At 35.3% G+C, this 144179-nt stretch overlaps 2 protein-coding genes and 2 long non-coding RNA genes across 10 annotated transcripts in view; 1 reads left to right on the top strand and 3 right to left on the bottom strand.

Moving 5' to 3' along the window:
* Positions 1 to 2382: 2382 nt before the first annotated feature.
* LOC149786543 (uncharacterized) lies at positions 2383 to 118559 on the bottom strand. Its single transcript, XM_089975947.1, has 17 exons — positions 118281 to 118559; positions 107922 to 108119; positions 99908 to 100560; positions 96771 to 97529; positions 91613 to 91753; positions 89069 to 89157; positions 83973 to 84054; positions 80672 to 80938; positions 67769 to 68419; positions 66294 to 66400; positions 52634 to 52888; positions 44998 to 45119; positions 27386 to 27549; positions 25053 to 25174; positions 11005 to 11577; positions 2530 to 2551; positions 2383 to 2408 (listed from the first exon to the last, which is right to left on the bottom strand). Exons 3-17 carry the CDS (start codon positions 100524 to 100526, stop codon positions 2383 to 2385), a joined length of 3999 nt encoding a protein of 1332 aa, XP_089832073.1. The 5' UTR covers positions 100527 to 100560; positions 107922 to 108119; positions 118281 to 118559.
* LOC149786544 (uncharacterized) lies at positions 29031 to 32135 on the top strand. The gene is made up of 3 exons (XM_089977044.1): positions 29031 to 29063; positions 30088 to 30252; positions 31269 to 32135. The coding sequence occupies exons 1-3, from the start codon at positions 29052 to 29054 to the stop codon at positions 31467 to 31469; spliced, it is 378 nt and encodes a 125-aa protein (XP_089833170.1). The 5' UTR covers positions 29031 to 29051; the 3' UTR covers positions 31470 to 32135.
* On the bottom strand, positions 33503 to 38634 carry LOC149786545 (uncharacterized). Its single transcript, XR_016424957.1, has 6 exons — positions 38557 to 38634; positions 37486 to 37633; positions 35909 to 36145; positions 35586 to 35661; positions 34035 to 34247; positions 33503 to 33686 (listed from the first exon to the last, which is right to left on the bottom strand). It is a non-coding gene; the product is annotated as an uncharacterized LOC149786545 (long non-coding RNA).
* An 11335-nt stretch (positions 118560 to 129894) lies between the features above and the next one.
* LOC149786546 (uncharacterized) overlaps positions 129895 to 144179 on the bottom strand; it is a 22612-nt gene continuing 8327 nt past the window's right edge. For 4 of the 7 annotated variants that reach the window (XR_016424964.1, XR_016424963.1, XR_016424961.1 and 1 more), the window contains 5 exons: positions 143547 to 143661; positions 131686 to 133295; positions 131028 to 131185; positions 130726 to 130832; positions 129895 to 130007 (listed from right to left, as the gene is read on the bottom strand). This is a non-coding gene — a long non-coding RNA (uncharacterized LOC149786546). The remainder of the gene's footprint in view (positions 130008 to 130725; positions 130833 to 131027; positions 131186 to 131685; positions 133296 to 143546; positions 143662 to 144179) is intronic. The other 3 variants (XR_016424960.1, XR_016424962.1, XR_016424959.1) reach the window with 3 other exon arrangements.

Below are 144179 nucleotides of genomic sequence, written 5' to 3' on the forward strand. Positions count from 1 at the left end.
AAGACATATGCAGAAGCCATAAAACTGGAGGAATCAGAAACAGTTATCATGGCAAAGACATTGGCAAGCCTGATCTATGATTTTACAAGTACTAATAGAAAGGATATCACATGATATAAGATTAGGAGGTTCCATAAATTCAAATGTAGGAGAGAATGGAAAAAAGAAAAAAAAAACTACGAAAACAAATTCAGAGAGGTAAAAAGACAATGTTAAACCTCTCACATAGAAGATTAACTAGTAGTGACTATATGCTGTAAGGTAAAGGGCTAAAGTTTTGTTTTAAACCAAAATATCATAATAAAATTAGATTAGCTGAAGAAATTTTTAAAATTTTTCTAGACACATGAAATTAAAAGAATTTTAATGATAAAACAGACAACAATGCAGAGGGTGAATCAAATTCTTTTCATTCTAAAACATGGGTTACATCAACATTTATCATCTTAACACAACTAATGGATGTAACTCCCATTTAAATTTTAAATTGATGTGATCACACCAGAGATATTACATGAGAATCATCATAAGCGATATTACTGTAATATTTCTAAGGATGAAATTGAGTCTTTACATCATCCAATGAATGATGATAGTATTGTGATTAAAAAGGCTGACAAATCAAACACTGTTATTATTATGAATCAGGATGATTACGTTAAAGAAGCTGAACGTCATTGAATGATGAAAAATACTACAAACAAATTAATGAAGAACTGTCATTCGAAATTAAATCAAACACTTTCACATGCATTCATGAAATCCCTAAGAATAGCAATTCTGAATATGAAGAATTGGATACTTTCCCCTTGAAAATATGTACACCTCAGTTCTAATTATTACCCAAAACTCATAAAAATCCTGACCATAGTTTCCCTTTAAATTATCCAAGACAACCCAATATTTCTGGTTGTAATTCTTATACTGAAAACCCATGCTAATTTATTGATAGTCTTTTACAACCTTTAATAAAATCACTTTCACAGCTGTCTGCCAACTCAATCCTGGTATCTTTAAATGTAACATCACTATATACCAACATAGCTCATACAGATGGTATTGAAGCATGTAAATATTTTATTGATAACAATCCTAATAATAACACACTATCTAGTGAAGATATTTGTAACATAACACAAACCAATCTTGGAAAATAATTATATCCAATTTAACAATACAAATCACATCCAAATAATGGGCACGAGAATGGTTAGTCCTATATAGCTCCTTCAGAAGCTTCCCTCTTCAGAGGTAAACTAGAAAGGTTGAATCCAACTGTGGTTTAGATTTTTTGATGAAACATGATCTGGAACCATTCAGAAGAAGCACTGAAACAATTCATTGATTGTCTAAATCATTTTCACCTGATAATTAAATTTACTTATACTGCATCTAGTATGCATGTTTCATTTTTACACGTATATATAATAAACAATATTGATAATACTATCTCTACCAATGCTCGCATCAAGGAAACTGATATCCACCAATATGTGGAACATTCTTCTTGTTATCTCATGTCATGTAAAAAAGGTATACCAGGCCAAAAAATACCAATGCATTATTTCAGATGATTGTCAAATACAAAATTTGTTGAATGAATTAAAAATATATTTCCAAAATAGAAATTATCTTTTACACATAACTGGTTCAACATGAGGCTTTACACACATCAAAATGTACGATAGAGAAAAATATAATTCCTTTCACAAGACAATATAATCATTCATTTAATATAGGCCTTGTATTTAATAAATATTGGATTTTCCTAAATTTATCAAATAAAAACAGCATAAAACACTTTACAAAAATAAACCAATTCTTGATTACAGAAGATTTTTATTAGAACTAAACCGACATCTAAACATATTAGATGTCAGTGCTCTCAATAAGTGAAAGTACGTATTTTAGTTGCTCATATACGAAAGAAGTCTTTTCTCTATGTTATAACACTGACTGCAGATCAACTGATGTGATTTCTATGATAATCTGTAAAAAAATATAACAGGCAATATATTAGACAAATACTTCAACAAGTTTAAGAACAGTTATTGGATTCGTAGGTTTTATACTTTGTATCATAACAGCCTTAATACCAAGGCACTGTATAAAACTATAAAATTTTAATAAAAGAATTGATATGTTGTATATACTTTATAAAATATATAATTGTATGTGTGACTGTTTGTCTCTATTTTATTATTTTACTGATTTATTACTAGTAATAACAGCCATACCTGAGGAAGAGGGAGCCAATACAAGGATGTTTTCCTTGATACTGGGTTAAGATTGGTCCAGTGTTTCTCAGAAGACAAAAATATCAAATATTAAAGGATAAAGGGCGATTAAAGTGCATGATATATGGAGGGCCATATTATATGCTCACTGGATGTTTCCAGTCATATGAGCTGAAAAAGAAAGAAATAACAATAACATATGAAGTTTCCATTTATATACAGATAAGGAGGGTTCTGAAAGGGAGTCTAGCAAATTATTGCCTTGCTAAGGCATATCAATTCATATACTTACATGTATCCTCTGAATGATGTTCCTAAAAGTATTAAAAAATATTTTTAAATTTCATCGTTCATTCATCTTAGCAGTTTCAATTATTTACATCCAGTAACATCAATCTATTTAAAACTCACTAAACCCTTTAGACTGAACTTACTAAGCTTGTGATTATGGTGTTAGCAATCTACAATATTGTTCACTTGCAAAGAGTGTTAGTGATATCTATCTATTATGTGAAGGAGTAAAATGGGCTGGTATTGGTTGATTAAGATATTTTAAAAAATGCCTCACTACAAATAAAATCCCTAATTATACTACTGACTAACAAGTATGCAAACCTCAACAAATTCAATCTCAATCTGCTGGAGATACCCACTGGTCCATGTGAACTTTCACTATTAGCATGACATGATTTTTTCAAGCTTAAAACTATGAGGACTATAATTCAATGTCTGAATAAAATCATCTACCTCGTATTGTTTTTCATACATGAACTTTATTAGTAATTAACAACGTATCACTAACTACATTATGCACCTAATTTGCAATACTGATGGAAACAACCAATGGAATTGCTCACATATATTGTTTAAAAGAACTGTCTACAGCAGAGTATGCCTGTTGTGAAAAAAGCACTAATTTAAGCACTAGTTGCTATATAAATATCATTATCATTGAATTTACAATTTACTAAACATTATTCAACTTATAGATGTAGGGATATAAACAAATGTTCCATATCATGAACTTAATGTTTACAATCTCTTCACTATTTCAATGAAGGACCGGTTCTACACATTGACTATTGCCAACTATTATTTCCAAGAAATTTATTCTTAATCAGAAATAATGGCGACATTTGGGACAAAGAACAAGGTATTATCAATTGACAATAACACAGGATGTTTCATTTGTTCAGTGATCACAAAGAACTGTAGGTAGTTTAATAGAGAGAAATAATTCAGTAGGTATATTATATTTACGGTCAATATTTCTAAACATTTATAGCAGTAATTTTAACATACTCTTTGGGATTAAGTTCCATCAGAAACTAGAAGTTTGATTATCACATCTTGCTTTAAAAAGAATCCTTCAAAGTACAACCATACATTATTAGAAATCTCTGGTGAAAAGTCCATGTGAAAATAACTTTCCCTATGAAAAGGAGTTGCTAAAAGATGATGATTAACATGGCCAACATGAATACATTAGAATTCAGGTCAGCACATTTTTCATTTATGACCAACTAGACATCATAAGAAGTCTTCTGGTGTAAACCTCATGCCAATATGACTTTCCAGGTCATTTACTTGTATTCACATTTATGTTACATTATTAGGTTCATGCGGATTGTGTTAATGTGTACCATATTTGGATCTTATTCACACGTATTAATCATGATTCTTTTTTAATTAAAGTCATTCATTAATGAACATTGTATTTTTGTCGCCGTCAATCCGAAATCCAACCTGGTTATATTGTTACACCCATTTACCATATACAAGTTTTCTACCAGTGCTTCTAAAGGCAGCACTGACTTTGTTTTGAAGTTGACAATCCTTTGGATTGAGCTGCAAATACGAGTACTTTTACAGAGCCAAGCAGACATCTGCTTCTTCCAGTAAATAATTGACCTGAATCCCATGTTTTCCCATGTGACAACTCTTTGATTGAGCCTGCAGTGTGGTAGAGTGGCAAGTAAAAGAGGCTAGTTATTTGATCTTGCTGCTCAAGTTCAGTCTCTAAATAAACATCCACATATGACAGAGAGGCCAAGGAAGGGAGTCAGATGATATTTATGATGATTAGGCCATGATGATTACTAGACAATAATGGAGGATTTCAGAACCTTATCTGATAATGAGGTTGAATTCTTGGACCTTGTACTATGTAATGATATTTATAGGATACTGTGAATCAAAAATAAAATGTTGAGTCACTTAGCTTCAGGTTTGTACACATTTAATTTCCCTCTGATTGGGTATCCGGGCAACCAATCATTAAGATAAACGGGTAACCAGTAGAAGTTTTCTAAAATGTTGACATCTTTAGCAGCAATGACATAGAGTGTAAGATTGACACCATTTTCATTTACCACAAATAAGATATCATTCAAGGTTCTTTGGCAGAAGCCTAAGTGAGTATGACCATTCATTCTTAAGGAGAAGAAATAAGAGTTTTAAGATTTCATATTGGATTGAATTTAGAACCAACTAAATATGTAAGAGGTCTTCTGGTGAATAATCTATGTCAATATGTCTTTCTGTACAGCAAGTGTAGCAATAACAAGATTTTCAAGACAGCAGCCAGGCAGCCATTGTCAATCTCAGATAGACACTACTTTAATTTGGATCAGACAAGATACCAGAAGTATCTGGGTGAAAACCCTGTGTCTATACAACCATCAATCTTAAACAAATAGTCAAAAGAAGATTTTCCAGCCTGATGCTGATAAAGAATTAGATCTGACCTCCAAGTTCGGTATTAATCCCACACAGCACTGTCTTTTGACTGAATGGGTTTGAGTCTCTGCATTCTTGGGCTTGGGCAATGCGGGTTTGTGAGAAAGCTTGCCAGTAGCTTCTTGTGGGTTGGTGATTCTTCCCAAGGGTTTTCCAGGTTCGTCCCCCACCAGCTAAACTGGCTGCCATGTATAGCTTCTCGTGTGCTGAACAATGGTGCTAAATGCGAAAAATGTTATTTGAAGCAAGTAACAAGTTTCCAAGTGTAACATTACTTAGAATACTATTAACTAGTTGCGGAAATACCAGATGATGGCGGGGCCCCGAGTGGCCGAGTGGTCTAAAGCGCTCACCGTTCCGGATCACTGCCATCTCACCTCTGTCTGCGTATGTTCGAGTCCAAGGCTCGGCTAGCGTGGGTACGTGGGAAAGCCTGCCAGTAGCTTCTCGTGGGTCGGTGGTTCTTTCCTGGGTTTTATAGGGTTCTTCCTCCACCAGTTATACTGGCCGCCATATATGGCCTATCTTGTGCTGAAGAATGGCGTTAAACCCTACATCATCAACAACAACAACCAGATGATGGCTGCCATAATTTTAAGTGATCACCAAGACATCTTGGTAAAGATGTAAAGGCTCTGGATGAAGAAGCCAGACAGAAGGAAAAGAAGCTGAAATTGAAAGACCTCCTTGCCCAGACAGAGCCATAGCATTTTCTGTGGGACTCGAGTCAAGGATGTATAGGTATGCATCCTGGAAGTCCATAGAGACTGCTCAGCTATTCATTTTTATAACATTCCTGTCTGAGACTGACGCACTCTTCCATATTAATGTGAATGATGAAGATAGATAGATATCAAGGCAAAATATTCCTTTATACTTTGTAACCTGGACGATATGGGAATAGAACCATGGGTTTTAGTAGAATGTCTTTAAAGTTTATGGATTGTTGTTACTGATTTAGGTGAAAGCCTTTTACCCCCACCCATAATTTTGTCCTCAAAATCATGCATACACACATCCGAGCCCATATGTGAACCTACAAAAGCTTAGTAAATATGAATTTGCCCATGCCAGATGATAGTCATGTGGGGTAGAAGTTATCAACCTAGATCAGTAACCAAGTAATGCCTCTATTATGGTACGACTACTGTCAATCACTCCGTTACAAAACCATATGATTGATGATTACCAGTATGGTTTTGAATGCTAGCTGAAACCATATGAGTGAAGTTCACATGATATTGGTGAACAGTTAGTAAATTTTCACTGCCTGTCAATCGTTCAACTAATGCCTCAGTTGTGTATCTGTGCACAAACTCATCCACCTCCACCATGATAATTATGTCATACTCGATAGCATCAGAGTTTGCTAACTGTATTGAAAGCGCATTGTGACATGAGAAAATCTGAATAGACACGTATTCCTGCAGTCTTAGCAAGACTTTTACAGTGCCACCAGTCACACCAGTTAATACTGATATGGCTCCAACAACTCCAATTAGTGTGCCTATAAAAGTTGCTGTGGTTGCGACTCCTGTCACACCCAGATGAATGGTGGTTGCCACGGTGATTCCACAAATAGATCTACAAATGCGTTTGTATTTCATGAGTAGTGCAGTTCTCTTGGTTTGTTTCATCTGAAAGCTGTTATTCTGCTTTCATTATTTATGTTGAAACTTTGAGGGTCTCTCATAATTCATAACACAAATACCAAAGATGGCTAAGCTCAGATAAAGGTGGATTCCATTGAACTGAATTTTAATTCTGATGAATAATGGCGATGAATATCGTACTACGGGCTCAGATATCAGCCTGAGCTACAACTTCAAATGCTATGAACATTTGTTTTGCTGAGCTAAGGCTATGTTGCACATTTATTTGCCATGAAACTGTCACTTCAGCTATTTGGTATGAGTGAAAAAAGAGAGACTGATGCAGAACGAGAACAAAAAGATTTACGACTGTTATGTATATTTAATTTGTATGTGTTAGGGTTTTTCTCCCTTGAGTATATGTTATGTATCATTATACTTTGCACCTGACCTTTCTCTATGATTATATGATATACACATAATTGTATTTTCTACCTGACCTTGTCCAAATTCAAGTTCTTTATCAACCTGGCCATTAACTTTTATTTTGGTCAGCACAGGATTATGAAGTACAATGGAATATGAAATGTGTAAACAAGGATTCCGGTAAAATACCTTTATGTACAGCATGACTTGCTCACCAAATAAAAGAAGCGTAATTTGCATACTTGGAGTGGCTACTGCTCATATGCTCCAGTGACCGTTGAAGGCTGGGTGAAACCACTGTTTGGTTAAGCAATCCCTGGATACTGACCACAGAAGACAGATGACCACATGCAAAGTGATTTTGTCTTCGACAAGTAGTATACAATTTTAATGTTTATACTTCTAAAGAGATAGACATGATGACTACAGATCAGGGGTCTTAAACATGCGGCCTGCGGCAATTGCAGATATTTCCTGTGGCCTGCAGCAACACCAGGAATTTGTCAAATAATTAATAATGCAAACTTTTTCTTCAGTGATAAACCCCTCAGGCCAATGTACTAGTCCTCATGGTGATTTGAATTTGAAATCCCTGCAGTTGATAGTATATATAGGTGCACTTGCACAGTCAATTATAGAACCTTGCTGCATTAAGATCAAATCAAGTGAGTAGCAGGATCTCGACAGCACAAGATTTTGTTCTGGAACTATCTTCTGCTTTTAAATGCTGTCTCATTCTAAGCATATGTATCTTTTGCTTTCTAAACAGTTTAATATGGTATCACCACATTTCAAAGCAATTTCCTTTACAGAGCGTTTATGTAATAATATAATTCTACACTTTGTTTATTGGGAGAATGCATTTATTCTTATTCTCCTTTATTTGGCTGCATAACGATTCCTGTGTTTCTGTGAAAAAATGTCCCACACCGAAGTCTTTGAGACTTGATTTAAAACTGTGTAGCTCTGTACATTTGGAACTCTAGTTCCAGTGACCTTTGTTTACTAAACTTTGTGACCAGATTTGATCACCTTTATGCAAAGTCACATAATGTTAAATTACAAACATTCAAACAAGTTGCAAATGCTCAAAACTTGTTGTCTTCAGCTACACGTAGGAGAATGTTTGAGAGACTCTGTGTGTGTGTGTGTGTGATTTGGATTTTTAATTTAACAATTTTTCAGTCATATTGCTACGATGTCTGCAATGTGGCATTTTATAGTGATGTCTAGCACTAGGGCATCATGCCGCAGACATGTACACTGATGTCCCACCCAGTCACATTATCCTGACACCAGACCAACCAGTCCTAACACTAACCTCTTAATGCTGAATGCCAAGCGAGGCAACTGTTAGTACCATTTTTGTAAGTCTTTGGTATGACTCGGCCGGGGATCAAACCAATGACCTTCCACATGTGAGGCGGATGCTCTAATCACTAGGCCACCAGAGTGGTTTGTTTGAGAGACAAGTGTTTGAATCAAGTAATATCTAAAACACATCTGGGAATTTTATAACTAACGATAAAATAATTCATGTGGCTGCCCATGTTCTCAATTGAACAGTCTCATCATTCATTGGAAACTTTCCAATGAAAATAAATGCATCCGATTTCCATGAATATTCCTTTCCTACTCACACGTTAAAAATATTAGCATCATAAATCTTTATTATTCTTGTGATTTTTTAAAACTTTTGTTATTAATATTTGTGTGTACTTTTTCTGATAGTATTATTCTTATTATTACTTTGTTTCACTGATTGATTCTTTGTTTGATATTTACATATATATTTTCCCCCGCACACCATTTCTCATGGATCGAATTTTGCAATTCCCATCATTGCACAAAACTTGATATCAGAAATTTTATTAACTACCAAGATGTTAGTGCAAGTAATTTCTCTGATCAAGGACAATATCACAAACTATTATTTTGCAACAGATATTACTACCTTTGGACTGAGTCAATTTGGGCATGTTTACAAAAATCACAACATGCTCTATATTCTCAATTTGGATAATATTAAGCATGTCATTCGCAAAGTATTATCAGTAATCAGTTCACCCAATTTTCCATGATGCACCAGAATCTGAATATGAGTACAATGTGTTCTTGTACTAATCAGCAATATGCAACTCTCAATTCTAGAATGGCTTCGGTTCAGGTTCACCATGGATGTACTGTGGTAGCTGGTTCTCTTGTTCATCCATCACCCATTTGTAACCAGTAAGCAGTACACATATTTTGTCCCTTTTCTTTTTGGACTGCTGTATGTCAAATTCAAACACTGCTCAATACATGTGTATTATTCTTTTGTGAGCCAATGTTTTAGATTGCTACATTGTGGATTTCAAAAACAATTAACACCTTAATTACTAGCTACCGTAATTCTTTGCAATATGACTCAGTATTAATCAGTATTTAAATTAGTGAGCAATTATAATACCAGAAAAATTGAGATTTTAAGTAATGTAACTTGAATCAACTTATAGGTTGCCTCTACTCCCCAGGTGTAAATATTAATTATCTTTAAAAAACAAAATTCAAGTGATCATCATCTACGACAATTAAATATAGGCAAAATAATGAGTTCGTAACACATAGTCCTTTGAGTGGACTAATGCTCTACTGTCTGAAAAGAAAACAAATTCAACTGTGCCAGCCTTGTTGCATGTTTGAACAGCCCGTTTTCATTGAGCACCAGCAATATCACAAGAAGGAATTAAGTATAAGTCCATGATGATATGCTCATTCATTCAGGGAAGAATAGGCATAACAAACTGTACAAAATGGCCACAATGGTAGCCATAATGGACATTAAAATGAACCATGATATCATCAGAAGTATTCTAGTCAGAACCCAATATGACTTTTCAATCAGGGAAGCGATAACAACATTTTCAAGATGGCTGCTGTGGTGCCTTATTGAATTTCAGATCAGTACCATTTTCAATTGGGACTAACTAGAAATTATAAGAAGCCATTTAGTGAAAATCCCATGTTGATCAGATTATTTATTCAGAAGCAGCGATAACAATATTTTCAAAATGGTTGTTGTGGTGGCCATAATGAATGTTTGTGCAACACCTGTTTCATTTAGAACCAAAACACCATGGAACGAATCTGTGTGTTAAGATTTATGGCAATCCTCCAAGTAGTTCAGGATGAGTTGTGATAAAGTTGTGCTAATGGATGAATGCATGACAGACCATCTCATCAGCTCTTTTAGCCTATGACTAATTGAGCTAAAAACACCGATACTGTCTGATTCAAATCTACAATGCACAGTAAACCATATGAAGCTAATGCATCACAATATTCAATGTATAGTTATTAGCAGTTAAGTCTGCATAAAAAAAACTGATTTCATACGAGTTCCTTGGACCATACATATGCACATGTTAATTTCTACATTAGTGTAATTGAGTGACACAGGAAGCAAAACATTGATTTTTCACACAGTACTTAATGCATGATTTAATCAGGATTTTTGGTTTTCTATAGGTTCTTCTCCACCTCCTCAAAAACTGACCATTCTTTACAAGAAATCATTTTATATAAAGCATTTTGAGATGTACTTCTATCCAATTACTCAATGACAAGGCTGGTCAGAATAAACAATGTTGATTACAGACAGAAAGAAAATGGGATAGGATATATATATATATATATATATATATATATATATATATATATATATATATGTATGTATGTATGTGCGTGTGTGTGTGTGTGTGTGTGTGTGTGTGTCAATGGTCAGAACTGATGTTCTTTCATTAAATGAAGTAATATGTTAAGGAAATAAAAATAGTTCTATACAGTTAGGGTTAAGATATATATATACAGAGGAATCTGAACTGATGTGAATTCCAATATGGTAGTGTGCCAATATATTGGTATATATGTACATCCCATATATAGATATATACCATATGAACCTTCTGTTTACATTACAAAAGTTCTCTGATTATACTTAGACTGCAAGGAGAAATATTTTTTGAAATTACCTCGTTCTCAAACCAGTATTTCAGAAGGGATTGGGACTCGACACTGTGATCATCATGATAACGGCAAGTCAAGTTGGCAACGTTGCGTAGCTCTTTTTCAGAAAATAGACTGTCCAAACTGTCACCAACAGATTGAGGGCACTGGCACTGTATGAAGAATTCAAACTTCAAGTTCTGTCTCAGGTTTCCCAGAATTTTGGAAAGACTGTCATTTATGAATTTTCTGACAGGAATGCAAACTTCTGGATCCAATGTCTGGTGCTTTGCTGCCACTAGTGTGATCCTTGCAAAAATAACATAGCTCTTGAAATACAGAGTTAATCTGTACTGGCGGTCGATTTCAAATATGCCACAGCCACAGAAGATCTGATTTGTTCCCCTTCTCTTCAGTATTGGCCATTTTGCAATACAGACAGCAAGGAGCCTGTGGAAAATTGGTGATGGTAAAAATTTCCCAATAAAGACAAAACAAAGGACTGATGAGGTCTCCGTCTCAGCTTTAACATCCGGGGAAATTACTTCTGGTGGTGTTGTCTGGCGAAGCATGCAAGGGGCAAGAAAGAAATCTTCTACCTGAAAATACAAATTCATTTTTAAAAAAATATTAATGATATGGAGTGATTGTAGACATTATTTCCATATTATTAGTTGTTTTCTAATTTATGACAGTTCATTTGGTTGGGTATTTTATATACTGGTATATGCTGAACCTGTACAAGGAAACTATCTTATAAAAAAATGTGATAGTTTATGGTTTAATAATTGTATCTAATCAGCCACAAAATGAGCAAAATAGGTCAATACCACAGACAAGCTTATATTAACTGTACTTCCTTTGATGTCTTCAGTATCTTGAACATCAATTTGTAGTCCATGAAGTAATATTAATATATCAGAATTCTAGAAATGTAGTCAAAACAAAATTGAATTATTTTTTACTTTTTATCTGTATCTTAATATCATTCTTTATTTCTCTTGGTTATTTTTTGGATGACAAACAGCTCATTACATTTATTAGACCAATCAATTGGCTGTTGACTCATGAGTTTGCTTATTTCATCATCCTTCAGATTTGCTTAGTTACTTCAAAGCTTCATATTACACACCACTCCGGTGGCCTAGTGGTTTGAGTGTCCGCCTCGGATGCGGGAGGTCGTGGGTTCAATCCCCGACCGAGTCATACCAGAGACTTACAAAAATGGTACTAACAGCTGCCTCGCTTGGAGCTCAGCATTAAGAGGTTATTGTTAGGACTGGTTGGCCTGGTGTCAGGATAATGTGACTGGGTGGGACATCATGCTACATGTCTGCGGCATGATGCCTCAGTGCTAGACATCACTATAAACTGGCACATTGCAGACATCATAGCGATATGACTGAAAAATTGTTAAAGCTACTTTAATAAAAAAATCAAAATCACATCACATTACTTATCACACATGCTTCTATATAATTTTGCAAAATGAATGACGATCTAAACTTCAAAATGTAACCCATATATTTATTTATACATGCATCCAATAACATGCTCAAGATTTTATCTGGCATATCTGAACATCTACTGGTTTTGATTTGGTTCTCTTCAATTTACCAGCAACAAACAATTAGGTGACTGTAAAGATGCTTTAAAAAATAATGACTATTTATTCAACATCATGTAAATTTATATTGGAACATCAGTTCTACACTTTCTGTAGTTTAAAATTCAGTAAAATAAATTAGTAACATATAAAAGATTAATACCAAATACATGTAAATTGGAAACAGAGTTAAAGAATAACTTATCACAAAACTTCTATGGAAAGCAGCCAACAGTATAGAGATAACAGTATTGACTATTTTATAAACTGAAATAAAGATAACATAGGACTCACAAAAGATTACAGAACCCAAACTATATTAACAGTAGGATAGCTATCTTAACAATCACACTGATTATGCTTCATGTAACTTAACCAACAATTAAGCAGAAAAATAGGTGCCATCATCGGTCCAACATCACATTCATGAAGGCTTATATAACTTGTTTAATGATGCCATCTACAAGGAAGAGACAATAACAAAATGGAAATGCTGAAGCTTTCAAAACTTTCCACTTTATCAATAAGTATATTTTGTTTTACACCTTAAAGTCTCCATGTTTGCTTTTCTAAATTATTATCTATCTAATATACAGGCACTCCAAAAATAACAAGTATTGTGACTGTAAACGAATGAAAAATAATCCACTGGTTTACAAAATGTCCATTACAAATTCATTTTTGTATTAATTTTAGTGTTGTCTTTAACTTGTTTGCTTTCCTCTAAGTTTATAACACTGTTGGGATGTTTTGCCTACACTAAATGTTTAAATTAATGTTCAAATGTTATCAATCTGGAATCCAAAGAAGAGGTAGCACCAACCTAACTGATACACTACTCACCAGCAAAGCATATAATTCCATTTAATGTCACATATCTGTAATCTTTGAAATCTGTAATTCATTCAAATCATCAATGAGTTGAAATATACAGTACCCATCATAGATGTTACTGCTAGAATGACTACATCTGACAAGGTCTTGCATATTTTGCTTGGTCTCACCTTACAATGCTCTCAAGCAGTTTTTCAGGTTTGCTTTTAATACATTTTTTCAGCTCCTTGTAAGTTAAGTTGTTCCACTTGTCATCTCTCATATCTAATTTACTATGCATATTTGTAATCATAGCTTGTTTGCCTTATACTTGTACTTTGTTTTGTCTTCTCTGAAACCATAATGTTTGTTAACTTCTTTTATTCATTTAAATAGTGAAAAACATGGCATAAGTTGGTAGAGAATTTAATTACTTTGATAATCCTGCTTATGATGCATAGTACACTGAACATGAATTCAGCAGAAAATTACACTGATGAAGATTCTATCATATATAATTTACTCCTAAACATATGCCAGACTCACTGTGTAAATTAAATCAGTAAACTGTCTCAGAACTAATAGCCATTAGGAACATAGTCTTGAAAATATATATGTACATTAGAATTAGGTAATATAAAATAACATAACTGAGCCGAATTAAAAAAAAGAGAAAAGAATGGTCATAAAAACTGGATACAGATAAACATCACAAGCAAGAAAAAGCCCATATATCTGACTGATCTAAAAGTTCCAGACTGACTGCTATCTTCAAGATGAATATAAAATGCAAGCAGATATGAAGCACAAGGTCAGTGGCCATTAAATAAAGTATCCATAAAATGGACACAAACACTGAACAAATGAAGCACAACTTAAAATTTAACTAAAATCTTAATTTTCTTCTTCCTTTATTTTTATTTTTATAATAATGATGATGACTAACACATAATGATGTGTACTTTTGTGATGGCATCACAAATACAGAAACTCTAAATTGTATGTGGTATTAATTACTGCAGATTTAGCCAATGATAGCTTCATTGATAGTACAGTATACACTCTTTCTGCCTTTGCTTGGAATCAAAAATCTGATGATAGTATACAATATACAGTCAATAAAGATTGTGTAAACAATATACAGTAAATATAGATTGTGTAAACAATATACAGTAAATTTAGATTGTGTAAACAATATACAGTAAATACAGATTGTGCACCCTGAGGCTTTAGCTACAAGTAAACATGGAAGAGGCATGTAATCTGTAGTCTGTAATGCCTCTATTTTATTTACAACATAACAGATAAATAGGGAAATCGAAATGCACCATATTCATCAACGAGATATACAAGTGCTTTCAGCTTCCAAAATCTCTCTCCCAAATGGCATTTCCTATACTTGTCATCAGCCTTCAAAACAAAATCAACTACATCAATATAAAATTGAGCCATGACAAATGATTAGAGAGAAATACCTACATGTATACATGTTCCACTCATGTTCCCAAAGAAGGGTCAGATGATGAAAATACTATTACTTAATCTACACATATTACAGCTGGATGCTCATCCACTTAAGACTGGGTTAACAGAGTTCAGTCCATCTGTGTATAGTAAAGATTATTTAATAACATTTGACAAGGGACTTGGATTTTGGAAACATCATCAATGAAATACATTACATCAAAATTCATCATTTACTTTTCATAATGTGTATGTATTCATGCATGTTGATAATCAGATGATGCTGTACATACATACAGTAAACAGTTCATACTGGCATGATTACTGTAAGAACTCCTGCAATTAGTCCTTTAGTTAAATTTATGGAAAGAAATTGTCAATAGCCCTATGCTTTTTATTAATCTGTGATATTTTCTTTCTCTGTTTTTCAATGACAAGCAGATGCTCCTAAATCATATAGGGTGTGTCCCACTAAACTTGTTGGTATATAGTATAATGTTCATTATGCTAACAAGAACCTCAGTGGCTAAAACTTGGTGCTGAAGCACTGTCACAGGTATGTCAGGTGTTGGTACTGAACCAGTCATAGGTGTTTCAGGTACAACTGTTGATACTGATTCATAGTCATAGGTTTGTCATGAACATTGCTCGTACTGAATCATTGTCATAAGTGTGTCAGATACAACTGTTAGTATTGAATCATTGTCAAAGGTGTGTCAAGTACAATGGCTGGTACTGAATCAGATGTGTTAGATACAACTGTTGTTACTGGATCATTGCCATACATGTGTCAGATACAACTGTTGATACTGACTCATTGTTGTGGGTGTGTCAGATACATCTGTTGGTACTGAATCATTGTCATAGGTGTGTAAGGTACAAATGCTGGTACTGAATCATTGTCATAGGTGTGTAAGGTACAACTGCTGGTAATGAATCATTGTCACAGGTGTGTAAGGTACAACTGATGGTAATGAATAGTTGTCATAGGTGTGTCAGGTACAACTGCTGGTACTGAATAATTGTCATAGGTGTGTCAGGTACAATGGCTGGTACTGAATCATTGTCACTGGTGTGTAAGGTACAATGTCTGGTACTGAATAATTGTCATAGGTGTGTCAGGTACAACTGTTGGTACTGAATAATTGTCATAGGTGTGTCAGGTACAACTGCTGGTAATGAATAATTGTCATAGGTGTGTCAGGTACAACTGCTGGTACTGAATCATTGTCACAGGTGTGTAAGGTACAATGTCTGGTACTGAATCATTGTCATAGGTGTGTAAGGTACAATGTCTGGTACTGAATCATTGTCATAGGTGTGTAAGGTACAATGTCTGGTACTGAATAATTGTCATAGGTGTGTCAGGTAGAATGGCTGGTACTGAATCATTGTCACAGGTGTGTAAGGTGCAACTGTTGGTACTGAATCATTGTCATAGGTTTGTCAGGTACAACTGCTGGTACTGAATAATTGTCATAGGTGTGTAAGGTACAACTGCTGGTACTGAATAACTGTCATGGGTGTGTCAGGTACAACTGCTGGTACTGAATAATTGTCATAGGTGTGTCAGGTACAACTGCTGGTACTGAATAATTGTCATAGGTGTGTCAGGTACAACTGATGGTACTGAATAATTGTCATAAGTGTGTCAGGTACAACTGATGGCACTGAATAATTGTCATAGTTGTGTCAGGTACAATGTCTGGTACTGAATAAATGTCATAGGTGTGTAAGGTACAACTGCTGGTACTGAATCAGCATCATCCTTGTCATTTCCAGCAATGGAAACATCTGTTGCTTCCTGGCAATCACTAATTTCACAAACAATATCCTCAACTATTGGTATCACGAATGTGGCAGTGTCAATATCAGAATTAACATGATCAAAAAACTTAATATCCTTGTTACCAGACCCAAATAGGTATAATGCATCATGCACCATAGCAAGGGGAACATCAGCATCATCACTATCACTGGTAATGACATTGGTTTGCTCATAAAACCCTGCCTTAATAAAACAGTTTGCAACACAATCTATGGAAATGTCACTCCATGCATGATAAACTGACTTACTGACAATACATTTAGTTCAAAGTCAAATTTTCATGAATTTATTCTGTGTCTAAAGAGACATTTTTCGTTTCTTACTGGTGAATTATTTTCAACTATTTTCACAACAATTAGAATTCAAAATGAATGAGAGAAGGATTAATTCAAGTTGTACTTAATTAGCCAGATAAGATACAGGACTATACCATATTTATAGTATATGTTGGAAAACCATATTTGTTGGGACACCATAAATTTAATTAAAAGTTAATTTTTTTTGTGCACTTTATGTTCTGGGACACATCATTTTTTTTTTCAAGTCATAAGTTGTAGGACACCTTTCAAATCATTCGAAAATTACATGTCATAAAATGCACTCAAATGCAAATTTTAAGAAAACTTTAAAAAAGAAAACGCTGTGAGTGTTGTTTGTTTAAACTTTTCTTCCTAGATGAAAATTTGCTAAGAACAAGAGCTCAGGGAAGAATGAATCGTTAGCACACATGAGAACGAGTCCAATCTTTTCTGTTTTAATTTATGCTTCAACAAAGATTTTTTAAATTAAATGTCAAGGTTTATTTGCCATTCGTGCTCATTACACAATTTATTTTGACAAAATGACTATTGATGAGCACAGTATAAACTATTCACTGTAATTACGTAAAAATATATTCAGAGAGAGAGAGAGTCTGTCTACAATCTTAATAGCCCACTCAACCTCCTCAGGCTCAAATTTGTCCTCTTCACTGTCATTGCCATCACATTCAGTATCTCTTATGATACTGTCCTCACATCCATTCAAGTTATTGTTAACACAACAAACTTTAAATGATTTTCAGATCAGATCTGGCTTATCTGGAAGCGATTAGACTGCTTTCACAATCCAGTCCACAACTGTTTGTTTATTTGCCCTCTTAATACGAGACATGTTGTCTTTTTCCTTGGATAGGCCCTCTGCTGCTTTACAAATAAAATATGTCCAGCTTTTCCTCATGTCAGACTTGACCGGTTTATTAACACTGTTCTTTAGTGGCTGTAGCTTGGAGGTGCATCCGCTCTGACTAATTGCAGGTACCGTGTTACCCCTTCTCAAAGCCCATTTTACAACATCTGTAATATGTGCACGGAAAGAATCAATCACGAAAAGAGATCATTCCTTTCCTGTATACTTGATATATCTCTTTAATCCACTGTAGCATCACCTCCTCATCAGCCCAACCCTTATCCTGCACACGTACCATCCAAATTTTTGGTGCCTGAATATCGTTTAGCTCCCTCACACCATGAAAAATTGTCATTGGCGGCAACACATCTCTTGCTGCAGAAACTTCAAGTACAAAGGTTAGATGCTTTTTATCCGCGCCAGTCATGTGAATTCTCACACCTTTAACACCTATCCTTTAGACAGTTCATCCAGGAATGAGATTGAAGTACATATGAGTTTCATCCATGTTAATTATCATCTTTTCAAAATCATCTTCTCCTCTTGCCTTTATGAATTCGTGGAAAATTTGCATTTTCTCCTCCAAATCTCCTGGGAGATGATGGGCCATCATTGTCCATGAATAAAGCATGAGGTTGTGTCGCTATAAAAAAACTTGTTGCCCAGTTCCTACTGGCTTATGACTCAATTTCTGGACGTTACATGACAAATTCCTTGGCATAAGTGCATATAGTGTCCACACTAACAGGGATCTGCAGATCATGTTGGACGAGAACAAACTTTGCAATTTTTCCATCTAACTCATTGCCATATGATCCTGGTCTCCCACTCCTTGCTAAATGTCCCCATTCATTCAGCTGCGGAGACAAATCTATTTTTGACCAATATGCAATGGTTGATTTGGGGATTCTGAAATGTCTTGCTGTTACTCAAATTCCATGCAATTTTGAGAAATTTACATCTTCCTCTTTTTGTTTTAATGTAAAACACTTGTAATGCCCTCACCTGACATCATTTTTGTAGGCATCATCTCTCTCCTGACTGGGTTCTCCAATTTCGTGTCTTTCTGCAGCTGGTTCATTTTCTTTTACATCATACTCCTAATCTCTAGCACGCTTTTTGGTCAACCTACGAGCCTCTTAGGTGAAGCTTTAGGAAACACATTTTCTTTCCATGCATGAGGCAAGGACTCTTCACTACTTGAGTATCACACTACAAACTTATCCATATTAGCCAATATCTATAATGTGTATTTTTTTATTCCCCTTAAGTTTATATATGCTATGTACATGATAACAATGACTGTGATGAATCACTTTTTGTGTAAATGTGTGAGAATTTATCATTTCAAAGTGTTCCATTGTTTCTATTTATTTTCAAAATCCCAGTGAAAACCGGTAGAAAGAAATCAAAGTTGGCTTCCCCATATCGGCCAACTTTGAAAACATATGTATCATTTTTAAAAAATACACTGGACAACAAATTTTTACAAAAGTCATGTTACTGAAATAAAATTAGTCAATTCTTATCAATTTTTATGTGCTGAACACGAATATGACAGTCAAATTGCAAAATTGGCTCTAGTTTTTTTTGTAATCTGCAAGAAATTAATGTTTACATAACGAAATGCATTCCAATAGTAAAAGGTCAACTGTAATAGCCTACCTATAAAAAATCAAGTCATTGACTACATCTTAGATTTCTTCGCCTGTCTCTTGTACAGCTGTTCGGGAGCATCTCTGAGGAGTGTCCAGCAGTAGTCAGCCAGCATTGTAGTGGACCATTTTCCCTGGTATCTTTGTTCCATTGTTGCGATATCTTGATGAAAACGTTCGCCGTGTTCATCACTAACAATACCACAGTTGCTAGGAAAGAAATCCAAATGGGAATGAAGGAAGTGAATCTTTAGAGACATATTGCAGCCAAGTTTCTTATACTTCATCAACATGTCTTCTACTAGTTCCTTATAGTTTTCTGCCCTAACATTTCCGAGGAAGTTTGTAGAAACTAGGCGAAAAGCATTCCATGCTTGTTTCGCGTCACCTTCCAGCAAGTTGTTGAACCGGTCATCTTTGAAAAGCTCTCGAATCTGAGGACCCACAAAAACTCCCTCTTTAATCTTTGCTTCGCTGAGTCGAGGGAATTTTTCATGCAGGTATCGGAATGCTGGCAAAGTCCGGTCAATGGCTTTCACGAAGTTCTTCATCAAACCTAGTTTGATGTGAAGGGGTGGTAGCAAGATTTTCTGAGCCTCAACCAGAGCTGGGTGTTGGATATTCTTCTCTCCAATGGCTACATTCTGCCTGTGAGTCCATTCCTTCCTCATGTAGTGCATTTCCCTTGCTCGGCTATCCCACTCGCATAAGAAACACATGTATTTTGTATATCCTTGCTGCAGTCCCATTAAAAGGGCAACTACCTTCAAATCACCACAGAGGTGCCAGCTGTACTTGTTATACTCAATGGAATTCAGTAGCTGCCTTAAGTTATCGTATGTCTCTTTCATGTGGACAGCATACGCTACTGGAATAGATGGAAGAATGTTTCCATTGTGCAAAAGCACAGCCTTGAGACTCAGTTTCGAAGAGTCCACAAATAGTCTCCATTCTTGTGGGTCATGAGTGATTTTTAAAGCATTCATGAGGCCCTCAATATCGGAACAGAATATCAGATTACTTTCCTTTCTGAAGAAAGGCTCCAATTGCTGGTGGCGCTTTCGATATGCAGTAATTGTGACATCTTCTTCTAGAAGATTCCATTGTTGGAGTCTTGATCCTAGCAATTCTGCCTTGTTCTTTGATAAGTCCAAATCACGAATCAGGTCATTTAGTTCTTCCTGTGTTATTCTGTGTGGGGTTGATGATGCACCACAGTGAAAATCTGGATCACTGCATGCTGATGGACCAGGAGAAGAACAGGTCGACTCACCTTTGTCTTCGTCAGATGAATCAAGAGAATATTCTGCTGGAGGTTCTGGAATAGGAAGTCCCTCACCATGTGGAACTGGTCTCAATGCAGACGGAATGTTTGGGTAGACTATTCTCGACTTCTTTCGCTTCGTTATTCCGCCGGAAAGAGGAGGAACCAAGCAGAAGTAACAGTCATTTAGGTGGTTGCTTGGCTCTCTCCACACCATTGGGACTGCAAACGGCATTGATGACCTTTTGCAATTCAACCACTGTGAAAGCTGTGTTGTACATGTAGCACAGCATATATGCGGAGCCCAAGGCTTGTCTTGGTCACCAACCTTGCATCCGAAGTAAAGATGATATGCCTTCTTCACTTGAGAATTGATACTTTTCTTCTGGTTGGCAAATGTCACTTCCCCACAAATATAGCAAAAATTGTCCGCGGTATTAACACACTTTCGAGGCATTACTGTTCTTTATTGTACGTAAATGGATAAAATAATAAGTTTTATGTAACAGTAGCTTGAACTGTCTCGCACAACGTCTAAAATATTTTAAATGCTGAACCTATCTGATTGGGCTTTATATAGTACACTGCTTACGTCAGCTTCAGCAGCCGCCTGGCATTAGTATAATAGGCCTACACATGTATAGTACACTGCTGACGTCAACTTACTTCAGCAGCCGCATGGCATTAGTATTGCATTGCATCAGAAAATGATGCAATCAACTGTGGATGATGTGAGCATGATGGTATTATGCAATGTTACATCATTATTCCGGATGTTGCTGCAGTCCTACTGGAGAAATTTACACAGTGAAACATAGAAAATGAGGTATATGAATATCTTCAAAACGAGAGCCAATACAAATTTTTCACGGTTATATTCGTGTTCGGCACACCAAAATACTACAGATTAGGGCCTTTTCAAGTCAGTAATGATTTCACTGTTGACCAGTGATATCCATGCTAAAAGGAATCCAAAGCCTGCTTTCGGGGTAGGCTTCCTTTGTAATAAATAAACCTTTGTATTTGATATCCTACCAGTAAATTCAAACAACGAGTTTATGGCTCTTACAAGGTGTGTTTATGCAACACCTGGGCTTTCATTTATATGTCATCTGTAATCATAATTGACACAAACGGGTTTTGAGTTCTTTTGTGTAAATAGTATACACTCCCGTACAAAAATTTCTCATGGATTCCATATGGAATACTTATGGAATCCGTATGGAAGAGATATGGACTGAAAAACTTATGGAATCAGACAATTTATTCCATATCAATTCCACAAGTACTTCACAGCAAATGAAATAAAGTTGTATCTTTAATCCATTAGCACTTTTTTCCATATGGAAAGCAAGCTCATGTATTATAGCATCATGGAAAATACTCTATGAAGAATTAATATCCTAAACTATCTGATTCAAACAGAAATATTGGTGGGAGTTAGAGTACATGTATATTTCAGTGTAGCTGATGTGGAAAGATGAATATAGACTCATATAAATTTGAAGAAACACATGTATGTCAGTTTTCTTTAATTTATTTCCACAGATGTTTAAAAACAAAGACATGATCAAAAAAGTAGAGAAAATGTAAACATGATGAGAAAATTAATATCTGGTAGTACAAGCATAGATGAATCTTTGGACTTAGAAAATCTGGTGCATGGTGGATTTGGGGCTTGATCTGATGTTTATTCTGAAAAGTAATTTTGTTGGCTTCCTATTAAAATATGCTCAACAAAAATCATACCCTAGTGAAAATGTGACTTAAATTTCAGCAAAATCAATGAACATTTCTTGACATTCACTCAAATGTCCTTTTTCACTAAAATTATGGTATTTTAGGAGATTTTACCAAAATTTCTGAAAATATCAGTGAAACTTTGTGATTGAAATTTCACTGACTCTGCCAACATGTCTGAAAATATCAGTGGGAATTTGTGATTGAAATTTCACTGAGAGTTTGTCAAAAATTCTAAAAATAGAGTAATAATTTGTGATTGTAATATCACTGACATTTTAATAAAAAAATATCAATAAGATATAATAAAAATTTATTTTTTGTTTCTTGTACAATCTGAATGATTTTCAGCAGCATTTATATTCCCTGTTTCTGATAGCTGTAATTGTATTGTTTATTTTGGGCACAATAATTTCTTTCCACATCTTTCTGTATTACATTTCTTTATCAAATTTTGTTAATGTTTTTGTTGTATTTTTTTAACTTAAACTGGATTTAACTGCCCTCAAGGAAGTTTTCTTGTTTTCTGTTTTAAATCAGAATTTCGCTTTTCTCCTGACCTGAATCTGATTTTCCTCGATACGGACCCTTTTTTTAATATCATTTCCGAAACGTTTTTTCAAATAATGCTCTATCCGGTTCTATTCCGCAACAAGCTCTCTAATAAGTATTTGTTCCGTTTATTATTTAAAGGATGTTCGTTGTAAAGAGCTTTCTGATTGGTCAAAATTTTGTACTTACCCAATGAATCGTTGCGTAACGGAAACAGATGGGAATGCTAAACATGGATATTCGAGTGGGATACGAGTTTGAATAACCATTTGAAAAATGTGCGTCAAGCAATGAGATTAGCTTGAATGCAAAGTCGATCGGAACGTAAAATTGGCCAGTCTGTATGAAAACTGAATGCCAGGACCAACATTTTGCTTTTTGTGCCATAAACAGCTCTACAGTAGCAGCTAACTTGCTAAATAGGACAAGGAATTGACCCAGGATGATTTCGAAGTTTTATAACTCAAAACTGATTAAATTCCAGGATGAATTTAAGGAGGACAATGTATAGAACAGTGGTGGGAATTGTTATGAAATACCCATGTCTATCAAAGATCGTCATATCTTTGCAGAATTTTCTTGGCCCACACGTAGAATCATCATTTAATATCGTGAGGCATTACTGTGTATATTATCAAAATATTCTAGGTGTGTTGGAATTCAGTGTAAAATAAGAGTACTTATATCATGATAAACATTTGTCACGTCTGCTTATGGAACAAGGACTAATTCAAGAGACCACAACAGCATCATAGTTTGTACATTAATCAAATATCAAGTTGCAGTACAAGTGACAAGGCAGGCTTCTAGCATTTCTTCTTTTCGTGTCTCAAATGGATGCTTTTCTGTAATTTTGCATTACTTTTACAGTTCAATTTTTCAATGCAGATTAATATTTTATATTTTATATATATTTATGTGTTCACAGATGCCTGTACATATATTCCAGGCTTGATACTTAGATTTTTAAAATCACTTAATTATTTAGCGTCAAGCCAGATTCTTCACATCATGTTGTATATATACTGTAAATATTGTACATAACAGATAGAAGGCCTCAAGGTAGATTAGTTCTGTAATTAATTAAGTTACCTTCTCTAAATAAAGTCATTATTATTATTATTAAGTCCCATATCTCTTGCCTTGGATGTCATACAATTACAACATCTGTAAAAAAAAATTCATGCAAACTTAATTTCACCTTGGTTAATAAAGTCCTGTTTAATTCATATTCATTATTAATCTGAAACCTTCTGAAATGTATGAAAAACTTCTGAAACTTCAGTAAATACTATATAATGATCAAAATTTTAGTGAAATCTCGAACAAGTTTTAGTCAAAAATTTGTGAAATCTCACCAGACTTTTCAGTGAAATGAAAAAAGACTTAAGTGATGCCATCATGGATTAGGCTTTGTGTGTGAGAAAGAAAATGAGGACAAGAATAACCTAAATCTGATTTGATAATGTCTGTCAAAATAAAATTTATGATCCATTTAAAAAATTATGGTGAATATTCTTCATTGATTCCCAATAATGTCTAAGAATCATTAGGCATTTTAATAGAAATCTGAAGCAAATTTTCTCAAGAAGATCACACAAATCAAATACTACAATGAACTGAGTGTTGCAACAAAGGAACACTGTAACAAAACCTTCGGAATACTGGAAAGAATTTGGCCAGGGAAATTAGACTCAAATGTTCTAACAAAGTAAATCTTGCATCCAAGAATGTAATAAACGACCTTTATTGTGTGTATGATTGGCATATATATACATAGAGAGACAGACAGACAGACAGACAGAACAGACAGGCAGACATACATAAGTAAATTAATACAAGACATTCTCCTGCTGGTCAATGTCTTTCCCCATAACTTTACACAGAACAAAGCATTAGCAAGAAATGTTTTTTTAGCAATATTTTACTTTGTTAAATATGAAGCTTCAATAAAGAACAAAACTTGCTGAGAAATTAATCTTAACCTTAACTGCATCCTTCATGAATGACATGGGTCTGGCAATGATGTTCAACTGCTCCATTAATAACAGAATGAGCTCCTTGTGGTTATGTAGGTCTGGGTCATGCTCCTTACTCCAAATGATATCTGCATAAAAAAATTGCCATTTTTGTCAAGAAACAGTTTATCCAATATTGTATTCATCTAACATGTTTATGAAAATAACATATAACATCAAGATGCAAATTTTTTTTGGGAAAAAATATTTTCAGTAAAATTTTCCAGAAAGGTTGGAAGTATTTGTCTCATTTTCTTTAAGAACAATATCATTCCTTTATAGATTCAGTTAAAATAGTGGTGTAATTCATATAATATACTTTTTATGATATTGTTGATCAAAAAATATTAAGGGAAAATCAATTAAATATGTTAAAGAAATTTCACAATTATAAATGTTATAAATACAAACAACATAAATGAAGTTTTAGAGAAACCCATGCTTATGAAAATACTTTATATTGTATCTACCATGTGTCTGGCATTACAATTTTGCTTATTAAGTAAAATGCATTTATGATCTGAAAAACATCAGAGGACCTCCAAATGATTCAACGCATCACATGGTTGGTTTTCAGTTCACCGCCATGCTATATAGACGCTACAGACACGAATGATGTTCAAAATAAATAATTTCATCAAACCAAAGATGTCTGCTTTGACTTGACTGTGTCTCATTTTTTGCCAACAAAGGTTTAAATTTGTGACAATTTCCAAACAGATTAAAAGTTACAGAACAATGCTGCAATCATATGAACTATATCACTTGAGAACAGATAAATCATGCAGTATCTAGGATGAATAACAAAAGCACTGGTTCCAATTAAAATCGCCATCCTGAGGAATGTCTATGTAATTAAATTATTCGCTGTTCTGCACTGCAATACTGTCATTACATGTTTCCAATGAGTAGTACATGTAGCCACTGTAAATATAAACCCATTCTGTTACATCACAAGCGGTCTCTAATAGCAGGCAGCATTTACTGTAATATGGTACTTTCATGCAAATTATTTGTGCAATTATAAAATATCTTCCATTCTGGTGTTGAGAATATATATATATGACATAAAACAAATCTCATACATACAACATGTAGTACATAAAATCCAACATCAACTTTACATTGTCATTTCTTTACACTATACGATACAGCTACTACACTCTATCAGTGGCTTACCATAAACTGTTGGCAATTGCATCTATTTAGTATGCAGCTATTTATGTTATAATAACAATAAAATATCAGAACGATCAAATCCATATAAGAATAAATTATATCTCCTCCCCCTTTACATCTTAACGGCAATGCTCTTACCTATGTCAACAGTTATACGTATTTGGGTCATATTTTGAAATCCAATCGGTTGGATAATGAAGATATGATGAGACATTACCGATTTTTGTGTACTCAAACAAACATGCTTCTACGTAAATTCAAGAATTGTTCACTGAATATCAAAATTAGATTATTCAAATCTTATTGCTGCACCATGTATTGTGCTCCTCTGTGGACAAACTTTAGTGAATGTATGAAAAGAAAACTAGTTATTGGTTATAATAATAGTCTTCGTTTTCTATTAGGTCTTCCTAGGTGGAACAGTGCCTCCAACATGTTTGTAAATTATAATGTATTCAGTTTCGATGAAATAATGAGAAAGTATGTATTCTCAATGATGACAAGAATATCTAATAGTAAGAACTGTATATTGAAATCTCTTTGGAACTACGATATTCATTTAAATTCTCATATTATTAGTAGATGAAACAAATTACTATTTAGCTGTGTCATTTAATTTCATTCTTAACAATGCATGTCGCAGTTAATAGTTGTAGATGTATCGGTATAATTGTAGGTATGATATATATGTTCTTTTATGTTTACAATGTTCTCATTTATATCTATATTTTATTTTAGAGGTATGGACTTTGTAGTCTGAAATAAAGAATTCTTATCTTATCTTATATTCAACCATTTGTAAGGATACCTATAGATCGCAAAAACCACTGCTGTACATTTCAAAAACATGGAACTACTACTATTACTAATACTACTACAAACAATAGTTCTTTCAAAATATGCAATAACCAGGAATATCCTTTCACTCTGAGATTTACAACAGCTGATCCTGAAGGAATATATTTATGATCTTAAACATACCTGCTCAGCACTAATTTATATTTTCATTATCTTCATAACTCAAAATATAAAATAATGAGCTTGTAATGAAAACAGAATCTTTAATTAGAACTACAACTATGATGAGAGAAACTGTTGTGTCATTTTAGAAATCAACAAACCCAATAGTTTTTGTGTCAGCTTTCCCTCTTCTTTAAACTGGAGCCACTCTCTTTCAGCTTGGGGATGCTTTCTCAGAATGAACATGTCAGCAGTGATGAGAGACTTCATAGCCTTGATCAACCATTGTGGTTCAAGCACAATCCATTCCCTCAGTTTTTCTGTACTAGAATAAATAATAGAATATACACCACACAAAATACTATTACCAAATTATATTCTGTATTTCTGAAGAAATTATGCTGCTTTCTCCGAAAAGATATAAATTAAAATTCACAGACAATTAAGTAGCAAAAGTTTTAAGTTTGCAGGCAGCAACACAGAATATCTTCAAAAATACCATGTTTTTATAATTCCCTTGTAATTTTAAAGTATATAATATGTGATTGCATTTGTCTGAATTAAAATGTAAAAGTGAAGCTTCCTTACTCAGTCTCATTGTTACGGTGTTATATTTGTCTTTATAGTTTGCACAAAATATTTTGTCTGTTTTCCTATCCAAAGCATCAAGAGCAAATTACTATCATCTTCTCAAACTAAAACTGCAATCATCATGTCTGTATTTATTATATGTTTAGAACTCGCTTTAATCAACATTTTCTATCTGATTTGTATTACTGTATATACAAGATCTAAACATTCCAGGTGGCTGAGTGGTCTAAAGCAGTTATCTTTACCAGTCAGTGCCATCTCAGCTCTGCCCGCAGGGGTTTGAGTTTCAGGCTCGGCCAATGTGGTGTTATGTATACTCAATCTGCATTATGTGATTGACTTTTCTCCATAATTAAGGATAGGAGTTTGGAAATGAATAACTAATCTAGTTTTTTTTCAAATCATATTTACTTGGATTTGAGTACAGGACATTGGTTTTCCTCTTGGAAATTCCTGGTCTACCTGATCTCTGTCACGTTCTTTCCTAAAATTTTAGTAAAAGACCTGACCTCATTTACAACTTAGAATGTTCTGGAAATGAACTTTTGATTCTCAGGGGCCCAGAGTGGTCTAAAGCGCTCTCTGTTATGGATCACTGCCATCTCACCTCTGTCTGCGTGGGTTTGAGTCTCGGATTCACCCAATGTCGGTATATGAGAAAGCTTGCCAGTAACTTCTCGTGGGTCGGTGGTTCTTTCCGGGGTTTTTCCAGCTTCTTCCTCCACCATTAATACTGGCCGCCATGTATAGTCTATCGTGTGCTGAAAAATGGCTCTAAACCCTCCAACAACAAAAAATTTGATTCTCATCTTGGTCCTCTTCTTTTGTATTAGGTACTATATTAAGATGTTTAAATCAGAATTATTGATTCCTATCTTAATATATGTAATGGAATCAGCATTTTGTGTTAAAGGCACAATAGTGCAGCTGAGGGTGAATTTGCTTACAACAAAATTCTGACATTTATTTATATCAACTGATTAAATACTATTTAAAAGGCAATTCTAGGGTAATATCAAGTACGTAGAGGTTCTTTTTATGAAATACGAGCTCTCTTCGTATGTAGCATAACGAATCTATCATCTCCATATTGAAATCGCACTCGGCAGTGATTGGCAGATCCCGAACGAATAACACGCATCATTCCGGTGACCGAAATTTGCATAATTATATGCAAAATTTATGTACACTGATGCTGATGACGTAAAACACAACCACACTACCAGAAGTCACAAAATGTCAACAACAGTGAGTAAGATATTCTTTAGATCTTGTTCTTTTCTTCTTATCATTTCCTTTCTACTTTTAGTTTTGAGAGGAAATGTTGAAATTTATTTAGAACTACTCGTATGGTTATATTTAAATAGATTTTTGTGGTACGAGAATGACTGAAATTGATGTGCTTTGTACAGTATTGAAAAAGTACTCGATTTAGCACTCCCTCGTGTACCGCCCGCCCCAATTTTATAAACGAAAAGCATCTAGGAAATTTAACAATGCTAAAAACTATGTAATTTCATTATTCAATTTATAAATTCTTACCAGATTCTCACCAGTGGACCCTAACACTCATCCTTCTGGCGTTTCAAGCAAAGCGGACACAAATTCGTGGTATGCTTTTCCAAGTTAGTACCTTACATAAATAAGGTTATAAACAAGTTTTATTAAAATTTGCGACTGGAGTATGGACTCTGGGACAGATCATACAAAATTACACACGCACAAACGTACAGTCACTTTTGTCACTTGAAGTTTGACCAACGTTTTTAGTGTTTCCCTTTACCTTCATCAGCGCTTCAGAGACACTTAAATTTTTAATTTGATCCCCCGTTTTGATACCAAAGTTCATTTTTTATACCCAGTTTTGAGACCAAGGAGATTTTTGACTCTCAGACTTGTACCCCTGGGGGATGGACTGGTTTTATCCAGGCTTGCACATGTTTATAGGGTATTATGCACCCTGAGTAAATATACAGAGATTTAGCTTTGGTGCCCATCTAGGAATTTGGACCCCCCCCCCGACCTGATCCAGCACAGAAAACATCCATCACATCACAAACTCTCATGTATTAATTTCTGATTCTCAAATAGCATTATATTCCTATAAGTTTGATAAGTAAGTATGAATATATTAGTTGTATAATTAGGAAATCATTTTACATATCAAACTTTATTATAGAGACAACTGGACTACGGTAGTAATTATAATATGTAATACAGAAGATACCCACCAAATGATAAACTCAAATGTAGAATTTTTTTTATTACCTAGACTGAAATCAGCTCACTTTCAAGCTCAAGTCCGGAGCAACCTTTAAGAGGGAGAGGAAGGATGAGGCGTGGAGCAAGAACCAGAGGGGGAAGAGGAAGAAGACATGCAGTGCAGCCTGAAAACAGAGCTGACCAAGCTCTACACATAGTTCAGACAAGAATGAGGGTAATTGTTTATTTATACCTTGCAAAACAAGTATTGATACACATTGAAAAATGTTTGGTACTTGCCAAAGACTCTAATATATACAAGTGTGAAGTGTTTTGCACAACTTAGAAAATGCATACTTCTGTTGAAGGATTATTTAACAATGTATGTTTAAACTGCTTTACATTTTGTTGCTACTCACCACCCAACCCCAATATCATTGTGAAAATCCATATATCTATTTAAGCCTTGTAAAATAATGACTATGCTTTAATTCTTGTTTTAATTATGATGCATGCCAAAATATATCAAGATAATATTATGTATGCACTATCATTACAAACATAAAAACTTAAGAATGCAAGAATGTTTTATTTGCCCAGATTTTAGAATGACATGAAGGCTTGCAAGAAACAGAATTTTTATTTCATATTTCATATAACCTTTTGGGTACAAATTTTAATTGCCCTTTCTGATTTACATTCAGTTTTGGGTGAATACTGTAAATGATTTATAAAATAACACATTTTCTTGATGTAATGACAGTTTTTAAACTGTTAAAATTCTTTCATTAACTTTTATGTATTTCTTGAGCATGTTATTGTATGTACAAAATATATATCACAAAAGGTGTGAATAACTTGACAGGTTTGTGGGATACATTACAGAAAACCTCTTTCACTATACATGATATGTGTAACAACTGACTACGAATATGTAACTTGCACTTTGTACTGATAAAATCAAATACTGCATCCATGTATACATATAATTAAAACTTTGGTAGTTACTCTTACAATACAACATCTGCAGTCACTTCTGTTTCCAAGGTGGACTTGCAAAGATTATGTAAATACTTTACAATACAACATTTGCAGTCACTTCTGTTTCCATGGTGGACTTGCAAAGATTCTGTAAATATATGATTGCTGTAAATGTTGAAATCTCCATGGTAGCGTGATTTTAGCTTTCAAGCTTGTTGTACCACATACATATGGGGATTCAGTATGCTTAATCTTTGAAACCAATTCCAGGAGATCATAACAAATGTGGAGCCAGACCGGCTGAGGGAACCTTTCATACAGATGTTGCAGTTCCACCCAAGCCTGGTCTTTAATGTTTTGGCCCCAGGATCAATGCAGTGTGGTGATTATCACCCATCCTCCGACACAGGATTGTCAGATTGGTGTGTGTGTGTGGAAAATGTAGGGAGATGCCCACAGACCTGGAAATGATGTGTTGTGAGAGACAGCACTGTATATCACTTTTGCTGGTAATGAATATATAAACTTTTGTTTATAATGCGCATTGTTGCTTAATGCATTATTCTTAATATGCTTAAGAGTTTATTTAATGTAGAGTGTTTCATGAATTTTTAGCAAGACTTCTTACAAAATGAGACATGCTTAGATTATTTCTTTGCAATCACTGAATGAATTTGAAAATTGTAAGCCATCTAAAAAAAAAACCAGATGCATACATAAGCAAAAGATAAGGAGTTTTATTTTTTACAATTGATAATCATCAAGTGGATTCTATTCATTACCTGGTTTCAATGTGGGTACCTCACTATGTTGAACAAATCTAAGCTGATGATGATAGAAAGATAAGATTCTTGTGTAAATATTATCTTCATCTGCAATCAGCCATTCCTATTTGATCCCAATGCAGGTGTCTCTGACTTCTAGAAATGCTGCCCAAACACTTAATATCAGTTCTGGTTGCGATGGAACACTCAGCGCTCATGTCAAAATAAAAATTCTGCAGTTTTTTATCCATATCTATTTTACATTGGAATTTTCTGATAAAAGATGAATAAACCTTGAATAAGTTCCTATTATTTGTTAAAAAAATATATTTTTTTACATTTTCAAAATAGCATATTACAAATTGGAATAATTTTTCAGGATTTTCAAGTTCTAATCCTTGATGAGGCTGTACTTGTCTTGGCCAGGATGTACTGATGGGATGTTCTTGTACTTGACGATGAAGTTGACTTCATGAGCGCAAACAGTCATGCTGCCTATAGGCAGTTCATACTATGGCAGCATGGAAGACTGGGGTCTGGACAGATACGTGACAAATATCCAGATGCTTTCGGACAATACTTTGGTTTCATCCCCTCCAGGCTTGCCTGAACTTTTTCTAAACACTTCTTATGGGCACAAAATTATATATAAATGAATACATTTGACTTTCTTCTTTGTTTTGTTGTAACTGCACATAATATCCAATCAAACAATAATGCTTCCATTCAGATGTTTTTAAACACTAGTCTATTCTGCCTATAAACAATGTGGGTAAGGTCATATATAATCAATATAAAAGTTTACATTATACATTGTTTTCAACTACTGATATTTACATTACTATATATAAAATGTAATTTGCCTTAGCAGACACATCCATATATCCATATCCATATATCAGGCACCTTTCATATATTACATAGCTAAAGTCATGAGATCTTCTCCTTCACCAAATCTTGAGTTGATGGTGGTTCTTGAGGTGCCAGGTTTCTGCTAATTCTTCCTTAAGTTCTCTTCTTCTCCTTATACTCTGCTTGTCCTCAAGTCGACAGATAAGGATTTTCTGAATAAGCTCCCGGATATGGGGATGTTTTCTTTTCTTTGCAAGGGTAGATGGACCATCTGCCACTTTTTTTGTTGTAACAGCGATGATACCTGTTTTAAAGAAAATTGTATTTTCTTAACTTGTGTGACAAGCATCTCCATATGTTAACCTATATTGAGTTTCACCAAATATTTGAGCCTCATGACCAATTCCTAAGGAGCTGTTGAGGGGTTGTTTTTGTTCTTATTTGTTCTATATCCAAAGTACTACTTGAGACAGGTTGCATTTCTTCAGAAGGCAACCTATTTTCATGAGCAGGTATTAGTTAGTAATCATCATGACAGCATTGTCCACAAACCTGAGGAAATTCCATGGATCCCATATTTCCTTAATAAAGTGGGTTGGTCCTCTGGGAAAGTGCTATATATATCACTGGATTTAATTATTAGACTTGTATTGTTCAAATCACAATTAATATCCACTAGAATGATAACACTAATTACAAGATCCGCACACATGAAAATATTAAGATTCCTTACCAGAAATGTAAAACAATGTGTGCCAGTTGTTACAAAATGACTGTACCTAATGCAAAGTTTTCATGCCTTGTAAATGTGAATAATATTCCATTGCCTTGATGTTCAAGCTGGAATTATAATGTACAATCAATATATAAAATTATCTGTAATATCCTGTAGTTAAACAAACTTTCACTATCTCCCCTTCTTTGTTTCTCACTACACCTCTGCCACTATGGATATTGTGATCCAAAGGAGGTAGCTCATTCCGAATCCTGTACACAGGAGGGGTGTTATGAAAATCTCTTGGCACAGTACATCAGGATATGCTGATGAAAAACTTCGAGCTCAGCAGTGCTTCTGCAATTATCAAGAAAATATATCTTGTAATGTGTCACTTGCAATCTGCTAACAATTATTCAATACTAATTTATGTTGGTAAATTTTGCATATATAAAATCTTTACTGCAGTGTTTATAGAGAGTGTCATGGAATTGTTTATACCTGATGTGCATGTATTATACCTGAACTTGCAAACGACTTGAGAAGGACAGTCACTGTACATGTATCATGTACACACATCATATGAATGCTAACTTATTCAGATATTCAAATGGTAAATATATACAGTAAATTATTCTAAAGTTGAGAATAATAACATTTAAAGCAGTCTTAACATATAATTGTTTCAATCCTGAAATGGCATACCTGAAATTCAATTAATAGTCCACTCTGTTTAGGAATGTTTGGTCCAAGAGTACCTGTGCCAAGGTTTTCAGGAGTTTGGGGATCAAGCCAAGGTTTTGTCCTCTCTTCATTCTCTGACAAAGATTCATGTAGGCATTTATTAATGCCTTGGCCATGTGAAAGGATCCACTCATGTTTATTGGTGATATGATGAAGGACACTCCTCCTGATACTCTGAAAGAATGACACAATCAATATTTAAAGCACCTAAAGCTGGTCTCTTGTCATGGTGACCCCAAAATTGATAAATTATAATACAGCTGGATTTATATAATCAAGGGAAAGCTATATTCTAGATTTGGTTAATGTAGCAGGATTGCAGTTTTGCTCAGATCAATGTTCCTTCAATATTCCACATTATTATAAGCTTTTTTTTCTCTCTCCGTTAACTTTGCACTGTCGGAATCATTCAAGATTTTATGATACTGAACTCACGAGCAACTTCATATTGAACTCAGAAAGGAACTACTTTCTACTGTAAACAAACAATGGATGCAGACGCCAGCACTTTTGATTTGTAAACATATCATGTACAGTCGCGTAGTAGGCGGTTTACATTTTGGCATTTGTTTCTCAATGAACTAAAGCTAATGTTTCATGGACTGCCACATAGCAGCTGCTTTGCCACATTCCGAGTTATCTTTTGAAACAATGTTTCTGTTTTAGATGCAAGATTTCATAAAATTGATGGGTTCATATAAATAACACGCAAGTAACAAGGCACAAACTGTCTTTCGAAAGTTAAGTCTAGCATGCGACTAAGTTCAAATTTATCTGGGCGGAGTTATGTGTGCATTAATAATGTTGTTGTGTAATGATGAATCTGCTGTTAGGTATTTAGTTTGGAATATGCTATACATTCAGTTACTTTGTTTCTTGTAGTGTATTTTTGTTTAGAAAATTTTAAAAAGAACTTAACAGTATTGTGAATTAAATCACGAAAGGTCCAATAAGTTCCATCACTAGTCCTAATGAATAAAATTATAATTAAATTCCAGTGGTGTTAAAAACAAATTCACCTCTGAATGTATTGATGTGTTTTTAGTCGCCTGTGATATGGAGATGTGCCAACAGTCTTTTGATGAATTGCACTAATCTAGAATTTTATCTGACTATAACATAATTCAAATAATATAATCCAGGGTGTCCTTATCTGAATTCACAATAATTCCAAGTTAATGTTCAAGTGTAAGAATATTATAGATGAATACTTTGATATATCCAATGAATAATAATTTGAATAGATAAATAAACCCAAATCAAATACTGAGCACAACAGTAAGACTGAAACATGCAAGAATGGGTAAATTCTCAAGCAAACAAAATCAAATGAATAGGGCACAAAAACACAACTAGGGTGACGTGCACAAATTCATTTCTAGAACAATCTGACTTATCAATAAGATAAAATCTGTTACTAAAAAAAAAGAACATCAGCGAAACATCAGGTACATGGGGGAATACCAATGTCCTAGACTGCTGAGTAATATGTGGACTAGACAGGATTCTTACCTTCATTATTTTCTTTCCAAGGTTTTTGCAACATGCCATATATCATGAGAGTGTCTGATGGTGGGATAGAACATTTCTGAAATTAATAAAATGAACACAATAAGAAAATGTAGTGCCTAAGGAGGAAAAAACTAAAATCCAGTAATATAATCATTGCAAACAAATTTTGCAATTGTTTACGAATACACATAAAAGAATATAATTTATAAAAAAATCACAAGTCAATATAATGAGAAGTTTATTTAAGTGTATGGATGTATAACTTGTGATATAATGTGGGCTGAAAAAACTGTGATATTTGCAAACAAAACAAAATAACTTACTCATAACTGATCTGATTCCTACATGAGTGTCTGTCACCACCTCCTTGATTTTTATTCCTCTCTCATTCAGTACTGTCATGGCTTTCTGAAAACCTGCCTTTTCTAGGGCTGGTGATTTTCTCTGAACCATCCTTTTGTCCAGTGTGTGAATAGTCAATATTCTTTTGCTGATATCCTCCATTATTGTGTAGGAACAATACTGGGCTGAATGGCCGGGAGAGTCATTGCCCCCATCACCTTAAGAAAAGAAATGGAAGAGAACAGTGGAAGAAAATAGAGAAAAATTAAAAGTCGTCTTTCCAACGTTATTTAAAAGACCAAATATGAATTAATTTGCACTTGTATGGATTTCAAACAAATCTTCAACAATTGGGGTTCAGTGGCTCACTGAGTTGACTGATCCAATTATGAACCATTATGTGATATATGACTCAAAATGTCTGGTAGCCTGATGATGTTCATCTACCACAATACCAACATCCAGTTACAGTTGGTTATTTTGATTCTGTGATTTGCCCAACTGGTTTTTATTCTCCATAGCTGATGATTCTTACTGATGACTGTAGTTAACATTGGGCTTCTGTCCATAGAGTATAAATATAATTTAGCAATGCAATTTATGAAGTGCTACTTAGTGAGATTTATACATCAAAATTATGTCAGGGCTGTTCCATTAAAATGTATGGTACATGTACCTAGGAAAGGCACTTTTAAAGTGGAGTACTCACCCATAGATGCAATTTAGAAATTTCTTATCATTTTAAAATGAACTCTGTGAAATCAAAGTATACAGTAGAACATATTTGGAAAATACATTTAAAGTTAAATTTCATTGGTGAAACATGAATCTCTCTCTCTCTCTCAAACACACACAAAAACATACAAATGATTTAATGTGACTGTGATAGACTAATTCCTTCCCAAATTTTAGATGGAAAAATAATTGGCCTCTGAAATAAAAATGTATAGTCCATGATGTCCAGCTTGAGTTATATTCAGCTGATGACTTGCTCACTTTCAAGTATATTTTGTTGAGGGCCAGGTATTGTTTTTTCTTTCTTTTGCGCATTCAGCATGAGTGAAGTGGATAGATGTGAAGAGGGTGTTAACAAGAACTGCATGTGGGACATAGCTGTAAATGGGAAACAGCATAAAGAAAGCATATGAGATATGTAATCACAATTTCAAACTATACAATCACTGGTTCTCAAAGTATTCATGAACTGTAGTGAGGGAAGTGGAAGGTGGAGGAAAAACAGCTGGGTTAGCCAGCACAGTATACTGGAACTGTTTTGCCTAACCAAAACAATTACAGTAAACACTGCCTTTTTCCATGCATCAGGTAACGCAGTTGAGGCACCCTATCCCACTTCTGAGAAAGTGAAATTCATGATATATTTTTTTCTTCTAGCTCAAACTAAGAAAAGTATGAAGTGGGGACTCAACCTGCTGCAACTGTTATACAAATTTCAGTTTATCAGCATTGTATTTGTTACATTATTGTTTTCAGTAACATGACAACTGTAGCAACTACTCCCCCCCAAAAAAAGAATCTGCAAGAAATTTGTAATTTTTACCTTCCTGACTCAATTTCAGATACTGAAGGTGTCTTCATTCTCTCTGTATGTCGCAAAAGCACTCGGCCAGGTGTTGATGTGAAGCATGAAGATGTACTGGCCAGTGATTCTGCATGCTTTGGCTCATCCTTTGTTACATTCTTTGTAACTAAAAATATGTAATAAATACTCATTTGTATTATAATTTATATTTTAAATCTGTTTCTTTGTGATTTGTGTTTAACACTTAGAACTGATATACTTAATTTTAGCAATCATACATAATAACGGATCTAACAAATTTTGACATAAATAAAACTTACTTGATTGCAGCTCAAAACTTTAACTGATGAGGTAACAACCTGCCAGCCATATATTATGCCCTGGTAGCATTATAATATCCTTTCCTATCATGACTAGTGATCTTTTCATTTTGTAATGGTAGTCAATACAATGCTTTATAATAAATTTACTAGTAAGTAGTTGAAAGATGTACAATAAAACCATAGCATTCAGCCTATCATACGCATGAGATCACCATTTTACTGGATCAGTTCAACATTCAGATATAGAAAACCCTACAGTACTAACAGTTCAACATTAAACATGTATTATTTGGTCAACATGTTTACATGAAAAGGTTAATAAACTTTTATGCAAGTAATGTGCATGTCACATTAACCTAGGGTGTGTTTGTGTGAGGGAGATAGATATAAATACTTATAATGCCTGTAAATGTATCTAAGTTCCTTCATCGAATTTAAAACACCCGTCTCACGAAGATAATTGACAGATGTACAAAATGACCTTTATGAGCGCGCTGTTATAAAAAATAAAAAATGTATTCCACCCCAACATACAATACACACAATGCAGTCACTGAGTGAAATACTGATCAGCCGATCACATCTATTTGGGGAATATTACAAAGCATGTCCTTGTGCAAACATTGTATTAATAAAACAGTGTGCTTTCAAACATATAGTAGGAACAAGATATTGAAAAATGGAAAACACTTATATACAGACATCACAGGCACTTGATTATTGGGAAACTAATGTGTATCACCATATAACACACTCATTGGCCTACCTGTCCTACAACAACTTCGCCATTTCAGTGTCTGATGCCAGTCCTAACCCTTCCATCAATGCTCTCCATCGAAAAAAAATGGTCCCCAAGACAAATGCTTGATAAGTCCCATTCGGTTTCTCTGACAGTTTTTCGACGTTTCTTCTCGGAAAGCGACAAGCGCGGGAGACCTTTACGGTCTTTTACGCTCTCGTGTATCCGGCATTTTTGTTTACAATAGATATTTAAATTACAACCATGTGACTCTTAACCCGCCAACTGGACGAAGATGACGTATACATTTTTGTGGTCACGTGAGGCTTCCATAACAGTTCGTGACCTACAAGTTTCAATTAAAGCGGGCCCCCACAAAAATTCATTTTATCTCGTTTATTTATCAATTACCTAGTTGAATCTTCACAAACTCTAGGTTTTTGTGAATTATTTCAGCTTATAAGTAGACACATTTCATTAGTTACATGATCTGTAACAATCACAAAATTACAGACACTTTGCACTATTGTGCCTTTAATTTGTAATTTGATATTTATTTATTTCAATTATTCATTGGAATTACAAAATGCTCATAGATACTTTTGAACTAAATCATAATTTCAGATTATTGTGAATTCACTTCAAGACATTCTGGTACACAAAGGCTGTTAGATCAGCACATTCCAGGTTATTTACATATGGGAAAATTCAAGATTGGAATTTATTCGGAATGCCACTGTATTTCATTAAGAATACTATACTTTTGAACTTATGATAGAACATTTATGACTATTTATGATTTAATTCACAATACTTAAAGTTCTTTTTCAATTTTCACAAAGTATTCTAGGGGAAATGAATGATTTTTTTACTTGTATTAAACTTGTTAGTTTTCATTCTTTTCTGTTACTTTGATTAAGACCATAGAGTTGTAACAGTGGGTGCATGAGAAAGCTTGCCAGCAGCTTCCCATGGGGCAGTGGTTCTTACCAGGGTTTACGAGAGTACTTCCTCTCCCATGTATAACTGATTATGTGCGGAAAAATGGCATTAAGCCCCACAACAATAACAATATCTAAACCATCTGTTTAATGATCTAGGTAGTCATGGACTATATGCAGATATTTTTGTTGATATAACCATGATGAAATAAACAATTCAAATTTAGGTTATTTCAAAGAAGTGGCTTCAGAAATCTGTACATAGCAAGGCATCTGTTCACATCTGGAACAAATATTTGTAAGGATCATAAAAATTCTTAATTCTCTGCTCAGCAGTTAACTAATATACTTTAACTCATTCGGTCCCAGAGGTTTTTGTCGTTTTTTCCTGAAATGTGCGTAGGAACGAGATTTGGGGTGGTATTTCTGAATACATCGTAATACAGCGGTTTTCAACGGATTATCCATGAGAATAATGCCTAGTTGTATTAGAAACATCAATTTCCATTGATTATTTTGCTTGCGCATGAGCAGAAGGGTAAAAGTTACAGTTCTTTTTTTTTTTTTTTTGCTTAATAGACCTATCATTTTCGTATGGAGACTGCAATTTATTCCAAATGCCCACCTTATCCTAGTTTTTGCAAAGGTTCACCTGTCTGTGTGCAGTTAAGACCGGTATGCCTTAGATCTGAGGCCAAAAGGTCTAAAATCCGGACACAAAATCGCATTCCGATCTCGAGCGAATTTTGGGTGGAAAAAAAAGGGTCCAAAAAATGAGCTTTTTCTAACTGTATTTTGTAGTGCAACTAGAACTTCCACATTATTTGATATCATTTTAGAGCTATATCTGTCTGCTTTTTTTTTAATACCACCCATGTTGGTCTATCTTAAATGGCCTTGATGCTGCAGGGCTTTGAAGTAGGGTACAGCCTCATCACGCCTACAGACGGGATCGGGGCCGAATCGGTTAAAAGGTTGTAAACAAATACTAGAAAGAAAAATATGTATTCTCCCCCTTTTTCATTTGCAATGTTATTGCTTACAAAGTACACTCCTTGCAATAGTTTAAAAAATACAAATCAAACATTCACCAAGTTTGTACACCAGTAGTTTTCAATCAAACAACAAGAAGCAATTTGTAATCATTATTTTAATAGTGGAGTGAAACCAAACATGTTAAGATTTTGAAACTGTGCATGAAGTACACTTTTCACACTGATCTCCTTTATCATAGAGTGTGTTTCTTTGAAACATTGTCCCCTGAGATGAGGTGTTCTTTCACAGCAATATATGAAATAGTCATTTTGGGACAAACCTTGACACTAAGCAATGATAGCACAATAATTGATTCAAAAGCTGCATGAACAACGATTGTTCATATTTACTCATAATGTTCACTGTTGAACCTAATTACTTCATTCTTTTGCTTAGGGTCAAAAGGTCACCACATTGCCTCATTAACATGTTCATATAAATGAGCCGTACTGTTATTTTGAACAACAATAGCACATAGTTCAAGATGCTCATTGCGCAATACTTCCAACACCTAACAATAACTTATTTCTTGATTTTTTTCCTTTTCTAACAACAGCATATAGAGCTAGATTCTACTTAGATAATTATTCAGATTTTCCTAAATGAGTAAAAACAATCTTATGAGAAGCAATAATAGTACCTGATGAATACTGCATTTTGGATCTGTCAAATAACTGCAAAAGGGCAGGGTTATTTTAGTTTAAATGGGGGAGAAAAATAATCTACGCCAGCATTTATACCAAGACAAGGAAATCCCAGTAAAAGGGCTTACATTATTTGTCTCAACACTTGGCATAGCCTCATGGGGAGAAAAATAATATAACCCCAGGACTAGAACTTCCTTGTCTTGGTCCAAACCCCAACATAGATTCTATCAAACTTGTCCAAAATAGGTGTGTATATATATAAATGCAATAAACTGACTACGACGGGTACAAAACTAGTATCTAACTAGTATGAGCGCATTCCACTCTTAACGAGTCTTTTTTCAAAAGGCAAATACAAAACATAGACAAGACAAACAAATAAAAAAGAAAAACGCTGTGTTTGCAAAACTTTACATGACTATGACTTGTTGCGAATGCTGGAAGATATTTTATATTGACCTCGAAATCAGTGAGCCATAGTGTCATCTGTTATTTTATGTAAATTTATGTACACCACACAAATTATATCCCAGATATTTCATTGTTATAGTAGTACAGTGGGACCCCGCTATAACACGGTAGTTGGGAGCCATAGAATCGGACCGTGTTATGAACCAAACCGTGTTATATGCAACCAACTCAGTTAGCTGAAGAAAATGTACCCCCCCCAAAAAAAAAAAATGGGGCGGGGGGTAATACATGCGGGCGGTAAAATACGTGCTTCGTCGGCACAGTTGTTATCTTGAATTAATGCATATTAAATGAGAAATACACCTCTAGTGACAAGAGAGAAGACATCATACTTTATTTAGAGAACCATGAATTGGTACATATACGTGAATACTGTTTATATATAAATGTCTAATGTATAGCATCATCAGAGTATCAACGCAGTGTACTCACCTGCAAACCTCATCATATACATTGAATCCACAATACAAGTGATTCCATCGAAAATATGCATACACAGCTTTAAAATATTCATTAATTTTGTAACAGGTCATATTAGTCTGAATTCAGTGGAAAAACATAGCACAATCACGTAACGAATGATGAAGCACATTTACTTTGAAGTACGTTCGAAGTCGGTAAAAGTTAGTTTGCGTTTTAAGCCGCCATTGGCATAAACTTTTTCCATACAAAAAGGAAACTTTCACAGCACAGTTAAAGTGTTCCAGTCACGTTGGAAAATGCAAAAATCCATCAGATTCCATCACTTTTATTTAAGTTTGGTACTGACTTCCTTTCAAAAAAACTTCTTTGCTGTTATTGAAAGATTGTAGTTGGCTTTCTTTGATGAAGGCTGCATGCGCTTTTGAAGTCGCCGCTAAAGAACAGCTTTGGAGAACCAAACGAATGCCCATTTCTTATTGTGGTGGCAACATCAAATAATTGTATTATATGATTGAGATGGGGATTTTTTCCATTTGCTGAGTAAGTTTTCATAACAGTCGGTGCTTCAAAGGTAATCTGTTTCCCTTGAAATTTTAGCAAACTGTTTTATCTGGATACATTTTTAAAAGAATTGGCCGTCGTTTAGACTATTCTAGTTACTGTCCCTCCATGCCTACTGAATAAACCAATAAGAAGTTTTAAAATATTTTTTTAAACATTTGTGGTAGCAGCATAATGCTGCCTTCTACGCATGCGTCTGAAAATTAAGAAAGGGTCAACGGAAGATAGAGACGCAGGTGTTCTGACTAAATGGATTGTTAAAGAAAACATGAGTGTTCTGAAGGATTTAATTCTGAGTGAAAAGAAGAGGAATTTTGCTTACCATCCACATACAAATGCGTCTTTGTAAATATATTAATTACTAGCGAGCGGCCGAAAATCCGATGAAAGACAGATTACGCGAGAATGCCTCGTCCAGTTAATCTCCGTTACCAGAAATGCGGATATTTCACAACATACAGAACTCGTGCTAGATGTCAGGATAAGCGGATTATGATATAACTGCACTGTTTAGATGGTTTGTCAGTATAGACAAAGAATTTGTTTATGTAACAATAGATAAATTTCAGTGCATTTTATATCCAGTTGGCGGCTTCCTTTCATGGGGCCTCTGAATTTCTGCACTCCAAACCAATGGTTGTATATAAAAGTTTAAACAGCCAACAATGTCGGCAACAAAATAAAAAAAGCCACATGGTATGTTTTGCAGCCAATAAGGAAAAACAATCCAAGTTTGCGACATTAGCGAAGACATACGCGATCCCAGAATAAACGTTTTCAGAGTTTTTTTCTTCTTACTTTTAAGGAGAAAGAAAAGTACTTTTTTGTGTACGAGAAAAATACATATAAAATTTCAGGAGCCAAGCCACGATCGTCTTGCATTTTTTCTTCGTATGCGATCTCTATCCCAAAATGATAAGCAACTTTTTATATTTTTTTTCGTACTTTTTAAGATTTTTTTTTTGCACAAGAAAAATACATGTATATAAAATTTCGGGAGCCACGCCACGACCGCGTTATATCCTAATTCACGTTATAACGGAGCGCGTTATAGCGGGGTCCCACTGTAATTATAGGTTATTAGGTGACTAATAAGCAAATTTAGAGAATTATTTAAATAAAAATGTGTCGGCTGCAAAAAGATAATTTTGTTTGTGAATGGTTGTCTTTTTCTAGTCTTCTTGGTTTAAACTACTTGGTTTCAATGTTCTAAGGTGGAATATCGAGTAAGACTTCTTTTCTTTCCTGGTTTTGGAACTCCTGTTGAGGTTGTGAGCAATTGCAATAAGTCTTATATCACTGAAAGTGTGGTCACGAGAGAAGTGATCTGTGACCAGGCTTCTGTATAGCTTCTTTGTCATTCAATTAGATTGATGAAGGTTGATCCTTTTGTGTAGTTTTTCAGTTTCTCCAACGTACTGGATACTACAGATCTTACAGGTGATGAGATAAATTACATTCTCTGTTTTGCACATTTTGTTTAGAACATGTATGCTCAGTTTTTCTCTAGTCACTGTGCTAAAAAGAGTCCTGGTCTCTATCATTTGCTGGCAAGTTTTGCACCTTTAATAGCCACAGGGGCCAGACTAGTGTGGTCTTAGTTAGTGATCTGTGTTAGCTTTGCCCTGACCAGGAAATCTTTTATTTTTTTTGGTCTCCAGTAGGCTACTATAGGTTTGCTCAGGAGGATTAACTTTAGTGCGTCACATAATTCCATGATGGGCCAATGTTTCCTAAAGATTTTACCTACGTTGGGGTTGTGTGGATGGTAGGTCAGGATAAATGGTATCCTATCAGCCTTTTCCTTCTCTCTATATTTTAGTAGGTCATTGCAGTTTGTTTATTTCACCCTTTGGGTTGCCTTGGCAATCAGGTCTTTGTCATAGCATCGGTAAATCGAATGTTCAGATAACTTTTATCATTAATATGACAAAGACCTTAGGAATTTTACAATCAATATTAATCTATTCTTACCTAAAGTAGAGGATGTTTCCAATATCATGCTGTAACCAGGCCTCTATCAGTGTTATTGGATTTAAAATTGTAATTTCTGCCTGTTACTATCAACCAAAAATCCATGACCATAGTCAGCTGTCAAAGAATCTGTGCTCATTATTTTCTAAAATTAAATTAAATGATCAAGTTTTGTAACACATAATACAAGAGAAACCAAAACTAATCACTGCGTATTGAAAGTGTTCTGGTTTAAGACAATTAAAAACTTCATTCCATACATTGCGATGATAGTAAAATATTTGATTTTATTCTTCTATTACTGTTATAGTTACATTAAAGTGATGCATGCATTCGTCAACCATTTTTTGCTACCCATCTAGTTTAATGTATCTTTCTCTTAGGAAATTTTACAAATGATATTAATCTATTCTTACCTAAAGTAGAGGATGTTTCCAACATCATGTTGAAATTTCAGGAACAGATTCAATTCCTCCTTTGATTCAATTCTGACATCCCCGTCTTGGTTCATCTTTTCTAGAAAATGGTATGGAATAACCTATAAGAGACAAGAGAAACAAACACACTTTACTAAAAAGAACATAATATGTTCGGGACAACATCAGAAAAAAATAATGTGCATTTTTAAAATCACTCTTACATATGGAAAGTGTGATGCATGCATTATTTTGTATTAATAGGGATTATAATAATAATTTTATTTTAAAAACTTAGACTCTGATTTTGTGGAAGGATACTTGTTTGTATTGGCTTCTACAATACTTGTTTTGCATACAGGATTTATATATGCATTCACTTCCATTTTCATGTTTGTCTGTTATTTTTAATATCTGCTTTTGACAAATTCATATTTACATGTTATTATGACTCTATAGTCTTAAAACAAGTTGCAAATTCAACACAAGTTTGTCCAGTTTCTTCTTTATACTTCTAAAACTTCTGTCAACAAGCCTCAGGTACCAACTCATAACCCTTCATGATGCGATACATTCCTTAACCAGATCATAATGAGCACCAAAATTATCCACACTGCAACCTCCTAATATTCTGGTTAGAACTTGATAAATTTAACTCAGTTCAGTGAAGACTCAATTATGTAATTGTTTTGGGTGTCAGGTGGAAGAAAATTCCCAGGTTTTTCCCCGACTTTCATCAATATTTGCAAAATTCAATGACTTTTCATGGTCGGTGAATTTTTTTTATCATTTCTCCCAACTTTTTCCTGATTTCCCAGTAGCGTGGGAACCCTGCAGACATGTAGCATGATGTCCCATGCAATCACATTATCCTGACACCAGGCTGACCAGTCCTAATATTAACCCCTTAATGCCAAGCGCCTAGAGAGGCAACTGTTAATACCATTTTTTAAAAGTCTTTGGTATGACTCGGCCAGGGTTCAAACCTGCAACCTCCGGCATCTGAGGCAGATGTTCTAACCACTAGGCCACTAAAACAGTCTTTTCCAAAAAGTGCACTTTTTAATAACTGAGAACAATGCTCTCTTGGCCATTTCAAATTTTCAGCAATATTTTCAAAATGAGGAATATATTTATCTACTTCTTTTTTCTTAAATGTGGTTATGGACCTAATATTTTTAGTAGCATCAAAACATGAACTTATTCTTGAATAACAGATACAAGTCCCAATGATTAAATTTCTGAATAAACTTTAGTGGAAATCCAAATTAAATCCACCACTGCAAGTGTTCATGTGTCTGTGGTGGCCTGTATAATAGTGATGCACCAGCAGTCTTTTGTTGGATCACAATATTACAATCCAAGAATATATCCTTATTTGAAAAATTTCAGTATAAATTCAAGTCTCTACTTTTCATGAATATTAATTTTCAAGAGTACTTTGTATTTTCAAAGACAAATCAATAGAATTAAATAATTTGAAGAAAATAAATTGAAGCTCATATGAACTACTGAACACAACAATAATACAACTGATTCTGCCTCAAGATCTTTAAGCACAAATAATTAATTTCTAGAAAAGCAAGATTATATAGTCCTGTACTTGACGTCAGGTAACAATTAGCATTTCTGAAAACAAGCTATTACCAAATCGAAATTTTCCTTCTGGAAGGTTCATGTTTACAAAATAAAATCTTAGTTACAATTAGTTGTCTATTACTAAAATATAACATAAAATGAGTAAACAATAGGTATACCCTGCATTTCATAAGAAATTTCCAAAGTTCTAGACTCAGATAAACATGTTTATGAAACCTAAATCTATGATTCAGGTCAGGTAGAAAATGAACTTGATTTTGGACAAGGTCAAGTCAAACATACAATGTTACATTATCAATAGCATATAATGAAATTTTAAAAAAATATTTTAATAAAACTAACAAAGAGCGCAAATTAAAAATATACAACAATGTGAATAATCATCTCTTAACCAGGAATAAAGCCTTGTTGAGAAACAAAATTTAATACATTTGAATAAAAATAAAATATTCATATTTTTGATCGAGTTTCATTTACAGAATGTATATGCTCATAAAAAATGATGTCAATTTAAATGAAAACTTTAACAGGAAATATATATATTCAGCTGTATAAAACCCTTTAAATGTTACTAATTTAAATGGCTATATTTTAGAATCCTCTACAGAATGTATAAATGGATGAATGAATATATAGGTGTTTGTACTGAATGGCATATAATATGATATTATTTTAATTCTGGGTCTCCAAGTTCCACTGCAATCATGCCTGGGTTTATGATGTTAAATAGTTGTTTAATGCAATTAAATGATGTTTACACAAAGAATGGAGTCCAGCCATGGACGGAGATATGGATCAGTTCATGGTCAGGTCAGGTCAGTGGACAAAAACACTAAGTTGGATTAGTGATCAGCCAATCAGAGACAAGGGTCTGCTGTGCTGAGGTAGCTGACAGCAGTCATTCACTTTACAAGTGATCAGCATTCTGAGTTGTTTACTATTCGAACTTGACTTTCTGCCAGGACTCATTTATATCCTATACTGGATATATGTTGATATTGAGTTTTGAATTTCAATGCGTGCCACTAGCATTTGGATTCATCTTGTTTGCATTACAACAATTTACGTCGTGTAGCACGTTCTGCTTCACAACCCGTGTGTTCTGCTGGGTAACTGCTGATTTCAAAAACTCTGTTTTGCTTCGTTAATATCACCCCATTGTTCTGCGGGCAATTGCTGACTTATTGTATATCATGGATAAATCACACCAGCGTTCGTCTTCTCGTGGGTACCGCGGTCATAGAGCGGCAAAGAACACACAACATTGGGATGCTCAGGCACCAAAAAATGGTCTGTGGGAAAACTTCTTACAAAAATATGTGAAATTAACATTATTGTGCTGGCTTCATTAAAGAAGGCTCAACTTGTGCAGATATATGAGGAAAATTTAAAGTTGATTCAAGATGGCATCCAGATACGAGCCGTTAGGCCCATGGATTCGGACTCCATGGGAAGGGAGGGATTGCAGCAGCTCGGGATGACGTCAGTACCCTCAGACTCACCCACTAACCTGGACGAGACTGGGCTCAGTATTTCTACCAGCCAGCCAGCGGCAATCCACAGATGCAGCTAACCCCTTACTTTCATCCAATCAAACAGCTTCGAGAACCAGTCAACGTAGTGATTAGTCGCGAGCAATAGGAATACCTTGTTCTACGTTCCTGGTAGGTGATGCTCCTAGCACCAGAGGGAATAATTAACCACAACAAGGTGGTGCTCTTAGCACTGGAGGAATTAATCAACCACAACAACAAATACAACAGTGTCATGTGAAGGATACCATTATACTGGAGGCAGTATCATCTCTCCAAGCAGCAGTGATAAAAATGCAAGCCCAGTTAAGTATGTCCAACCATAAGGGATATCCTTGTACTGAGACAGTCTCATACCCTCACAACAGTGGTGTCAGCCACGGAAACCAGGTCTGGTAACACTGGGTCTGTCACCGATTTTTCTGACCATGGCGATCATTGCAGGTAAATATGTAAACTTAGCTTTACTTCTTATGCAAATGAATTTGAAGAGCAAACAACCATTCAGTCAGGTCAGTGGGGCATGAAGTTGGTGGGAAAGCTTCTGGGTCAAAATGCAAATTTTAATCAAGCCTGCGATCATAGGCTGTCCAAGAATTTGTCTATTAGCGAGTTCATACTGGTGTTTAGTCAGTACAAGGCAATTATGCGTGATGCCTTCCCATCCAGAACTCAAGAATTGGATATCTATCAAAAAGACATGATAAAAATGCATGCGCTAACAGAAGGCACCCCCGCTTTTTATGAGTATCACAAAGAATTTGCGTGAAAAGCATCCATTTACTGCAGCTCCATGAATATAAAAGTAGATTGGAGTTGAATCGACACCAAACTCCAAATATATGTCTTACCTGCTTACAAGGTTGTTCCATGTCAGCACTGCTCATGATTCAGACTTCTGTCACCCTGCTCCACAGACAGCAATTAGTCAACCAAGACAAGGCCCTTCAATTAAATGATGTTTACACAAAGAATGGATTCCAGCCAGGGCCCGAGATATAGATCAGTTCATGGTCAGGTCAGTGTGCGTGTCGGATTAGCGATCAGCCAGTCAGAGACAAGGGTCTACTGTGTTGAGGTAGGTGACAGCAGTCATTCACTTTACAAGTGATCAGCATTGAGAATGGTCTGTTTTGTTTTGTATCCGCCACCGCCCCAACCGCCGCCTGAAGTTCTGTTATATCTGGCTCACCGTTCGCCTGCAGCTTTTATGATTAATCTCCCACCAGCATACTAATTGCACTATCTCTGGAGGTGGCAACCAGAACCCTCATACTAACGGGCTGCTCTTGCCGTATCTTCTCCTGTGGTATTCACCACTATTACATCATTGGGCATTATGTCCCCAATCCACTCAACTTAGACATAACAAGTTGTGGCAACTCTGCCTCAACACAGCAGCAATTCTGCCTTAACAGTTATGTCAGTCAGTCATACTGGCGAGTCTGCCTCAAAACATTGGCAATTCTGCCTGGACATCAGTCATACTGGCAATTCTGCCTCATAGATAGAGCACGTTGGCCATCTGGCCCTGACATCAGTCAGACTGGCGATTCTGCCTCATAGTTACTGCATGCTTCTCTACAACCTTACCACAACTAACCTCATGCAGCGGAGGGTGAAACCCAAGGAATGCCACTTACATGTGCACTCACATGAAGAAAAAAAACAATGGTTAAATTTAAGAAAATAATCACAACTACAGTGTGACCCCGCTATAACATGGTAGTTGGGAGCCATCAAACCTGACCGTGTTACATACCGAACCGTGTTATATGCAACCAAGTCAGTTAGCTGAAGAAAATGTACCCGCCCCAAAAAAGAAATTGTGGGTAGGGGTGGGGGTAATAAATGTGGATGGTAAAATACGTGCTTCGTGAGCACAGTTACCAACTTAAATTGATGCATATTAAATGAGAAATACACCTGTGTGAAAACATTTAAGACATAATATAATAGTTTACTTTTTTTTTAGAGAACCATGAATTGGTACATATATGTGAATCCTGTTTATATATAAATGTCTAATGTATAGCATGACTAGAGTATCAACACTGTGTACTCACCTGCAAACCTCGTCATATACATGGAATCCACAATACAAGTGATTCCATCGAAAATATGCACACACACAGCTTTAAAATATTCAATAGTTTTGTAACAGGCCATATTGGTCTGAATTCAGTGGAAAAACATAACACAATCACGTAACGAATGACGAAACACATTTACTTTAAAGTACGTTCCAAGTCGGTAAAAGTTAGTTTGCGTTTTAAGCCCCTGTTAGTAGCGTTCATAAGCATAAACTTTTTACCTAAAAAAAGGAAACTTTCACAGCACAGTTAACAGGTTCCAGTCACATTGGAAAATGCAAATCCATCAGATTCCATCACTTTTATTTAAGTTTGGTACTCACTTCCTTTGAAGAAAAGTTCTTTGCTGTTGTTGAAAGATTGTAGTCGGCTTTCTTTGATGAAGGGTGCATGCGCTATTGAAGTCACCGCTAAAGGACAGCTTTGGAGAACCAAACGAATGCCCATTTCTTATTGTGGCGGCAACATCAAATAAATGTACTCAATGATTGAGACTGGTATTTTTTCCATTTGCTGAGTACTGGGTACATTTTCATAACAGTCAGTGCTTCAAAGGTAATCTGTTTCCTTTGAAAGTTCTGCAAACTATTTTATCTGGGTACATTTTTAAAAAGGAATTGGCCGTCATTTAGTCTATTCTAGTTACTGTCCCTCCATGCCTACTGAATAAACTAATAAATATTTTTCTTTTTTTACAATTGTGGTAGCAGCATCTGAAAATTAACAAAGGGTCAATGGACAATAGAGACACAGGTGTTCTGATGACAGGGATGATTATAGAAAACATGAGTGTTCTGAAGGATTTAATTCAGAGTGGAAAGAAGAGGAATTTTACTTACCATCCACATACAAATGTCAGTCTTTGTAAATATATTAATTACTAGCGAGCGGCCAAAAATCTGATGAAAGATAGATTATGAGACAATGCCTCGTCTGGTTGATCTCCGTTACCAGAAATGTCAACAACAAAAAAGTGGATATTTCAGAACATACAGAACTCATGCTAGATGTCAAGATAAGCAGATTATGATATAACAATGCACAGTTTAGATGGTTTGTCGGCATGGACAAAGAATTTGTTTATGTGACAATAGACACATTTCCTTGCATTTTATATCCAGTTTGCGGCTTCCTTTCATAGGGCCACTGAATTTCTACCCTCCAAACCAATGGTTGTATATAAAAGTTTAAACAGCCAACAATGTCGCCAGTAAATAAAAAAGCCACATGGTACGTTTTGCAGCCAATAAGGAAAAACAATCCAAGTTTGCAACATTGGCGAAGACCTACGCGATCCCACAATACCCCTTTTATGTGTTTTTTTCTTCTTACTTTTAAGAAGAAAAAAATAATTTTTTGTGTACGAGAAAAATGCATATAAAATTTCAGGAGCCAAGCCACAATCGTCTTGTATTATTCATACGCGATCTCTTCCCCAAAATGAAAAGCAAGTTTTTACGTTTCTTTCGTACTTTTTAAGAATTTTATTTTTCTGCACAAGAAAAATTCATGTATACGAAATTTTGGGAGCCACACCACGACAGCGTTATATCCGAATTCACGTTATAACAGAGCGCGCTATATAGCAGGGTCACACTATATATAAATTAGTATTATATTTTGTTTCAAATATTTCACTGTTAAAAATAGTGTATGTTACCCAAAAAGAAGTAAAGAACTGTTTTCTAAGACAAAACTGTATGCTCCTTGTAAAAAAATTGCACTTTATGTAAAGAGTGAAAGATGCATCGAAAATCTGCATTCCAGGAATTTAGTCATGAACTTTTCAAATATAGATACAAAAGTTGTGAACAGCTGCAAAATATATAACTATATCAACCTTTTCAAACTTTACTTGCTGTAAACAATGTCAAGGATCCATCTTAAAGTTTACACCACAAATTAGCAGCCATGGTGTCTTGGTGGTTTGCACGTCTGAACTTACGAAAAGAGTTTGAGTTTGAATCCTCCAAAGACAATGCATGGTGTGTCCTGGACCAATGCATCATCACAATATAACTAAATGCTTCCATATGACATACTCTGTCATGTGCTGATGTTCCTTTAAAACCAAACTAAGCCAAATTCTTTCCTTAAGTATAATAATATAAATCTAAATATACAATGCCAATGGCATGAGTGTTCAGACATGCAGGAACAAAAAACATTTGTCATTAAACAAAACATTAACCTGATGTGTTTAAATTATAAAATAGTAAAAGCTGCAGTGATACATTTTTATTGTGAAAAATTGTTAAGTAGAAAATGGGTTTCTGGATGATGTATGGTGCACTTATAATTATGTAAAAGACTGTTTTAAAATTGCTGAAATTTATCCCTCATTTACACTGATTTTTAAATTAAAAAAGCACCAAATACAAAGTATGCTGGGAGTGGATTTATATAAATTACCTTGACACCTTTGGCCTTTAGACTCATCAGCCGTTCTTCCAAAGGAAGCCATCTTCCTGGAATACTTTCTCCCCAGTGCAGCTGCTGAGATGCAAGCTCCACAATCTTCTTTTGTAAATCCTTAATCTTAGGGTCTTCGATAGTGTTGTCCATGGAGAAATCCATATCAGCTAGGTGAAATCTTGCTGGCCTTCCCCTAAGATAGGTGGATCTAATCTGCTGGAAAATACTTTCACTCTTCTCCTGCTGAATGTCCTTTAAAATGAAAACAAAATCCCCAGACTTAAACAATCATGAGTAAAAGATGGGCTGATTCTGGGGCTTAGAATAAATCAATACACTCAATGAATATTATGTATTATGTATAAAGCTATCATGGTCAAATTTGAATCAAAGTTTTTCTTCATACAACTTGAGCAGGCAGACTGTTCATACAGCAACATTACTTCATGTGATAAAAGTGAATGACCAATTCAATTCTCTCTCTCTCTCATCACAAATCCATGATTTAGTTGTAATAGAAACTGAAGATTATTTTTATTACTGGGTCAGTTTACCTGTTATGGAAAGTGTACTGTTTTAGATCAAATAATTTAAAATATTACACTTCCTTGCATTCATGAACAAAAAGATGAGGGTTGAAGTCAAAATTGTCAATGCTGACTACTAAAGCAACTTTAAAACTGCAAATTATTTACTGAAACTTTTCTCACCTTCTGGTATTATGTAACAAGCTAGGTTTACACTGAAAAATTCAGTACAAGATTTGAAGTGTGTTTAAATGTACATCAGCATTCAAATAATAGTGGTCAAGACTCTTGAGGTAATGACAATACACAATGTCCAAAGTGTGTACAGATGATAGCCTGTGTTCAATGACACAAATATGAATAGGTCAAAAGTCAAGTCTACTTTTGTCCCTAAGATTATAAGAAACAGACAATAAATAAGTTATATAGTTTGCTCCAGAACTTAACTTCCTTCATAAATCATGAAAAAATGAATTAAAAAAATTACAATTCCAATGACTTTTTCAACTGAAAAATGGGGATCATAATCTGTACATGCAGCTTAATAAATCACAGCAAAACATCCATTTCCAAGACACTAACATAAACCACAGCATATTTAGGATGATAATATGTTAATTTAATGTTTATCTTTATTATAACTGTGAAAGAATGCTCAGATGATGGATATTTGAGATTTTGTAACTTTGCACAATGATTTAGTCAGGTAACGAAAAACAAATAATCCATGTCTTTGACACTGGAAAACACAACAATTATATACAGTCAGATATGTAAGAATATCACATTATATAACAGCAACAAACATCACTATGTTGCTACATTAACATGTACAGTAATCTATTAACAAAACTTTCTGGATATAAAACTACAGATATGTAAGTCAAATGGAGGTAAGAATTAAATAAAGTTTTCTTTATTGTATATTTTATTATTTTCTAAGAAAGGTCAGGATTGTGGTTTTGTGAGTTTAATGCCATTTTTTAGCACGCGATAAGCTATACATAGCGGCCAGTATATCTGGTGGAGGAAGAATCATGAGAAGAACCACTGACCCACAGGAAGCTGCTTCCAAGATTTCTCACATACCAACAGTGGCAAAGCTGAGACTCAAACCCACCTGACAACCCAGAGCCCCTTAAGAAAGGTCAAATAGAGGAAAACCTTTCTTCCATTTTTATTATATCTTGAATTCAGTTCCAAGTGAATACTCTGGGATTTAAAATGTATTAAAACAACACTAACAAAACAAAGATTTAAATCCAATCAAAGACCAGAGAGACTTAATTTACTAAAAACAGGGCAGATTTCATCTAGGTTAAGTACACAATCAATCATCAAATAGTACTTCAGTTCAAACACACACCAATAATAAGCATTAACAATAAAACAAATGGACATCAGAGCAGATAACTCACATGTTATCACTCTATGATCTTAAAACAAGTAACTGAAAAGAGAAAAAGCTACAAGTTTTGAAAAATTCAACAGATAATTTATTTACCTAGAATACAAAGTAAAAATTAAAAATGAACTTACAGTGTTGTGAATTATATCCCAAATAGTCACAAAAGTTCTATCACAAGTCCAAAACTATAGAGTACTCCAGTGGTGTTTCAAACGAATTCTAAATTTAAAAGTACTGATGTACCAATAGCCTGGTTGTTGTTGTTGTTGTTGGGTTTAACGCCATATTTCAGCACACGATAGGCTATGCATGGCGGCCAGTATTAATGGTGCAGGAAGAACCCGGGAAAACCCCGGGAAGAACCACCGACCCACGAGAACCAATAGCCTGGAATAGTGCTGATATACAAACAGTCTTGATGTATCATTTATATAAACCAAAATGCCCTTGAATGAATCCACAATAATCCCAAAATTTAGTCCAAAATGTATTAATGAGCACATTGTATTTTCAATGAATAATTTAAATAAATAAATCCTCTCAAATTAAAACTAAAATTTATTTCTCTGAAGAATGGTATTAAAATAGGAATGAAGAATTTCTGTTACTTCCCTATCATATGAAAAAGTTAATTTCTTGAACATTCTAAGTCATAAACAATATCAGGTCTATTATTAAAAATTTTGTAAAGAACAAGGCAAACAGCAGGTACACAAGGAATTCCTGATGCAATTCCAATGTCCTCAAACTCAAGTAAAGATGTTTATCAACAAATAATATTAATAATAATAATAGTAATCTTAATGTATAATCTACATTCACAGATAAAATGATTAGCCATGTAATATGCTGTTTATAAAAATATATTATTTATACAGGCCCAACTCCTAATGTCAATTTAGGACAGAGGTCAATAACACAATACAATTAAATGTACATAGCATATAATCATGGACAAAAGCCAACACATAATACAAATTAAATATACATATCAATATCAAGTCAGTGATACTGTACTCCCTGAAGTGAAAAAAAATATAAATACAAAATCATATTCGTGCCTGGATGATATGAAACAAGTTCTCATTAACATAATGTACAACTTTTTCTCACATCCAATCCCAGTATTATCAAGGTGTAATAGAAACCCAAGATAGCATAGTCCTGGCAGTTACTGCATGAACATGCAAGAGCAAAAATTATTCCTGAAAATAGGCTTTACTAAGATCTTATATCTTTAATTTCAACTGTACCATTTTGTATTAACTGGTACAGTAGGATACGTTTTTTTTAAAAATATCATAAAGTCATTCTACATCAATGATCAATGTAGGTTGACACACACATTTTGAAGATAAATGCTCAAGTGTAACCTAATAATCTAGCACAACAGAAGCCATCAACACAGTTTGTTTTATTTTTATTATGTTGCGAAAGCAATCAATGTACTTGGGGATATTAAATCATACTGTATAACCACTGATTATTCCATTATTTGGTTCTCATAAAGAAAAATTAGTGACAAACATAATAACTGGTGAAATAATCAATACATTGAGTATCAAATGGTTGCATTTATCTAAGAAAAAGTTTGATATGAAAGGGCAGACGGCCTTTTAGACCAAGATCGTGCAGGTCATTTAGTAAACTTTACTTCCATGTTGTGTCATAGGCTTTTTCTAAATCAAAGAAAACCACTACTAAATGTTCCTTCTCGACAAATGCAGTGCAAAAAAATGTTTCCAGTCTAACCAGATGATCATTGGTGTTACGGCCATATCGAAAGCCACTTTGGAAAGAGATACTAAACTGTTAGTTTCCAAGTACCATACAAGCTGAGAACTGATCATTCGTTCCATTATTCTGCACACACCACTCGTTAATGCAATCGGTCGATAGTTGGTAGGATCTGCGCTGTCTTTACCTAGCTTGGGAACCAGTACCACTGTTGCTTCTTTCCACACTTTTGATATAAATAGTACTAGTAATCCATAAATCACTGAAGATTTTCAAAAGAGATGTTAAAGATGATTCTGGAAGGTGTTTCAAAAACTGATAATGTATTTCATCAGGCCCAGTGGATAAATCAGGGGCCTTGTCTAAAGCCTCCATAAGCTCCAATAGTGAGAACAGTTGGTTATAACTTTTCAAGGTGTTGGATGTGAATTTTAAATGTGACTTTTCTTTTTGATTTTTTAATCTTCAGAAGGCTTCTGAATAATTAGATGATGTGGAATGTTTCGAGAAATTGTTAACAAGAATTACTGCTATGTCAGGTTCTGACCTACAATTGTTAATGCTGTGTTTCAGATGTCAGAGAGAATTGTGTTTTCTCTTTCCATTTATTTTTCCGGATATTGTCCCAAACTTTCTTAATAGAGGAACAATAGTTTTAAGAAGAAACATATTTTTTCTATGATTCTCATTTACTTTCTTTGATCATGCAGCGAGGTTTGGCCTGGAGAACACGGTATTTACTTAAATTTTTGGCCGTTGCATGCTTGTTATATTTTTTAAATGCTTCTTGGCGTTGTCTAATGGCCTCCTTACATTCCTTTCTCTCTTTCTCTCAGACAGAGAATTCAAGGTACAAGTGGGGTCCACCCTCTCTGATATCTACGAGCAAGAAATGGATGTGCCCCAGGTCAATATTTTATCTGCGACACTTTTCAACATCAAAATCAATAGCATCACCAAGTGTTTGGCTCCTGATGTGGAATGCTTGTTATACGTTGATGATTTTTGTAACATGTTATCATTCAAAGTACACGCATACAACTGAGAAACAACTACAACCAAATATCAACAAGATTCAAAACTGGGCCAGTACTAACAGTTTCAAATTCTCTAAATCTAAAACAGTATGTATGCATTTCAGTCAGTTTCAAAGACATCATGATGAACCTAATCTGATGCTGGATGGAGCACTTATTCAAGTTGTTGAGCAAACAAAGTTTTTAGGTATTATTTTTGACAGAAAAGTCCTTCTCAATTTATATAGAACGTTTATTTGCTCCAAACTGGACTATGGTTGCGTTGTTTATGGTCCATCTAGGAAGTCATATTTGAAGATGCTTGACCCAATTCATCATCAAGAAATAAGACTCACTCTAGAAGCATTTAAGACATCCCTGTGTAAAAGCCTTCTCGCTGAAGCGAATGAACCACCTTTATCGCATTGTAGAAAAATGCTTTCAGCACAGTATGCCCTCGAATTAAGATCAAACCCTCTGAACCCTGATTTTCCAGCTGCTTTTCAACTCAAATACAATACCTTATATGAAAATAAACCAAATGCCATACCTTCCTTTGATATTACAATATCATCTAGTCTTAAAAGTACAAACAATAATCTTTCTAAAATTCAGAAAACATCCATCTCCAAAACACCTCCCTGGCTACCAAAGCAACCAAAAGTACTTTTCAAACTACATGATGGCAAAAATACGAGACAAACCCTTCCATGTTCCACAACTCTTATCATGAACTCCTACCAAACTTAAAAACTACACAAGAATCTATACTGATGGATCAAAGAAAGAGGAAAAGGCTGCTGCAGCCTTTATTAGTGGAAAACACACAACAAAAGTTCACTTGTAAAATGGTACATCAATTCTTTCAGCCTAAATCAGAGCAATAGACCTTGCTCTGCAGTATATCGAATACAAACATATTTTAAATAGCATCATCTTCTCCAACTCACTATCAGGACTTCTGTCACCACACAATAGAAAATTGGAGAACCATTATTAACCAATATTCTCATCAAAAGTACCAAACTGAGTACCTCCCATAATATAATATACTGTTGGTTACCCAGATATATTGGCATTAAAGGTAATGAAAAAGTAGATCATGCTGCTAAAGTGGCCTTATCCCTTTGAACCATCTGATTTTAAAATACCGTATACTGATTTCAAACCTAGTATTAAAGAGTCTTTATGTCAAAAATAGCAGGCATCATGGAATGATGCAGTGAATAACAAACTTTATGCCATCAAGCCAACCCTAGGAGAATGCACTCCTTCCTACAGAACCATCCGTAGGGAAGAGGTAGTCATTAGAAGAATTTGAATTGGTCATACTTATATAACCCACTCCCACATAACAAAAGGCAAAGACCCACCAGAGTGCATTTCTTGCAATGAACCATTCACTGTTAAGCACTTTATGATGGAGTGTTTTGACCTTCAACATACACATGATCAGTACTACAACGTGCATGACATGAAGGAACTATTTGATACAATAAACATGACTTTTATTATAGAATTCCTGAAAGAAGGAAACATTAAAACAATAACTTTAATGCCATCACCTTGAGCATTTTTATGTATTTACCGCCCCATATTTTCAATACCTTTTCATCTAACTTCATTAACATACACTATTTACATTCCCCGTTACCGGGAAACTTTATTTATTACCATCTTATCGTTTTACTTTCAACTATTTGGTTTTATATCCCTGATCGATACGAAACCTTTTACCACTTTTAAATGATCCTACATATAACCTTTTGTATGGTGCTAAATAGTCTACAGTCCTGGCGCGGCAAAAATATAATTAATCAATCAATCGTTTTCTGTCTATTGTCTTCCATTCCTTGTATTAGTCAGATTAGTTTTTTTTCAAATGGACAAAGATATACCGCTGAACTAATTAAAAAGAAATAAATGGACCTATTGTTATTAATATTTATACCTACAGCAGTCAATCATTCAGCACCCTGTCTGTAGAACTACCCTGTATCACAATGATGTTACCTCTTTTAAAATTTACAAAAGTTATAATTACTTCATCCAAACTTTCAAAGCCTACTTGAACTGGGACAAACATGTACCCACTACTTTTTTCTTTTTCTGTTCATTTTCTTATTGCATACATGTACTATGCATCATAAACATCAAGAAATTAGATTAATCTGTTCTGAAGCATTTCTATATTATTAACTGTTTTGAGCACTTGACATTAAAAACGTTTTTTTCTCTCATTCTATATCATTTTACACGCTTTGGTAACAGTATAAGATTTCCCTGACTGCCAAGCTTTTCTTCAATTATTGGCCTCATTGCTCAACAGGAAGTCAAAATCATGTGAAAAACTCTTAAGTAGTAGGGAAAAGTAATACACTATTAGACATAATGCCATGGAGGAAAAAGACCTCATGCTCTAAAGTCAAGTGTGTGTGTGTGTGTGTGTGTGTGTGTGTCTAATTTGCACACTTTATCCACATGACCACAGTAGCTGTAGTGTAAAGTAATATACCAAAGATCACTGCCTTGATTTCTGAAAATATCTGCCAAAGAAAAGTCTTTATCTGGTAGAGACCATTTAATTTTCTCAAGGGGAGGGGTTAAATGATTGAAACCAATTGCCTTGTTCAGATTTGTAGTTTAAAAAAGATACTATTTTATTCCTTATTTTTCTTGAAGAAATATTTTTTTTGTGAAGGGAATAAAATATTGAAGTTGGAAAGAACATTCTAGCCCAATAAATAGAATGGTCAGCCCTTTACAGTACACATGCTTCACATTTCAGTGTAAATTCAGTGTTTTCTGTTTGTTTGGTTCTTTTGTTTCAACAGAATTGGTTGTCAGGTTGGAATTTAATTGTCATTATGTCAGAGCATTACTTTTCCTTTGGTGGTTGTTGTTGTTGTTATGGGGTTTAACGCCATTTTTCAGCACACGATAGGCTATATATGGCGGCCAGTATTAATGGTGGAGGAAGAACCCGGGAAAACCCCGGAAAGAACCACCGACCCACGAGAAGCTACTGGCATGCTTTCTCACATATCTACATTGGCTGAATCTGAGACTCGAACCGGCGCAGACAGAGGTGAGATGTCAGTGATCCGTAACGGCGAACGCTTTAGACCACTCGGCCTTTTCCTTTGGAACAATATAATAAATTTATGGTGTTCAAATGAAGCTCAACAAGGTGTTTCCTTTGGAACAATATAATAAATTTATGGTGTTCAAATGAAGCTCAACAAGGTGTGCCTCTCATCAAGTCAGAATTGCAAGTTTGTTCAGATTTCTTTGAATAAGGTAAAAGCCTGAAATTCTTGCAGAAATCAATGAATCCTTTCTAAACGATATATACATAATTTATTTATTGTATTATTATGATTGAAATAAAGATGACCAATTCTTCAAATGGTATTTGGTTGTAAATCACTCTTCATGTCTCAGCCTTTCGAAGGGTGGTCTTCCTTCATTCACTGTTAAAATGTTAATAAGTAACGTCAACCAACCCCTCCATAGTCAAGTTGCCATTGGCATGCCTGCAAAGGTATGGTGGTGATTTGTGGATACTTGAGAGAAAGTGGAGGATTAAGTCCTCCAATGCCAAGTGTAGGATTTCAAAACATTGAGTACTGTACTCCATCAATGACAAGCTTTTCAAGATGACTCTTATGGTAGCAATATTGCACACCAGATCAACACTATTTTCATTTAGAACCAAGCAGATGTCATAAGAAGACTTTCAGTGAAAACCCCATATTCATATGATCATCCATTCAGGAGGAGTAGCAATAACACATGTTCAAGACGGCCGCTCTAGTGGTCATATAGGACAACATCTCAGCACCAATTTTATATTGGACCAATTGGACATCATAGTAAGTCTTTCTGTCAAAACCCCATGCTGATATGACCATCGATGTAGAAGGAATAGTTAAAACAAAATTTTCAAGATTGCCATCATGGCAGCCATATTCAACATTAGGTTGAATCCAGATTCATTAAGAACTAACCATACATCATCAGAAATGTCTTACTAACTTCCTATGTTGATAAGACCATCCATTCAAGAGGACCAGTGATAACACATTTTTTTCTTCAAAATGGTCACTATGGTGGCATTAATGGTTGTCTGAGCAGCAGCATTTTCACTTAGGCCCAGTAAGCAAATATAATGCTTGTGTGTATATATTTCCATGCAATCCTACAGCAATAACAAACTTGTGCTATTTGATGGAGGACAACAGATGACAAAATACCATTACATAAGATCTTTGGTCTATGATCAGTACAGCTTAAAACAAGGCAGGAAACAACAGATTCAGACCATGATGATGAGGAAGTTTCAGTGCAGCATATTCTTATGGTGGAATAACAAAGAAAGATCGATAGGCTGGTCTGCATGTCAGGGGCATGGAAGAAAGGACATAAATATACATTAATAATGATTCGATCTATCCAATCTTGCAAAAGAGAACCACCATTCATTGGGTCCATTATGTGAAGTGCCTCGTCCAGTTGATCTCCGCTACCAGAAATGTCAACAACAAACAAATGCAGACATCTCAACGCATACAGTACTCAGATCAAATGTCAGAATAATCAGATTATGATATGACAATGTACTGTTAAGCTGGTTTGTCAATATGAACAAAGAATGCGTTTATCTAACAACAGATACATTTCAGTCCATTTTTATATCAAGTTTGTGGCTTCCTTTCATGCTTCCTCTAAATTTCTTCATTCCAACATATGGTTGTATATGCAAGTTTAAACAGCCAACAATGTTGCAAAATAAAATTGCCAGATGGTATATTTTGTCACCAGTAAGGAAAGAAAATAGCAATTTATGACACTGACAAGTCACAGCGTGATCCCTAAATAAACTTTTTTACACATTACTTTTTATACTTTTGGGAAAAAAATACATGTATACAAAACTGCAGGAACCAAACATGATCATCTTATATTAGAATTCATACATTTTCTCTTCCACAAAATGATAAAAAATTTTTTACATTTTACTTTTTAAACTCTAAAGAAGGAAAAAAAATGTTGTGTATGAGAAATTTTGGGAGCCACACTAAAATCATGCTATTTATGAATTCATGTTATAACAGAATGTGCAATAGCGAGGTCACATGGTAAGTGTTTTATATTCCTCCCTCTCCTATTGATATATTTACAGCCCAAAAGTGTATGGTGGCTGTTCAAGTCCCCAAGCAAAAGAAAAAGTGCTGTCAAGTGTTCAGTAAAATGGTAAATGACTGGAGTACGTGGAGGGAGGAATAGTGAAGAAAGAGAAAGTGTTTTGTATAGAGATATGTGCAGGCATTAGCCTGTAGAGCAGTACTGAGATCAGTTTGACTGCGAGGAGTTTTATCAATTTTTTTTTATGACTGACACTACTTCAACAGTCTTATTAGTGCTTCTTGAAAAGCTGCAGCTGTATGTATTAAAGTTTCTAAAATGAAATGTCGTTTTCCTTTGTAAACATCTCCTGAAGGCAGACAGATGCTGCATCATGTTCTTTAAGCAGAAGACCAATTTCAGCAAAATCCTTGGTAATTCCACTGCGGGAGTACAGACATCTGTGAGCTTTACCTGGTACAATATCAGGCAGTTCTCTAGTTTCCATACCGTCCAGACTCCCAAATTTGTTATGCAGTTTGAATGGACTATCAGATCCTTTTGGAAGTCAAGCAGTTTCATTAATCCTCGTCTTGTTTGATCAGCAGCATGCATTATCACTGGCACAAGTAGGCTGCTGCTCTTTCAGAGGGCTTAATTTCACTGGTTTCTTGGCAAGAGAGTTCAAAATCTTCTTTGGCATAATGATTCTATGACCACAAGGTCCAGAGGTCTGCAGCTGTTTTTGTGGGCTGAACTTGGGTACTTTGTTGTTTGTGGCATTAGATTATATAATAGCTACACTGTCACACTGCTTCTTTGATATACCTACTTTACTACTGGTTGAGTGGCTGTTAGCATGGGTTTTGGTTGCATAAGGATTGTAAATTTGGCTTCACAATTGGGCACTGCAGTATCTGTCAATACTGACTGCATTTGCGGAAGGTTTCTTTCTCACTTTAGCTGCAATTGTATTAAGATTTTCCAGCTGTGTTAAGTAGAGCTGTATCTTCCAAAACATTTTCTGGAAAGCTTGTGTCTTTCCCAGTTAAACTCAATGGATCTTCTTTTCTTTTTCTACTCAGGGCAGTTTTAAGGGTATGAGAAATGTTCTCCTGGTACTTTGCACCATAAATTTTCTCTGACAGGATGATCCATCTTGATCCTCCTGCCCACATCTTGGACAGATTGGTTTCCTCTTCCAGGAATCTTTGCAGTGTTCATATTTCTGGGAATTATAATACCAAAAGGGATGTTCAAGAACCGGAGTTTGACAGATGTAGCAAAGTAGCACAGCTGTTGTTGTTGTAGGGTTTAATGCCATTTTGCAGTACAAAATAGGCAATACATAGTTGCCAGTATAAATGGTGGAGGAAGAACCTGGGAAAACCCCGGAAAGAACCACTGACCCACGAGAAGCTAATGGCAAGCTTTCTCATATACCTACAATAGCTGAACCCAAGACTCAAACCCACACAGAGATGAGATGGTATTGATCCATAACGGTGAGTGCTTTAGACCAGTCTGCAATTCCTGGCCCCTAGCACAGATGAATAACAGTATGAATGACACTGGATGACACTTCATGGAGTGATGAATTTAAAGACTTGTGTGGAAAAACTTTAAGAGGTACCTCCACATCATGCTTTGTGTGAAGTAGATATCAGGATGGACTTAACAGCAACACTCTGCAAGTAGCTGGCCTAAACTGACCTTTTAACACTTCTTGGTTCTCCAGCCAAGACCTGATGCACTCTAACACAAATGGTGGCAGCTTGGCTAGTTTCTGACTCTCATCACTGGGTTCAATAATAAGACATCATGGCTAATATCCAATACTTGGGCAAGTTTCCTCAGCTGAGTCACCAGTTGAATTATTCATGGTCCGTTTGAGACAATATCCCATAATACTGTCTGTTTTGCTTAGTTTTCCAATACTGGCATAATAAAACCTAAGTCACCTTTCCACCAGACCCCAACAAGGGGACATATTTATGTCAACTGGATGCTTTACTCATATCAGGATTTCATATGATGATACACTCGAGCAAAGTAAAACCTTATTCAATTGACCCTTGCCACTGCCCTCAGTGGCTGTCCTCTGTAAGGTTCTGTCAACAGCATCATGTTGATCAGTCACAAAGGTCACTATTAAACTCAAAGCTATATGCTTTAAATGAATATCATTAAAATAGCCCCCAAAGCTTGGTGTGCCCAGACAAATAATCACACCAGGTCCTTCTGATAACCCATCTAGCTGCAGTTGAGACCAAAAGTAGTGGGTTGCATCAGAGAGGAACCCTTAGGCCTGTCCTCTACTCAACCACCAGGATCCTCTCTTCCAATAACATGGGATGCAACCCACTGCAAACAGGGTTGCCTCAAGTCAGTTACCTCTTATAATAATAGTAATAATAATAATAATATTAATAATAATAATAATAATGCTTTATTTATAGAGGGTGACTCATTAGTCAAGGACATGAATAAGGACATATCAAACCTATTCTACAATCCCAAATCAACAAGAAGATGAAAAAGAGAAAATTGTTGTCAGGTGATACTAAAATATTTTTTAAAATTCAATGTGATTATAAATTACAATAATGGAGTAAAGACAGGAGTTATGAAAACACCATTCTACCCTGCACCTCAGTGCTATTACATTCAGGTAGAAAATGTAACTCAAAATAGCAAAGCGATTAATGTGGTGACCAAAACCAGACTGTGCCTCACTGGTCAGTTTCAAATGTGTCAGTTAATTCTTAACTATCTGTATAGCAAATATACCACTTCAAGTGGATACTGATAATGAAAAATTTAAAACTTAAACTTCATTCTCACATGGATGTACAAAATGTGACAAATGACCCAGACAGTAGTAGCTAAAGGGCAACTGTAAAACTTCATGAAACTTCTTTTCAATATTTCCTTTGTAGTATTATTTGTGTCTGCGCTAAATGAATCCAAATATGATCCACTGTATTGTAATTTCTCATAAATCAACTAAGACTAAGAAATGCAGAAAAGAAACACAAGAGTGAAGGAAAAGCAAGAAATAAATATGCAAATTCCACTCAAAGAAAAGGAACAGAGGCAATTTCCTGTAAACTAAAGTCACCAGACAGGTTTTCCCAGAAGGGATTATTGCACTTCTAAGTTCACGGAATTTGTCAACACCCCAGTACAAGTCCACTTTTCAGAGTATGGGAAATGCAGTCTTCTTCTATCTAGTCCAAAAAAGCAGCCAATGTAGGTATATGAGAAAGCTTGCCAGGAGTTTCTCGTGGGTCGGTGGTTCTTTCCGGTGTTTTCCCTGGTTCTTCCTCCACCATTAATACATGCTGCCATGTATAGCCTATCGTGTGCTGAAAACTGGCGTTAAACCCCACAACAACAACAACAATAAATAGTCCCAAAAGAGTGACCCCTCACTATGATCATTGTTGCTTGACCAATCCTGGACATCAGATACAAATCGCCATGTAACAGGTACCTGGACAAGCCAGTGAACATAGGACACCAGGTGCCATGCACTCATCACCAGTTGCCAAGATAAGCAACATATGCTGGTAAATGGGCACCAGGTTTTGATATTAATTATAACAAGAAAACACATTTCCAAATAAAGCACATTTTCAAAAGTATGCATTCAATTGGACCCTCATGTGCACTTTAGGTTCTTATATAGAATTGTCTCACTCACCATTTTTATCAGTCAAGATGTCTGAGACAGCATGATTCAAATTCTATTTTAAATATGTATTTTTTGTTCCCACCAATGATTCAGAAAGTGTAATACTTTGTCATTCCAGAACATTTACTCTCTAATGACAATTTACCTGCTTAATCTTATCCATGTGTGTTCCCACCAGAATTACAGGAGGACTGCCTAATTTGAAAGGATCTTCACAAGAATGTATGGAATTCAGCCAAAGCTCTACCATGTCTGAAAGGAACAGAAAACTTCATGTGACATGATGGTTTCAGTACAACAAGATAAGCAAATACAGAGATGATCATGATCATAATCACATACCATATGCACTCATGAGTCCAAGTACAAAAAATGTACAGTCTCAGATCTGCCATCGCATATGCACCAGCAGATCTGTGTCTGTGCAGTTTGTTTGGAGTAATCAATAGAACAAACAACATAGACCCTGATCTGAAGGTGCATTATGCTATGGCAGATCAGGATCTTTGTTGTTTGCAATCTGACTCATAGGTGAGTATAGATAGTAATTTATTCACTGCAAGTGAAAAGTGTGCAGGTAAAATCGAATACTGAAGTAAGTACTTTGTATTAAAATAGAATTTGATCCTACATTCAGTACAACCCAGCTCAGTGCTGGGATTTCACCATAAGAATCTCAAAGCCCACCCAGACACACAAATGATACAAAAATCATAGCAATCTTGGGTTACTCCTAGTAACATTCCATCTATTAGAATTTATAATAATAAGCATACCTTTTCATTTAAAATGTATGCATCATAGCAGTAGTGGTGTTTAGTTCAAAAGTGGAAGGAATGAGTAATGTGTGTGTGTGTGTGTGATGGCTCTTATCACAACGTTATTAAAGGATAACAGTGTCAGCTATTGTTTTATCTATTATATGACTGATTATAGAAACTCTGAATTGACATTCAGTTAAATCTGGGTTTTTTATAATAAACGTAAATTCTTAACCTCAGTAATGAAAATGTGAATTAAATAATTCAGTAAACTGGTGTCTAGCCAATTTCCATAGGAATAAGGTGTATCCCTCATACTCTTCCTTAAGTAAATTAGGTCTTCAACTGCTTGCAAATTCTAAAATTATATCCAGTATGATGTACAAAGTAAATACAATTATGTTAAATAAATTGATAGATGAAATACAGGACCAGTTATTAATTTAAACAAACTACTAACATTACAGCTAGTACACCTGATTCCCCCAATTCTTCCATTAAATAAACTTGTTTTGAGTGTAAACTACTGCATCATTTGCTGTAAAAAACATAACATATAACAAGAATATTCTCTTGATGAAATTATTCTTATTCTGATTATTATTAAATTCATGACCTTAGTAAATACCATTTCAGGTTAATAATGGCTCTCTTTCATTTGATACTATCATTTGCACTGAAATAATAAACATTCATTATACTTCTCCTATGCAAATTTAGTTATTCAGTGTGTGTGTGCATATTTCCACTTGTCTAGTGAGCTAGTTCCCATGTCTTTCAATCACACTGCCTATTACTTCATCTATCCTTTTATTATGGAGATAAGTAACACAGCCATGTAGATAAGAATAAAACTTACCATGAACTTGACGTTCTTTTATCCCCTCAGTATCAAAGAAACACTCATCACCCTTCACCAGATCTGTGGCCTGTTGAGTGAGGTCTATAACCAACAGGTAAATTGCCCGTTGTGTCAGAAAAGTTTGGTGTGTAGTGTAGTACACATACTGACCGGCAAAATCCCACATTGCCAATGGTGAATATTCATCTCTACTTTTTACTAGTTTGTCAGCATTTTCATTTAGAAACTGAATTATATTCTTTACTGTAGCTTCATTGTTACTCATATCAGCATTTCTTATACTTTCTTCCAGCATTTGACTGACATCCTCATTTGAGATATTACTGAAGCTATCCTTTTTATCACCTCGCATGACTTTGCTGCTTGCCCTTAAACCTTTGTCATCCTCATCACTATTTTGATCCTCATAAGATAAATCTGATTTATCAAATGAAGAAGAATCTGATTTAGTAGAGGAAGATCTGGTTCCCTTTTGACCTCTTCCAAAATGTGTTGGTTTGACTAGCTGAATATCCTTTACATCAAAAGTTGTGTTTGTCGGATGCATGGTCTTGCTGTATCCTGCCTGCGCATCACCAATGTCACGTCCTTGGCCTTGATCACTTAGAAGCTTGCAATAAAGTTGTACTTTATCAGCTTGCTCTGCATCTGGCAAAACAAATGGGAGAGTGGATTTTGATCACTATGGCATTAGGAAACAATCTCAAGGACTTTGATTTGACCACATAAAGCATTTTCATATAAGCAAAAACCAAAAAGAACTCAGGAAGCCATTAAAAGATTTTCCCGCATTAGTATGTTGTCTTTTGGGGGAGGTAAAGCTAATCTTAATTATGCAATGCTTACCCTTACCTGAAAAAAGCACTGTCCAATTGATGTGTGTACACCCTCCCTTTGTGCGAAAAATTGTCAGTATAAAGCAATTCCTCATGCAACTCGCCTTGTCCTTGGTATGCCATGTGGAAAACAATCACAGACAGTTTGTCAAAAATTGTGTGCATTTATTGTTTGGATTAAATACATGTACTTGGGTTTCATTTCTGTGTACAGTGTTACATGAGGGTGGTTTATCTATATCATACATTATTTTGATGTAGTGAGTTCGGTTCACCCTATGTTGCATGAGCCATGTGTTCATGATGGGAAAACAGATATACCTTGAGCATACAAGCCATGTATTGAAAAATAGCCTGTGTACATATAGCTTCACTGTTGAGTTAAATATTGCACTTTGGAAACATCATCAGTGAGTGGTCCACTTTACAACATGACATCTTCAGCTGTAGATGAATATGAGTTTGTTAAATGTTTATTTTCCTATTTGTATTATAGGATAGAATTGTTGTATTCTTATTTTTTTATCCTGTATTTTGGTTAGTTACAACTTGTGTCATATAATACAATGTTATTAGATTTACTACAGTCTGTTTCCTAGTTTACCTGTATGTAACACAAAAGAACCATTGCATTCACCTTAATGTCACTTGTATTAAGGGATGAGAGAATGTAATTTAAAGTCCTATAAGATTCTCGTCAGATACAGTTTCACTTATGAACCTGATCATGATTGTGCAGTGGTCCCCATAATATGATTTTTATAAGATAATTAACTCCATTTGCGGCACATACATAATTACATGTTATACACGACCATGTCACATCTATTACATGAAATTAGATGTTATACTTTCAGCTGTGTGATGTCTGAAAGGGGTTAAGGATTGAAAGAGTGAAGGAGTGATAAAGCTATGCTGAATCTTCATGTTTGCATCGTACTGAATGTGTTGTTTCAGCCATGGTGCTAATTTGGGTTGTGTTATACCCATTCTGCTGCTATTGGTGGTGATGTTGGCCAGGAAGAAGAGAAAGGTTATCACGTATTGAAAGACCAAGTTTTTGAGACCAAAGGGTCTACAGCGAACAGGAGGTTCAGTATCTGAGTGAAAACATATCATTTATCAGTATCTGAGTGAAAACATATCATATATCACTATCGTTCTCAAAGAGAAACAAAAGGAGATCAACAACAGATATTGGAGCAGGAGAGCTAGGATCAATGCGTTTCCTACAGCACCAATCACAGACCATTCTTCACCTGGCATCATTGATATTGGGTGTTGAAGCTCTCCTGGCCTAAATGATGCAACTGGCAATTTGGTCTAAAAGTCTGTCCTGGTGTAGAGATCGCTTGAGTTGAGCAAAGTGTGAAGGTGGAGGGTTAGTGGGCTCTTGTGGAGGCATCCCCAGTGTTGGGACAGAAGATCCCTCATGAGAGGAAGAGACCTGGGTGAAGCGATCAACAAGTCTAGAAGATCAATGAACCATGAGTGGTGAGGTTATCAAAGGGGCTATGAGGATGATATGAGCAGTGGAAACTCTCACTTCTTGCAGAACTTGAGGAATCAGCTGAAAGGGTGGGAAGGCCTCAGCAAACAGCCAATCCCACTGGAAACAGAAAGCATCCACTGCCCATGGTACTTGATCCGTGACAGAGGAAATGTAAAATGGAAGTCTGTTGCTTAACCAATTTGCAAATAGATCCACCCTTAGTGAGAAAAGGGACTCTGTAACAGAGTGGTTAATAGTCCATTCTGTGAAGATGGCTCAAGCCAGTTCTGGACAGACTGTCTGCCAAAATGTTCTTCTTGCCCAGAATATGCCAAACTCTGAGAGTTATCTTTTCCTAGGTGGCCCAATGGAAGAGGTTCCTGACTTCCACATAATGAGAAGGGGCATGTGTGCCTCCTTGACCTTGGAGATAGCTATGACGGACATGTTGTCAGAGAAGACCATGACCTTAGCTGCCAACCCTCACGAATTTTGTGTGAATTGCACGACTTTTTCAGCGATTCATGCCGCAAGCCAAAAATTCACGAATTTTCCAATCCTCAATTATTTTAAATCTTTAATAAAATAACCGATTTCCTGTTAAGCGCTAGTCATGATATTCACAGTTGCCGAAACGGTCCGGTACTGCTGGTCGCGATATTAATAGATCTACAGCCATTAGTACAGTTGGCCCAGTTGCAAGCATTTTAGCCCATTTTAATCTGTATGTATAAGAGTAGTTTTACAAATGCTTTTGAGAGAAACTGAGGCCTAACCGGAATTTTGATCCGCGCATGCGTCATCAACATTGATTTCAGTTACCATTCAGCATCGCATGTAAAATCATGAAAATGTCTTCACCACCAAGGAAAAAGAAATGTATTACTCAAAAAGTGAAGTTTAATTTGGAATATATCAAAAATTGGCCGTGCATTCTGCCATTAAACATTGATATTCATCATGCTTTTTGCACTCAGTGTACCATTGCAGAGACGATGTGATGAAGCACGTCGGTTGCAAAAAACACGCATAAGTTGGGAAAATTTAGAATTCGCAGATTTCAGCTCTGGAATATTTTAAGCCATCGGCAAAAGACCTGCAGGCTACCAATGCTGAAGCATTATTTGTGAATTTTCTTGTCGAACACAATCTACCTTTATCAGCTAAAGACCATGCTAAACATTTGTTCTGACAAATGTTCCCAGACTCAAAAATCACTTCCAAATTTTCCTGTGGAAGAATCAAAAGTGCTGCAGCTCCTGTGCATTCCTCACAGCAACAGGGACAACGAAAGAGTATTTTCTCTAGTGAGGAAAAATAAGACAGATTTTAGGGCCTCCTTAGCTGCAGAAAATTTGTCAGCAATTTTAGTCACCAAGATCAACCAGCAGGCAAGAAGTCTGAACTGTTTAAAAAACAAATTTACGAGCAAGCAGTTGAGGAAGTTCAAGTCTGCCACAGTATCATGCCTTGATAAATAAATATTTCTGCATATATGAAGTGTTTTAGTTTTATATTGCAAACTTGATATAGTGTAGTATTGACGGTCCAAGTGGATGGAGTTATTGCCAGTGTATTTTTCACTAATTCATGTCCAAATTCACTACTTTTTATCCCTATTTTCACTAATTGTGAGCCTGGAAGGTTGGCAGCTATGCATGACACATCAACCCCTTACTCTGTCAATGCACCCTTGCAAGGCAAGGTAGACAGCCTTCATTTCTAGGTTTTTGTGAAGGGATGATTCAGACGGGGTCCAATGACCTGGTAGAATTATGCCCTCCAGTCCTAAATCAGCATGCCCAACTAGAATCTGAAACATCCGCAGATGGAAATGGGGTTTTGGTGCATGTATTGGGGTCTAATCAAGAATCTGTCCAGATTCATTCACCACTGCAAATGATGATGAAATGCTGATCTTAGAATAATCAGTGTTGATAGAGAATCTTTGTGAGGTTTACAATTTGTGAGGAGGAGGAACTGTAGAGGTCACATATGAAGACATCCTAATAAAACCAAGTTGGCAACAGTGTTCAAGGTTCCCAGAAGTTTTGCTTATAGCATCTCTGAGCCAGGATTTTATCTATCCAATCCAGTTCTGGTTTGTGAGGAAATTCATCCCCTCATAAAGGAAGTCTTGCAACGGAGTGAGTTCTGATATTTCAAAATGGGCAAAAGGCCCAACTGAGTTACCATGGACCAAGAGCAGTACAAATCCTGATAAAGGGACTATATTTAAACATTGTGGATTAGCCAATAATTGAAATACTGCAGAACTGGTTTTTCCAGTAACCCAAGGTATCCTGCTACAATTCTCTTAACATCAATGAAAATTCTGGGTGCACAAGAAATTCTGAAAGGTAGGACCCAGAATTGAAAACGTCCTGGTCAAAGCAAAACTGGAGATATTAGTGGCAAGGAGGAAATTTGGGGATGTGTAGATAGGCATCCTGAAGGTTGATAGAGACTGCCCAATTGGAGGGTTAAAGTGCATTCCAGATTGAGGAAGTGGTCTCCATCTTGAAAGATTCTTCCAGAAGAAACTGATTTAAAGGGGAGAGGTCAATTATAATGTGAAGTATTACACTTTTTGGGGGGACAAGGAAGATACTGGTCCAGGAATAGAAGACAAGTTACTGATCATTCAGGACAATTGTGTCTGCCTCTTTCTGTAAAAGGATGTGCACTTCCTCCCTCAGTTTCACCAGACTGGATTCGTGAAGAAAGATGTGGGTCCTGGATAGAGGACGTAATTCCTGAAACTGGAGTCAGTACCCATTGCTCACTATTGAAAGGGCCTAACCATCATCTGTGATGCTTGACCAAGCCTTGGAAAAAAGGCCTAGGTGGGCTGTGATTGGAATGCTTGGGAAAGGAATGTGTGGCAGGAGAGGGCTCAAGTCCGTAGGGTTGTCCCCCAATCTCTCCTTTCGGAAAAGAAGGGGGCTGTGAAAACTGTCTCCATCCTTTCCAAGTTCATCAGGTACATATGTTTTTCAGTTTCTGGGAGACAAAGTGGAGGAGATCTATTTTGAGGCTGAATAGTGGACTGGGGCCGTGTCTGCTTGAAGAACTTGGCAGAAATCCCTTGAGGGTGATTCATATTGACACATTTCCTGGCCTATTGCGATCAAATATATATGTTGATGATCCATCAAGTCTTGAGATGCCACAGTAGGAATGAGGCCTCCAAACACACTCGGCTTCAAGCGGAGCAGCCTAAGGAGGTCTTTACTGTGACTGAGTAGTACCTTCAAGGAGTCCAAAGCAACATCATGTCAGATTTGAAGTTCTGCCAACAAAGCCATAGAAACAGAAACTGCAATCCAAGATGTCCACAGCTTCCAACATGTGTTGAAGGGTGGCTGGGTTCAAGGAGGCTCCTCTCAGCATACTAAAGGAAGAATATGAGAAGAGATCAGCATGTGAAGATATGGTGACGACCAGTTCAACTTTCTGTTCCATTACGGAAAGGCATGCCCAGGCTCAACTTGGACACAGCATCATCAAGGACACTTTAAGCTGGAGAGCGTGTGGGTGTCACCAAGTCTCTAAGAGGTGAAGAGGGCATAGGAACACTCTGCACTAAGTCTTGTACTGCAACAATGTGAGTAGGGGCTGAAGGAGTGTCATGAGCTGGAGAGAGATGAACACATGTTAGTCCTAGTTGAAGTGACACTTCTAGCCTTCTAAATGGTTTCCACTCATGAGGTGATAGTGGAACACGATCTGCAGTATCGCCTCTATTATGAGGGCAAGATCCAAGAGCCCAAGGGGGCATACGTGGGATAATAGGAAGAGGAGGATACCTATCCCCTAGGCTAGTTTGTACCTGACAGAATACCAGTGTTTATAATGAGTGAAGAGGGTGTAAAAGTGAGAACTCATTCTGAATCCTATAGGCATATACCACAAGGTCAGAGTGTGATGATCAGAGGTTACAGGATTGTTAACTGATGTATCACTAAGGAAGGTGTGGTGCTGATCCCTCCCAGTGCGATGGTGTGAAACTACCTCTGACAGGGTGGTGGCAGTGCATCTCCACCTTGATAGAAGGCAGCGGCATGCAATGAGAATAGTGCATTTCCTCCTCCAAGGGAGTTAGTGACATAGTACCATATAGGTAATTTATCTTCTCCACAAGGGGAGGCAGCCACAAGCCATAAAACAGCACAATTGTACTTCCAGTTCCGTTTTCTTTTCTTTCCTGGAGAAAATTCTGAATATTCTGCTTTTCTTCTGCTTTTCTTAATAATATGATTAGAATTTGAATATTACGAAGATGAGATACAGTGATAGCGGCAACTGTTTGCGCAAATCCTCCAAAATGTGAAGCAGTGAAGTACTAAGAGGTGGACAGTGCATCTCTCCACAATGGAAGGCAGCAACACATTACACGATGCTACATGGTAGCTGTATCTCCTTAACAATTGGAGGTAGCGACATGCTGGTAGGGGTATTCTAGTCACAAAATCCCTTATGTAACAGATAACCTGGAAAATTCTGATGAAGAAGAAGAATGAAGTTTATTCTTTATCTTTAATCCCAAGACCATGAAGGAACTGAAACTGGAGATAAAAGGTTACTATCCAAACCTTTGGAAAAAAACAAACAGATAATGTAACACCATTAGAGATAAATGATTGCAGAGGCCAGGCCACAATTGTGGTTAAAACACACTGCTACAGGCAAATTTTCTCTGGTGAATATGGCACACGTCTGATCACATCTACATCCTTGAAAATGACAAACTTTATGTGCTTGTTGTGCATATAACATACCAAGGACAATGCAAGGTGAATGAGGAACTGCATCTCAATGACAATTGTTTGCTCTAAGGGAGGATGTATACACATCAAACGGCACAGTTTTTGGGCATGAAAAAAAAGCTAAACAATAAAACAATAGCAAGCTAATCCTGCTATTAAAATATTTGCCAACCATATATATATATATAAAGAGAGAGAGAGAGAGAGATACCGTGTCACTGAAGAAATGTAAACTTTGCCTTCTTCTATTAGGAAACCAAAAACCACTTTTCACACTCATCTTTCTTTCTATGTAAACTAAGTGACAATATTTTTATGGCTATTGAGATGAAACCTCGATCCAGCCATGCAAACATTGTCATATTGCCAAGTGAAATGTATTGCATGTTGCATTTGCAGGGGTTCAGATCATTTCCACGTTCACAGACACCTGTTTTAATAACTGATTAACTCCCTTTTTTCTCAAGTTATTATTTGATGATGAAAAGTTACCAACTTGTGTTTTGAAACTTGAAAACATATACATGTAAGTAATAATTTATTTTAACCATAGAATCAGTGAATGCACTTTCAAAAATATATTTTTTGAAGATTTTAACAGTCGTGTTTGAATTAGTTTCTTCCTAGAATCATTCTGAAACATAAGTGAACCTGCCAAGAGGTAATAATGGTGGGCATTACCGTGACTTGGAAGTACATTTTTCAATAAATTGTGTTTTTATAATTCACTCTGCAAGTAAATTAAGAAATATATACAATTCATAGAAAGCAAAGTTGAAATCTTATGCCACAAAAGATTACACCTAGAAAATAAACCTTTCCTAATTAGATCAGTTCTTTTTGTTGATGCTGTTATGTGTTTTTCAGCACAAGATAGTATGCAGAAAAAAACAAGGAAAATGCCAGGAAGAACCACTGGCCCATGGTGTGCCATTGGCAAGTGTTCTCACATACCCACATTGGCAGAGCTCAAGACCAAACCCACACTGACAGAGGTCAGATGTCAGTGATATGTATAGGTAAGTGACTTCCCAGACCACGAATTACCCAGTGCTCCATTTAAGGTCAGAAATATTTGGGACAATGCTAGATGCTGGTGGCTTCCAGAAGTGTTGTATCTGGTCATGGTTGTTTTCATACCTCGCTCTTATATCTGAACACACACACACATATATAAAGGCTTCCTTAAATCCCTGTATTTGCCAGCCATGACCACCAGTTCAAGGGTTTCACCTTGCACATACTTTAAGCAACTAGACATTGGTCATAGGATATCCCAAATAAACATTGTTATATCAAAATGTCTATAATTTAATTATGTATAGTTTACAGATTGTTTCTCTCTCAACATTGGCTTTACAGTTAATATAACATAATAAAGAAAACCAACCTGAATGTTCAATTCAGTCTGATGAATAACTATTACATACAGGTGGTGCTCCAATTTAACAGACATCATACACTAGAGAATAACTTATGTTGATATGTTGTTCTGTATCATGTGCAAAGAATTAAAGGCCCCTTCCTTGCCACTGTGCTTCACAAAGTAAAACTTCTTCAACCTGGTGTTTTCAAATTTAAGTTTGATGGACTTTGCTTGCTTTGCTGATAATTTATTGCTTGCTGAATCACACTTAAAAAACAAATCACACCTGAAGACTATTCCAACAAATGTAAAAAATCATGCTTTGCATTTTACATCAGACTTAAACGAGATGTTGCCAATGTTCACAATCTTTCCAACAATCTTCATTACAAGTGGCTTAAACATTATCATTCGAGGCAGTGGTGTTATTAACTGTTGTTTTTCTGCATGCATCAAGTACTTCTTTGATTTACCTGATTATGACCTGTTTCAGTATGACCAGCTGGGTGTCTTATTCAGTGAGAGATTGAATTTCTTCCTTCTTATGATCAGGTACAGGTAATTCTGATAACACCATATGCACATGCATATCTATACCTTCAGAAAAGGTGGGGCGTGTATCAGATAAGAACTTATGGGAGAGTGTGTCTGGTACGGGTATGTTCTTACCTTGGTAATGTTTTACCTCTAGGTCATAACGCTGCAGCGGCAAAAGCATGCATTGTAGTCATGGTGGGGCTGCATAGAGGGGCTTTTTCATTATAGAGACAAGTGGAAGGTGGTCAGTTTGAACGTGTACCTTTCTCGTGTATACATATTGATGGAACTGTTTGCATCCGAACAGTATAGCGAACATTTCTTTCTCTACCTGAGTATAATTAATTTCAGTTCTAGTCAAGGATTTTGATGCATAAGCCATGGGCTTATCATCTTGCATTAGGGAGGCACCGAACCCATATTCTGACGCGTCAACTTGCAAAGTTAGTGGTTTTTAGGGTCAAAATAGGACAGAACAGGTCCCAGGCTTATAGTAATTATGTCTTTGATCTTTTGAAATGCATCTATTTGCCATGAAAACTCTTTGTCTTTTGCTAACAGTTGTCTTCATGGACTTTTGACCTCTGCCAAATTTGGACAAGTAGTTAACCATGCCAAGAATGGTATCTAACTCCGCACCATTATGAGGGGGTTCCTATTCTCTGACTGCTGTTACTTTGGCAGGTTCGGGTTTAAGACCTTATGCTGATAGAATGTGCCCAAAGTACTGTACTTTTGTGACACCTACTTCTAGTTTTTCCTCATTTAGTCGGATTCCTTTTTGGAGGAAACGTTTGAGAACATTTCTCAAATTTGTATCATGTTCTCCGCGTGTGCGTCCGAAAACTAGTATATCATTGGAAATCAAAATGATACTACTTAAACCTTGAAAACTCTCATTGATCCGCCTTTAGAATTCATCCCGAGATTATTTCAAACCATACTGGAGACGCAAGAAACAGTAATGGCCATAAGGGATGTTGAAAGTTGTGAGGTATGACAAGTCAGGTAACAGTTTTATTGCCCAATATCCTGACTATGCATCCAATTTGGTGAAGTATTATGCACTGATAATTGGGGTAGGATATCGTCTAATGTGTGCATAGAGAAATGGGGACGCAAAATTGTTCTATTAAGATCCTGTGGGTCGAGACATACCCTTAGTTTACCCGACTGCTTTTCTACGACAACCATAGAATTTACCCATGCTGTATGTGATGTAACCAGTACAATAATATTTTCATTTTCCATGAGATCAAGTTCAGTTTTGAGTCTGTCTTGAAGTGCGACAAGTACTCGCCATGGATGGTGCACTACAGGTATAGCCTTAAGATCAATGTGTATTGTACATTTCCATGGGAAAAGAGCTATGCTGTTGAAGACTTCGGCACATTCCTTGAGAACAACTGCCTAAGTAAGGGGCGTACTCTTGTTGCATTGTAAATTTGACATCTGTGTCTGAACAGAGTGTGTAAATTTAACAAAGCCTAACTCCATACAAGATTGTAAACCAAGTATAGGTGGTGCTTTCGTTTCAACAATGTAGAACTCGAGTTCATGTGTATGTTCAGTGCATTTACATGTGAGATTGACTGTACCCATTGTACTCAATAATTTGCCATCATATGCAGATAATGTGTCTAATATAGGCTGAAGTGGATGCTTTTTGTGTATGGTCATGTCATGTAGACTCAAAAACAAAAAACGGCACAGATGGAGGATAACACAACAGAGAGTTTATTAAACAAACAAAACAGTTGAATGTAAACTATAGCAAAAGAGAAAACACCTGTGGTTCAAGTTAAACAGACTGTCTTGTGAAAAATTCTTCAATTTCCTTTGCACAATGAAGTCTAATACATTATTATCTTTTTGTTGTTTACAAGGTTAAAACCTACCATCCAAAATAATGGTTATAGCCCTACGTTAAAGGTGTGGGTGAGAAAACTGAGTATCTAATATTGCTCATATACGACAGACTTTCGTTACAAATGCTGTTAATTTTTATACCCTTATGAACAAATTTTATATTGTCCTGTGCAAGTGATTATTAAAGTATTAGCTTGTGAAGAATTAAAAAGATGGAAATATGAGAAAAAATTACCAAGATCTAAAAACGCTCAAAAATTAATAATTTCATCAGAATAATTCATCAGTTTTAACCTTTTCTAATGAACAAACAGGAAGAAAAAACATTGTAATGTTTGCGGGTGATATATTACATAGAATGATTAGACAAAACCAATGCCTAATTGATATGGCATTAAGGGAATTTAGTAGTTAGTGGCTGGGTGAAAATTCCAACTTCAAACTGACAGATTGTCACAGGAATGATTTTTCCTTTATATGCCTTTGTTATGAAGAAGCAACAAAGGTTACTGTATAGTTGATGGAAGATGTGGTATACAGGATGGCTAAACAACACCTTTGTCTAATATGAGCTATGGATGATGTGGAATAAAGGATGACTGAACAATACCATTGTCCAATATCAACTATGGATGATGTGGAATAAAGGATGCCTAAATAATACCTTTGTACAATATGATCTATATATAATGTGGCACAAATGATGACTAAACAATACCCTTGTCCATTATGAGCTATTGATGATGTGGTACAAAGAATAACTATAAAACACTCATGACCAATATGAGCTGCAATACATAAAGACAAGAGACATGGATGAAACAACTATTGTGATGTGATTTGGATTTTTTAACGTAGCTTTAAAAATTTTTCAGTCATATCGCTATGATGTCTGCAATGTGGCAGTTTATAGTGATGTCTAGCACTGGGGCATCATGCCGCAGACATGTAGCATGATGTCCCACCCAGTCACATTATCCTGACACCGGGCCGACCAGTCCTAACACTAACCTCTTAATGCTGAGCGCCAAGCGAGGCAGCTGTTAGTACTGTTTTTGTAAGTCTTTGGCATGACTCGGCCGGGGATCGAATCCACAACCTCCCGCTTCCGAGGCGGACGCTCTAACCACTCGGCCACCGGAGCAGTCCGAAACAACTATTAAAACCACAAATAAGTAATTAGAAATATTCTTCAGTTGTTTAATCCTTAGATGTAAAATCAACATTATGTACATATTACTAGGACCATTAATACACAACCATACCAAATATCAGTCCTGGCATAAAAGTAATTAGTGGCATGTAACAAAATTATCAGTATCTCTTAAAATAATCATGAATTTGATGGACTTTATTCAGACAGGATTTGTCAGTACATCATTTGTCCACACTTTATGACTGTGACACATGGACCAAAATACATGTTTTTTTTGTTTTTTTTACTTATGTGTATTCTTAATTATCTTGAAGTATTTGAAAAAATAATATTTGATCACAATGAGACTGTATAAATAACTGAAATGAAAAGAATATATAAAAAAACAAAGTGAAAAAATAATACTGGTGTCATCATGTGAGATAGAGTACATAAGGTAAACTAGAAACAACTATATCTGTCTATATTAACAGTTGGGGCCCCGAGTGGCTGGGTGGTCTAATGCGCTCACTGTTCCGGATCACAGCCATCTCACCTCTGTCTGCATGGGTTCGAGTCTCAAGCTCGGCTAACATGTGCATGTAAGAAAGCTGGCCAGCAGCTTCTGGTGGGTCGGTGGTTCTTCCCGGGGTTTTCCCAGGTTCTTCCTCTACCAGTTATACTGGCCGCCATGTATTGCCCATCTTGTACTGAAAATGGCATTAAACCCTACAGCAACAACAACAACAACTATATTAACAGTCAGATAAAAAAAATACTGACCATGGTTCTGGCATATTAAATGAATTACAACTATATCCGAGTATACTGGCAGCCAGATAAACGAAAATTGTTATGACACCTAATGTAGATTACTATTTGAACTTAAGACCTACCTTTATCTTGTTTTACCCATTCACCAGTTGTCTGGGAGACTCTGCATCGATGGACATGCACATCGATTCCTTCTGTACTTTTTCTCTCAGATATCTTTACATCATCTCCCAAAAGTCTTTTACACAATGTCGTTTTTCCGACCCCATATTGCCCTACGAGCATCACCCTTATGTTATAAACCTTCACCGTTCGATCCCTCAGAGCTTCTTTGAACATCTGAATGGATCCTTCATCCATTCGCTGGATCTCCACTGGAAGAACTGGTTCTGAAATATATACTCAATTATTAACATATAAACTGTAGGTAAATATACTAGTCAATTAAAACTGAGGCTTTTTGTTCTTTCCACCTCTTTCAAACAGTTTTCAACATTGTTCAAAAACGAATAGCTCACCAACATGTGACCCCACCAACATTTTCACATTATTCCAGAAGCACATGTCCAGGAGTAGGATAACTACTTGCTTTATTTTTTCCAAACAAAGCTAGCTCACCGAGGAAATACTTGATATGCCAGCTTTTTATTTTTTGTAAAAAAGTTAAACCACCAAGATATGACCCTCTATTTTTTACTTGAAAAACCCTAACTCGCCATGTTTAAATAGAGGTACAAGTTTATTAAATCTTGATTGTTGACTGCTCTGCACCTTAATCGTCATGAAAAACTTTCAGATAAAAAAATATAGATTGCTATGGACTTTTACAGTTAGAAAAGAGAATGTCTGGTCTCATCATAATCAAAACAAGGTAGTGTAATTTTTTTCTCCAAGACACAGTGCTTTCATTGTGACATTACACATGCAGCATTCAATTTGGTTTAACCCACACATCATAAATGAGCTTGTCCAAAATATGTCAAATACTTTAATGCTGATCTTGCCATGAAATGTACTTGTGGCATTTACATAGTAAACTTCTAAGAAATACTGAACAAGGAGTGTTGTTGTTGTTGGGTATAATGCCATTTTTCTACACATGATAGGATACATGGCAGCCAGTATAACTGGTGAGGAAGAACCAGGAACAACCCCAGGAAGAACCACTTTTTCACATCCCCACATTGGCCAAGCCCAAGACTCGAACCCATGACATGGCATACAGACTGAGGTGAGATGGCATTGATCTCTAAGGTTAAGCACTTCAGACAACTAGGCCCATGAATATGGAGTGAAATAAAATGAATAATCAATTCTCCAAAATAGCACCCATTGCTGAAATAGTACATCAAAACTACACATGACATGTATAACTTGTACTTCATTTGAAAGCATACAAAACTAATGAACATGAATTTATTGAAACATTCACAGGAATTAAAATTAAACAACTTAAAATTAGAAACACAGGAGAAGTACAAGATGCATTTTTTATAAGAAAGAAGCAGAAGAAATTCTTAAAGAGGATGATGTTTGGAATTCTTGTCTACATTTTCAGAGCATAATGCATCAAGTAGTCAAATGAAGAGATATTTTTTAGAATACAGAACATAAGTATGTGGGAGGATTTATTTTAAAGAAACAGGTTTAAAAAAAGCTTGCAGAATTAAATGGCTATAACAATACTCATCACATATGGCACCAACTGAAGCAATAAACAGATAAAATAAGAAAACAGATCAAAATTATCCATTAATTTGTCTGGATGTTTAACAAATGATATTTTTGCAACATGTAAATTCAAATATGGACGGATTGTTAGGACAAGAGATAAATAAAAGTAGCATTTTTACATAAGACACATTAAAGAATGACAAAGAATTAATAAACCCTGTGATATATAAAAGTAGAAATTTTAGATGGTGAAGTAAGAAAGAGAATTTTTTTTTAAATAGAGCCATCTCTTTACTCAAACAAGAGTTTTGTCAAGAAATGAATCAATGATAATGTAAAACTATTTTTATGGGAAATAATATGAAAACTTAAACTTAAGACAAAAGTAAAATGTATTTAACCACTCTTTCCATGCAACACCAATACATAATTCATTGTGTCTAAAGTAAATATTAAATTGTGTGCAGGTGTTGGAAAGAGAAGTTAAAGGCACTTTACTGCTGGCTTCGACTCTACTTGGCTTATCCTTAATTCTAGTTTTAAAATATCCCAAATAAATATCCAATCAAACAAGCATGCAATTATATCAAGCAATAACATGGCTGGGATGTGCTAAATTTAGTCTAAAATCAATGATCTTCTATTATTATTTTTCCTAGCTTTTTTCATCTACCCTATAAGCATTGTTGTGGGAACCTTTTGCACCAAATATGAGAACTAAGGGTCACTGTAAACAAGGATGCATCCTGGAAAGAGCCATACACATATGCTGAATGTGGGTATTTGGGAGTAAATAGGTTTTGTGTTAACAACAAACATGAACATAAACAATAGGAACTCATGAAGGTGACCTCAATGAAAGTTTAAAGATAACTTAAAATGATATAATACTTTCTATCATATTCTGTATTGTTAGTCATAAAAAAACATAATTCCATTGTTAACAAATATCAAATTTCTACAACACTAATTTCAATGTGTTATAATTGGTCAAAGTCGAAGTATATAAGCTGTGTCTAAACTTTGAAGCATGCAGACTTAACTGATTGGTATGGAGTTTACATCCAACATTTTTTGCCAGCTTTTGATGATCATTCCCAGTGGTTAATTAGTAACATGTAGTTCAGGTTTCACATGAGTTGCCTATTTCAAGACATGCAAATATGCACATGTACTAATAGTGTGCAGCGACACAACAACATCATATATTTTCTTATTTATAAATTCTGTGTGACTCTATAATACTTTTGCACATAAATTCATATTTCATACATAGTATGACATTTTCATACCCATAACAAAAATAGATAATTACATGGAGTGAGAAAATCCAATGTATGTCTGCATACACGGAGACAGGCTGAGCCTGGTGGTTGAGCTTAAGGTTTCACAGTCCTTTTTGAATGCTCCAGTACTGTTTTGTGTCAACAAACTATGCAAGGTCATTTATAATACATCTCCGAGCACAAATGAAATGTGTTACTTCCAAACTAATTACAAAACAGCAAAAGTTCACAATGTTGGATGAGCAAGTGCTGAAAGAATTAAACCAAAATATTCTTAATAATATGCATACACATGTAGTGTAAGCAGTAGTGCAATCCATAATACAGACTACAGTAAAAACAAACACTCTGATAAATTATTCACTTTTTGTTATCTCAAAGGAGAAGAAATACCTAAGATTTTGAATAGGTACAAAAATAAAGTATTGTTTTCATCTATTTCCATTTCAATCGAGTACGTTACCTTGTTTGTCAGCTTCAGGATCATCATAGCACTCGACAATTTGTGATGCTTCCATCTCAACACTTTGCATCTGTTCTCCTACCTAGATCAAATATACCAGAAATGCAACTGAAGGTAATTTCTGATCCTGAAAAACCATTTAATTTTCTACTAAAATGTGTTTCTTCAATAATACTTAATCAATCACAATATCTTAGGAGAGCAACTACGTCACAAATCCAGCCTTCTGTAATAAAAATTGCTCCAGAAGTTGACAGCTACTAGCAATACCCCCAAAAAACTTAAACATCAAACACAGAAAATACAAAATACATTGAAGTACTTTTACTGAACTACTCATGAACATGAATGCATTATGAATTGCATTTGTTTGAATAATATAAAAAACAAACTGATTTAAGTGATTCTCATATGATTCACTTTTTACCCATTTATAGCATAATCCATGCTAATGACGCCATGTGGTCATATTTGATTGGACAGGTATGATAATTAGTGAAACATGTTATATACAGAATGAAAATGAAAACTATCAAAGTACCAGACACAGTCACCAAATTATATTATATATTTACCTTAACTGTAAAGAGCTTTTCACATATAAAAAAATTCATTTAGGTTTGATTTTGTTGTTGTTGTTGTAGGGTTTAACGCCATTTTTCATCACAAGATAGGCTATACATGGCGGCCAGTATTAATGGTGGAGGAAGAACCCAGGAAATCCCCGGAAAGAACCACCGACCCTCGAGAAGCTACTGGCAAGCTTTCTCACATACTGACATTGGCCGAATCTGAGACTCGAACCTACGCAGACAGAGGTGAGATGGCAGTGATCCGTAACGGAGAGCGCCTTAGACCACTCGGCCACTCGGGGCCCCTTTAGGTTTGATTTAAAAGCTTTCTAAATATTTGACAATAGTGGAATATGTATTTATACAATGCTTTTGGAGATATGACCGAAGATTGTCATTCACAAAATCACAAATATCAAGCACAATAATTTAAATAATCGATTTAATTAACTGCATTAATTATCTTGTGCAAGTTTTTTCTACGAACATGATAAATTAATGGCAAACATACCAGGACTAGGAGACTATAAATATGCCAGAAAACACATTGCTAAACAGCAGAATATGTCAGAACTTTTTATCAAATTAAATCCAGGCAAACTAGCCTGAACTATTTCAAGGTGACGGCCAAACAGTGGGAGAAGCAGGTGTACAAAGTTCAAAATAGTCACTTTCAACGACTGTTTTTGCACCGCATATTTTCATGTCAGATGACACTTTTCTTATACTGGTTTCCTAAAATTGTTATATAAATTAACATTAAATGGCAATCTCAAAATCAGGTTAAAGTAGAAAATCAGCAACCATCTCCATACAAGAAAGGCTCTTTTCATATGTCTGAGATGAAATTTTGTATACATTGTGATTAATTTTATTCTAATGGACCTTGATACATCCAATGAGTCATAATCTGCTTCTGATTGTACTACATGTACACTGTTGAAAAGCTGACAAGCATGCAGATAGTTCCTCCATTTAATGACTGCCATGTCCCTTTCTTAGTTATAATTTGTCTTCTTTTACAGCCCATCTATTCTGATAGTTGGCAATGTATATTATCAATGATCCATAAACACATTTTGTACTTGATTTCCTTAAATTCAAACCATAGCCTGAGATTCATTTGCTAAGATGGGCTAGGGGTGTAGCATGCAATGCTGAATGATTCTTTTGAGTACTTTACTTCAAATGAATCTAATCATACTTGTTTTTGACAATCTATTTAATGCTTTTTGCATTGTAGAGGGACTATAGCATTTAGCAATGTTCATTTTTCTAGTTTGTTGACATGTGTCTCCTTGGTAAATGTGCTGCAAATACTCGTATAGTAACAAACAAAATTTGTATAATGTAGTCTCACTGCTCAAGAAATCTGATAGCCCAATGCCCAGGTCCCCTCCAATTTGAGACTGGGTACATCCTATTCTAAAAGAGGTGCCCATGGGCTTGTAAAAAACAAAACAATCAATTTGTCAGAGAAAACTGATCTCACTCTTCACAACAATGATAATTTAAACTTGAGATCGATTATTTTATACTAAAAGAAAATTTACCAAAATGCTGCAATGATTTTATCTAAAGTGGGGAGCTCTACTCTTGTCACAAAAATAAAAGAGTAAAAAAAGGAGGAGGAAAAGGAGGAAACAATCAAAGTTCAATATTAACATAACACTTCAACATCCATGTCTCTTTATTCCTGCTCAACTCTGTTAGAGCTCTACTGACATCAAAATCTTTAAAGACTTTTCCTCTAGTTGTAGAAGATTGATTGTTTTTTTAGCTTTACCTGTGCCGTTTCTGTGTATGAATATTGTTCTGCACTGTGATCTCCCTTTCACACTGATCTGTTGTCTGAAGGGGCATATAAATAGCTAGCTTACCCAGCTTGAACAAGTTGGGAAACTGTTATCTGTGGTTGTCATGTACAACTTTCTACAGCTCATAGGTATTTGCTTTTGGATAATTTTGCTCCAAAATAAGTCTTTTCTTTAACACAAGCTCTGCCAAAGTTTCACTTTCTTAGATCAGTGCTTTGGCAAGTACTATGCCAGATTTCTTATCTAATCCATAATGCTATATTACGGTTTTTTAAGTCCATTAATGCTATAGTGCCTTTTAAAACCCCCAGATATTTTGATCAAATAAATACTTGTACAGTACTTTTAAATTTTATTTTATATTCTTATTTATTCAATTTATCATAAACCCTTAAATGGATATATAGTTTTGTATCACAAGAACCTGCACATCTATTTGTTTGAGAAAAGAAATTAAATCTGCAATTTACTTTTAAACTGTCTATATTTTAAGCAGGCTTGGCATTCTGCCTTTTCTTCATATGATTTTGAAATACTTCTGAAAGGGTCCACCTGCATGCCATCTGTTTTTGTCCATCTGATTCATATTCAACATTATGTTTGAGTTCAAATCATTCACTGGTATCTCATTAACAGATCCAATAATCTGATATAGTTCACAGCATTAAAAATTATTGACATCAGCTAGTATTTACCAAATGAAACCATCATCTTAAGAACCACGTCAGGAATAAGCCATTTTGGTGTTCTAGATAGCTCATATCTTAATCACACATTTTGAAAGCCTCCTTAATGCAAGGTTCAGACTACAACAGAAAGTGTATTCCAGGGTGAAATGTTCCAATGAGACTTAGTTTAACAATCTTAATGTCAAGCTGAAGAACCCAGATGTGTAAATAGCTGCTTACTTGAAAAGTAACCTGAAAACAGTTGCCTACCTGAAAAAAATTGTTTGATCAAACTCTGTTCAAAAATATAGTTGCTAAATTCTGATGCAAGATCACATAAATATTCAAAAGTTTCCTTCATAATATTAGCAAATTTGCCAAGTTTTATTAAATTTAGGTCAAAAATATGGTCCTCCAAATTGTAAGAAACTCTCCCAATCATAGACAAGATCACCTCATTCTTATGTGCTGATCCTGTTCATAATAAAATAAATTACGTATCTTGATGTTATATGCTTACTTATCAAGTTTGATTTTAAAAAATGTGATCAGAAATACAGTAGTCACTAAAGTGCTGAATAAGTCCATGAATCAAATATGAAATCACCTCATTAACATGCATGGATCTTTCTCATAATTGTACTCATCTACAATCAAAATTGATTTAAGTAAACATATTTATCAAGGTTGATCAAAATCTGATCAGACATATGGTGTTGAACAAATCACATACATGATTGTCACTTTTATTTTGTGCATCCCACACAACTTAGAATTCTTGTGCAACCATGATGCCATTTACTTGACATATGATTAAAATCAAATAAAAAATAGGACTTTATGAGTGGCAAGAAGCTCAATCAGATGCAAAGTAATGTCATTAATACGAACAGATGCATGGATCATGGTCTTTTTGTCCAAGATCTTGATTTTCCTTACCATACCATAAGATCAATTGGCCTTACAGTCAGGTAAACAAAAGGAGAACAGCTTGAGATCATTGTAAACACTTGTATAAAAAAATCTGGTTAATATTATTTGATACTGACAACATGTTTATAGCATGTTTATCTTCTCTAAAATTTACAATTTTCATATATACAATAAATTAAAATGACATACCAGTCATTAAATTATGTTTCCGGATTTGAGCAATTTAGAAAATAATATTGTACATAAAGGAATCAGAATCACCTAGGAAGATTTTCTCATGTGTAAAAAAAAATTAAAAAAGAGAATACATTTTTAATGCAGATATGATATATGATACCATTCATACATTTCCCATTATAATTTGTACTAATGTTTCACCAATATAGATGTAAAAATGAATTCTCATGTGTCCATCTGCTGAAACATCTTTATTCAATTTATTTGACTTCAAAGATCTTATTCAACATCTTACATTTTGGAATATTAAAGAAAGGCTCCATGCATCGTACTGAACAATGATGATATAAAGCAAGAAATCTGGTATAGAAAATAGATGTTGTAAATGCTGTGTTGATGCTCTGGATTGCCAAAATCACCAATGCCAATAAAACAGTCTGACAGTGATTAATTACAACTCAAATGCAAAAGGTGATCCAGAATGTTTAGACTTTGAAAGCATTTGCTTCTGATCTAAATATATGAACCTGTAAAATTTGTATGGTGTCAAATTTGTCAGCTGCACTGCGAACTTCATCCACAGTCCAGAAATGGCTGTCATATTTCAGTACATACGCCTGCCGATATTTTCAGGAGTTTTGCAAGACAGCAACACTATGGAGGTTATAACATGCCCATCAAGTGCCTAGCCCACGAACACACTGTGGTAATCAATCTGTGCTGACCATACTTAGTTTAAAATAGTTTATTCACCCTTTCAATAAAGTCAATATGATATATGTACTATATTCTGGTTTATGATTTAAATACAATAAACTTGACATTATCCTTTTAACTTGACCAGGTATCAGTATTAACACTTGGTAATAATCAAGTTCACAACTGAAGGAAATATATGCCCACTTAACAATGCAATAATTAATAATTACCTGAGCTGACGGTGAAGGAATTGTTTCCAAACTAATGAGTTGGTTGATTTGATCACTCACCAACCCAAATTCTTTTGTCTGCAAATCTTCTACAAACAAGATTAGATCTGCATTAAAATAATTAACAATGGAGATCATCCAAACCTACTATTCACCTCATTACTCTCTTCTGGTTTATCAATGACCCATCCCAACCCCAATACAGAACCCCATGCTCAGTGACAATGTGCTTATTCTCTTTTCACAAAATGGCCAATATAAAAAAATGCACAAAATTATTATGAAATTTGCCCATTCCTGTATTTTCTATACTTAGCATAAAAGCAATTTACAGCAATACAAAATGATCTACAAATAAATATACTACTATTAATTAAATATTATTTTTTGAATAATGTAAAACATACTTTCCACAGATTTTGAACTGCATTGCTTTTTGGGGTTCTTTAACATTTTAAACAAAAGTCCCTTGAACCAACTGACTTCCTACTGGGTGGATAGAATTTTCAAGAATTCAAAATAAGACCATTTTTACCTTTTAACAGATATAATGTTTTTCACAACAGCCAGATTGTAGTGGACATAGTGGATATTTGATGGGCAGTATTTTCATTTATTGCAAACCAGACATCATAAGTCTTTTGGTCAAATCCAATGTCATACTGATCGTCCATTCATGGGTAATAATGACAGGAAGATTTTCATGACAATCACCTTGGCAGCCATGCTGGATGTGTGGCTAGTATCATCATTTAGAACCAACTAGGTATTATAGCAACTCTACTGGTGAAAACCCCATGCTGATCCATCTGGGAGTAGTGATAACAATGCTTTCAAGATAGCCACTATGGTGACCATATGGAGGGTAAGTCATTTCCATTTAGGACCAAGCAGACACCATACGAAGTCCTCTGATGAAACCCCAATGTCTAAATGACTTTCCCTTTAAAAGGAATATATTGCATATAATATGATCAACATGTTAATTTATAATCAACACCATTTTAAGAAGTTTTTTTAGTGAAAGCCCCATGTAGATATGGCCATTCATTCAGGAAAAGTAGTGATAAAAAGATTCTCAAACTGGTGCACTGTGGCTGCCATATTTGACCCCAGATCAGCACCACTTTAATTTAGGACTAATTAGTCATCCTAAAGAAGTCTTTTGGTAAACCCATGTCATTACAGCTTTCTGTTCAGCAGGAGATGTGATAAGAAGGTTTTCAAGATGACTGACATAGCAGTCATACTGCACATCAGATCAACAATTTTTTTTATTTAGGACCACCTAGACAATTAAATAAGTCATTTATTGAAAACCCCATATTGATATGAGCGTACATGTAGTAGGAGCAGCGATAACAAGATTTTCAAGATGGCAAGTGTTGTGGCCATACTGGACATCAGATCAGCACCATTTTCATTTAATACTATCTAGACATCATAAGATGACTTTTAGTGAAAACCCTATTTTGATATGACCATGTATTCAGTAGAATTAATGATAACATGATTTTCTGCTGTCGTGGCCATAATGGACATCAGATCAGCACCATTTTCATTTAGGCTATCTAGAAATCATCATAAGTCTTTTGGTGAAAAACCCATGTTGATATGACCATTCATGTAGCAAAAGTCAGGATAACAAGAATTTCAATATGGCTGCTGTAGTGGATGTGTAAGCAGCACACTTTCATTTAGGATCAAATAGACCATGGGATCAATGTGTAAACTTTCATGGCAATCCTCCATGCAGTTTATAGGGAGTAGCGATAATAAATGTGAGCTAATGGATGGATGGACATAAAAACACAGCTGAGTTAAAAAAAAAAAACAAGGTAGATGCTCCATGTGAGATAACTTAAATTATATATAGTTACAGCTTACATAATAATGAATGCAAAAAAGTCATGTTACAATCATTTGATTTTGTATTTTTTAAAACGACAAGATTTTCAATACAACTGCAAAAAGCACCATTTTCATTTGGGACCAAGAAGACCATGCAATTAATGTGCAAAGTTTCATGACAATCTTCCAGGCAGTTTAGGGAGAGTAGTGATAACAAGCTTGTGCTAATGGATGGTTGGACATCAAACAATATATGATAGAAAATGAAACAAGACAGACAACAGACCATCCCATAAGCTCTTCTGGTCTATGACTAGTAGAATTTAAACAACAAGGTAGATGGTCCATAAGGGATAACTGAAATCTCCAAGTTAAAGTTTACATAATAATTAATGCAAAAAATGCACGTGACTAACATTTGATATTGCAAAAAACAACAAGTCATTACTGCCATTTTCAAAATTCAAAGGGAATAAGACATTACATTTTGTGGTCAGCAACATATGTAAATAGAATATTCATGTAGTGGGTAAAAACAAATATTTTTTCTGATATTGACCAAACTGAATAAGTAATACATTTAGGCAGTCTTTTTAAAAATACTTGTAACAGGCAAATATGCAGCAGTAGCAGACAAACAAATTTACTTTTGCAACCACTTTTCTTTTATTCCATAATTAAAACAGTGAATACCTTGTGGACCAATTCTGCCTTTCTCCACGATGTCAGGAAGCATTTTGAGAGTTTCTTTCATTTCAGCAATGTCTGCATCAGTTTTGTGCCAACGTTTCCTTAAATCTTCTATATCTTCCTGCTTTGCAGTTTCAATGCACTCTGAAAACAAATATGAGAATACATCCTGTTATTTTGGTAAATGGTAATCCTTTTATTTTGTTTTGCAGAACAAAGGTTTGAAAATAGAAATAATTTGATGATATTCTGCTTAGATGTACCGGCTTTAAATGTTTTAATTTAAAATTCTGAGGTATAACGAGAATCATTGCTCAAAATCTGGCATTTTTTTTTACCCATTTCTTTAAACAAAATAATGAGAAAATCCATTATTTCCCATTTTGTGGCTGATTATATAACATGACTGAAAATTGACCTATACCAAACTATTCATATGTCAAGGACACACACACATCACAAATCAGTCAAATATTGCATGAATTACTATTCACATACTGTTACAGCACCAGTTTTCTGATGTAGATGAAGTTTTCCGATGTAGATGGCTGTCACCGGCTTATTCTTTCCACAGAAGAATTAACATCGCAAATTATGATCATAAAACAATGGAAAGTGTCTTTATAGTTGAATATGTATAAAACAATGGAAAGTGTCTTTATAGTTGAATATGTATAAAACAATGGAAAGTGTCTTTATAGTTGAATATGTACCGTATAAAAATGCACCTATTGATTATGTTAAAATTTAAAACGTAAATAAAGAAAATAATAAAGTTTTTGAAAAAATGGAACACATCTACACTTACAACCGAATATGAGTGTACCAAGTTTTCCAGCTTTAAAACTGGCATACAAGGAGAGTACATGTACCTAACATGGGTTTCATGAATATAAGAAAAAAACTTAATTCATATTTTTACTTTCACAAAATTATGATTTAATATGCTGCATAGAGTTTGGTTAAATGCCTCCATTACAACTATAACAGCAAAGTAGTCTAACTACAAGCCCAGTAAGGGTCAAATGTGGCTTGCATGTCACTTTTTGTGGCCTGTTGTACACAATATATATATCATGTATGGCTTTACATGTTTGGTCCATGTGGCCCACAGTGTTGAAGATGTTAGACCACCTGAATGACACTATAAAGGAATTTTGATGATAATATAATGAAAACATTATGAGAATTGATTACACTACTGAGAACTGATTATACAAGCTAGAAAACACAACCTTGTCATGAACATTTTCTTTTTACAAAGTTAGAACCTGTGTTCCTTCTATGAAAAGGTGTTATGCTGTCAAGTGAACTTGCCATTATTGTCAATAAGATGTTCAACTGCTAACTTAACGACAACTTATCGGACGACAACTTATCAGACTAAGACATCTGGATATAAAACATAACTACCCTCCCTATTATGCACCAATGAATGAAGATAAAATGACAAGGTGAAGTGAGGAAGTCAGAAGATGGTTGTAACAACATGATCCAAAGATGAATGATTAAAAAAGCCCCAACTGTAACAATAACCCTGATCTCATGGGCTTTGACATTCAAGAAAGAGAGATCTCTTTCAAAGTTACCAGTGAAGTTTAAACAATTCCTTTTCAACTGTTGGAGCATGAATTTCACTTCTCCTTTCAGATTTTATTGTTATGTATATTTGATTTAATTTACATTTGATTTAATTTAATTGTTTGTAAGTTTTAAAATCTTTTTATTTTCAATTTTATTAAATGTCAAATTTTGTTTACTAGGAATTTGATATTTTCCAGAAATTAGTTTGACCTAACCTAGGTGTACCTCAGTCAATAAATCTGCTACAAGTTTTAGGAATTATCTTGGTCTACAACAGTTAATAAATCTTTTTACAAGTTTTAGGAATAATATGGGTGCAAGTCAGTCAATAATCCAGCCTATAAATTTTAAGAACAACTTAGGTGTAACTCAGTCAATGAATCTGCTTACAAGCTGAACAATATTTTAAGTTCATAAGTAAGTGTAAAATTTATTCGAGATATTTCCAGGCAAAGCATGGAAATCATGTATAATGAGCAACATTGTAAAGACAGAAACTGACATATATACCAAAAATTATATCTGGTAAATTTATGCAAATAGAATAGAGTGTAGTATTTTGCCAGATGATTGTTGTAGTAGGATATTGAAAAACAACAATAAGAATAATATTAATAATAATAATAAAAATAATACAACAATTTTATGGAAAATAATAAACTTGTCATGATGATTTGCATATGGGTCACAAACTGATGCCTGGCTGAAATAGACTGCATTATGTGTTACATTTTCTTTGACACCAAATCCCTCACTTGAAGAATCCAGTTTCATTTCTTACATGTGCATCCTATATTTATCCATCCAGGTTAGACTCAGCATCTTGATGGACTCCACTGTATGTCCAGTGGAAACGTAGTGGTTGGCAAGTTTCACATTGATTTTATTGCGTATATGACTAATGTGGTTATTATATCATTTTCTGAAGTCAACATTTTTGCCAATAGCACAGATTATGTATTTCTGTAGATAAATTTTCAGGGCCCAACAATCTAACCTCTAATTTATTAGAAAACTAATTTGGTCTCAGGTATATGGTTTCAGATTAGGCAGAGTTTGTCAATGCACAACCAAGATACTGCCTTCTTATTAGAGATGTGAATAAGGTGAATGTATTGAATTCTGCAGTCTCCTCACAACAAGTGATGCACTAGGTGAAAATCTGATACTAGCTGTTTTGATTAGTACACAGGTTCTTCTCTATCACAAATTTTTCTTCGTCCAAAATCAAACAATGAAATAGCCTGTGGGTTATACAGCATGATTCAACAAAATGCTCATACAATATAAATAACACTGTTCACGTAACCCTGAGTATGTTATTTATTGTCAACATAATGGCAGGCAAAGAAAACAAATCTGCAAAAGAGTTGCTTTTGTGAGTGTAGGTTATCAGTTCACACATGAAATTAACAAGTCAGTGGCAAAGGAAACAAACCTTTTTGATGGTTTCTGTCATACTAGGTTATTAGTTTGCACATGGCCATCTATCTTCAAAAAGTGTCTGAACCTACATGTATACAGGGTGACATTTTGTGAGGATTTGTGGAAGAAAAAAACAGATAATTAATGCAGTACAATACAGCACAGTTTAAATGGAATTCAACTTGCTGAATCTTAATATTGCTCTCTCTCTCTCTATCTCTCTCTCTCTCTCGTTTATCTGAGACTAACATATATTTATGTTGTGCCCCTGACCACAGATCTGTTATTAAGTTGTTGTTGTTGTTGTGGGGTTTAACGCCATTTTTCAGCACACGATATGCTATAAATGGCAGCCAGTATTAATGGTGAAGGAAGAACCCAGGAAAACCCCGGAAAGAACCACTGACCCAAGAGAAGCTACTGGCAAGCTTTCTCACATATCAACACTGGCCGAATTGTTATTAAGTCCATGAATACATCTTTTATCACATGATGAGAATGATCTTAACTTTGTCATCATCTCTATATTGCACAAACAGTACATGGTCAGTTATGTTTTAGGGAGAAAAAAATATTTTTTTATGTTAATGCACTCACTTCACTGCAATAGTGAGAACTACGCTTTCCAGAGTTATAATCATCCCTCTATAATCTTGTGACTTGATGTCAGAAGAAATTACATTGTGTTAATGAGACCTCATGCATGGGGTAACTATTGAAACTTGTGCAATTTTGTCTCACTTTAGTCAGGTATGAATGCAATTTTATTATAAATCTGTTTGACATTTGTCTTTCATTTGATTCTTTTCACTGCAGGATCTGCAAATATCACTACTTTCATATGATAAGTATATTGTGTGAACTGCAACAGAAATAAGGAAATGAATGTGTCTGTTCAGTTTGATAACAATTAGTATTGAGGGAAGAAAATGGATTCATTGTGCAAAATTTAGTATTAATACAGTTTACAAGGCATTGTGATTAGAACACGCTTGCTGGGGTCATACACAGTAAACCATGACCATTTTATCAAGACCACATCCACTCCACGGTGTGTCATCTGTGACGATTCCATGAGAAAGTGAGGTGTCCAGATCAAGCTATTCTCTGACAGCCATTGTGGCAACTCCATCAGGATGCACAGAGCAATGGTGGAGGGATTTTTCCTTAACCCTCTCCACTCTCCAACTCCAGCATGATATGTAGGGTTTCAATAACTCAAGTGTGCTGTACTGTACTCAGATGATTACCAACGCTCCCAAATGATCTGTTTTAAGAGGATGCTTTTTTTTTGCTTTCATGATTTTATACATTAAAATGGCATTCAAAATGTGGGCCTTATTAGATATTAAGTCTTCCACACACACACACGATACTTATATTCCCTACTTAACACCCCTGGGGCTGTTATATTTCTCATGGGGGGGGGGGCATTTATTAGAGCACAATAATGAAAGCTAAATTTGTTATTTTGATCTACTCTTACAATGACCACATGTACATCTCTGCCCCTGAATTTGGTCCTTTTAAATATCAGCACACTCTTAGTTAAAATCGTCAATCAATCAACACATTTTCCCACTAAGCAGCTGGTTGAAGTAGGACTGGTAAGTCTTTGAAGTTGCTGCCCACCTAACACATCATGTTTAACACTGCTTGTGTGCCTGTGACTTTAGTAATTTTTAAATTGATATATACATTGTAACATTGTGATCAAGTGAGACTGGTGCAGCATTCTGTTGTAATCATGGATCTTAAGGAGAGTCTTATAAAGTTTTAAACTTTCTGCTCTTAAAAGATGGAGAGGGAGATATTAATTTTATAGGGGGCATATGTTTCAAAATGTGTATGATTGGTGATTGCTGATTTACAATGTCCACTTTCTTATTTGTATCACCAACTTGCTGATTTACAAATCAACAGGAATCTATCATGATGATGGAAGACATACATCATAACATTCTGCTACAAAAATGCAAAATTTGAAAACTATGAAATGAAAACAATTGCTAATGTCAATATTTAATCATGTATCTAAACTACCAGTCAATAAAAGCACATGCAGGTTTTCTTTGCATCAATAAATTCTGTAAAATGTTCAAATTACCAGATGAATATACTAAATGGTGAGTAGCTTCAGTAAAAATCTTACCTTTGCTCACAACATCAACTTTACTTTGAAGAATTTCTACTTGCTGCTTTATATCACCAACTTGCTCATTTACAATGTCAACCTGCTGTTTTGTATCACCAACTTGCTGAATTACAATGTCCACTTTCTTATCCGTATCACCAACTTGCTGAACTACAATGTCCACTTTCTTATTTGTATCACCAACTTGCTGATCTACACTGCCAACCTGCTGAATTACAATGTCCACTTTCTTATCTGTATCACCAACTTGCTGAACTACAATGTCCACTTTCTTATTTGTATCACCAACTTGCTGACTTACAATGTCCACTTTCTTATTTGTATCACAAACTTGCTGACTTACAATGTCCACTTTCTTATTTGTATCACCAACTTGCTGACTTACAATGTCCACTTTCTTATCTGTATCACCAACTTGCTGACTTACAATGTCCACTTTCTTATCTGTATCATCAACTTGCTGACTTACAATGTCCACTTTCTTATTTGTATCACCAACTTGCTGACTCACAATGTCCACTTTCTTAATTGTGTCACCAACTTGCTGATCTACACTGCCAACCTGCTGACTTACAATGTCCACTTTCTTATTTGTATCACCAACTTGCTGATTTACAATGTCCACTTTCTTAGTTGTATCACCAACTTGCTGAATTACAATGTCCACTTTCTTATCTGTATCACCAACTTGCTGATCTACACTGCCAACCTGCTGAATTACAATGTCAACTTGCTGCTTTACATCACCAAAATCACCTGTGGAAAACAAATATTGTTTATGGACATTGAATAGTCTTAAGGAAAAATTGTCACTTTCAAAACTGTAATTTTAGAAAATTCATTAAATGAGAATCAATGGTCCCCACAGCAAAATATATGGCTTGAGTATTATAATTAAGGAAAGAGTGTAGGGAGACTACACTGCCAAAATATATGGCTTGAGTATTATAATTAAGGAAAGAGTGTAGGAAGACTACACTGCCAAAATATATGGCTTGAGTATTATAATTAAGGAAAGAGTGTAGGAAGACTACACTGCCAAAATATATGGCTTGAGTATTATAATTAAGGAAAGAGTGTAGGAAGACTACATTGCCAAAATATATGGCTTGAGTATTATAATTAATGAAAGAGTGTAGGAAGACTACACTGACAAAATATATGGCTTGAGTATTATAATTAAGGAAAGAGTGTAGGAAGACTACATTGCCAAAATATATGGCTTGAGTATTATAATTAATGAAAGAGTGTAGGAAGACTACACTGACAAAATATATGGCTTGAGTATTATAATTAATGAAAGAGTGTAGGAAGACTACACTGACAAAATATATGCCTTGAGTATTATAATTAAGGAAAGAGTGTAGGAAGACTACACTGACAAAAGGATATGAGATACGATTCAGAAACTGCTCCACTTATCTATCAGCCCATCCATGCATTCGTCTAAACATACAAATGCATCTACATTTTGTTTTTGCTGTTTCTTGAGGTAACCTCTCTTTTCTGGTGGTAGGTCTCATAATTTTCATTTTACAACTACTAGTGTATTGAGTTAATAGTATTATTTCATGGTTTTCTCAGTTGTTTTTAGAAAACTGTATTCATTTCCATAAACCTTCCCTACAAAACCACAGCAAAGTGTTAGGAATAACTAAAGTGTAACTCAGTCATTACATTAACTCATTAACTCCTGGAGATTTTTATTTTAGCCTCAAACTGGAGTAAGATTCACATTTTTGAGGTTACTTCTAAATACCTCCAGATACATCTGCTTCCAAGAGATTTTTGTTTAGCCAGATGCCTAGTTGTGTTAAAGACATTGTTTGAGATTGATTATTTCACTCATGCATGTGCAGAAGGGTAATAATTGTTGTTTTTTTGTTGTTGCTTATTGGATCCATCAGTTTTTGTGTCCTGGCCATGTTTCACTCCAACTCTCAAACTTATATGTTTTTCAAAGGCAGACATGTCATGTGCGCAGTTAAGACTGGTCTGCTTTAGATCTCATATGAAAAGTCTAAAATCAGGACACAAAATCTGTTTCCAAATACCAGCTAATTTTTGGTAATAAAAAAATAGGTGTTAAAAAATGTTTTCCTGCTATATATTGTAAAGCAAAGAAGAAAGTCCAGATCATTTAGTATTACCGTAGAACTACATTTGTCTAGTTTTCCATTATACCACCCACTTTGGAGTAACGTAAATGATATTGACAGTACAGAGCTCAGAATTAGGGTGCCACCTCAAGACATGTACATGTGGCACATGGGGTTTATGAGTCAAACTGGCTTAATAAGTAGTTCAATACTTCCTGAAAGAAATCTTCTAACCCATCAAGTTGATAAGTTTAACCAAGTAAATACTGTTTCACCTACAACAGTCCTTTTAATATGATGTCAAAACTATGCAAGTATGTAGTGTTGAAAATCTGAATTTAAAAAATCGCATATTTGTAATCATGCGTGCCTTTAAGATTTCACTATAACAAAGATAACAAAACACTGAATAGAAAAGAAAACTGAACCATGGCTACAAATTGCAATTCCATTCTTATGCTTTCTTGGAGGTTTTGTTTTGATGCTAATCTTCCCTTATTTCTTCCTTAAACGTGACTAAAACATATCACAGATCCTCTCAGAATTTGTCTGATTTTAATTAAAAAAGTAAAATGACTTAATTTCAGTAAATATTACATAAATAAAAGTAAAGTTTGAATTGTTTTCAAATAAATGCTTAAATTTGGACTCAAAACATTTGAAAATCTACAAAATGACTTTGTGATTACATTTATGGATAAACAGTTTAAGGATTAAGGTAAGTCATTTTTAACATGTAATTGACATTAAGCAGCTAGCAAATTAAGGAATATTTTTATTCAATTTTATATTTCATACATTTATAAAACATAATAAAAACGTTCCATAAGAAGAACTGGATGGTTTCATATACGAACTCTGAAAATGCAAACCCTACACATCTCAAGAAATTTAAAACTACAGAAGACAATTTACACTTCCACTTTGAGGCTTCGTGTTCTTTTTAAAAACTGGAAAATGTACAATCTGTGAAAATTATTCATATTTTGCTGCCCGAAAAATTCCATTTAACTGTATATAAAAGTATACACTTACCTGATAAAATAGCAATTTCCTTCATTCTGTCAATGTAGGCATCCTCAAGGATTTTGTCCATACAGCATGAAAGAATAATATCAATCTCACTTTTGAAGTTACATTTCAGGGTTTGACTAATGGAACTAAAGTACACATCAAATCTGCTGACAACATCCTTAATATCTGTGCATAGGTTGTTGAAATCTGCAGTGTTGATTTTGGCCTGTGTGGCATGGCCATAAAGAGTGTTTCTGAACTCTCTTACTCTCTCTATGTCATCACCCAATGTTGTTCCACCAGGGGGCGGTGTTTTCCCCCACTGTATGCTGGGAGTTGGGACATTACCACAAAGGTTCCTTATTAGTGTGTACAGTGAGGAGACATCAAATTTTTCAGCAATGGGAATCTCAGGGGAAGAAGGAGATATACCTAACAACCATGTTTTTATCTTGACATCAAGTTTTCCCAATTTGTTTTGATCTGTCTGAACTCTGTTTGGCAGATCAGACGGTGGTACTTCACGTGTTAGCACCTGCCAGAGAACATCTCGTAATACATCAACCACTATCCGGCAAATACGTGCAAAGTTTGTGGTCTCCTGGCTGGATACATAAGAACTACTGCCGGAACATGCCATGGTTGTTTTGCTGATCTGGTCCTACATGTCACATCTAACAAAGAAATATTGTAATCTATGATTTACTATATATATATATATATATATATATATATATATATATATATATATATATATATATATATATATATATATATATATATATTTGTGACCATATGGATGAAGGTCTTATCTGATATTGCTCTAAATGAATTCTTCATTGAAAATTATACGTGCGTAGCTTGTAATTAGAGTGTTATTAATGTCACTCTTGGGATACATCAAATGTGGACCAAAAACGGCAATGATGTTAGAAGGATGGGACTTCATGGGTTAGCACCTGCCAGAGAACGTCTCTCATCACATCAAACACTATCTGGCAAATGCGTGTAAAGTTTGTTGTCTCCTGGCTGGATACATAAGAACTACAGCATGAACTTGCAATGGTTGTTTTGCTGATCTGGTCCTACATGTCACATCTAACAAAGAATTGTTGTAATCTACGATTTATAATCTCCATATATATTACAAGTGAACATATGGACGAAGCTGTCATCTGATTAAATGGATTCTTCATTCAAATTTGTTATAACAAAAATAAAATGCATGTATTCTTTTACCGTGTGAGTGGCTTGTCAATAGGGTGCTTGCTATTCAATTCATTTTCAGCATGCATGAATGATGGTCCAATAAGTGCAATGATTTTAGGAAAATAAAATTATTATGCCCATCACATTAAAACAGTAAGAGAGAACAAGAAACTCAAATTTAAATTTAAAGTGTATTAGGGGATATATTTGTACCACATGCAAATGATACATGCTGAAATTATATCATATCGGAATTAGAACAAAAAGTGACAATATGAACAAGATTACTTAGAGTGTTTATATAATTTACCTACTATTGCCAGTGTTATATTATTTGCCTTAAACTGATTCTTGATCTTGATTGCATTTTTCTGAAGATATTGTCAATTACATTTACTCATTAGCAGCAACCTGATAATTCCTGAAGATTTCAACTTTCACTTTGACTGTCCTAGAAACAGACACACATCAAAACTCTTAAATTCTATTAACATTTTCAACTTCAAACCGTCAGCTAACCAAGCCACCCATAAACATGATCACATTTTAGACTGGATTCTTCAAAGACCTGATGATAATATTATAGTCTTCACTGGTGTTCCATAAACTTGCAGCAGATCACCTCTGCGGGCTATGACATATGAACATTTCAGTCCCTAACCGTCCCCCCATCTCTGTTTGCTGCTAAGAGAAACCACCTTATGAGCACATGCATGATATTCAATTAGACCTAACAACTTATTACAGCAATAGAACTTGACAAGTGCTTATGTCTACTGCTTGACAAACATACCCCAGTAACGAAGTGCAGAGTATCATTTCAAAAGTATTCTCAATGGTATAGTAGTGTTAGGAACCAGGTTTGCTAAATGAGAATGAAAGTGATGTAAGACTGAAAAGATCTGGATTTTCACCAGCCTCACTATTCATAAGCAGATCTATGAAGCTGCTAAGAATGATGTCAGAAACATAGTTCATGCAGCAAGATCAGCATACTACAATACTAAGATCATGTAAAGTTCCAGCTGCAAAGAGCTCTTCGAGATTACTAACAAGCTAATGTCAAGGATTCACCTGATTCTTCATGTTGATTGCATTTTTGTGAAGATCTTTGGTAACGAAATTCACTTTACAATATTCACGGAAATGCCTCACAATTTGTAATTTTAAACAAAATGAGCTTCAAGGAACAGTTGATGGTAGGCCACTTATAAAAGCAATGCTGATTAAGAGTAATGAACAACATGTTAGCAAAAAAGTCTGAAATAATCTGATGGTGAATGGGCATAACGTAAGTTTTAATCTTGATTCTAAAACTGAAAGTTAACTTTAATAAGGATTGTTATAAAAACATTTGTGAAGAAAATTCATGAAACAACATTCATGGAAACAACCCAATATTCATGTTCCGAAATCAACCTTTAAGAGATAGTAGTCAGCTCTTACTTGAATTTTGTGTTTATCATATTCTTGTAATATGCACAGTCCTGATAGTAGAATGACTAGATCTATAGCACAGGTACCCCCTTATAAAGTGGTAGTCTGGGTCAATAACTGCTGACTGTAAAATGGTCAAAAATGTTTAGTGAGCTTAGTTTATTAAAGACAATGACCTCATTTTAATAAATATACTTGCCAGTTATAATTTATATCTACATCTGTATCGAGCTTAAAATAAATAAAAAAATGTTGTAATCACTTGCAAAAATAAATTTAGGATGCTCTGGAGGCCAACTTTTTTTTAAATTAGAAACTCACAATCACATATTTACCACGTCTACACCCATTTTTCAATTAAATAAATGAACTTCTATCTCTAACAAATTCACTGAGTAATATCAAGTCAATTTTTATCAATAAAATGTATTGCTGTCAGTTCAAAATATTGGTTGCATATGATCATTAGCACTAGACTGAGTGCCATCACATAATATAAAGCATGCTTTTACCAATTCCATAGCATGGAATAACTGAGAACAAAATGAAGAACTTAAATGTCTGTAATCCATTTAAAATCCAATAATTTCCAACACAAACACATTTGTTCACAAAAGGTACTAATCCATATTGAACAAGCGCTATTTAATGTCTCGATGTGCATTTCTTACTGGAAGTATGTCGTGATTTTAGGTTGTTTGAGGCTGGACTGTTCTCATTCTTTTTAAACGGCAAAGTCTATGATACGTGTATTTCTCAGCTGCACAATTTTGAAGGGCTCAATGTAAATGGCTTCCAAGCCACATCAATCCTTTCTCAAATGCATATATGGCTTTGGAAACAGCTTGGAATATTTTCGATGGATCCTCCTGGTCACTATCTATAGTAGATCCTATTTCATGTTGATCAAGATCTAAATTTTCTATTTTAGCACCTAGGAAGAACTGGGTGATGTCATCATCTGTCTTGCATTCAACGCTGGTCAGTCCTTGACAATTTTGATCCATTGTTGAACACTGTCAAATCAGTTTCAATATCGCCATAGCACAGCATTTGTCATTTCAACATCCTACTCTGTGGATCCCTTAAAATCCTAATCCTAATCACAGGATAAGCTTTCCTTGTCTTGAACTCCAATTCAATTAATTCACCCATAAGTATTGATAACACTAAACACACCTTTAAATCTGATTTCACTGGAAAGAGACTCTTGGTTTGTTCTAATAGACCTTACTTGTACTGTAGCTACATTATGCAAATGAACATTTATCTCTTCAGGGCTGCCATGCAACAGATTAGAGAAAGCACTGGGAAGTTCTAAAGTCATGCTGCCACAAATCCTTTATGTGATCTGTTGCAGTCCAGGTATCAATAAACAGTGGTAGAAAATAAGATGGTCTTCTGTACAATTAGTCTGAGATTCCCCTGACCCTTGCCACCACATTTTTGATATTTGGACATTTATGTTGGGGTGTATGGGGTGACAAGGGTCAGAGGAAACTCAGACTACTGTATAATCAGTGACCTGCTGTATAATCAGTGCACTGTATTTATAAAGACGAAGTCACTGATCTATGGGGTGGCTTTAGCGCAGAAGGTAAATTCGATAGTCAAGTGTACTTTAGCCAAATCCAATATTTGATATGGACCAATGACAAGTATGGCTTACTAGAGACATGGGTAACTTCGGGTGTTCAGTAGCCTGTTAGTAATGCAATATCTTACCTTACAACAGTGGTTAATTAGGGTTAAACTGTGGCTGTAAAAACACTTTATGGAAATGTCCAAATCAATTACAGAAGTATTTTATGTAAAGGTTTCAGCTAATATCAAAATATGTTTTTTAATGCTTTTAAATTTTAATTTGGAGTCCATATCATATATCCAGAATCACGTTATGATGGGGCGAGCTGAACTGATATACTGAATGAGAAGTTGAATGATTGTAGAGATCACAAATGACCACTGTTTATTTGTACCTCAATCAATATATCCAGTGCCTTCAGAGATATAGTTAAAATAATTCATATTATTTATATATATATATATATATATATATATATATATATATATATATATATATATATATATATATATATATACCTTTCCCTTGATAACAGTTGCCTTAATAACATGTGAACCAACTTATAACAAAGAGTCAGGCATGAATCACATTTTCTTCCTAGAAAATGCAACAATATTGCCCCTATTTATTTAATGTGAAGATATTCTTGATCAAAATTCATAAATGAAACTGATAAATTCCACATTTTATCATAACAAATGTCATTTCATGCCTAAATTCAGAAACACGTCACTCTTTCTTGAAAAGGAATCACATATTTTGTTAGATTTTCTTCGCAAACATGTTTATCTCATTACATGTACATTATAGATAACAACATATGATGAATGTACCGATCAATTAAAATGACAGTAATGCTGCTAGTGGCAATACTTTCAGAAATTAAATAGCAATTAAGCAAATCTTATCAAGTTAAATTCATGTTTTCGTTTTATCTTATAATTTGGTTTAATTGTAATAATCATAAATACAATATACCTTTTAGTATTCACATGTGGAAAGTGTCAACTGATTATCACAGTATTGTCCACGCACATTTCCATGAAAACATAATTAAAACAAACTCTGTTTTAATCTCCAAATTGTAGAAGTGTTAGTTGCATTGATACCATCAAATGAAAGCTAACCTGCATTCTCTTGACATTTTAATTAGTTTTGTATCATACAAAAACGGTACTAACAGATGCCTCGCTTGGCGCTCAGCATTAAGAGGTTAGTGTTATGACTGGTTGGGCCGGTGTCAGGATAGTGTCACTGGGTGGGACATTATGCTACATGTCTGCGGCATGATGCCCCAGTGCTAGACATCACTATAAACTGCCACACTGCAGACATCATAGCGATATGACTGAAAAAATGTTAAAGCTACGTTAAAAATCCAGATCACACACACAGAGTTTTGTATCAAATCATTAAATGGGGTAGTAAAAGGCATGCATATCCTACCTAGTGGTCAGTCTTGTCAACATCTGGATTGATTACCTGAACTCTGTAAGCACAGTTGACATAATTAAAGTATGTAACAATAATCAGTGGTTTAGCATGCTAATTAGCAATTGTGATCAACAATAGCAATGTGTGATTTGGATTTTTAACGTAGCTTTAACAATTTTTCAGTCATATCGCTACGATGTCTGCAGTGTGGCAGTTTATAGTAATGTCTAGCACTGGGGCTTCATGCCGCAGACATGTAGCATGATGTCCCACCCAGTCACATTATCCTGACACCGGGCCGACCAGTCCTAACACTAACCTCTTAATGCTGAGCGCCAAGCGAGGCATCTGTTAGTACCATTTTTGTAACTCTTTGGTATGACTCGGTTGGGGATCGAACCAATAGCAAAGGAATCCAGCAAAAGTCACACTATGCTAGTGAAATCTTAATTTCCTAAATAGGGTTCATTATTGAGAAGCAAGTTCCAAAGTTTATACTAAACTAAATATTTCTGAATTGGCACTCAGAGGTTTCTTTAAAAGTGAGCAAAAAAGCAAAAGCAGTGACATAATGCACAACATTTTCGCTGATAAACATGTGAAAAGTTTCAAAATCAATTCGAGCAACATTTCAAACAATCTTTCAGCGACTGGATATATTGAATATTATGGTAATTTATAAGGGTGAAACAGTACACATGTGCCATGTATCAATACGATTTATGATACACTGTCTGTGACATGATACAGTATCAATACACATATGAACTTGATGGTATTTCCATCTTCAGAAGGTCTGTCAGAGGTAGTTGGTGCCCTCTTATGTGTGTTGATATACTGTTTGGATTTCCAGTATACAAATTACAGACAGACCTATACTTACCATATATTGATATGCCCGTCTCGTTGATGACATTATAACAAAAATACTTTCAAACAGACTATTGTTCATAGTCAGTGAGTTTTATTCAACGTGTTAGGCCGTTTAAGACAGGCTTCAATTAATCCAGTACAGGACTCCCATTAGCCAACACCTCCTTTTCTTTACTATTGCATGGATGCTTTAAAAACATTTAATATCAGTTTCATTTATCACTTAAACCTGATGACATTACATTGTTATCTTCAAAACAGAAGAAATCTTGTATGTTCCTCATGCAAATAAAATATCATTTAGAACAGGTTTGGGCATTGAAGTGGGGATGAATACCAATAAAATATATCCCATTGTACTTCCTGCAGATGCAAACAAATGCCTCCTGTGACCATAGGTGCTTGTTTATGTTAGCGAAGATGTCATGATTTTCATTTAGGACAAATTAGAACATGGGATGAATGCGTGCGTAAAGTTTCATGGAAGTCTTTCAAGCAGCTTAGAAGAAGTAACGATAAAACTTGTGCTAATGGATGGATGGGCAACAGACATATTATCACCAAAAAATCATCCCATAAGCTCTTCTTGTCTATGACAAGTAGAGGTAAAACCCCAATCTGAACAAATATACTAAATTAATTAGTATATTTAATATTTTTTCACTATTATATACAGCATACTCTTTGCGTTTACTTGTTTCGTCATCTAGATTGGAGTTTTTTGAAGACCGTTCTCTTTGCTATTCACTTTAGAATTTGCATGGAACTTCCTCAAAGTAATTTTATACATATTAAGTTTTAAGAAACAAATGGTGGTAGACTAGTTACAAAGCCAATGTTAATCTGATTTTTCTCCATTCAAAATTGTTAATTTGTTATGAAATAAAACAGATATGAGAAAATCATCTATACAGTCTGTTTAATTGTCCTCAGACCTAAAGATAATCTGGGAGTGGCATCAAAACCAAATGGCATTAATGAATATGTTGAATGAGCAACAACAATTACAAAGAATTTCACTAATGTTTAGAAAACTGAAAGATGCTCTCCTTGTTATCGATCAAAGTAAATAAAAAAGTTATATTTGAAACAGTACATGTAGTTGTGTTTATTTTATTGCTAAGCAATGAAAATGAATTTTAGATATCAGTATTGCAGAATAACTTTAAATACACAATTTTATATATCACAAACATACTATCTGCTGTGAAAAGTGAAGGCTGGATAATTCATAAGCTGGCTTTCAGACTATGGTTATAAGAAAACAAACTTGTGTTACAGAATATATATGAACAATAAAATAAAAAACAATTTGCAAAGGACACAAACTGTCTCTAGTATAGATCAAAGTTAATAAGAAAATAAAATGTGAATGTCAGACAGTAGTTGTGTTTATCTAATTACTGACCAATGTAAATTAATTCTATATATGTGTAGAATTTTGTTTTAAATACACTTATCCATTAATCACAAATGCATATTATTTTAATGGCCTACCTTAAATTTAATGAATCCACTGTGAGAGGTGACAGAGGAACACTTGATTTACCCAATAATTCCATTACATGTTTTCCCAAGTTGGTCCCTTGCAACATCTTCAATGACATATCAGCCTATCAGCAAAATCAAACTGGGCTAAGGCTGCTCACTGGAATTGTCGTCATGGTGAAGCTTGCTCCATATGGAATACCATATCTTGCACAAAAATAAATAGTAGCCAGTATTAAAAAGGCTGCAATGATTTATATCCATTACCCATACTGTAAAGCTAGTATTTCAAAAGCAAGTAAACAATTTCAGCAAACGGGTATACTATTTGCTCTATATAAATACAGGTGATGATCATATGGGTAAAACCATAAGATACATTCATATGTTTTCACAATTATACTAGCAATAGTAATGTTGTACAATAGGAGAAAATACTGTAATATTCAAACTTCCTTCCAATAACTTCTAAACATTTGTGTTCCGCACTGGAATATTTATATAGCTTGGAATGTTCTGCATGAGACACAATAACAAGAGTCCCTTGATGGGACTTTTTCTCTACTGTCAGAAAATAATTTCCAGCAATGCCATTATCATTTATTCTTTTTAAGCACTGAATGTTGAATACGCCCTTTCTTGCACAGTATGCCAGCATTTTATTTTAAATATGCCTGTAATTTTTAAGAGTCTTAGACAAAAGACCTCCTATTTCCTTACACAATTACGCTTCTGGTTCGTGTACGCTCGTAGAATTTGCTTTTTGCCTTTAATCAGTGTGCATTATGTCCCTTATAATCCTTCAGTACAGGCATGATATGCCCATACTCTTTTATGTGAAATTATTTCATTTAGGCAAACAGAACATGATAAGAAGACTTTTAGTAAGAAGTCCATGATACTATAACCATTCATTCAGGACAAGTAGCAACAACAATTGCTTCAAGATGGCCGTAATGGCAGACACATGTAATATAAGAATGGCACCATTTGCAATCTGGACAAACTAGATATCATATGAAGTCTTTAGGTGAAACCCAATGTCTATGTTAAGTGTCGAATTTCGAATTGTATTGAACCTCAAAGTTGAATGCATTAAGCATTAAACTGTTACCGCATTTAAGTCAGAAAAGTCTTTGTGAAGGGTCACTTCGACCTTTCTTCTTTTCTCCCCCAGTGTCAGAGTTAAAACTTGAAGGGCTAGAATTTATGACTGAGTGAGATTTGACCAAGGGTATTGCTACGCTGCCCTGAGAATGTAAATATTTGAGCTATCAACCTTAACCGCTTGATAGGAACCCATGTCAAATTATCATTTTCAAAGGGAAATTTATATACCCAGTAGTTCACAGATTCTATACTGTCTAAATCTGATGGAAGAAATTATTATTTTGGGGAAAATTTAGGAACCGCTGCTTACGTTTGGGCAGAATAAATAAAGACGTACACTTTAGAAGCAATGTGAATTTAAGTGACGGCCTTAGTCGGAATTCGTTAGTCTTAAATTCCTGAGAGAGGAGTAGTTTTGGCTCCGGGGGAAGCCTAAAGAGTATAGTGCTTTCCTCGTTAAACAAGAAAGAGACTAGGTGGCTGTCTTGTGAGAAAATACAGGGTTTAGTGCTATGACGCACAAGTTCTGAAAGAGAGCATTAAGGTACGCAATTTTAATTTCCAACATAATGTTTTATTTTTTATTTTTTTGTTTTATGTAATAAATGTGTTTGTTATGACTAGGTTGCATAGTTTGTATCGTTTATTCAATTTCATGGAAAAGTGTTGATGCTAGAGTTGTTATGCAATTTATTTTATTCAATTTCATGGAAATGTGTTGATGATAGAGTTGTTATGCAATTCACCTTTTAATTTTATAGTTATTATTTAATTGACAGAACTGATTGCATGCGATACAAAATTTCTTCTGTTTAGGATTTCAAAGGGTTATATGAAATAATTTCCTTTGTCTGTTAGGACGATACTAATTATCGTGAGTTAACGATAAGTTCCTATTTATATTTGATTTTGTAATGTTTAAATAATCATGTAGGTTAGAGATTGCTGTGAGTGAACTTGTGAATTTCATGCAATAATAATCGAACATGTAGTAGCATAGGTAAAAGAATATGGTAATATTCGATAGACGCTCTCTTGTTAATGTAAGACCTGTCGCTGTGAAGCGAGGGTAATGTTCTACCGTACTGTCAGAATGTACGCAATGTTTGGATAGCTAGTATGCTTCTGAGTAATGAAGTGAGGTAATTTAACGTCCGTGTAGAAAGTGGTACATGCAGAGATTTTGGGGTAATCTTGTCCTTTAAGGAACAACTTTCTGGGAGAGAGACGGCACAGTACGAAGACGAAAGTCAGAGAAAAAAGAAGGATGAAGTCAAAATAAAGGACTAGGAAGTCCAGGACGGGATGCAGGGTAGAACATAGGATGTCGAGGAAATAGGAAGACGTTGATACATGCACGGTCAAGGGAGGAAGAGGATGCAAATCGGCCGTGGACATTAAGTTCTTTTCACCACTCGTTATTATGATGGAATAAATCCAAATTGGACACTGCTATTAAATTCTGTTGACATAACTTAGACTGAATTGGAATTAGCACATTTAATTTGTTTAATTAAATTTGCAATTTTTCTTGTCTAAGGGGGCTCGTATTGCTTTATTTCTTCCCAGTATTCTTGCTCAGTTCTCTGCTGAAATTACATTATCTTTTTTCACTCTCACCGGGCTATAACATCGAGGGTGGTCATCCTCTAGATAACGCCAGCCAAATCCAATCAACCAGCCCTCTTACTAAGAGGGCGACGTTACAGTCTATATAACCGTAAATTCTGCAGAGAGGCTACAACAGGATTTTCACAATGACTGCTATGGTGGCCATATTGGTTATTATATCTGCATCATTTCCATTCAGGACCAACTAGACACTTTATGAATTCTTCAGGTTGAAACGTTATAATTAGTAATAACAACAATTGCAAGATGGTTGTAATATCCTGGGTCAGATTAGAACGATTTGCATTTGGAGGCAACAAGTTATGGGGATGCTCTACATATATTATGTAGTGGTGGGTGTAAGGTGAATTTGATTATATTTGTAACATGCACAATGGATAATGTTGGCATACATCTATATTACTTTCATGTAATGTGGCTGACATGTCTTTGGATATTGTACTTGTGGAAATTGCACATGATCTAAGTGCTTGGCCTACTATAATTAGTCTACAGTACACCATCTTTAGCACCTATTAAAATATGGAAATTTATTTTGCCAAACTATACAATGCCAACGTCGAAGTGCAATGAAGCAATTACCAAATATATAAATTGTAATAAAATAATCGCCTCTTTTTTAACAATTACCTCTTAAGTCTAGGAAGTGAAATTAACCAAGAGGAGCTAGTAGTTTTTTGAGTGGTGTACATATGAAGTTAGGTCAAGCTGTATACTCTATAACAACTATTATATCTATCAATCATATACCAAAGTAAAGGGAATTAAACGTTCATTGAACAATACCCAAGATATACAAGGTATTTCTTAAATAGCCAGTATATATAGTGAGGAAAACCAGGGAAATTCTTTTCTTTAAAGATTTAATTATATGCAAAACATGAAACTGTACAATGCCACCTTACAACAAATAAGAACATTTTGTGCAAATATTATTCTTATTTTCATTTCATCATGTATGATGTTTTGAATAAAATGGTACGTTAACATTGTTGATGTGATTGATGAAAATAAGCCAATTATGCTTATTTTATTCATGCTTAAACAATATGCCTTCAGGCAGTATAATGCGTGTAATGGCCGTAATAATGTGGAAATTAGGAGTCATACAAAAACGGAATGAAGTAAACTTAAATTTAAAACAACTGCATCAAGTGAAAAAAAATATGCAAAGAAAATATTTCTTTTCATTCATTGGTAATGAGAAAAAGAACTGAATGATGACAAAATGAATTCGCCTTCTTCCATATTATCTAGGTTTAGAACAAAATTTAACCTTTAATTTTGACCTCCATGAACCTAATCTGCTTTGTCCCTTTTGAAGCTGTAAAAGTATTGCTGACATCTCAGGATTAATTGTGGCAAGTTTCATGTTCCTGTCTTTCAGTATAACATTGGTTGCTATTTTTACAACATGCAATGTGCATTTTTAAAATAGCACACTTTCATCATGGGGTGGAGTTGAGGTGAGCTTGTGTGATTTTGACACTAATAGCTACTGTTCGTAGAGGGAAATAAATAAGAATTATTCAAAAGGACTGTTTTGATGCTTGCGGCTGAAATCTTTCAGCCGTTCAATCACAATTAAATCATACAATAATACTAATTATGTGAGTTTTATGTGGGTATTATGAACTTCGGAGAGAGTGACAGATGTAAGGTGATGTTGTTTACCGGTACATGTGCAGCATGACAATGGAGAATGTTGGCATACCTCTCTATTACTTCCATGTACTGTATTTGTGGAAGGTGCACATGATCTAAGTACACGGCTAACTTAAATGCCAGCCGCTATGTGCTGAAAACAGATAGCCCGAGTTAGTATACTACTTTTAGCAGCTATTAAAGTAGGGAAACTGAATTTTGCCAAACTATGCAATGCCAACTTCTAAAAGTGTAATGAATGAATTACCAAATATGTAAAAAAAATAGTATCAGCTGTTTCTATTTTGACAATTTACCTCTTAAGTCCAGGAAGTGAAAATTACCAGGTGGAGCTATCAGTTTTTTGAGAGGTACACATCTGAAATAAGGCCAAGCTGTATACCCTACATTACGCGCATCAATCGCACACCAAACTAAAGGTGTTAACATTTCTTTGAAAATAACATCCGAAATACAAGGTCTTTCTTAAAAAGTCAGTATAACTAGTGAGGAAAACTGGAGAAATTCTTTGTGTTTAAAAATTTAACCCTATGCAAACTATGAAACAGTAGATCGCTACCTATCATAATTAATCTCAGTGGCGGTATAAATTGCAATTTAGAATGAGCAGCAATACCATGATTTTCAAGATGGCAGTCATGGTGACCATATGGGATGTCAGATCTGAACAATTTTCATTCAAGACCAAGCATACATCGTTAGAAGTCTTCTAGTCAAACCCGTGCTGATATGACCATCCTTTCCGGATCAGGTGGGATGCGCCATTTTCATTGAGGTCCAATTAGACCTTGGAATGAATGTGTGTGTAAACTTTCAAGTGTAATCATCCAAATAGTTTAGAAGTAGCAATATGTGCTGTCGGATGAATGCATGATGATCGGTGGAATAAGACAGGCCATCTCATAAGCTCTCCTGGTGTATGAAGCTAATAAAATGATATGTCCAAAGCTTGATAAAAATTATATTTCTTTACATGATTTCCATAAAATTAAAAATTCCAGATATTGGTAATTTGTAATGTTAGATGCATGTTTTTTATTTGAAATTGAATTTTGAAAACATCGCAAGGGCACCACAGACTTTTGTGTTTATTTCCCCGATTAAATATTTTGTCATTTTTCTCAAGGTATCGTCGAATACTACTTAAGTGTTGTTGTAGTAGTATTAGTAGTAGTAAAATAAAACGTTCAATGTCATATCTGCACAATATTATCTATGTGGTGCCGATTAAAACTAAAGATCTAATAATGGAAATACAAATAACTGCAAAACTAGGCAGATAAAACCTTGTAGGACATAGTGTGTCATTGGTGACATGTATTTTTATTTAGTTTAACCCATACACATATATTTCTTTTCTTGGTTGGAGGGGTGTGTAGGGGTGTGTGTAACATGATCTCTAAAGATTTTATAACATCAGTATTTTGTTTTCTCCTGTCTAGTATTCATTTTACATACTCTAACGTAGCAAACAAACTTTAAATAATGATTTAAAAAATGGGAGACGTTCTGGAAATTAAGAATATTAAGACAAACCAAGATTGCTTGGTTAAAATCAGATTTTTTAAAATCTGGATTTCAATCCTTCCAAGCAAAATTTCAAAAAATCATCCAGATGATTCGGACAAGCAAAATGGTTGTTTGATCCAACCCAGCTGATTTAAACCCACTCCAAAGATTTCATCACAAAATAATCCAAATGATTTTTAAATTCGTTTTCACAAGATGATGATTACTACACAGATTTGGTGGCTTAAATTTGTAAATAGCATGAGATAAAGCTTGGAAAAGCTGGGTGTCATGCAATATTGAAGTCTTGTAAGAGAACAGTTTATGAGTATGAGTCATCACAATAAAGCCAGGAACCAACACGGTGCAACAGTAACACGAAAGCCACCCTGTAACTGAGAAACCAGTCTATTTATATAGTATCAGGAAAATATAAGGCTTCTTCCAGTTCAGTCAAAATCACAGAAACGGCTTTAGCAAAGGTCATGATATTGAAAACCCTGTGATGCAGACATCATCAAGCATGTAAGCAGCTGCAGACCTACAAGTGGCCAGCGTCATTAATGACACTAACGTTGCTTTCTATGCTATGGAACACGAGGACTTTGTCAAACTTGTCAACATTCTATGTCCTGGATACTAGCCTCAAAGTTTTAACTTTAGTGTAGTGACTGCCTTAATCTTGTCTTTTAAGTACTTTAACATAAAACATTATAAACTATGTATATTGAACAAATACAATTGAAAACCATTCATATATTCACTTCATTAACATAAAATATGGTTTACTTTTTAAATCTGATAAAATAAAAAGTCAGAATTTTTAAATATTTTTTCTTAAACAACATGTTATTTTGCAGGCCTGGGACAAACTAACCATTTTGTGTTTAATTATGTTCAATAAGACGAATGTAATCTAAATATTTTTTGTATTACAATGTATATATTATATACTTATATTGAAAATTAGTTGTGTGCTACTTCCTTCATTTGCATCGTAAATCCGAGTTTGGACTTGATTATATTGTTCTCTGCAGCCTTTGGCTGTGTGATCTTCATTCTTATAGATAGCTTAGGGCTGTCCTTTATGTAGATAACTATGTAGATAACTGAATTTGTAGAAACTACTTTTCTTCTTTAGTCACAATGACCTCAATTTTTGTAAGCCCACAATTAATATCCATCAACCTAACCCCAATTGAAAGCAATCAGCAAAGTTGGGTACAGGTATGTGATGTAAACATAACGTGATTCGTCAAAAATCAAATGTTTCAAATGTATCTTTTTTCAGTCATAATGACCTTGACCTCTGGATGCCTAAAATCAATAGCCATCACCTTTACCCCAAGTAAACGTCGTCCACAAAGTTGGGTGCAGATCTGTGATATATAACTAATGTGTTTCTGCAGCAAACATTGGTCTTCTTTCACTCACAGTTACCTTGGTCTTTGACTTTTAACCCCAAAATGGTAAGGTTTTTCCCTACACCATGTGCATGCTATTCAAAAGGTTTGGTAAAGTACGTGTGTTGTAGATCTAATGGTATTGTGTGGAAGCCATTATATTCTTTCAGTCACTGTGAGCTTGAACATTGACCGTTTCATTCTGGGAATGAAAAACTGTTTTCCTTAAAACTGTTGTAAAATCCAGCAACATAGTTTCATAACCACAAAGAAAATGGTAGCAAACCGTATTTTTGTGCATGAACCATTTTCTTCTTTACGTCTCAATGACTTTGAATTGTTAATTGTTTACCTCAAAATAGATACGTTTCTTTCTTAGCAAATATGCAAGCCATCCACACAATTTGTGTTCTGTCGCATGTCAACATTTTAAGTTATTGTAAGGAAACCATTTTTCGCCTTTCGGTCGCAGTGAACTTAATCTAATTGGCATAGTAATCCAATTCTAGCTATCCCCTCAAGAAATAAAAATTGACCAACGGCTAAGATATGTGAGGATGTTAGTGACTCTGGGGATTTTGAGGATGGGGCGTGTTCTGGGAAACCCGGTAAATACCAAATGATGCAAACTACCCATTTTCATACTACTTTAGCGATCACGAGCATATCATGCTACCAGTCTAAGTCACTGTACAAAGTCAACTTTTGTGTGACGAACAAAACATTGTTTAGATAAAGGCATATCATGTGAATAGGTGTGTAAGCAATTAAATATATCGTTCATTTGTTCGCCACAAGCCAGCTATACTCACCAAATTAAAGAGGTTAATTAACACATCAACCCATGGCAACGAGTTAACGTGGCAGGAGGTAGTAGCCTACTGCCGAGCTCAGTAGCGTCATGGTCATGCATGATACACTAAAGTGGGTGGTATTATAGAAAGGTAGATAGTTGCAGCTCTACAATGATACCAAATAATCTGGAATTTCTAATTGCACTACAAAATACAGAAGGAAAAACTTTTTTTTTTCCTACCCAAATTTCGTCCGTGGTCGGAATCCGATTTTAGACCTTTTGGTCTCATATCTAAGGCTAACCGATATGAGCTGCAAAGAGACAGATGAACCTTTACAAAAAGTAGGATAAGATGGGCATTTGGAATAAAGAGTGGTCTCAAGACAAAAATTAATGGATCCGTTTAGCAACAAAAAATTCCAACTTTTACCCTTTTGCTCATGCGTGAGCCAAATAGCCAGTGAAAAACGATGTTACTCACACAACTAGGCAGTATTTTATTGGAAGAACACCTGGAAGTTGGTGTTTTCGGATGTATTCAGAAATAGCTTTGAAAATGTGTTTCCTACTCGAATTTCAGGCGGAAACAACAAAAACATCCAGGGGTTAATGTGTTAATATGTTGGGTTCGAAAGCCAGTTTTTAACCTTACAGCAATTCTTGCTGGATGTTGGGAAAAGTAGTTCTGTTATTACAGCAATAAAATTGTCACCAACACTCATCAATAATCCTCTGAGTGACCAAAATAAGTGGAGTGTGTTTAAACTTTGAGAAATTAAACATAAGCTGGTTTTCTGCACATACTGTTTACAACTAAAAAACATACTGATCTGTCATGATATCTGGAAAGTGGATCCTAATGAAATGTGTATTATGGCTGAAAGCAACATTTTATGAGAAACACTGTAAATATTTGCCGGAAATAACAATAAACAGAACACATGAGTCACAAACATGATGGTCCTCAAGGTAAGCAGCCTGGAATATTAATATCTTCTAATAATCTCTGTTCATATGTCTTTCTGTACAGTTTCTGTGTATCCATCTGTATGCAGTATCTATGGAATATTTGAATAATCTCTGTTCATATCTTTTTTCTGTACAGGCTGTATATCTATTTATATACCTATGTGTCTGCCTGGTAGTATTTAATCTGAATTGTGTACTTTAACTATGGCAAATACACTATAAAATGCCCACCAGGCACGAATTATGACGTTCGGAATCCATGGTTACATGACTGCCGATATACTCGACTATCTTCTCTTACATAATGCAGAGTGAGTTGAGATGTCAACTGCATGTTCATTCAGACATTATGCGTTTACCATTCTGTAAATATCCAAAATATTTACATACTGTTTTGTTTGTTTGCTTTTTTTCTTTTTTGTTTTGTATTTTAATTGGGTTTGGGGGGGGGGGGGTGTTGGGGTTGTGAAATGTAGCACTGTTGCTACTCATAGTTTCATATTATGCTGAATTGAAATACATTACACAACAATAATGGGAATATTCGCTTCAGCGGATATCCCTTTCATCTTTGTCAATAGTATAACAATGTACGACGTTATTTATATTTTGATGCTACGTCTTACAGCCGATAAGTGGTATTGTGTAGCGTGTTCCAATGTTGATTGACGTCGGAAAGAGAGTCCAAATGTTCAAGAATATCTCGCACACCTGGCAACACAAATTTAAGCTTTCTAACAAATTAAAGTCATGTTGATTTAGACGAACTTTACCTACTCTGATGTCTTTCTTTCGAATAAATTCAAACTCTCACACAGGCAAATGGGCATATGTTCAGGTTCCGTTGACCTACATTTCATATGGCTGCAATGCAATGGAAGTCGGGAATGCCGAAATTGATTAAAAGGATGATAAATATCTTGAACGAAACGAAGCTATCTAAATACTTTCTTCGATATTAGCATATTTTTATTCCTTTCGTTAAAGAAACATTCTCCAGCCTAATCCGATTTCGGCATTCACGGCTTTCATCGCTTTCCAACCATCTTAACGGAACATGAAAACGCGTCCATTTTTTGATTCTATTAGGATAATCAATTAGATTTGCATGTGTGGCAGAGTATTGATATGGGCTGACATATGTGAGATATTCCTGAAAATGTTATCTCTTGTTCTGCTATCAGTCGACTTGGGACCAACACATAAATATCATGTGATACGTCTTACGTTATTGGACTACTTTGTTAACTGATAAGGCGATATAATACAATTTAGTAAACCTACCGTGATAACAGCTTCACTTGATCGATCACAGGTGTCACTTATGACAACCCTTTAGATATAAATGTGACCAATGACATTAAATACCATTACAAATCTTCATTGATGATCCTCAAAAGATCTACTTATACTGCAAAGGAGCGCACTGTCGTTGAACATGGTGAATAAGGTCCAGAGTCCAGGTAACGAGATGAAGGTCCAAAGTCCGAGCTACTAGACTGGTCTCTTGTCCTCTCTCTAGAGATATATATTATATACACTAACACACACGTTGCAGGTAACTACATGGTATCACGATACCAATTATTTTTCCATATACCTCAATGCTAATGTTTTGTGAAATAAATATACGTTCTATCCTACTTTAGCTTGCATGTCACTCACTGTCCTAGAGAACAATGTTAGACTATCAATTTGACAAGGGCAAAACCAGGTACCCCATTGCATTTAAGAGAGATAACTCTGCTGGAACTAGACAGGCGTAAGAGTTACCTAGTCACAACAGACATTTTCAGTCATGTGTACCACATTTTAAAAATCATTAAATAAATACAAAATATGATCTAGATATGAATTATCATAATCTCACATGTTGCCGAGAGGTTCAACTTTTTCTAAGTCTAACAAAAAGTACAACTCCTACATAATGCGCCAATCACAGCTTGTTGTTTATTTCTGATACTCCTCCTACGTGGGGTTGCTCAGTTGGTACCGTTATCCACACGAGGCCGGGAACCTGACTTCGCTAAGACTAATAGGATTATCTTTTTTGGGATATTTTTTCGGTCCAATAAAGAAAATTATTTCTCGACCTAACGGAAGTGGTCGAGTAGCATTCCTATTGTTACTGAACATGCAACACAGATCGGTCTGTCTCCTCATTTACATATGAATATATTTATGATTTCAAGGTTTTTATTATGTAAAAACTGCATCTTAAGTTAACACGACTTTCTGTATACTCTGTAATTTCGCAAAAGTCGGATTAAAAATGTTCCTGCTTAGTATGCTCCCTGCGTTGCGCCTCACTATAGACAAATGTGAAAACGCGGTTATCTACTCTGTACGCTAGAGCGCGCCGATGCATACTTAGACTTTCCGGCGAGTACATAGAACGAGTAATTGACAAAAGCTGTCATTGTTTATGATGGTGCATACAAGTAAATGCATGTGTTCACATGCCCTTGTGTTTGGATAATGTTTTTGGTTATCTTATATCAGGGGTCGGCACTCTACGGGCCGCGGGCCAAATCCGGCCCGCCACCTCCTTCTGTACGGCCCGCAAGCTAAGAATGGATTTTACATTTTCAAATTCTTTAAAAGTACGCGCTACAACGGAACGGCTGACTGTCGAGTTTTGTGACGTTGCGACTGAGGAGGTGCGAGAAAGGCCGTATTGGGCGCTACTGTAGCTTTGCGTTCACACGCTGATTGGTGGCGGCCTCTGCCGTGAGGTTGTGACACTACGCAGTTATAATTCGGCAACTTTTCCAGTGCTACGTGTTCTCTGCTCGGCGACATTTTGTTCTCGTTTTATTACTCGTACATATCCATCATGTCACTTTCAAAACCAGAAAAGGAGAGAAAAGTGGGCATCGAATGTTGTGTTTTTAAGGCAGAATGGAGTGTGAATCACTTTGTTACTGAATTATATGACAACGCATTGTGTTAATCGTGCAGTGACACTGTATATGTACTAAAAGAGTAAAATATTCGGCGTCATTACGAGTCAAAGCACTCGAAACAATATTCTCATCTCACAGCAAAGGAACGATCAGAAAAATGGAAAACTTTAAAACGGAACATTTCATCACAACGCAATTTCTTCACGAAAATGAAAAATGAAAATGAGGCTGTAACTAAAGTAAGTTTGCGAGTAGCTCATATGTTAGCTAAGGAAGGAAAGCCGTTTAAAAATGGGGAGATAATTAAATCATGTTTGATTGTAGCAGCCGAAGAAATGTGTCCATGGAACGTAGATTTATTTAAATCTCTCGGCCTTTCGGCGATAACTGTTGCTTGAATAGTTGAGGAAATTGGGACCAATATCATTAGCCAATTAAATAACAAGACAAATGATTGAGTGGTTTTCCTTGGCTCTTGATGAGTCGACAGACGTTACTGATACTGTTCAGTTGCTGCTTAGTTTAAAGTGACTGAACAATTAGCTTCTATGAATAGTCTGCGTGGAACAACTACTGCAAAAAATATCTCCAAGGAAGTTGAGAAAACGTTAACAAAGTAAAATTTGAAGTGGAATCAGCTAAAATGTGTCACAACTGATGGTGGTAAAAATATGTTTGGAAAAGGGAAAGGCTTAGTTGGAAATATATACAAGGCTTGTGAAAATGCAAGGTATTCAAAGTCTATGGTTATTCATTGTATTATTCACCAGCAGGTACTTTGTGGGAAATATTTGAATATATCATGTGTTCTTGAACCAGTTATGTAAACGGTGAACTTCATTCACTCTCGTTGACTTAACCATCGTCAGTTCCGTGATTTTGTGTCAGAAATGGAAGCTGAATATCCTGACTTGCCCTACCATACAGCAGTTTGATGGCTCCAAATTTGTAAAGTATTGAGATTCTTTGAACTCAGAGGAGAGATTTACATTTATTTACATTATGTCCATTCCCACATAAATTTCAACAGATATATTTTCTGAGCTCAAACTACATTTCCAGCAGCGTTTTTCAGATCCTGATGCAAGCGCAGTAAGCATTTCCATATTTCAAAATACATTTGAATGTTCAATTGAGGAGCTTCCACCTAACCTTCAAATGGAAGTGATTAATATGCAGTGTGATGACACGCTAAAAGGCAGATTTCAAGAGAAGAGTGTATCATAATTATATAAATGTCTTCCAAGCGATGAATATGGTCAATTAAGATCATATGCTCGGGGATTTATATCTATATTTGGCAGCACCTACCTGTGTGAAAAGACATTGTCAAAGCTAAAATACGTAAAATCTCAATACAGGACAGCATTAACAGATGAACATTTACAATCAGTTTTGATGATAAGGAGTTTAGGACCTTTGAACTCCAGTTTGGTGAAATGTTCTCTCTCTCTCTCTCTCTCTCTCAAAAAAGCAGTTGTATTATTTTCATTAGTAGAGCTGTATTTCAAACAATTGTGTATTGTTACGTTACATTTTGTTAAATAAATTTGTGAAAAATTGTTTTTTTTTTCCTTCTTGTTATTTATTTAAGTCAACGGACATAAACATCCTTGAGTTTTACCCTTGGCCCACGAAGCCTAAAATATTTATTCCGTGGCCCTTTACAAGAAAAAAGTTTGCCGATCCCTGTCATAGATGCACGTTTTTCAAGGATGTCATTTTTCATTATTGGATTGTTGGTGTTTTGTATACAATGTGCACAAGTCATCTAGTCTAAATTATAAGATGAATACATGCATGTATAATAGGAACGTTTTATTTAATCAAAGAAGCCAGAAAATTCATCACTCATTGATAACATCAGACATCAGATAAAGATGGTAACTGTGTGTTGATCGTCCAGTTTAATTTATTTTACTTATTATGTCATTCATTGAAGGATATGAAAAGTTTACCATGTCACTGAGAAGTAGTAGTGAGGCAGGAACATCTAAGTTATTTTTTTGGAAGTACCCACACGGCGATTGGTTAATAGTTTTCATTTTCTTAGTGAAAGTAATAAGTTAGGTGTATGTTAAGTATTAAAACTTGTTATTTAAATAGAAACAAAATCATGTAATGCTAAACACAATTTGACTGTCATGTGTGTGTGTGTGTATATATATATATATATATATATATATATATATATATATATATATATATATTATATATATATATATATATACACGTTTTAGGTGCGTTGTGGGCAGTCATCCCGAAAGTGGGTTTACGGGAAGGACATGATATAGTTTACATTTCAAATCAAAATACATATACATAGGTTGTATTTCTTAGATAGTAATTATGTATATGTTGAAAATAAGTATATACACTTATGTTATAGTCCTATTTATGTTTTCGGTTCGTGGGCAGATATATAAATTTCATGGGCAGTTTTGACCTTTAGGTTGAAGATGACAAAGTAACTGCCCAAAAATACGTTCACGAAGAACAAACATATAGCATTCTGCCCGCGAATACGGCCCCGGGAACAATATATAGCGTACTGCCCACGAATACGTTCACAAGTAACAAATATATAGCATGACTTTCCGGTGTGCGCGCGCAAAATGGTTGTCAAGACACGACGATAAACATTAATCTATTAAAGCATCCTTTGCAATGGCCAGCGTACATATAGCGGACGTGAGGTTCGTTTTTCACAGCTTGTTTGAAATAAATGGATGATTATATATCCAGTGTAACAACTTGTCTTGACAGCTTATGGATGCTAATGTTTGACATTTATTGTGAAGATGATTGTTCACTGCTTGTTGATGAATTCGTAGCTTCTGTTAATCGATGCTATAGCTCAATTTAACTGTCATACACTGATATGTTTAAGTCTGCTTGCACAGTTAACTATGCAGAGTTATGGAAATATAACAAATTGGTTTTAATAAATTTCAGAGTTTGTTTTACTATTACTCAATATTTGTTTCAAGTACTATAAAGGCTGTGATAGGTTGGGTGGCTTAGATTACAAATCAGGCCCTTCTCACTTGGGGGGTAGGGGGTGGGTACTGCCCATTATGAATATTACTGGTCCTAGATGTCCAACCTGATATTTATGACATATAGGTTCAACATCTTACTGCCAGCAGAAATGGTGTTCTGTAGTATTTTTCCCAGTCAATAGTTTATGGATATATTATGTCATGTACTATGCTTGTTTAATTCTCTCATCTCAGTTCTGACGTTACCATTGAATGCTATAATGTTCCCAGACATCCGGTATTCTTGGTTATTAAAATTATATATATACACAGATAACTGAAGGTGAGTTCTCATTATTCCCTAACAATTGTAATTAGTGGGGCTGTAGCAATTGATGGTCTGAGAATTCAAGTTAACTGGTTCAAAACTTGGGTAAACAACAAACTGTTTTCTTCCTTTGACAGGCATCATAAAGTTTTGCATCTTTGTCACTCTGATGACTGTGGTACACAAGTTACAGACTTTGCCTTAGAATGAGCCTGATTTTTGATACTTGTTACTGAATGGGGTGGGGTAGGGAAGTAACAAAATTATTAAAGGTGGAATGTATGCAAACCATGCTGGAAATAGATATGTGCCAGCAACTGCAACATGTAAGCTTCAATCAATTTGGAAACTATAAGCTTTATCCTGTAAATATTAACAGTTCACACCCTGTATAAAAGATGATTTTGTGTTTGATTAACTGGAACTGTTAATTTATTATGTTAAGGAATTTATTGTTTTAACCCTAGTAAATGTAATATAATTAGGTCAAAAGTTCCAGTTTGTTTATTGTTTCCAGAGTTGATTATTGTAACTTGATGAACCTGTTTCTAAGTGTTAAATGAAACGAAAGAGATATTGTTTACTCAAGTGATATAAAATAAAAGTTTAAAATGAACTGAAAGAAATATTGTTTATTCGAGTGATACAAAATAAATGTAAAAGTGTATATTCATTAAGAAGTGTATTGTCAATTGCAAATACATGAAGATTTATCTTATTTTGTTCTTTACTTGCGTACAAAATTATACCTGGATTGGGCAATAATTACTTGGACTCCATTTGGAAAAGAAAAATCTATATGTTCTAAATACCTATGTTCATATCATAATGCTCTTTTAATGGATGATTATGCTTTTCAGCTGACGTTACCATATTGCCAAGTGAACTAATAGTATGGCCTTCGGTGTGGCCCACTAATCACATTTGTAAATGAATTATGCATACAATAGAGAAATAGCTCTTAAAATATCTTAGGAGTTGAACAATGTGTGTACACAAATAAACATGAAGCAAATCTTTGAACTTGTATGCCACACATGCAAGTGAATTGGTGGTTTTCATATGTAACTTGTGTACTCTTATGGCTTTTGTCTATATTACTTTTAGCCATTTCTATTCACACACCAGAACACAACCTTTTTTGTCTGATTCAGGTACTAATGCAAAACTTATTTCAGCTGTAACTGAAGTATACAGAATTTTTCCTGATACTGAGGCCTACTGTGTAGACAGTATAGCTGTAAGTCATCAAATCAAATGGAAGACAACAGTGTGCAGTTGAAGAAAATGATATATACCCAGTACCATTTAGAGTTATCTTAAAGAAAAGTCACAATGTACACTGATACAAGTAGTTTTAGAAAATGCATTTGTTCCACATACATTTTAACTTAACCCAAAAGTTCAGTCTCTTGCCTAAAATTCAATCAGATGTATGCATTTATTCCATAAAACACAAAGATATAATGAACCAAATCATTTTCATTATTGAGTTAGGTAGTAGGCTATGTTAAAGAGTGCAATCACTTTATCGATTTTTTTTTCCATTACATTTTTATTTATTATAAAATGACATTTCTTAGTGGAGTGCTAGCAACTGTAACTTGAGGAATATTTTGTACATGCTGGCCTAAGTGTCATGAATATACTGTGCTACATTTTGCTTTATTAGGTATAATACTATCATGAGACTTGCTTGATTAAATCCTGAATTTGTCAGTTACACTTACAAGTCCACTGGTAGAATTTAAAATCTGTGACAGTTTGGGAACTTTTTTTGCAGTAACTGCAAATCACTTTGCCTTCACAGTCAATGAATTCAAGCCATTGATAATTGTCAAACCATTGTGACTGAAAATGTGATTGTCTCTTAGTTGTGTCCTATTTGATAATTTTGCTGCCACAGAGTCTGGATTGTGTCTCTGAAGAAATAGTTCATCTAGACTCTGTTGCAGTATTACATTTTATATGTTCAATTTAATGAATTTTCTTTCTTTGAATCATTCTTATGTCATAACTTGCGAAAATAGTTTAGTTAACAATATTTATTCAAACAGAAAAGATAACCTCACTTGACAAATCATCCTACTAAAGTGATCATGGCATACACTTTTATCTTTGAAATTCAAATATTGCCCACTCGTTAATTAACATAACTAATATTGCACATTGAAGGTGATCATATGTATCATCAGTTTTAAAAAAATAAAGACATAATACTATCATTTAATCACTGCATACAGGAAACAGACACTTGTGTCTGTAAAATGCCTTTCATTAGATTACTTTGGTTTATTAAAACCAAACAGCGATCCACTCAGGATTTTCTAAGGTAGATACAGAGAATATATTATGGTCATTCAGAACGCTATCAATACATCAGACCAGATTGTTTTTATTATTATTTAGGCAAAATAACTTAGTAAGTCAGATGGCAAACATGAGGATGGTGATAGGTTATGTGGAATTTGCATTGAATCATCTGATCCCAGAAGATTTGATACAATGTCACTGGTTGTGGTAATCATCAAGTGCAGTTGCACGGCACCATAAGACTTATCAAGATACCATAAGCTAGAAAGATGAAGAAAAAGAAAAACGATGACCCAAAGACAAATCCTGCAAACTGTGTGCAAAAACGATTCCACAGATTATAGATGAAAACTTTACTATATTTAGCTTCAAGATATTAATAAATTCGGATTACTTCCTCCAGTCTGCTACAGTAATTCATGCCCATTGCACTCATAAATTGATTATAGTCCTTGCAGTATTTTGTGTGGGCCACAATATTTTAATTGATGCAACTGATGCTCCATTCTCCAGTTCAGTGTTGATTCAAACATAGCAATGTCCCTTTGGGATGTGTGCATAAATAAAGAATGCCTGTCCCTTCATTACCACACTTGTTGAATTTATCGTGTCTCTCTGAAAACTGTACCATGTGAGAAAGAATTTTATAAACAAACTGGACATAAGTATTGCTAGACATATACTCAGACCTGAGATTTCATAAAAGACTGCTTACTTGTGAGGCATTATTAGTGCTAGGGTTTGAGGTAATAACTTGCTATATGTTTGGTAAGGCAAAATAAGGGGCCTTATGACTTAAATTGAAACTGTGAAAAAACAAAAGGTTCAAATGCAATAAACTTTTGTTTTTCCTCATTTGTTATATTACAGTGCCATGAAAGGTCATTTCTTTTATCTTTTTAATCCCTTGCCAATTTTAAGTCATCATCACTAACCAAGTCTCTAAATCAATTCTTGGCATATTTAGCTAAAATGGTGTCTACTGTTCCATTATATCATTGATTGTTTAGCTTGCTTGTATGGAGCTTAACACCATTTTTCAGGACATCATAGACTTTACATGGCAGCCAACATATTTATTGGAAGAAATCAACACACATAACGCTACTGGCAAGCTTTCCCATATACACACATTGGTTGGACTAGAGAGAGTTGATTAGTGATGTGTATGCCTAGACCATTCTATAATCCAGGGCCCCATGATTGAATACAGCTTAAAGAAATTAACCCTAATTCAATTTCCTTGTTGCATTTAAATCATAACACCCACCATGCAAAGTGACACGTCTCAAGATTTTCAAATTTGTATATGTTTTGCAACTTTTAATTCTGAGTTGATGCATGTGGATGTGGAAATTCAGTTACTGAATACTTAGCTACTTATATAAGGAGCTCTCACACTGGTAAAAGCATGCAATTGGGATTTTATTTGCAAGAGGGCAATTAATTGTTCAAAATACTGTTTTAGCTAACTACATATGCGAAGGGTTGATGTATAAAAAAGAGGATCAAGAAATCCTAGCTGGTAAAGATAATTGTATCCAACTTGATAGAAAGTCAGAAGGCCTTTTAATTTTGTACAGCAGTTTCATTAAGGAACCAACTATAATACCATTAGAAGTTTATGAGCAGCAAAAACCACATTTAGGACCAACTAGACATCAAAACCATATGCATAGTTCCATTTACGGCCAACCAGACATCAAATAGGTCATCTAGTGAAAGCACAATGTCAAAATGACCAGCCATCTAGGAGAAGTAGCAAGGAAGGGGTTTTCCAGATGCCCATTAAAACAGCCATATTGGAGGTTAGATTGGCACTATTTTCATTTACGTCCAACTAGACATAAGAAGTCTTTCACTGATATGGCGATTCATTCAGGAGAAGTAGTTATAACAAGATTTTCAGGATGGCCACATTGGTGGCCTTATAGGATGTCTGTACAGCACCATAATTCTCATTCAGGACCTGCTAGACATCAACATAAGTATTTTGTACACATGTTGACACGCTGACACAATTATCCATTCAGAAGTAGCGATAAAAAGTTTCTTAATATGGCTACTGTGGCAACCACATTGTATGTGTGAGTGGCACCATCTTGTTTTTTCTTCCAGATATTTTCACACAAATATCATATTTAAAGATAACATGAATTCATACAAGATCTTGTCGGTTTATTTCATAGCAGATTTTTCCCTCATATTAATATAATCTTTTGAAAACATTTATACATTATAGTTCTAGAAATTTTTCATGCTCTCAGAAACTATTAAAATCACAGCAGAAAGTGTTATGTTATATCTTTATTCAGCACTGAAAAATATTTATGAACTCTTAAAGTTTTTTCCCCTATATTAACTTAATTTAATGAAGATTTTCAGACTATAACCTTTCCACTGGATTTATTTTTTCAAACATGGCGTAAAAAGTATGTTATAGTAACCAATTTTTACATTGCCTTCACCATCGCAGAAATCTCTATAATCAATTTCCTAGTAAAGAAAAGCCAAGAAAATAAATGGACAATTAATATTCACTTCAGGATCACAGACCTGAGGCAAATATGTCATTGTTAAATCAAACATTTTTATTGTGTTTCCTTAGACCTAAATATATATATATATACTTGCTGTTACTCTAAACGAAGGCTGGTGATCCAGTTGATAACCTTTTGGGGGTTTTAAGGATGTCTTTAAAATTAAGGCCTTAAAAATGTTGAGATCTTATATTAAAAATGACAATTTGAACCTTGCAGATTCATGTCCACAGGTGCCCAAATAAAAAAAAAGGGGGGGGGTGCAAGGGGCAAGCTTGTTGGTGTGTTATAAAATAACTGACTTATCATCGGTGTGCTGACAGGTAATGTGTAATTAAATCACTGTTGTAATATTAATAATGAGTGAGTCTGCACAAAGGAATTTCATACAGCTAAACTAACTCAACAACTAGAGGCAATTAAGAAATATATCCACATTCGTGATTCTGTCAAATGGCAGATACAACAGCATCAGGAAGCTCAAGTGGCATTTACAGAAGGTAAAGAGCCGCTATACTTGTTATCTTTTTAGGGATGTGCTTGGATTTTGCCCTCAAGCTGGAGCAGTCATAGGATATATAATAAATCGCCACGGTCGGAATTTATCCCCAAGCTGGGGTAATCGATGGGTAAAGTCTTATCCACAGTCGGGGATTTATTCAAGCTTCAGGTGCAAGTTTTTGTGCATCTCCATGCCCTTGCATAAAACACAGTTACACGTTTTTTTATATAGATATTTTTCAGTTGTAGACAGGAATAATATGTATTTGCGAGTGTTTGAAATGAATGGGTTCATTATGAATTGAGTGGCACTACATTTCAAAAGCAAAATTGGATTGAAATGCAAGAACTGTAGTACGGAATTAGTGTTGGTTCTGGATCGTAGAATGGAATTGTGTGTGTGTGATTGGATTTTTAACATAGCTTGAATAATTTTTCAGTCATATTGCTACGATGTCTGCAGTGTGGCAGTTTATAGTGATGTATAGCACTGGGGCATCATGCTGCAAACATGTAGTATGATGTTGCACCCAGTCACATTATCCTGACACCAGGCCAATCAGTCCTAACACTAACCTCTTAATGCTGAGCGTCTAGCGAGGTAGCTGTTAATACCATTTTTGTAAGTCTTTGGTATGACTTGGCTGGGGTTTGAACCCATGACCTCCCGCTTCTGAGGCGGATGCTCTAACCACTAGGACACCGGAGTGGTCAGAATGGAATTGTAACAATTACAATGGAAGCTTTTTGTATTATGCTTGTTGGGGCATTCCTCACTGATGGCTGTCAGTGACATCATCATGGGAATGTGTAACAGCCACATTTTGTAAGAACAAGGTGTAGTTGGTGAACAATACAGACACTTTTCTGCCATTTCCACTGGCATCATCTCATATGATGTTATTTAAAAAAACTTCCTACAACATACTCACAACATATAAAACCTATATGCAAATCTGAAGAAAGCTGCTTGTGTTTCTGAAACACATATTCCATACTGGTGGCAAGAATATCCAAATCTACATTACAAAAATGAAAACATTACCATCCACCTAGGAGTTGCAAATGTATGGAATCCTCTTGTTGGGTAGTTTTACTAACAGGCTTTACAGCAGGGCCTTCCATTAGATTTAAATGTGGCAGGTAAGTTGACAAAGTAGGGTGGGGGGTTGGGGGGACCTACCCCAATGGGGATAATTCATTTTTTTTTTAAAGTAGCATGGTGTAAAGTAAAAGTAGATGGGCTGATAAGGAATCCACTGAATTTACAGACTAAAGGTTCAGACATTTGTTTTTAAGAGAAAAATGAAAGAAGGAAACAATACAACAGATATTTTAATATGACTTTAATGTTTATTTTCTAGATTTAATTAAGATTATGAATCAGAATCAGTCTCCAACTCCACTGTAAAGTTTATCTATTACTTCTTCTGCTCAGGCACCTGCAAATTAAAACAAAATTGTAATGCTTAAATAAAGTCATATCATCTCAGCACTAGTTACATATGCAGAAGTCATGTTGTTGTTGTTGTTGTTGTGGGGTTTAACGCCATTTTTCAGCACACGATAGACTATACATGGCGGCCAGTATTAATGGTGGAGGAAGAACCCGGGAAAACCCCGGAAAGAACCACCGACCCTCGAGAAGCTACTGGCAAGCTTTCTCATATACCCACATTGGCTGAATCTTAGACTCGAACCGCCGCAGACAGAGGTGAGATGGCAGTGATCCGTAACGAAGAGCGCTTTAGACCACTCAGCCACTCGGGGCCCCCAGAAGTCATGTTAATCAGCATTATAAAAATGTATGAAATTTTCTTCACTGCACTTGTGCTTCCCTTACTATCGTTAAGCCATGATACAAGATAACTTTGCACTTACTTATCATTTCTGGCAAGTGGATGGTGCAATCAATTTGCACAAAGATGAATTTATTTCATCCAAATATTTCATGTGAATAAAAATTCCAAATGGAGGCACTTGTCCGATCAGACAAGATATATGCATATTGTAGTTAGCTGGACTCTAGCTTTGATAGTCCTGGGCAATAGGATAAGCTGATTTTGTTATCAGTTTAGAAATGCATCCGCTTTGCAAATACTATGCTTTAAAAGACGAAACTGAATCCAATATTGATGAAATAAGAGTCATTTGGATTACCTTGTTTTTTATCATTCTGCGTTGGTTGGGTGCATATTTGAGGGTCTCTGATATGGTCTCTTCTATTCCATTTGCCTTTGCTTTGCCATTAGTTTTCAAGCAGGCTTCTGCAAGAGTAATACAATGTTTTAAAAAAGTTTCACAACAAAGGATGCATTGCATTTTTCTAAATGCCAGCAATAATCAATGGAATATTTTTAAAACATGTACTTTGAAATGTGGTCTCAAGTTACTTTATCAATTCATTTAAAAATCTCTGGCAAGTCACATGAAAAACACAATTTAAATCAAGCCATACTTACTTATCAAAACCTGACATATCACAAGCTCTTGAAATGCTTTTTTCCCTTTACGTCCCTTTGGACTATACTCTGGCCAGTCTTTTTGTTTTAAGCTTTTTCATCATCCTGCAGACACTATCCCCAATTGTAAACCTGCCAAGGGAGCTCAAGTAGCATATCTGAAAATAATAATAATAATAATATTACTATTTTTTGATTTTGATATTATTATTAGTAGTAGTATTTCATGATCGATGTGACAAAATATGCTTGTATATAGTTATTTTTTGCCATGGTTTTGCAAGCAAATTTAATTTCTCTAACTTGAAAAAAATTTGATAACATTAACTATGCAACACAATGTACTAATAGCAATTATAAACCAAATTAACCACCGTGAATCTATTAACTTCATAAATGACATTCACTCAAGGATTGAATTAAAGTAGCCACATAATATGTAATAGTGTATATGTAGTAAAATACCTGTTACATGTTCATCTCTAAACATGTTTTGGCCTACATCCGTAAGACAAAACAGCCGACCACTACATGTTCACCCCACCCCCAAAAATAATTATACAGGCACTGCAGAACTTGCATAATGCATATTGAGGTTCACAACAGCAAATAAAGGTTATAACAGTTTTTTTAAATAGAAAATAAAGCCCCAATTTACCATCTTCTTGGAGAGTTTGGGATTCTCCTCCAACCTCTGGCAAAGGCCCTCTAGTTCCTCCACTGAATCACATGGCAATGCAAGAATTTCTTCTCTATATTCTGTGTCTGGGCCTTGTGTATGAACTTGGAGGGCCAGCTGCTCCAACAAATTCTCAATATTTGTGTCCAGTTTCATAAGTACATTGAACTGGAAATCTGTAACAGATTTGTGATGAAATTAGTTTTGAAAGATCAAGATCATTATTATAAACTCCTTAAAAAGATCTGTACAGTGAACATGGGTTTAACAATGAAATATATTTATGGAATGAAATACATGGTTTTTGTACAGTTTATATGAAAACTTTTCCCATAATCCTTTATTTTTTTATTCCCTGGATATGTTGTTTCACTGCTGGTGTCTGTAAAGTCTGCATTCAATGTAGATGGTTTAGGCGTCTGACTTACACAAGACAATGGTATACATCAGAAAGAAAAATAAAAAAAAACAATGGAATGATGAACAGTCGACACATCAATGAAAAACAATTCATTGTTTATTTGCACAAATAAGTCCTGAACAGTATGTTTTATGACCTATAATTTAATTAATTAACATCTCACAATGTTCTGAAATAACAGTATCTAAGCTACAAGAGCTTGTGCTTTCATGTCATAATCTTCCATTTTGCAAACAAATTTTGATGTTGAATCAATGTATATGACCTTAGCATTGAACACTAACATTCAAAATGTCTACAAGATGACAAGACTATTATCAACTGAAGTGACAACAAACCAATGAGTTTTACGTGCATTGAACATAAGCATTTTTAAATGCTACAAAATGTGTTTTTAGTGTATGGCCACAAATTACCCAACATTTTGTCAAACATAAAACAGTTCTACTACCTTAGATGAGAATTAAATTCATAAATACAGTGTATAATTGACCTACTCGTATTTAGAGAGCTGTAAATGAAATAAGAGATTATATAAAAGTCAACACCTGTAGTATTTGTTTCATTATTCTATAATGTACATTTTTTTTCCATCCTCAATACTTACTACTTGCAGAGGAACTGGCAGAGAGAAATCTTTATATTCTCCACTCCAGAGTGGATGGGGATGGTGATGGTGTTGTCCTTCTGGATGCAGCTAAGAGTATAAAGATTATCACTACTCCTTAATTGCAGTAAAAAAGAAACAAAGAAATCAGACTGGATTTTTTGGCATGTAAACAAAATGCATACTGGTTGCAATGACCACTGTATATAAAGCAATGATACAATATATCACAAAATGCATTCTTTTTTTAACAAAACATCTAATCTCATATATACAGCATCATGAGTAAGTAAGTACTCTTAAACACATCTTATTAAACAGACAGAAAATGATGAAATTTATACATACTTTTGATAAAGAATTTCCAATTGTGGCATGGTATAAAAGCAATTGATAAAAAATAAAAAGAGACCAGATAAACTAAATAGAACATACCAGCAGGATAAGAGGAAATCTTGGAGTCTGCAAAATACTCTCCATTTCAGGAGGTTTTGGATGAGATGGCTGACCAGAAAGGTTTCCACTTGAGATTTTCATCTTTTTTCAGTTCTTCATTTTCATCTGAAATGTCAATGAGAACTTGTAAATACTGTATGAGTCCTTGAATACACTGACTCCTTGTGACATACAGGGTTTGCAGAACAATCGCTAGCAATATTCACCACTTTTAAATCCAGCTGGTGAATTTTCACCATGAAATGCATCCGAATGCAGTGAATAATCCTGGATTAAAGACAAAATAGTGTACAGAAATGTGGAATAAATTAGTCAAGCTCCAGACAAAACAAAGATATGATTTATCTCTGATTCATAATGACTTTTCTTGTGCTACACATTTTACCAATGCAAATTACATTGAATTTTGTAAATTAAATGGTACAATTAAGATATGTATGTCAAAAGGTTACTAATCTTCAGCTTTCCAATTAATGCTAAACACAAGTATCAAGTCATGTATTTAGTCTCTCACCACCAATAAATGCATTTTTAAGTAATCATCCTAGAGTGCACCAAAGTCATGTGAACTTGATCCAATTCCAACATTACTGCTGCTTGAGTGCTTAGATCCAGTATTGCCTTCACTAACTGATGTTATTAATACCTCTCTCTCATCAGCATAATTTCCATCATTTTTCAAAACTCCCATTGTAAAACCTCTGCTGAAGAAACTAACACTACACCATAAGGATTTAAAGAACTACTGCCCGGTTTCTAATCTCCAATTCATATAAAAAATCTTACAAAAGGTTGTTCAATCCCAGCTTGCATCTTGTCTGAATTCAAACAGTCTTTTTAGCAATGTACAATCTGCATATCGCCCTTGCCACAGGACACAAATTGTGTCTGCAAATAGATTACACTCCAGCCCAGTTGATCTATGTTGTGGTGTTGCACAGGGGTCTGTTCTTGGACCTGTTCTCTACACTCTATACACTCAGCTGCTCTCAAGTGTCATAGATCATCATCCAGTGTCTCACCAATTGTACACTGATGACACCCAAATATACAAATCTAGCCACCCAACTGAAGTTGATGCTACCATCCAAGGTGTAGAGATGTGCATTTCTGATGTGAAATCATGGATGACTTGTAACAAGCTGCAGATGAATGATGATAAAACTGAGGCCATTCTGATTACAACACAAAGACTTTCTCATTCACATCCTTTACCTCACACAATAAATATCAGCAACACCAACATTAAATTCACACAATCAGTACAAAACCTAGGTGTTACTCTGGACAGTACTCTCACATTGCACCAACATGTCATGAACATATGCAAGGCTGCATATCTTGAGCTGAGACACATCAGCTCCATTCTCAGATATCTTTCAGCTGATGCCACTAAAACACTTGTGTGTTCATTACTACTTTCAAGACTGGACTATGGTAACTCAATTCTGTCTGGTTCATCTTAATATCTACTGCAGAGACTTCAAAAAGTTCAAAACATAGCTGCTTGGATCATACTTCGAGTACCACAATCAGAGCACACCTCCCCGCTGCTCTGTACCCAACACTGGCTATCCATTCGATCCAGAATCAAACACAACATTAGTTCTCTGTGCTACGTTTCACTGACAGACTCTAGTCCAACATACCTATCCGACCTCACCTATGTGTACACACAAGCAAGATACTTACACTCCTCTTCCGACAATCATATACTCATTATTCTCACTATGAAAACAGAGTCACATGGACAGCATTCTTTTGCATACCAGCGCCCAGCAACATGGAATGAATTGCCCACTGAACTTAGACACAAAGACGCAGTGATCCCATTCAAGAGTGCTCTCAAAACTACTTATTCTGACTGCAAAAACAAACTTAATGACTTAATAATGTTAACTACCTTAAATATTCTCAGCATGTTTTTTATGTTTTCTAATTTCATGGCGTTTGTTTTTGTAATCATATCATTGTGTATGTTTTTATGTTGTCTAATGTTGCAAAGCACTTAGAGCTTCTAAAGATTAGGCGCTATACAAAGTTCTCATTATTATTATTATTATATTTAGCTTGGATGAATATTTTTTAAATCAGTGGCCATAACTAAAACAATGGGATTTTGTTTTATGATCATAAAAGTATGTTGGACACCATCCATGATGTACAATGCTGTCTGACATTTCTATGCACCTAAGGTTTCCATCTCAAATATTAAAGCAAAATGCATACCAAATTTGACAGATTGACGAAAATAAAAAAAAGCAATGCTTACCATTTGAAAAGAGGCAATTGTCTCTAGAATATTCTATTCAAAATGATATTAATTTTGGACACACGGGATACCACCCCCATGTTTTCCTGACTCGTGATATGTCGGCCTATTCTGTGCACAGCTTTAAAAGATGTAATGTTTATCCATCGAGCTAGAGAAATGAAATACATTTACTGTAGATTGTTTCTGTCAGCAGTTAAGTTGAGTAATTAGGTCAGGTTTATAGCTAGTTTACAAAATTCAATGTAGAATGCCAATAAATGACAAGATATATTTTTGCAAACTAAAGTGATCTTGAAAAAAGATTAGTAAAGTTTAACATTTTATAAAAAAATAAACTATTATGTGGAAAAGAAACAACAATGAAATAGGATGCAATGTGTTTACGTCTAGTTTTGGAAGGTACCGTCTCTAAGGTACCGTCATAATTGTACCGTAGTTTAATGGGTGGAAAGGCCATTGAAAGGTAAGGGCAGTGCGGAGACCATCGAGTATGTTCCAGAATAGCTGAATCTTTGTAGATACATAGATCCATTCGTAACTTCAGTCCGCAAGCGAAACACTGTACTTCGTATCCCAATCCTGACTCAGGTCCGAAGTAGACAAATCCTGTTCTAGCTAAAACATATGAAGAAGGTAATCCTTCCCTATCCGTAGGCCATTTTTGAAACATGTCCAATCGACGGGCACAATCACAATAGTCAGGTAAGAAGACTGGAAAATGGTAGGGTTTGAACTTGGAGTTCTCGCTGGATTTCTCACTCGCTTCTTGCTGTGGCGAAGTCATCCTTCTGGTGGGTGGCTATCCTCTTACAACCAATGTTTTATACCGACATGTCCATACGGCAAAGTAAAGTGGGTGGGAAACCGCACTCGCTTCTGCTACACGATTTGATAGACTTTTTCCAAGGGTCGACTGACGATGTGGTGTGTGGGTAAACGTACAATCTTGTTGGGTTGATAGGTGGTCACTTTCTCTAGACTGCAAGGCTTCTTTCAATACGCCAAAGTTGACCACTCGACTGGTACGATAATTCAGAGTAAGTCCTTTCACTTTACACTTCGTGTGCACTTCTTGTTTGTCCCAGTATTCGTAGCCGTAATTTTTGGAACCACCACTGACGAAACTTAGAATCTTGTCATCGGGGTGCTCGTCTGTCCAGGCTCCTAAACAGTCTCCTTCGATGTCAGGGTGCTGTTGACTCGGGTGATCGATATAAATGCAACTGTCCACGTCAAAGTACAAGACACGTTCCCCTAACAGTTCTAAAGCTTCATACAATTTTAAGCGAGCATGAGCTGTCATGTAAGCTGCAATGATGACATTTCCAAAGGGGTCATCTTCTACAAAGTTCAGATCTTCTTCGTAATTCACCAAGATCAAATCCTCACGAACGACGTCCACGTGTTTCATGAATTTGGCTTTGTCGTGAATCATCTGAAAGTAGCGGGAAGGTTCGGTCAAATACTCCGTCTTGGGTAAACACAGTCATTGTGCCATTTTACCCCACAAGCAATTTAACATCACTTTGGCAAACGATCGCCTGCCTTCGTTTTTCTCAATGTGATCTAAAGTAATGCCTTCTTGTGCCCAGAATTTCTCTCTGAATGTCTTTTGGTCTTCGGGAGTGTGACACCAGGACAGATAGCCACTGGCTTCTTGCTTCAGTTTCAAAAAGGCATCCACGTAGTCTGCGAAAATGCCTTTCTGCGTGGGGTCACCCTTGTGGAATTATTGTGTCTTGGGAAAGTGGCAAATTTCGTACACTTCTAACAGTTGGTATCCCATGTTCAGAGCTTTGAACAATTCTACGCTGACCCATGTCCCCGTCAAGGCCCGTTCTTCCTGGGTGTGATGACAAGGTTGATCTTGGTTGCACGTTTCAGCACAAGTACGGCACAAAGGAAACATAAGTTTGCCTTGGCAATGGCGAGGTAAGACGGGATGGTATAGGTTCGTGGGAGGCAAAACTTTGCACTTGATCAAGCCTTCGTAGTGTCGAATGTTTTTTAGGTCGATGTGTTCGGTGAACAATTGTGGGTGCCCTGCAGGAAAGCAACAATATTTGCACACGTAGGGATACAGTGAACACACGTCCAAGTATTTGATTTTTTCTCCTTTCTCTTCATCAGCTTGGTACAGCAAACAGGTGGCATTGGTCCTTCCTCCGTACAAACTATCCCTCGGGTTCAGGGGGTCCATGAACTGGCAACTTTCCATGAGGCGTTTAAACTTGGGATCGGTGTTCAAACGGTGATCGTATTTGTGTTCCCACATTTCCACCACTTGGTATCCTTCCTGTTCTAACTTTAGGCGTCGCTGACAAATGGCCTGGTACAAGTCTTCCATGGTTCGTTGTAAGAACTGATTTTTAGTGCCGCGGTCAGGGTAACAGACGGGACATCCGTGAAATAAGCAACCGTTAAACTCGTACATGATCTTGGGGTTTTCTAAGTCCCAGCCATCGACCGAATGCATTCCGATGATCTTTTCGCCCTGTCCATTGCGGGCATGCTGAATCCATTTGTCTTCCTTGTCGCACAAGTAATGCAACCAGCATGGGGCTTTGACCGAGTATTGACGTTTGACATAGTTGGTCGTTTGAGGACTGATGACAGCCACAGTGTTTTCAAGCATGAATCGTTGTTGGTAGACTAAGGAACATGCTTTGGCAATGGTGCAAGCTTCTTTCAAAGGATCAACCCCTCCGTGTTCCATGAACAGTTCTCGAAATTTTCCACAGCATCGCCGTAAAATGTCCACGTCGGAATGACGATACTTTAGCATTTCTTCCTGAAAGTCAAAAGGGTCGGAGGCGTGAGCCTGGTACCAAGCGTAGAAAGTTTCTCGTTCGGTACGCATGTTGTCAGGGTCGTAATAGTGAGCCTGAGGCAAATGGGGTAGAACGGCGTGTTGATTGGCTTCTGTATTGAAAAAGTGTGGAAAGTACCCTTTAGCCATTTCTGTCATTCCAAACATTTTAGGCATTCGACTCAAAGGCATGGCTAAGTAGCTCATCGAATCTTTAAACTGCACTTGTCCCACTTGCAAGAAAATGATTTTGGCTCCGTTCAAAGTGACTTTAGGACGCTCGGTGCCACGTTCCGTATAGCATCTCAAAAGAAACTGTCCATCGTATCCGGAGAAATTATGAGCCATCACCGTGGCATGGTGATGACATTCTCCATAATAATGTTCGATGTCCTCTTGGCTCCACGTCTTGTCGATGGGGTCTAAGACCCATTGTGTGAAATCGGCTAGTGTGTTCGGTCCTTGAAAGATTTTTTCACGCCCTCCAGGAATCTTACTGCAGTGAGGGCAATAACTCAAGATAGGTTCTTGAATCACTTCTCGCATGCTCGATGAGCCACGCAGAAATTAGGAATGTGAATACCGGTCTCTTGCATGCATTCGAAATCGAAAAGATGAAATTGCCTTTCTTCTTCTTGTGACCATCTTCTTTCTCTGGTTGGGATTGGTATTTTTGCATGTAGCATTGGTGTTCCAAGTCCACGATGCAGTGACAAATGTGACATTTTTTCTTTCCTGAACATACGTGTGCCTTGGTACTGTTGATACATAGACCTTGTCCACACATTGGGCACAATCTCAGGAGTTGACAAGCACATTTCTTCTGTGAACCTTGCATCTTCAGATGTTGTTGGTAACAGGCAGGGCTGACAAATGTGCGCAGACAAGCAGGACAATGCACTGGTTCTTGCCCTTCGCTCAGACAGGGTTGAGAGGCCAAACATCCTGAGCATTTCGATCCACAATGTTTGTGTTGCTCTCGATTATTATAACCATCATAAGTCACATTTCTCACAGTAATATTTGTATCCCAGGAATCCAGTGATAGTGGTAATGGTATCGAAATGGTCATCGTGATGATAGAGGTGAATGTATTTTCCATCCTTAAAGTCTTTCCCTCGAAACAACAGAGACCCGCGCACTTCTTGAGGGTGCACTTTCAAGGTGTATCATGGAGCTAGGGCATCTTGCAATTTTTGTATCTCAGGAATGCCACAGGATGTGTCTTTGGACAGGCATGCTTGTTGTAACAGAAGTTCTGCTTCATTTTGTTGTTTGGCTCGGTTCGATTTTCGAATGTTCTCCCAGGCTCTTTTCCATTCTACCATGTCGTTCTTGTCGGCATAGGTTCATCCCACCACGATGGCTCGGGCTAAACACATGTGGTCTTGAAAATTGTTAATTTGGACAAGACTTGTTTTGGTAATGCGAAGGGTGTTGACCAATAAGGTCTTTCTACATTGTCCGGTCCCTTGAGGAGGAGAGACGTGGGTCATGTCCAGTGTGGCTTTTCCATCGGTGATGTCAAACTGGTCATTAGATTGTTGCACGTGTTGAATCTTGTCCATGACTTTGGAAGTGGTCAATTCTGCAGGGCTGCTAAACTCGATCCAAACAGGGGATTTCAAGCCGTCATGTTGTATGGAAAGTCTCAAGCGATCATCTTCTTTGGGTTGACATTGTCGCTTGAGTGTGGTGAGCAAAGAATCCCACATGTCGGTGATGAACCCTTCTGCTTTCTCTAACAGTACTTCAGACTTGAAATCTTTAAACTTCACTGTGTATTTGTAAGCCGTAGTTCTAAATTTTCTAGAGGGACGCTTTTCCGTCTCTCGAATGTCACAGTACTATTCAGGGTTGACTAAGGGTGGTAAACTTTGTTTAGAGGGTTTGGATTCTGGTTCACTCATGTCCTCTTCAAAATCACTGGCATGAATTTGTGCCAAGACTTCAGCCCTGGTACGAGGCGATAGATCACGTTTCTGCCTCTTACTTTCTTCTTCTTTCTTCTCAAATGAATTGGATCATTTCATCTCGATAGCAAAAAGTCAAATGACTAAAGTTTAAACACCATGGACTAATTTATAGTCATAGCAGACCAGCGTATATAAAGGGTATGTGTCTTGTCCTTTCACTATTCATTTCACTCTCAAACTGAGCACAACGATGGAAGAGACTACCAAGATCGAACGTTTCATCAGAGCTTTGCGAGGGGTCATTAGAAAATTCTCTTCAGACCAGCCGACGGACTACTCTCCTTCCTTTCAAGATAAAAGTCAAGATACTTGCTATATCTGTCAGAAGAAAGGGCATTGGTCTTCAGAGTGTCCAGGCCGTCAAAAAAGAAAAAAAAGGGGTTAGAAGAGACAAAAGTCAAGATACCTGTTATTATTGTCAAGAAAAAGGACATTGGTCACCAGACTGCCCAAAAAAGAAACAAGAGGAGTCAGAAGAAGAGAGGGATTCTTCAGAGGAAGAGGAAGAAGAAGAGGAAGAAAACAGACAGGTGAAGAAAAAGAAACAGAAGAAGAAAAGAAGGGAAGAAAGTGAGGAGGAAGAGGAGGAAAAGACTATGACGGTGAAGAAATTAAAAAAACAGAGAGTGAACAATGAGACAGAATAAGTCTATGAACTTTTTAAAGTGCTCTGTTGTGAATTGTGAATTGTAAATATTTATAAAAGAATAAATTAATTATAAAAGGTAAGTGTCTTTGGGTTTTGATTTTAAAATAAGAACTTACACTCACGCACAGTCATACACAGACAGGTACTATTGGGTAAAATGATTTTTTTTAGTTATTGGCAATTGAAAGTCTATCTCTTTTCGAGAGACGTGGATGGCCCTGAAAAGGGCCTTTTTTGGTGTAAGGGGTGAGTTTAAACAATCAACTTTAACTGTCTTAAGCCTTTGCCACGGCCAAGGCCTAATTCTGGACTGCGTACTGTTGATGATGATTTCGTTGAAATCACTAAGGGTGGTGCAGTAGGCGTAGTCACAGGGTTGGAGTGTTTAGCTTGGGAAGGTCGTATTCTCTTCAGCCGTAATAAAGAAGTCTGATACATTTGTTTCAGACTTCTTAACTCCGCTAAAATGTCTAACAGTACCGTGACCGTTTGATTTTGACACCCTTGTTTCTTTGCTGCTGCTTCTTCTTCTTGTTGTTTTTTTCTTACCTCTTCTTCTTGCTGCTGTTGCTGTAGGAGAAAAGCTTGTTCCGCTTCCTTTTGCTGTTGTATAAATTTCTCCAATTCTTCTTTCTGTCTCTGTCTAAAATTTTCCATGTGCGGTAATGAAGGAGAAGGTGACGAAGGTTCAGGAACAAATTCTTGCAAGGTAAAAAAATCCACAAAATCCCAATTCACCTCTTCTGAAAGTAAGTCTGAGTTCCCTTGGGTAGTCTCCACCATCAGTGCACCCCAATTGATCGTTTTCTGAGTTTCCGTCATGTTGAAAAACTGTCGCTTAGATTTACTGCGCACAGGCGCTAGCGAATCTATATAGACTATGTGACGTCACAGACTGCTCTCTTTGGATTGGACGTGGGCTGACTGAATTTTGTAACGCGTGTTTGGATTGGTCAACAAACTCAATCCGTTTCAATCCTTCCTCTCCCTATAAATAAGTACAGTTCACTGCATTCCTTCACCTGTTACTCAGCACCCCAACATGTGGACCGACGTACTATCTTCAACGCTTGTGTCTTCGATGATGTTCCGGACGGACATACCAATGTATGTCCGATCCAACTGGACAGTTATCCACAGGACAGACACCAGCCTGTGGATGCGAAGAATCTTATGTGGAGCATCAAGGATGCCTCAAAAGAGTCTTAATCTATGGTCCTGCAGTCAGGCGCAGCCTAAGGTCAAGAAGAAGATGTCACAGATGCCCTTTATGTTAAGGGTATATTAACATAAAACCAAAGGCCCTTTTGAGGGCCATTCCTATCTCTCGAAAAGATCTTGACTTTCAATTGCCTACCCCTTTTTTTATTTTTTTGTTTAAAAAAATAATAAAAAAATAGAGACCCCTCCCTGTTTCAATTTTCGCCTGTTCCATTTTCATAGACCCATCAGGTCGGGACCTTATTAAAATAGGGTCCCGACCCTGTTCCATTTCCCCTAGTCCCAAGACAGTCCCATGATTTATTCCCCATGTTCAATTTCCCTTGTCCCTAGAGTGAATAGTTTTTTTTGTTTCTCCCATGTTAAATTCCCCTTGTCCCTAGAATGGATATTTTTTTTTCTCCCATGTTAAATTACATAGTCCCCAGAGTGGATATACCCTTTTTAACATGGAAGTTCCCTAGTCCCTAGACCGTCCCTATTCACTACTACCATTGTCATTACCAGCCTGAAACCCAATTTAATGCCATTTGTATAAATTCATTTCAAATAAATAATTGAAGTGTAAAGTCAAGCAAGTATTCTGTTTGCAGATTTTACATTTTAGATATTATAGTAAAGTCATATTTTCTCTTGTTTAGTAAACTTTATTGCAACTGGTTCCAAAATAGTAAATCTTATTTAATGTTCATTCACCAGAATAGGTATTAATACAATCCCGAATTAACTGTATGGTACTAAAATATACCCTGATCTTGTGTGAGATTGTAATATACAGAACTATACCTCAAGACAACAATAATATATTGAATTTATATTATATCACGACTGTCATGGTTATGAACTCCAACTTTATTCACGTTTTTTCATAATAAATGATCATCTTGTGCTATGGTTGAAAAGAAATCAAAGTTCAGTTTAACTCCATTCTCTCCACATTTATCAGTTGTTAAGAGGCATACTCATCCTCAGTGTTATAGTAAAATGTAATCTTATTTGGATCAATCTTGGTGGTGTAATATATGAATGGAGAAAGAATATTATCATCCAGATTAAAATATGTTTTATTCAGACTCTACTAAAATTTTTAGTTGGATATGGGTTACGGAGCCTGATGTGTACGAACAAAGCAATGTGTACCATGACCTTTTTAATTTAACATTTTAAACTCCTGCAGAAGAAAGAGATTGTTTAGATCCATTAAACTGTATTAACAAAAACATTTCTTCAGTATGATTTTCCTTTACTTAGTATTGACAAAACTCATATTTTAAAGTTGTTGTTTTTTTGTGTTTGGTTTGGCCTTTTATCGTAAACCAACACAAGTAAGTTATTTAGTGCCAAGGCACTTTAAGTATAGTGCCTTGCCCAAGGACACACCATGGTAGCTAACCCAGGTTGGTCTGATGGTAGAATTTGAACCTACCTTATTTCACAGGTCCAGAAAGCTAACCACTGAGCCACTACAGCTCCCCATCTTATAGTGGAATGCTGGTATACTTTATGATCAAGAAGGATGGGTTGGGGTATGCATGTTGCATCTGAAAAAGGTGATGGAATTTTTGTTCACATATTTTAGTCATACAATATGAATCATTTTCTATAGATTTAAGATTATCAGATCAAGTTAAGAAAAATCATATATTCTGTTTCTTGGGAATGTACTAAAATTCACTGTTATTGTTTGATTTTTTGGTAGTAAGCTTACTTGGTATTTTTTTCTTTTTAACTTGAATACCTAATTTGTTAACATCCTATTCTAAATCTTCATAGTTCTGTCTATTAAGTGACAACTGTTGATACATGTAGGGAAGTTTCTGTTTATATCTTTTGATTTTTGTGATTCTGGAAGTTGCAGTATTTGTTGTTGTATTATTAACCATTTCAGTAATTTAATGAATGCAGAGTATACTGCTCTATAAATGAAATTTAAGGGAAAATAATGTAAAAGTATGTTTCACTGCAAATATAGATTGTTTAAAATAATATATCATTTATCATATGACTATTCAATTGTGGTAACTAGTATTCCATCGAATATCTATATATTAAAATATGT

This window comes from Sinohyriopsis cumingii, chromosome 12 (assembly GCF_028554795.1).
Source record: "Sinohyriopsis cumingii isolate HCF-2022 chromosome 12, ASM2855479v2, whole genome shotgun sequence".
Taxonomy (NCBI): Eukaryota; Metazoa; Mollusca; class Bivalvia; order Unionida; family Unionidae; genus Sinohyriopsis; species Sinohyriopsis cumingii.

Bases quoted from the DNA above. Each gene is read 5' to 3' on its own strand.
- LOC149786543 (XM_089975947.1), bottom strand. From the start codon at position 100,526: ATGGCATGTTCCGGCAGTAGTTCTTATGTATCCAGCCAGGAGACCACA. The intron at 66,401-67,768 runs GTAAGTTTTATT...TGTTCCTTTCAG, and splicing joins AAAAGAACGTCAAGTTCATG to ACATGGTAGAGCTTTGGCTG. The intron at 25,175-27,385 runs GTTTGTTGATTT...TTTTTTATGCAG, and splicing joins GCTGACACAAAAACTATTGG to ATATCATTTGGAGTAAGGAG.
- LOC149786544 (XM_089977044.1), top strand. The intron at 30,253-31,268 runs GTAATTGTTTAT...AACCAATTCCAG, and splicing joins TAGTTCAGACAAGAATGAGG to GAGATCATAACAAATGTGGA.